Raw genomic sequence first — 141,269 nt, forward strand, 5'->3', positions numbered from 1 at the left:
CGTTATGGAAGACATTCACTTCAAAGTAGATCTCCATCGCCAACCTTCGTGCAAATAGCTCGATTACATGCAACTCTCAAGATTTAATGAACTGTTGGGGATTATCTAATGTGCACTCAAAATGGAAAATTTGATAAACTTTTAAATCTTTGGATGCTATTGAAGGAATTTAGAAGCATGAATAGAGTTCTGAAATGTCATAATACTTGAACAGAAATTCTCGAAGGGAGGAAAAAAGGTGAATTTCTGAAATTAGACACCAGAGAATGTAAAAAAAAAAATTTCTCGAAATGAAAGAATCAACATTGATAGTTTGTAAAACCTCGTGTCTAATCTTCACCAAACTTTTAAAGAGACATGTCTTTAGATGATCAAGGGACATGATACATTTTTCACGAACACCATTAATTTTTTTTAAAAAATAGAAATATGCAGGTCTTATGAGTAAATTGTTTTCATCATATCAATAGAGGATGATCACAAAAAAATTGCACCAACATACATAAAGATATTTTCAATACCTTGAGAATTATGATTTTAACAATATGGAGGATTACACGTAACCAATAGAATGTATAAATCTTAACATATTAATTAAGGGTAAATTACACTGGTGGTCCAAAAAGTTTTAATAATGTATTAGATTGGTCCAAAAAGTTTTTTTTGCTACTTAATGATACAAAATGTTTCAAAGTTGTAACATGATAGTACAAACCGTTATCTTGCCATTGACGTCGTCATCTCGCCATTGACATGGATGAACCTTTAAGTTAATTAAAGAAATATTTTGTACTATTATGTTACATTTGTAAAATATTTTGGACCATTAAGTGACAACTTCAAAAGAGTTTGAACCATTATGTAACGTTCCACCAACTCCTAAAAACATATCAGAGCCACGTGTCGGTCACGTTTCGGCTACGTCAGCTTCGCTTGACGGTGTCAATGGTGAGATAACGGTTTGTACTATCATGTTACACTTTTGAAACATTTAGTACCATCAAGGAGGCAAAAAAACTTTTTGGACCAACTTGATACATTAGTGAAACTTTTTGGACCACCAGTGTAATTACCCCATTAATTAATTCTTAGATCAAGCAATGCTAAAACCCCCGTACTTACATGCGAGTCTAGACATTCACATATTGAAGTTTATTGACGGAAGCAACAATAATTTTAAAAAAATTGATTTTTGTGATCACCAATTAATTCATAGGCAAGATTTTATAAGAATAAGCACATTATATATGGTGCACGGAATGTGAATACGATACTTATTGAAAGGTCATAAGTCACCAATTTACAGGAAAAAAAAGGCAAAAAAAAAAAGGGCGTGATTGCTTTAGGAAGAAAAGTTGGATAAACAACGGAAAGGAGATTGTACTTTTATATATAGTATTTAAAGTTCTTAACATCAAATTATTGAAGAAAAAAGTTCTCTTTGTTCCTACAAACTATGTAAAGAAATTATCGTCAAAGATCAATTAGGTGTATTCATAAGTTACATCGGCATGTGTCGAATTTTCTATCTATTATATCATGGTGAACTAGGCACAACGATGAGACAAAGAATGTTGAGAGCATGATGAGACAACGAACTTTGAAAATGAACATAAGATGTGGCAAAATTTTGAAATTATAAGTCGGTGTGAAAAATAGGACAAACGTACCTATGGTGAAGAGCTACCTCGTTTGAGATGAGAGGCAATGAAATGTTAAAAATGAGCGATGGATATAAAAAGCTATATATATATATACATATAGTGAAAACACATGATCAAAAGTCACAACTCTAGTGAACTCCTGCTGATGAATTCGATATATAGGCGGTATGACATATACAATACTTTCGGAAATTACTCGTGATTAGTTCCAACAGCACAATGACATGAATTTCATCATTATGTGATTGATTTCCGAATTGAGGGCACTTGGACACAGATACATATATATATCGATATGTTTCTGCTCCAAAATAAATCATGACTTTTTACGTGGTGAGATAGCAAATGACTACTTTCGTAGTGAACAAAGCATTAAAAATATGACTACTTTCGTCGAATTTAATTTGTTATGTGATTGATCTCCTGTTCGTGTTTACTTACTTTACGTGGTGAGATAGCACTGCCACCAAAAAAAAAAATCCTGGAATTAACTTTCTAGTTCTACTGAAGTTCCAATATCTCTCTTATTGGTCGTTTGCTGACTTCCTTACTCTATGCAAATTATTCGTCAACCTCAATGTGCATAACTTCGTGTGATTGAGCCGAAGACTTGGCATTTCCACTGCTCTCTCTCCCCCCTCCCCCCTCCCCATCATCCCCCCCCCCCCCCCCCCCCCCCCCCCCCCCCCCCCCCCCCCCAGTCAAAGTCAATTAATCCAGCAATACATTGGTATCGAACAACTCAAGGAGACGTACAGTTGGCTAGGCAAAAAGAATCTGAATAACAAATCAATAATTCGACGAATAGTCATTTTTAATACTTTGTTGATCGATTTCTCTCAAACGCTTTGTTGGATTTCCCCTGCAGTTCGGTTGGTTTATTAGAGTTTTTCGTTCGCCACTGCTATGAGAGCCTATGCATGATTTCAAACGAAACCATTGCAACGTTCAGTAGCAGATACATTGAAAATTTCAGGGAAAGAAAAATGCAATCATCGTTTGGTTTGAAATTTGGATCTTCTTTTCTTTTGGTTGAATAAGTATTGGAATTATATCTATAGGGTTTTCATCGCTGTCATTCATCATTTGTACATGCATTGCCAATTATCCCTATCCGTGTCATTCATTGACCCTCGGTTTTGTCCAAAGTCAACCCCCTCTTTTTCTTTTTTAGAAAATCCATTATAATAAGAAAATGAGGTCAACTATTAGTTGTCTACTGGGATTCCTAAATTTGGAAAAAAAGGAAGAATATTTCTTTTAATTTTTTTAAAAACTGGTCTATATAAACCTTAATTCCCTTGTAACCGGAAATTTTAAAAAGAAAAATGACGAATGTATTATAGTTGACAACCTACGCTATTAATTGGCATAATTTACTAGTAATATATATAGGGATCGAAAATCGAATAAGGACACTTCTTCATAAGAAAAGGAAAAGGAAAAAGGGAATTTGCATATGTACAAACCCGAGATTTTGCGATGACTCCAAAGTAACACACGTCCAAGCAACTAGAGAATCCTGTTTGTCCTCTATGAACAAATTGATTTGTTGATTTATTGGCGAGCAAGAATAGGTTTAATATTCATATCATTGTTTGAGCTTTTTATCCCCTTATTTCCATACATATGTGGCATAGTACATTCCGAGCACACTCTTTTTATTTTTTCGGTGATCAGATGCTAAGCACACTCTTTGAACATTGATTTGCTTGGTTTGGATGTGTTGTTGCTTGAAGTGTTGAAATAAAATTACTGAAAAGTAAGTATTCATCTCAAAATAAGTTAAAATATTTAGAATTTAATAATTTGAAACTGTTGAAATTAAAATTAATAATTAAAATAAAGAATAAATAGAATCAATTTTTATATTATCTATCAATCTGTTGGAGAAAGTCACACTTTCAGTCACTGAAATTAACCATACTATGATTTTGAAATAATTCACCAAACACATTCTGCTTATAAATAATAAAAAATACTCATTCAATCTCCACTCCCCTCTCAAACAAAGCTCATAAATAAATGATTAATACATAATGAATTTTTTTTGATACAATGGAGGTCTATGGGATTAGTATACCGAAATATAAATCTCTATGAATAATAAAGTGATAAGAATAATCCTATAATGAGTATCGAATATGATAAATTTTGATTATTAGATGAGAACGTGTGTCACTAATCTAAATCATCTTTGATTGATGCATAAGAATTTGCTCAACGGTCAAAAGTCATCGCCAATGATCGGCGCATATCTCCAGGCTGAAGCCTATATTTTATTCATTCTCATGCATATTACTAAACTCGTCAAGATGATTAAATAAAGACAATGGCATTTCCGTATCAAATTTTCTTAATTTCAAGTTGCACAATTGTTCACATTTGATAACTATCTCCGGAATCAGGCAAATACATGCAGCTGATACCTATATTAAATATGCGATATTCGAAAACAATTAATCCACAATTCATTTTTCAACGAAATAATTGATTAACACTTATTTGATTAATAGATAACGTTTAAGTGCTCTTGTACATCGTCGTCAAACTCTCTACCCTTTAAGTGCTCTTTAGTTGGATGTGTTTTTCAAGTATTGGCCGTATTTTATGAAGTAAATTAATTAATAAGGTTTCCATTTATTTCTTTTATTTTTTTCATTTTATGAATATATGTAGACTTCGGAGGCCGATTATATATAAAGAGCCTCTGCCTTCCACCAGTTAGTACGTTTACACCACAAATGGCCACCTCTTTCTTATTATTGATCCTAATAGCTCTCTCTCCGTTTTCCGCGTTTGCTTCAGGTAATTAAGCTCAGCTGGTAGCTCTTAGCTTTGTGTATTCGTGATTAACTTGTTTTCATTGTTGTCGGTGTGTAAATTATTCAATGCCCGTGTATGTTAATTTGCAGTTAGTTGGAGCATAGACTGCGGGGCGTCAGATTCGTACATAGACGACAATCTGATCGTTTGGCAGGGCGATGATACTCTTGTAAGCGCCGGGCAGTCACGGACGGTCAAGACCACCGATAGCCTCCATGTGACGAGCACCCTCAGGGTGTTCACTTCCGGAAAGAAGAATTGCTATGTCCTCGAAGGCGAGAAGGGTGCCAAACTGCTCGTGCGCGCAAGCTTCTTTTACGGGAACTATGATGGGAAGTCATCTCCTCCAAGTTTCGGTCTTCAGATCGATGGGAACGACTGGGTGAAAGTCGTGACTGATATGGAAACGGAGACTTACATTTACTATGAACTTATATATGTCAGTAAGGGGGATTCGATAAGCATGTGCCTCGTGCAGACCGACTCGAGCCAGTACCCCTTCATATCAGCCCTTGAAGTACGGACCTTAGAATCCCCGATGTACCGAAATTTCGATGCGAATCAGGCTTTGAGTCTTGTCGGGAGGCATGCTTTTGGTGCAGTTAAATCTATCAGGTATATAGTGCTTATCTAATACGTATATTTACATAAGATCTATCTTCTCTCCTCTTGTCATGGTTTTGTTAATACAGTTAGCTGCTCTGTTGCAATAGGGATAAGTACGACCGAATATGGGGACCAGCAACATTGACGGGAACCGAGTTCACATCTGTCGAGAGCAGTGCATTGAGCATTGACACTACAACTGTATCTGAAGATCCGCCAGAGGAAGCTGTTCAAAATGCGATGACCACCTCGAGCAGCTCTGCTGAGTCCATGAAGTGGGCTCTGACCGGACTAGACTCGACTCTGAGCCCAATTTACCTGAACCTGTACTTCTCCGAAGTGAGCCAACTCGATACGACTGACAAGCGGTCATTCAGCATTTATCTAGGTGACAAGTTAGTAGACAAATCCTCGACAGGCCTATCACCGAGCTACGGAAGTGTTGGTGAAGTTACTATCTACAACGCCATGGCTTCAAAAAACACGACCATCATGCTGACATCCACCTCCGACTCGACCCTGCCTCCTATAATAAACGCCTTGGAGTTATTCCAAGTCATCAATTACACGGCATACTCGACAGCAACAACAAGTAATTCCCCCGGAACCTCCTCTGGTGGCGGCAGCGGGAGTACCCCATCACCAACCTCTTCTGATACCGAAACACCAACTTCCACTGACGATGAGGCCGCTCCCTCGTCGGGTAAAAAGAAGAGCAACCTTCCTGTGATTCTCGGCGCGGGTATCCCGGGTGTCTTGCTTTTGGTGGCATTTGTGGTCGTGCTGGTCGCCATGCAGCAGAAACGACAGCGAGCGGCCATGGCCGCAGCAACACAAGCAGGTTCGCCACTATAACTGTCAGCAGATTAGTAATTATTACTATTTTTTCTTTAAATAATGAAAAATTGATCCGATTTATGGACTCTTTTGACATGAATATTTGTATTATGTGCTATTGCAAAATAGGGGGTGGTAATGGCCAGGGAGCCGCCTACAATAACAATTACAACGGGAAGATGATGATGGGAGCAACCGTCGGGCAAGAGACGATTAATGAGTTCAAAGTGAATGTCAACGAGGACCAACCGACTAACCAAGAAGATCCCAACAATCAGCTTCAGTACGGGTCACCCGCCCCACTCCTGAATGAAACGCGTCAGTAGATACAGTAAATTAGTTTCGTTCGGTCGGCATTGTTTAATTAATGTGAAATTTATACAAATTTTTTTTCCCTATGGTTTCTTTCTGGCATGGTAAGAGTGTCGATTTCCTTTATTTCCTCTGTACTTCAAGCAATATGGATGACTGAATTAAATCGATGTAATTTGAAGATGTACTTGAGTGATATATTCCTCTAATTAATGATTTTAGCTGCCATGCCGATAAGTTTGCTCAAGTATAGCCGTAATTAAACTAATAGGACCCCGGGCTTAGATCTGACTCTTTCCAAATAAGTCCTAGTAAGGCTATATCTAGATCAAGCTTTGGCGTGTTCACAAGTAAAGCTAAGTTGCTCAAAATCCGTAAACCAATTGAAATTAATCCCTTGTTTGGCGCTGTGCTCTTAGCCGTAGGAATCTCTCTGTACTGCTTGTCCCTACTTACTTTTAACAGCATATATATATATATATATATATATATATATATCTCGACCTGGAACTATAAAGTTGAGTTGAGCTCGAGCCATCATCCTGTGACCACGCAAATTGTCAGCAACCCCTCAAGCACGGGGTCGTCATCGTGTCAAATTCTCAAGGAAAGATTTCGGGAATCATCCAAGTGATTATCCAATAGAAATAGTTGTCTCTAGCCTCTTCTCAATTCGATGGATCATTCAGAGAGAAAATTATAAGCTAGCACTCTATGCATGCACTGAAGAAGACAGAGAAGATTGAAAGTAAAATTTAGAGTTTTTTTTTTTGCTAGTATCATTTCTCTTAACAATCTTTACTACCGAAAAATTAAAGATGGTTAAGAGAAATGGTACAATATTATTATGGAATGTCGAATTGGCCCAATGTTTGGCAAGACCATTTAAAGAACTTCCCAGATATCTTGTGATGTATTGTTTACAAACTGAAAGATTGGCCAGATCTATTATATGGAATGTCGAATTGGCCCGAGGTACAAGTGTTCTATTCGATCGTGCAATGATTGTTATGCATATAATTATTCAAAAGCGATAAGGAAATATATAATATATATAGTTAGAGTACTTTTGTTAAATTACCCCGAGTATGCATCGCTAGGTAAGTTTGACATACTTAATGATTAAATGTACGCGCATGTCGAAAAGTATGTGCACATTGAATACGTCACCTTTCTAGCAAATTGCTGCTCATACACATGGCTCTTCTCTCTCTGTGAACTCTTTTACCTTCTAATTTTTTTTTAAAAATTCTCTGTAGTTGACTCGGATGTCGAAGGGCCAAGTCGAGGCAATCACCCCCGATTTGGCCTCACATCATGATTTCAGACTATCGGAGCTCGGCTACCAGAGCGAGCGAGGATTGATCGTCAACTGCTAAAATTATAGAAAGGTTTTTCTACTTAAAAAAAAAAAACCCACTTGCACACCTCTCCGTAGTTGATTTAGTGAAAATTCCATCAAAAAATTCACCAACAACACAAAATTCAGTCAAAAAACACAAATGACCATCGTATCGTTTGTTCTGAAATTGGAATTATATGTGTATAGGGATTCATCGCTGTCATTCATGTTATTCCCATATCCGAGTCATCCGTTGACCAGAGGGTTTTATCTTCTTCCCCCTTTTCTAAAAATAAAATAAAACTCAAGTCAACCCCATTTAGTCGTCTGCCAGATATTAATAAATATGGAAAATAAGGGCAAAACATTAACGGAATTTGGACAAAAATAATAATCAGCATATGAGGATCGATAAACGAACAACTTGCAGTGTTCCATGATGTTTGACGAGCAAAGGTTTATTATAGAGTTTACTAAACTCAGGTCAATGAAATAATATATGTCCACGCCCTTTCCGTTCAATTGTTCTTAGTTTTGCAAGTTGCCTACTGCAGGTGTTTGATAAGTATTTTTCCTAGCCGAGGCAAATGCACGTCGACAGCTAAGCTAGTTGCCGTATTTAGCATGTAATATATTGATAGCAGTAAGCAAAATGATTAATCAAATAATTCATTTCTCAAACAGATAATAATATAGTGAAAATTTTATGATTTATGCAATTAAAATGCATGTACCATATATACACTACAAAAATTTACTTGAAAAACTTCAAATGAATTACTTATAACTCAAGTGAATTATATGAAAAGCAAGTAAATTACTTGGGGTCAAGTAATTTACTTGAAAAATTGCAGAGGATTTACTTTTTTTTTTTTAGATAAGTGATAAATTCTGTACATAGTACACTTATCCTAAGAGAACCAATAAGAAAACTATTTACATCAAGATCAAAATTTGAAGCTCCTAGCAGCTGAAGAGAATCTAAGCTTAGATTCTAGATTCGGAATAGATCGGATTTTAAGCTGTACAAGACTTGTAATCTGCTGCAAATCACAATGACCATCTTGCTCAGTTCAATAAAGGGAAATCTGGATTACCTGGACTCTACTCCGAGCCTGTTTACATGAACTTTTACTTCTCTGAAGTGAGCCAGCTTGATTGGACCGATAAGCGATCGTTCATTGTTCACTTGGCAGACTACAAGTTCGGAAAAGGTCCTAATGAGAGTATCAGGTACGTACTGCCATTCTCTCTGTACTTATATTATAGCCGCTCAATTTCATATCCTAACTTGTCCATTCGTGATGGTTGATCTCAGATATTTGGATGATGTGTTAACTCTATGAAAATTGAGTTAGTCATACCTTTTTATGGGTATGATTGGAGCTAATTTATCGAGTTTTAGGTTAGTTTGAGTAGGTTTTTAGTTTATTTTTCATTCATTTGCATTCTTAAAGAGTTTAGGGGTGTGTTTGGAAAATGAAAAATGTTCAACTCTGCTCTGTTCAACTTGCTATAAGACAAAACTGGCCGCAACATTTGAAGAGCAGTGGATCCCTCATGGATGTGTTTGACTAGTCGTTACTAGTCCCGCATGGGTGTGTTTGCTGAAATAAGCTTCAATCGGATTTGATCGTGCCTATGTGCTGCAGCTGGGTCTCACAGAAAGGGAAAATTCCCCCCTTCAGTTGTCAGGTAATAAATAGAGTTGAACAAAATTGAATAACTTTCATTTTCCAAACAGGCCCTAAGAGTTTTTATTAGTTTTTGGTTTGCTTTTAGGTGATTTTTGGAGTCATTTAGTTAATCGATCTTTTGCAGCCTCTAAGTTTTCGATGTTTTGGACAGGATAAACTTAAGCTTTTGATTGCAAATTGCCCATGGATAGAAAGTTCATCAAGTTAGGATTGCAGCGGTTCGAACGGTTCGCGATTTAGAGCCCAATGCAAACTATTTTAATGAATCGAGAGCCACTAAGCCGCGAAATCGAAGGTCTAGGCCGTGTCAGATCAGCCTATTCTGCCACTATTCACTTGTTCCAATATTTTTAGTGGGTTCTGAGTGTATGGAGAGAAGGAAATTAAGGAGAGAGATTATTGGCTGTATTAGTGACTATTTTTGTGAGATATCTTTAGAGATTTAAGGGAGGAAATTATGGATCTTAATTAGAAAACAAGATTATAAGGTTTGAGAGAGATTCTTGGAATAAGAAGAGAGGCTTTTAAGTTCAGAGGAGGACACGAAGGGGGAGGCGGCTGAAGACTCTTGGAGACCTCTTGGACGTGACTTCTTCGAGTCCTGGGAGTGGATCGTGATCAAGACCGGCGGAAGCTTGTTCTTTTCATCAATTCCTCTTCACCTTTTTCTCTTAGAATCATGCTTAGGATGAACTCTTTCGGTTTCATTGCTACAATCATGAGCTAATTTCATATTTCTAGGGTTATGAGGAATCTGATATGTAACTAAATTTCTGATACTCTTTTGAATTTATGCATTGAGAATTCCGTTTAATTATTCTATCTTGAATTTAATGCTTGCAATTTTGACTAGTTGTTGTATTGATCGATTAACCTAATTGAACTTGGCAAAGGGATTTTAGGTTTAGAACTGAGATATGATAGCCTAAGTTCAATCTTGAGGATTTGAGTCGATTAGTGGGTAAAATGGGAATATACTTATACATTTTAGGTAACCAATTCAAGTTAGAACGTAATGAGATTAGCTTAATTACAATTCTCGTAGGAATACAAGGGATTGGTTCAGTTAGATATTTTTTCTAAGTAACTCGGCAGATACTTAGGAAATATTTGGACAATTAAGGTTAGTAAATGGATTCTTGATAAATTAATGATAAAGAGTATTGGATAGTCTAGGAAGTATCAGGGGAAATCGCAATCCTAGGTCTTCTCCACTGATTGAACTTTTATCGTGCTATTTCTTGCTAATTTTATTTCTTAAAAATTGAATTTGCAATTGGCTTGACCTTAATTAGATTGCTCCCATGGAACGCTAGTGAAATTGTTAATACGAGTATCCTTGGAAATGATCTTTACATATCATTTTACTACTTGTAGGGACTGTGCACTTGTAGGGTGTTAAACCGTCAACAATATGATGCTTATGACCAAATCTGGAATCCAGCAGAAATCATTGGCACGATACAGAGTACAGTTTCCAGAAGTAAAGGATCATCTATGGACACTAGCACCACTATAAATAAGCCTCCACAAGCAACTATGTAGAACGCACTGACTACAACAAATGCTTCTGCCAGATCCATGAAGTTGCCTCCCCTGGATAATATTCCTTCTCCATCTCCCTTACACATAAACGTGTACTTCACGGAAGTTACTGATGGACTCAACTCGACCCAGAAGAGATCATTCAACGCTCTCACCAACAACCAGTCGGCAATAATAGAATCCTATAAGGCTGTAACCCCGACCTATGGAAGTGCCACCAAACTAAAGCATGGTCTACACCGATGTTGTTGCTCTGGAGAACATGACATTTGCAATAGTTTTGACCTCCGACTTGGCAGTTCCTCCTCTGATTAGTGCCATGGAAGTGTTTAAGCTCCTTGATTACATGTTCATGCCACCGAAAACTTCCTCCAACAAAAAGAAGTGGAAGATAATTCTTGGTGTTACTATCCCGCCAGTGTTTGGCATCCTAGGCATGTTCAGTTGTTGTTCGGCATTGGGCGATATCGGTGACTGTTTACAGTGTCTTTTCGGGAGGTTCTAGTTCTATATATTGGTTGACATCCTCTAGTACAGATTTGATTTTATTGAATTTGTTTGCTGAGTCACGTAATAAGATGGTCTAGTCATATCTTTCAGGTCAAGTTTGCATTTGGAAGTGTACGGAAGTAAATTCCATGAATGAATGCTCTGAACTAGTGTAGATCATATAGGGAACAAAAGAAAATGGAAAATGGGAGTGGTTTCACCCAGAAAAGAAAGAAAATGGAAAATAAGAAATGGAATCGATACATATCTTCATTCTTTTGAGCCCCGACGGGAACTCTGGCAATGATGTCTTCAACATGGGATACCACCGCCTAGGTTTCCCAAGCAGATGGCCCAAATTAATTTAGTACTATGACCTTAATTATATGTGGGCACGAACCCAAACTGCAGTGATTGTTTTGACAAAAATTAATCAGCGAGGCATATGTCAATTAAAACTAACAAGGAAGCATGTTCACCACACTCAGTTAAATCCTATTATCTCTTAGATCAAAAGCACAGGCTTGATTCTCGACCAACGCTGAATTGGAAGATCTAGTGGGGTCAAAAATATGCATAAGACTAAAATTCATCTTTGCATACTAGTGAGTGAATGCCTCCCCTTTTTTCATGAAGTGGTGCCCTGTGTCCACTTTGCCGAGCCAGCTCCAATAACTTGACATGCATTTTCGGTGATTGTATCTTTTATCGTGCTGCTTAGGGGAATCACTGTGGAACCTGATAATCGGTAACTTCTCTTTAACTTCTCCTGTTGATATCGTCCATTTTCTTCTTTGTCCTCCTAAGCTTCTCGCAGTAATATTGAGAATTTTTCTGCGGCTGCCTTTACATTATATGGATCAGTTGTGCTTTTATATATTATGGAACCCGAGGAACAAATATCTTTTCTTATGGGGTGCAAGCCGATCTCTCTCGAACTCTCTTTACCCCATCTTCAGATTATAGAGAGAGCAGTCGATTTGCTGGGTCATGGGAGCTCCTTCAGCTCGAGTCACAAGCGAGAGACTCGCCCCACCTGAGCCCCTGGAAGAGGGATGGACTCAAATCTGCACAGATGCAGCCTCTGTTCCAGAAAACCCTCCAGCATTGCAGGAGTTGTTTTTGACAATGCCGGAACTGTTACTAAGGCCTGGTGTGCCCCCTCGATCACACTCTACTCGTCCATTCAGGAAGAAGCCCAGGCGATTCTGTTTGCTGCCTCTATTGCTTTCAAGTTTCGCCAGTCTAAAATTTGGATTAGAAGCAACGCTCTTCTAGTGGTAGAAGCTGTTTCCAATCTCAGGAACTCTCCTTGGGAGATTGGAAACGTTATCTCTGATGTCAAACTTATTGAATTTGGCCAAAAACCGTCTATTCCGAATATGGCTAAGGAATCGGCAAATGCATTATATATTCTCTGCGAGCATTCTGGTATCGATCCGAGAAAAATGGAGTCATGAAACAGGAATCTTGGATTATTGAATTTTGGATTTTTCGTTTGGACGATCTTCATGCCCGTAATTAATTAAACAGTTTGGTCTGAGGTCAAATTTTGTTTCTCCAATGGTGTATGAAGGCTATTTCCTTGTAACAATGCACTTATTCATCGAGGAAATTTACTTTACTGAGCACTAAAAAAAAAAAAAAGGAAATATGTTCACCCATGAAACATCGAAATATTTGCTAGCAGCTCCACCACCTGCGCGAGCATGTCGCACCGTTAAATGAATCTTGATATCGGTTTGACCAGGCTCAAGTCAAGTTTGAGATCATACCCAATCACTTGAAAATCCTCTAGTATTAAGCATTGATAATGCATGCATGTGAAACACTGAAACTGAAACTTGATTAAGCACCTAAATAGCTCGACAAATTTGAGCCAGCCATCATATGCCTGAATCTATATAATATGCTAGCAAAATTTTTTGATATATCAATATTCTCAACTTGCTGTTGCTGATAAAGAGAAAAGTCAAAGACTTATCATATTTGAAACGAATTACTATACCTTCAGGGATGAGCATGTGCTTCATCTAGGAAGTCAACTACATATATTATTTTCCATTGTCAATAGGATGCACCGAGGGGTTTAGGAGAACATCGCCTCCCACAAATTTAACACTCTAAGAAAATTTTCACATTACTTTTCAAAAAAAATTTTAAATGAAAAAACTGTTATCTGTTAGGCGCTTCCCTATCTAGGATAATACATTTCCTCGATCCAAATCCTGTGTCTGCATCAGCCCCTGATTGTCAAGAGAAGCTATATATAGATTATGTCTTCTTACTATAGCCACTCTTTATAGGTCCCAATGGTGGTCATATGTACACTACCGTGGATGCTGCAAACTTGTTTACAAGAGGGCAGAACTCATACGATATACAATTACTCAATCCTATAGACAAAACCGAGGAGGTTGATCAAGCACACCTCGAGTCGATGAATCAGGTTTTATATATATAATGGTTTCAGAATCTCGATTAATTATGAATATAAAGAACTGATGGATTGACTTTTCCTCTGGTTTAGTGTGTGCCATGCTGGCGAATGAATATTGACCCGGAGGACTCGAGAGTTGGAGTCAAGTCAACAATGCAAAACATACGGAAGGAGCACATGATGTCGAATTGTTTGATCTATTTTTATTTAGAGAAACTGAGTAGCTAGTAACCTCGTTTTACTGATCGTTATATAGTTCCCCACTTGCTGTACGTAACATATAATTTTGAAAAGCAAGGTGCCACCGTGATGTCATTGACCTTGCCCTCGTGGATCCACTTACTTGCAATTCGGAATCGTCTTTGAAATAATAATATAACCAGACATGGAGTCCACGTGTTACACAAAATAAGCTGAAATACATTTATTTGAAAAATAAATGAACATTTATATTATTTGGAAACTTAACAAAAGTCAAAATATACTATAAATATAACCATGAAAAGTATAAAAAATCAAAATATATCATGTAAAAAAACCATATTTCATAAGAGAATATTTATTCAAAAATTTTTAAATGCAAAATTTATTCTACATATTATTAAGCAAAAAATTTAAAACTCATAACTTTGATATTTAGCAATTTATAAATTATTCGTACTGGTCAGTTCATTTTTCTGTAACATTTGCATAGAGTTGTTCTATTAAAGTCAAAATTTAAGAAATTTTTGGTTCATTAAATTAATGAATAGTAATATGCGAGGCAAAAGAATGATATTATTTTAATTTATTCGCTAAGAAAAGTGAAAATATTTAAGGAGAACTTCTTACCTCTTCATCGGGAAAATTACATCCAAAATGTTCAAATCATTATTTTTATTAGCTCCCTCAACATATTATAAGATGTGAATAAAAAATATAAATTAATAATATCTTACTATATTGAACATTTATCACTCCAAAAAACTTACTTTCAAGTCATAATAAGTCTTTCTAATAATGAGATCCGCCCAATTTTTACTGATACTTCCTACTCATGACAAAGTGATAGATCCAACGAATGAATCCTAGAAAATATTATGTAAATATCACATCTGTCATAATATTATTCAAATTTCAAATGTTTCATACACAAAAATGTGCCAAAATTATTTGGTACATAATTAAATTTTTTAGGAAATATTTATTCAAAATTAAAATGTTAAAAATTCATAATTTTCAAATGATATTAAAAAGTTATATTAATTTATGTAAAACTAAAAAATTCAAGAATATTATATACAGAAGGCTTGCGCATGTTGAAAATATTTTAAAATTAAAAATTGAAATAAAAATATTTGATAAATACCTACACCACATTAAATTATATATTTATTTTAGTAAATACAATTACATAACATATATATATATATATCAGAAATTACCACATCTTGTCAATTATATTTATTTGTAAAATTAAAACTTTAAATAAAATTTGAAATTTTCAGAAAATATCCTGTAGATGACCGTATCTCATGAAATTATATCTGTTTAAATAATTTTAATTTAAAAAATGTTTGAAAAATTATCACATCTTATATATTATATTTGTCCGTAAAACTAAAAATCCAAATAATAATAGAAAATGAGAATTAAAAAAAGGGAGAAAACTTGAAATAGTCGTTCAGGTGTTTTGAAAGCAATCAGGCTGGGCCCACGGCTTTCATATAAGATGCGGGTCATAAGGGGCTTCCTCATATGTATTCTCTAGCCAATTCGAAAAGATTTATTTTCAAAATTGCTCGTAAATTGTGGAGCATTAACCCAAAACGTCAGGCAACGATCGTGATATTAGGTGTCGTAATCACCGCATGACCAATTTCATTGCAAATCTTTCTCTGCTATGAAATCCCATTTGATATATCATCTTAGGCTTGGTTTGGAAATGTTGTTGCTGAAATATATATAAGTGTTAAAGTATAATTACAAAAATAAGTACTGAGTAAGTTTGAAATTTAATAATTTAAAATGGTTAAATAAAAATTAATGTTTGATAGAGAATAGGTATAAACATATTTTATAAGTACCTATTAATCTGTTAGAAAAACGTTTCTAATCACTAAAATTAATCAAATCATGATTTTGAAATAATTCACCAAACACCATTTCTACTTAAATCAATAAAAAATCACTTATACAATCACTGTCGTACTCCCAGACGAAGTCTTAGTTGTTTTCCTCCTTTGTTCATTATACATTTGGACCTCACAAGCATGAATCTCGGGATGTGAAGACCAAATGAACTAGCCTTGGTATCGTGGTTTGAAAACATTCAACCAATCGAGAGGACAATGGTTCGAGATGTTCCCTTTGTAACTACTAACTATGGGAAGGCACCGGATTTGCAATATCATTTCTTGTTGCAGAATTATTCCTTCAATACCCTTTCCCTCAGCCTTTTTTTCTTTCGTTTTCCTCCAAGGATAATAATTCCCTCAACCTAATTAGTCAACTGGAATAATAGTAGATAAATGTATGCATGAGTCCATTATGGAACTTTACCGCCAACTTGTGTATGGCTATTAGCCGTTGACCGTACAAATTAAGTATCCTGGCTCCACTATATATATATATATATATATATGGAGGCAACTCCAAAGCTCATCCGGCATATCCCAAATCCGTCCCTCCTTAGTCCTCTGGAATGGCGACCTTTCTTGTATTCCTCCTCCTATCTCTATCTTCATTTTGTGCCTCAGCTGAAGGTCTGATCTCTCTCTCTCTCTCTCATGTATATATACATATATATCAGTTTGTGCATGTGTATTCTTTTATGTAAATATTGTAGAAAACATCTATAGATGGTAATGACCAGAAAATTGATTTTTACGTGTTTTTGCAGTGTCTTGGAACATCGATTGCGGATCCACTGTGAGCTCTTACTCCGACAGCGATGGCATGGAATGGGTAGGGGACAGTACCCTCATCAAGTCCGGTAAGTTGAAGTCGGTGGCATCTAGCTATTCCAGCACCAGCAATCATGTGTGGGATACTCTCAGGGTGTTCACTTCGGGAAAGAAGAATTGCTACTCCCTCAAAGCCGAAAAGGGGGTGAAAGTGCTCCTCCAAGCATTCTTCTACTATGGGAATTACGACGGCAAATCATCTCCTCCGAGCTTTGACTTAGAGCTCGATGGAAACGATCTGCTCACGGTCGAAACCAGTATGGAACTGCAAGTTTCGACTTACATAGAACTCGTTTACACTGTTCAGAGGGATTACATCAGCGTGTGTCTTGTCCAGACACAACCTGACCAGCTCCCTTTTATATCTTCACTTCGAATTAAAAGTCTGCCCTCAGGCATGTACAAAGCTTTGGACCCAAAATATGCGATGATTAACCGGGCGAGATATGCTTTTGGTTCTGATGAAACTATCAGGTATATATTGTCTTTCTTTTCTTTTCTTTTTTTTCCCCCGGAGGAAGGTACATATTGTCATTATATATGCATTTTTCGAATGTCGTCTTCAGATATAGAAAATATTGTACAATATAGGTATGTGTATCCTTTTCTCTTCATATATATCTTTTATTTTTTCCGGTAGATGAAGGGTCTGAATCCTGATATGTATCATTTTTGAATAACAAGTTTTCTATATATGTTCTTTTTTCTTTTTTCTTTTTAGGTTCTAAAATTTCATGTGTCTTCAGGTATCCAACAGATGTCCATGGTCGAATTTGGGATACGATAGACTTGCCGGAGAGCAGGTACACACCGGTCACTAGTGAAGCTTCGCGTATCGATACTAGCGACGTTGCAGATGATATTCCAGAAGCCGTGATGGAAAATGCAATCACCACCTCGAGCAGTTCAGAAAACGCAACACTAGAATTCAGCCTTCCTGATTTACCGACACGACCATCACCAGCGTACATCACCATGTACTTCACTGAAGCGGCTCAACTTGATTCCTCCCAGAAGAGATCGTTCAGCATTTATGTGGACGGCAACCTACTGGAATCCACAAAAGGCTTCAGTCCCATCTATGGAAAGGCTACGCAGCTAAGCATCTACAATGTCACAGTTTCAGAAAACACGATATTCACGTTCCTCCCAACCTCTAACTCGACATTACCGCCTCTAGTAAGCGCTATGGAAGTCTACCGGATTGTTAATTACACCGTTCCATCTTCAGACCCTATCTCGGAAAATCCATCATCGTCGTCCTCGAAAAGTGAGCCGCCTGTGAATTCGGCAATTAGTGCTCTGATCTTCTTGGTTCTGGTTAACTTTTTTGGTGGAAGTACTCTTCTTCATAATACAACAGTAAAAGAGATAGAGAGCCACCATAGTCGAAGCAATAACAGGTTTGTCTATATAACAAAAGTAAATTAATTTTTCAAATGAATCTAAATCATATATCAAGTTATCGTATACTGGTCCTGCGGCAGGAGAAGGGCAGATGATGGAGCAAAGCTCGAGCAAGAAGCGACGATGAATGACTTTGAAGTCTCAACATGTGTAACGAGGGATGTATTTATATGACAAGCTAGCGGCTCCCGTGCATCGACCTCATTATGCCAACTTGATGCTATCAATTCATAAATCTAGTATGCAATTAGTGTGATTTGCGACAGATGCATGTATGAATAATAACATCATCAAAGTTTGTCCAGATTTCCACGTAGTTTGTAGTTGTTTTCTTGCTTTGCTTGTGATAGATAAAAGAAAGACTGAGAGGTCGAGCACTTCATTTTTTTTAAATTTTCTTTTTCTTCTTTTTCGATCAATTGTCCCTTCTCTTCCCCAAATCGATCATGCGCTATGTAATTCTTGTTGCATAATCGCCATTATACTTTTCTCGATGATAATAAAAGTGTCGTATTATCAGGAACAAATCAAAAAGGGAAATGCGCCTTGCCGGGCTAGTAGTTTACTATAGTAATCAAAATCTTCGTCTAACACGGTTCCTCGTGATCATTAGTGGCTTTGTATTACACCAAATTCATTTGTACTGATGACTCGTGTAAAATGATGGTGAAAATGAGGAAAGGAATCTGAACTTGATGATCGATTTTCGAACCGAGATGAGACAGGCTAAGTTTTTATTTATCCAAAAGAAAATTAAAAAAAAGGAAAATCTCTGTCGAATTCTATTACTGATGAGAATGTATACATATGAGCTCGAGTACATCAAGAGGAATCCCAGAAAATCAGCTATCAACTAGCAAACTAACCTAAAGTGTCGCTATGTACATAATTATAAATAATACTCAGAATATTCTAGATAATTCAAGAACCGTAATACTCCTCCTCAACCATCGACATGAATATCATCCCTGATAAGCCTCCTCGAGCTGTAATGGACAATGCGATGACCACCTCGAACTCTTCTGCTAGATCCATGAAATTGCTTCCCTTTCCTCACATGCCACGTTCTCCGTCCCCCCATGTACATTAACATGTACTTTACTGAATTCATGGATAGACTCAATGGTTCGGCCCAGAGAAGATCATTTGACATTTATGTGGACGACAAGCCAGTCCAATCGATGAAGCCCGTGACGCCCATCTACGGAAATGTCACGGAAGTTGGCATATATATTATCCTCGCCATGGATAGCACTACGTTTACATTGGTTTCGACCTCCAACTCCACATTACCTCCTATAATAAGTGCGGTGGAACTTTTTGAGATTCTTGATTACACACTCGCATCACCGAACCAGACAGCCTCATCCTCATCAATGACTAAGCTGCCGGTAATTCTCGGCACTGTCGTCCCAGTTTTGCTCGTTTTGATGGCTCTCATGAAATGAGGAAAAGATATGAGGTCATTGAAAGTCAGTTGTCGTTTGAAGATTGGTATTTGGTATAAAGTTGTATAAAGTCGTCTTGGCTCGATTTCTATTGTTTAATAATATTGTAGGGATCACCATGCCTCGTTATTGTATTACTTGACCTTTTATTTAATGCAATTGGGCCTAGGGCCCCAAATTCACCCAAAAAAGATTTAATGCAATAAATGGAATAGAGATTGTGGCCTTCAATGGTCCTATCTTTTCTTCGGAACATGTATACCTAATTGCTTTCATTTCTTGTCCATGGACTTCAAATCTTTCACATTATATCATAAGCCCGGCCCATGTTTGGTATGATCCTGATTACTAGGGTTGTATACGGATACCGACTATACTCGAAACTGGTCGGAAACTACTCGTTAGGGTAGGGTCCGAGTAACTCGTATTGAAAATAAGGTAGGTTTCGGGTATTAAAATAAAGAACTGGTGAAACCGGTTCAGATTCTTGCATATAAGGTACTCATAATCGGAACCGGAACCGGTGGCATTGACAATTCACAAGTCCCATGATCTTGGACTGGGCTGAAGCCTCCGGGCTTGATTGCTCAGTGCTTTGTATATTGGCCCACAAGGACAGGATGGTGGGCCCTGCATGGTGAAGGCCCATACTCAACGCAGTCCAGGACGGGCCCTCCTCAACTAAGTCTAATTAGTTTTGAGGGCAAATCGCAATAAATTTTTTCGACTTTTTTCGTGTTGCTTGCCTTCTACTAGTGCTACTCGACATTCTGTTTTGCGTGATTACTGATTATGAATGAGAAATTTTCTTATTTTATTTAGCGAGATAAAAAAATTTACATGTTCGAACATAATACCCGAAACCTATGGTATAATACAGATTCCAGGTAGGTTCCGAGATTCAACAAGATATGATCCGATTTCAAAGTCTTTGAACATATTTCTTACAAGGTATGATCTGAATATCATAAAAGAAAACAGAGTATCCGAACTCGAACACCTCTATTAATTACTACTTGTTACCTTAACATATTATCGAAGTGGGCTTGCTTCACAACCCTATCTGTTTGATATTATTTTGAGATTTTCCGACAACAATGGGGTGCCAATTCAATCACCCTGATAAAGAATGTTCCAGAATACTTTGACGTTCAAATCACTAGTGACCCCCCACGGTCAAGTGGTCTGGTGGTAGGACAGTTACTTTGACGTTCCAGCTTCGAGTGTGATCACAGTTCTCCTGAAATAAGAATCTTGCGTGTAAGGGTAGTTACTTTACATGTAACTTTTCTCTTAAATTTCAAAGGAAATTCAAGAAATTATTATGATCGAAAATCCTCCTGTATATATCTTCTGCTCGTACAAACGTCACAACCTTATTATTATTATTATTATTCTCTTTTTTTGACCTTCGATGGCGAATCATATTGGTACCGACTAATATTGGGGTGGGTTGAATCAAGTAATGACGGGTTTCGGTTTTAATTCGTTAGAATAAAATGATAGGTCGGATTGCGCTTCGGCCCGAATCAAAGGGAAACGTTGTCGTCTAATGAAGTTTTTAATGAGGGAGTCACCACCAACACGATGATTTAGTGATTAAACTCCAAGCGCTTCACTTGAACATCACGAGTTTGAACTTCACTGAGGACTAGAGCTCGCCATTACATGAGTGTATTATGAGATAGCGGTGGTCAGTCTATAATGTTTGATTCAGTGGGCCTTGTACTTAATTCATTAATGTATTGGTGGAGATACGGTGAACAAGTTGAGCTAATACTTCACAAGTTATGGTGAAAAAATATTCAATTAATGTTAAGTTCCTTTAATTGAGACCATTACAGTGGGTTAATAATTAGAACTAGCATTTTATTCAGAAAAAAAATAAAATAATGAGGGAGTCCAACCGGGGGGCAGCAAAAGATAAAAAGAAAAAGAAAAACCACAATTGTCATTGTGTTGTGTGTCTGCTTCATCTCCCTCGCCGTTTCCCTGACCTCCCTAGCCGTAACCGTAGCCATGGCCATAGCTCCACTCCTCTGATCTTTTCTGATCCTCTTAGAGCTCCATCGCGGCCTCTTCACCCTCACCCTCACCCTCTCTCCATCTCCTCCTACTTCGCCTCTTCTCCGTCGCGCTTCTTCCCTACCTCCACTCCTTTCGAAGCTCATTGATGAGTGACGATGCGCCGGTGACTGATCTCGCCTCTTTTCTCCATCTCGCTACTGATCTCGCCTCGCTCCCTGAGCTTCACCGAGGTCCAAACCTCACTCTTCTATGCAGCCCCGATCCTCCTTCTCCTTCTCCCGGTAAAGTTGTATCCGTCTTCTCCAGCCTCGGTGCAGTTTAAGCTCGCATACTGCTTCTCTGGTGAATTCGATGGAGAAATGTGCTTAATTTCGTTAATATGTAGTTGCGTCGTGCTGCAGTTTCGCTATTTTCTTCTACGATCAATCTATTGTTGCTCATCTTAATATCGTTTCGTAGTTTCGACATTGTTAATTGGCTATCTGAGGCCCCAGCTACTGCTGCGTCATGTTCCCTTGTGTATACTCAGACACCTTGACATTAACTTTTGTCAGTCTGTGGACATTAGTTTCAGATGTTCAGCTTGTTCAGATCTTATTTCCTGTATAATGTTCCATGCTCTATGGATATCTGGAGTGTATCTTGAGCTTTCATTTTATCTTTAGAAGGGTTATTCTTCATATTTATTGTAGGTATAAAAATATTTCTTAAAGACTATCTTCATTGGGGCGATTCTATGATTCAACCTAAAACATTCGGTTTTTAGAGCCTCGAATGTATGTGCTATTATGGAATTACTATTATCACCAAGTGATATTGTTGCTTGCTTGGGCAAAGCTTGGTTTTGGGGTGCGTATCTCTTCTGCCTCAAAATCGCTTACAAAGAGTGCTTTCTTTTCAGGCTGTTGACTGTATACTACGTGGAGTAGAATTTTAAATCACTGATCGATCTCTTTACATTCAAGACACAGGAGAGTTAGAGCGAGGAATGATTTTTCGCTTGCAGTTTTGACGTTAATGCGATGTCGGGGCTAATCAATGTATTGCCTTTTCTGCATTTTTCCTCAAGCTTGTCATTTATCATTCTTAGCTAATGAAATTGGACGGACCATATCCTCTGTTTATTTTGGATGCGAAACATAGTATACTCTTTTCAGGTTTTTTAAATAAGTATAACATATATTGACTTTTCAGAGGCCTGTAATTTCAGATATAAAACTGGATGGGCATTTTGCATAGTTGAACTTCTTATTCCCTTTTTATTTTTCCAGCTAAAAAAAAAAACAGAGACTCCTTTTTCTACTGGATTTATGTGGTGATTTTGTTTAATGAGAATTTTATGTGTTTGTCAAGCTAATACCCTTTTCATCGCAGTCTTCTCTTAATGGTTCTGCCTCAAATATTCCTGATAGTGCTGGGCGGTCTTTCGGGTCATCTTTCTCTGGTCAGTCTGGTAGGTTTTTCGTCTTCTTTGATCACAGTACTCCAACTACTGTAGCAGTTATCTTAATATTTCATTTTATATTTTCATATCTCATTGTAGTTTACTTTGTAACCCTCAGGAAACATTCAGGGGATGCACAATATACATGGAAGCTACAACATTCCCAGCATGCCTGGTACACTAGCATCGAGAAACTCCACAATGAATAACATTGCCCCTGGTGGAGTTCAACAACCTAGTGGGAACCTCTCTACTGGGAGATTTGCATCAAATAATCTACCAGTAGCTCTCTCTCAGGTACTATCCACTCTATACTTCCAAACATATGTACCTTGATAGACTAGTTCTTATCAGTAACTTTCTCATCTTCACATGCATCTTTGTGTACTAATGTTCATTGTTTTTTATTTTCAGCTGTCCCATGGCAGCTCCCATGGGCATTCAGGAGTCCCTAGTCGAGGTGGTATTAATGTTGTAGGAAACCCTGGATATAGTAGCAATGCTAATGGAGTTGGTGGTTCAATCCCTGGCATTCTGCCAACCTCTGCTGGACTTGGTAACCGGAATTCAGTACCAGGATTGGGAGTGTCTCCCATATTGGGAAATGCAGGTCCACGAATGACGAATTCGATGGGAAACATGGTTGCTGGTGGCAACATGGGCCGAAGCATAAGCTCTGGCGGAGGATTATCTGTTCCGGGTCTCTCATCTCGTCTGAATTTAAGTGCTAATAATGGATCTGGAAATTTAGGAGTCCAAGGACAGAATCGGCTGATGAGTGGTTTGCTACCACAAGGTACTATTATTGTATCTTTTTAGGTCATTAAGGATAGGTAATTTTCCCATACTTTTTTGGACACGAGTGGCAATCATGAAACATAGAGGAGGTCTTGTCTTGTTCCTGCTATCAAAGGGAAAATATATATATATATATTTCATTTCAATGGCATTTGATGTGACTGCATTTTCTTTTGTTTTTAAAGGATTATGTCTTGGATTTTTGTATTGTTCCATTCGATCACAAAGTTATCAATACTAGAGATAAGTTACTAATTCTCAGACGCAATATGAAGAGTGTGAGCAATAGGTGCCTGTTGCAAAATCGTATTATTTTGGCTTAAGTTTGCGATACTGGTGGTTCTCCAATTTTTGTGGTGTTGTTCTCTGCTGTACTTTTGTACATTGAAATAACCGATAACTTCTTGATTGTTAGTTATTGACTGGGAAGTTAATTTGGATGGAGCTAAATTTGTCTTCTCAAGTTTGATTTTGCTGGATCAGGATCTTCACAGTTGATGTCAATGTTAGGAAATTCCTACCCTGCTGGTGGCGGTCCACTATCTCAAAGTCATGTGCAAGCTGTGAATAACCTAAGCTCCATGGGAATGCTTAATGACGTGAACTCGAATGAAAGTACTCCATTTGATATTAACTTGGATTTTCCTCAGCTAACAAGCCGTCCAAGTTCTGCAGGAGGACCACAAGGACAATTAGGTAGAGAGGTGGCTTGATAACATATTTATTTCTCGACTTTATAGTGTTGATTATTTACTCAGAGGAAAAAACTTCAGGTTCTCTAAGGAAACAACTTCCTGCCTCAATAGTTCAACAGAACCAAGAATTCAGCATCCAGAATGAAGATTTTCCAGCTTTGCCCGGATTTAAAGGTTCTTAGTCATAATAATCTAGTGACAAGTTTGCTGTTCTTTCTCAGTTTTGTTTTTGTTGTTTATCTTTATACTTTTTCTTCTCACTCTTTTAATCTTTCCCCCAGAAATAGATTCTGTTGCCATTGCATCAAGCGCCACTTTTTCATCTAGATGTGCAATGTGTGAACAGCTGTGCTTCTATTAGATTAGATTAGAGGAACATGGTCACATGGAGCTTCTTATTCACTTTATTACTAGGTCATGTGTTCTGGGACATCTCGTCCTTTTGACTTTTTGTCTCTATATTATAACAGGCAGTAATGCTGATTACTCCATGGACTTGCACCAGAAAGATCATGATAATACCGCGTCAATGATGCAACCTCAGCACTTCTCTGTTAGTTCTGATCTGGAAATTCCATCACTTCATTTTTCCTTTCGAAGCAATTATTGGAAGTTGATATATTTGTTTATTTTGATTTGAATATTACATGAGAAGATGGGGAGATCGGTAGGATTTAACTTGGGAGGAACTTACGCGTCTCATCGTCCTCAGCAGCAACAGCAGCAGCATGCATCCTCAGTCAGTAGTAATGGTGTTTCCTATTCTTCTGTAAATAATCAGGATCTCCTGCATTTTCATGGATCAGATTTATTTCCATCTTCTCAGTCGACTTATCACTCGCAGGTTTGTTGTATATTTTTATATTGAATTTCATATAATAAGGTTTTCAAAATATCTCTGTAACAGTGGCCCATTTTCTTTTCCAAATTCCCAAAAGATAAGACAAAATTAGCTGTTGTGATTCATAAATGTGCAATTAACCAAGTGGCGTAAATGTGCAAATCTCCGAGGCAGTGGTAATAAATGTTTATATGCTAAGCATGACCGTCGGAGGACAAAATTTATAAAGTTGCCCCTGTCATTTTTTCCGTCTAAATTATAAAGTCAAGCAAAATAGTTATAAGGTATACCTTTTTTTCATCTCTCAGTCCAGTGGACCTCCTGGTCTAGGCTTAAGACCTCTGAATTCTCCAAATACGGTCTCTGGAATGGGGTCCTATGATCAGCTGATCCAGCAATACCAACAGCAGCAGAACCAACCTCAGTTCCGTTTGCAACAGATGTCTGCTGTTAATCAGTCTTTCAGGGACCCGACTGTGAAATCTACTCTCCAAGCTTCACAGCCCGCTCCTGACCTTTATGGCTTGCTTGGGTTGCTGGATGTAATCAGGACAAGTGATCCTGATCTTGCCTCTATTGCACTTGGGATCGATCTTCTGACTCTTGGGCTGAATTTGAATTCATCTGAGGATCTTCATAAGACCTTCAGCTCACCCTGGTCAGACGAGCCTGCTAAAGGCGACCCAGAGTTTGTTGTGCCTCAATGCTACTATACTAAGCAACCACCCCCCCTTCATGTGAGCTACTATCAAGCTTTTTTTTTTTTTTTTTTTTGGGATAAGTTAGCCTACTGTCAAGCTTTTCCTCAGATCTATTCTGCAATTTATCTGTTAGATAAACTTGTCTTGTTGATTGCAGCAAGGGTACTTCTCCAAGTTCACTGAGGAGACATTGTTTTACATATTCTACAGGTGCACCTCCCTCTTCATTCTTATACTGAATTGTTGGAACTTGATAAGGCCTGATATTGATTTGAGTAATTGTACCTGTGCAGCATGCCGAAAGATGAAGGTCAATTATACGCTGCAAATGAACTGTACGCTCCCTTAATTTTGATTCCGTGTTTGCCTTTTCCTTATTATGCTCTCCTTTTTTAATATGCTCTCCTTTCTTTATGTATATTTTTATTGTTTTGAATGTTCTTCTCATAAGAGTTGCAACTAAAGAATTGGGTGATATTGTTGCTGGCAGTTACAACAGGGGCTGGTTTTATCACCGAGAGCTTTTCCGTTGGTTCATGAGGGTCCCCAATGTGGAGCCACTTGTTAAGACCAATTCATACGAGAGAGGATCTTATCACTGCCTTGACCTGAACACCTTTGAGATTATACGCAAGGTTTGAGCTTTCTCTACCTCAGCTCATGATGACATTTGTTTGGAGTTGGTTAGCCATTGATTTCTTTCTTTTCTGCAGGATAATTTTGTTGTCCAGTATGAGATGGTGGAAAAGAGACCGACCTTACCCCAACATTAGCTGAGCTCCTGATTTCCTAAGGGATGTAAAGTGTGAAGTTTGTGGATAGGGTTCATTACCATTGTAAATCGATCGATAGCTTCAGATGTCCCAGCAGCAACAGCTGAGGAGCTGCTGCTTTAATCCCCGTTGCTGTCGGGATCAGTGCTAGGAGGAGTTACCTTTTTTTTGCAATAGTTAATTGGTCGTAGGTTGGAGCTCTCTGCTCTTTCGACATTTTCAGAGCAGCTAGAATAGCTTGGCTATTGACCTCGGTACAGTATTCATGCCCGATAAAGCTATATAAACCATTTTTGTTGAATTGGCTGGAATTTCAATGAACATATTTGAGATTCATCAAGGCTTTAGATTCTTTTTCACTGGGGATTTGTTGCTTTCTGCCAGTTCCCGAGTTACTTGTGATTCTCTTTCATCTACTGTGGGGAAAAATATTGACATGATTATTAGAATCAGATAAACTATGCAGAAGATGGTGTTTATTCCTTGTGAGGTTAAAATGCATTGTGATGCAGCAGGATACTACTGGGATGCTCTCAGTCTCTTGGTATGCAACTCAAGGAGCTCATCGAGCTCCTCTTGGTTGAAACCTGGTGCATTTTCATTCCCTGTGATAGAGCTTCCTGTTGATACTGTCAAAGATTGATTGTTCGGCTTGGGTGGGAGGCTTGTGGCTAAGGTGACACGGGATGATCCGACGTTCTCCTGAGTGTCGGTTGGTTGATGATGATGATCGTTGACGATGGGGTTCTGTGATGGCCGAAGTAGCCCCTGTGTGCTAGCAATTGTTGTGCTCATTGAAATGCTCTCATCTTGAGGCTTCGCTTGAGCTTGATCATTACCGTTTTGTGGCCGACTTAGATTAGCTATCATGAACTGCCCTTGGACTGGATTCGGTTTCCTCCATATTATGAAATAAACAGAGACAAGTATAAGCAAGAGACCTACAGGTAAGCCAACTGATAACCCGATAATCAGAGCCAGGTTCTTCTTCCTCTTTGGATTGGGCAAGCTTGTGTTTCCATCCCCACTGGCCGTGTACACTTCGACGGCACTTATCACAGGTGGGAGCGTGGAGTTTTCATTTGCTTTCAACTGAATCCTTAAAGAGTCAATCGGCTGCGCGGTGGCCCATGCCCATGAGCAGTTCCCGTACTTCGGGACCAGAGTCATCAAGAAATTGTTATTGATGTAGATATCGATGTATCTTGTATCGTTTTCACCCAGGAAGCTTACCTCGGTGAAGTAGAAGACGATGTAGGTGAGGTTATTGGTTGTGGGGAATGTGAACTGTAGATCGATAGGGTCCGAGAGGTCCTGCGCTTCGACTGCGACAGTTATTGCATCATCCGGCGGAAAATTTACACTGGTGTACTCCATCGAAAATGCAGTAGAGGTCACTTGAGTCAAGCCTGATGGAATATATGGTTCCCACACCCGATTATAAGGGTCATCAGGGTACCTGTCGATAAAGCGAAAAGTTAATTAGGAAATCAAATAAAGCCAAAAATGATTTCTTTCTCATTCATCTAATGACTGTAGACTCTGGAATTAGTGGAGCGAAACTCGAATGCCTGTGTTATGAAAAATAGCTAAAGACAATATTACTCACCCTATTATCCACTTGTTTTGATCTGCTCCGTAGTTGTATCGGTAGCTCTTGATCCATGCTAGATCCCTTTTCATACCATAGTACATATTCTCAGCCAGAGGCCAAATCTCAAGAGTCGAGATGAACGGGAACTGCTTGTCCTCAGTCCGGACCAGACAGACGCTTACGTTGTTCGACCCTTGGCTCGTGTGGATCACCTCCTGGTACTGGATTGTTGTGGAGGAGGTCTCGATTGTTGCCCACTTGTTGCCATTGAACTCGAGGTCGAAAGTTGGCCCCTTGGAGCGCCTGTCGTAGTTGCCATAAAAGAAGGAGGCCTTGATGAAGTACCTCATCGCCGCCGGCGTAGGTAAATTGTAGCAGTTGCGGCTTCCTTTTGTGAAGACTCGGAGGGTGTTCAGTTGGGTCAACTTGGTCAGGCTGTTGGTTGAGACGTTCTTGTTCATGCCCGATTCGATGTAGTTCTCATCCGCCTCCCAGTGGCTTCCATCATCAAATGTGTCATAGCTCGATTCTGCTCCGCAGTCTATCCTCAGCAACGTCGTCTTGCCTGTTGTGTGTATGAAGAACCAGTGAACGAATCGAACAATCAACTCGAGTTTTATAACTTGTCATGAAAGGCGAGATGGCCTGCATCGATCTACACCGAGTGATACCTGGATTCATACCTTGAGACTGAGAGTGAGCTTTCACAGCAAGCAGGAGAAGTAGCAGCAGCACATGATACCCCATCGACATTCCCATGTCCCTTTCAATACCATATGACGATATGATCTCTACTTTTTATAAGTATTCAAATGCAATTTCCTCATTCGGTTATGTGACTTTCAGTTTCATAAGGTCGACGCGGTTCGATAAAAGCAACAATGGTTATGGAGTTTACAATGTTGTCCGTATTAGTAGAGCCCTGAAGGTTGCATATTCTTGTGGCGTGGATAAGATTAGTTTTTTCATGTGAACACAATACATTTTGGCGGCACCCTCTTGGCTTATCAATTAAGATTGATGATTAGCACATATCTTCTTATTTTCATTTCAACATTCGAGGATTGCGCAGGGTTTCGTCAATGCATAAAGAAAATTATTTAACGTGTAAACTCGGTGTTTATCGGGATATTAACCTCGTGTCCAGCCAGCCATGTGTATTGGATTTATATTGCGTCATAGCCACTCGGTCCAAAATCATTGTGGCACTTCTCAAGAACATCGATTGAGTTCAATTCGAAGACGGATGGATATATTTGGACTAGTACAGCAGAATATATAGTAGTTTTCATGCCCAATAAAGCAATATAAACCATTTTTGTTAAATTTGCAGTAATATCAATGAACATATTTGACATCTATCAAAGCCTTCAGATAATTTTTGGCTTCGGATTCTTTGCTTTATGCCTGTTCTCGAGTTACTTGCGGTTCTTTGTCTGCTCTGCCAGAAAATATTGACATGAGGATCTGAATTGAATAATTGTATGTAGAAAGATAATGTTTATTCCTCGTGAGGTTAAAATGCGTTACACTGCAGCAGGAAACTACTATGATGTTCTGTTTCTGTTGCTATGCAACTCGAGCAGCTTATTGAGCTCCTCTTGGTTGAAATCCGGTGCCTGCAATGCCAGATCTTGATTCCCGGGATTTCCATTCACTGTGCTAGAGCTTCCTGTTGCCACTGTCAGGGACTGATTGTTTGGCTGGGGTGGGCGGCTTGTGGCTAAGGTGACATAGGATGATCCAACGTTCTCTTGAGTGTCGATTGGTTGACGATGATGATCGTTGACGATATTGTTCTGTGATGGCCGAAGTAGCCCCTGTGTGCTAGCAATTGTCGTGCTCATTGACATGCTCTCGTCTTGAGGCTTCGCTTGAGCTTGAGCTTGAGCTTGATCATGACCATTTTTAGGCCGACTTACAGTAGCTATCGTGACCTGCCCTTGGACTGGATTCGGCTTCCTCCATATTATGAAATAAATAGAGACAAGTATAAGCAAGAGACCTACAGGTAAGCCAACCGATAAGCCGATAATCAGAGCCAGGTTCTTCTTCCTCTTTGGATTGGGCAAGCTCGGGTTTCCATCCCCACTGGCTGTGTACACTTCGATGGCACTTATCACAGGAGGGAGCGTGGAGTTTTCATTTGCTTTCAACTGAATCATTAAAGAGTCGATCGACTGCGCGGTGGCCCATGCCCATGAGCAGTTCCCGTACTCCGGGACCAGAGTCATCAAGAAATTGTTATTGATGTAGATATCGATGTATCTTGTATCGTTTTCACCCAGGAAGCTTACCTCGGTGAAGTAGAAGACGATGTAGGTGAGGTTATTGGTTGTGGCGAATGTGAACTGTAGATCGATAGGGTCTGAGAGGTCCTGCGCTTCAACTGCGACAGTTATTGCATCATCCGGCGGAAAATTTACACTGGTGTACTCGATCGAAAATGCAGTAGAGGTCACTTGAGTCAAGCCTGATGGAATATATGGTTCCCACACCCGATTATAAGGGTCATCAGGGTACCTGTCGATAAAGCGAAAAGTTAATTAGGAAATCAAATAAAGCCAAAAATGATTTCTTTCTCATTCGTCTATGCCTGTGGACTATGGAATTAGTGGAGCGAAACTCGAACGGCTGTGTTATGAAAAATAGCTAAAGACTTGATATTATTCACCCTATTATCCACTTGGTTTGTTCTGCTCCATAGTTGTATCGGTAACTCTTGATCCACGCTAGATCCCTCTTCATACCATAGTACATATTCTCAGCCAGAGGCCAAATCTCAAGAGTCGAGATGAACGGGAACTGCTTGTCCTCAGTCCGGACCAGACAGATGCTTACGTTGTTCGACCCTTGGCTCGTGTGGATCACCTCCTGGTACTGGATTGTTGTGGAGGAGGTCTCGATTGTTGCCCACTTGTTTCCATTGAACTGAAGGTCGAAAGTTGGCCCCTTGGAGCGCCCGTCGTAGTTACCATAAAAGAAGGAGGCCTTGATGAAGTACCTCGTTGCCGTTGGCGTTGGTAAAGTGTAGCAGTTGCGGCTTCCTTTCTTGAAGACTCGGAGGGTGTTGAGTTGGGTTAATCTGGTGAGGCTGTTGGTCGAGACGTTCTCGTTTGTGCCCGATGCGATGTAGTTCTCATCGGCCTCCCAGTGGCTTCCATCATCAAATGTGTCATAGCTTGATTCCGCTCCACAGTCTATCCTCAGCAACGTCGTCTTTCCTGTTGCGTGCAGGAAGAACCAGTGAAAGAATCGAACAATCAACTCGATTTGTATATTCCGCTAAATGTAAGAGGCAAAGATGGCTTGTGTCGCACTAGATCGAGTGATACTGATGATTTACCTTGAGAGAGAGCTTTCACAGCAAGCAGGAGAACTAACAGCAACACGTGAATCTCCATTGACATACCCATGTCCTGTACGATATTTACCACACGACGACATGAAACTTTCAGTTTATAAGGACGCGAATGCAATTGTATTTGCAACGCAATTTCCTCATTCCTTTGTGTGGCTTTCAGTTTGATGGGGACGACACGGTTCCATGAAACTGATAATGGTTTTGCCGGTTTGGAGTTTATAATGTTGTCCGTATCAGTAGAGCTGAAGGTAGCATTTTCTAGTGATGCGAAGGAGATTAGTTTCTTTTTTTTTCATGGGAGCACAAGACATTTTGGTGGCACCCTCTTGGCCTATTAATTAAGACAGATAGCACGAATTTTCTTATTTTCATTTCAAGATCGATGATTGGCCATTCATAAAATAAGTGCGTAGCGTCCCGTCTACGTATCATAAAGAAAAGTTTACACTGTAAATACATTGTTTATCGGGATATCAACCTCACATGTCCAGCCAGCCATATCGTGTACATTACGTGTGAGTATATGGGATTATCCAGACTGATTGTCTCACGCTCAGACTCCTCATCTAGCTGCCTAATGGAGTCCCAACAACGTCTACTTCTTACCACTACTTTTTTGTGGTACAGTGAAAACACAGTTAGATATTGCCCATGATGTTGATATAGAAAATGGAGGACACCCTGGAGCACATTTACAAAAGGTTACGTCAAAATGCCTCTGCGAAGAATGAAGATGACCTGCACCCTATAGCTCTCCGGTTTCGACTGTCACGACAACGCCGTTATTGGATTTCTTCATGTATGGGTTCCCGCCAATTGGTTTATGAATTTATCTGATCAATTATTATCATTCTTTTATGCACTACTTGAACTCAATTAGGTGGTGCATTCATTTCATGCTTCTAAGTTACTCACGCAATGTGATCGAATACTTACTCACCACAGGCGGAATCCACAAATTTGAGGACCATGAAGGGAATTTCCATGCATCGCTAGTCAATGACGTGAGAGGGCTGCTAGTCTGAGAGTAATTAAATCCACGGTTCTCTCTTCTTTTTTTCTTTTGCTTTTTCTTTTTTCGGTGTGCATCCCGATATTCCGAAGTTCAATAGGTTCCCGAATAATTCAGTCGAGGCGGGTCGGAGAATAAATGTCGAACCGCTTGAACCAATCCACGTTGATAAACCCCCATTTCTCCCTTTGATATAGAAATCTCATTCGATATAACAATAATAAAAGATAAAATTGCATTCCACCGAGAAACAAAGATAAAATTTCAAATCATTGGAAATTGCAACGATGGCCAACAAAAGTAAATCCGAGATTAGGTTCACAGGAAGCCCAATTAGATGGCCCATACTCTTCTTCCTCGGCCCGTGCAAAATTGGGATTTCCATTCGTCGAGGCGGCGAGTTTTCTTCTTCATTTTTTTTTTTTTGGCTGAATGAGTTTTCTTCTTCATTGTCATAGCTCACAGTGTTGCCGTAAATAATCATATGAGGATATATAATCTTTATTTTCTCATGAACATAAAGAAACGCGTCCAAGATATTTGGTATGAGATAATCCATCCAAATTGCTGTTAATGTTGCATTCAAATGATGTGCGTCCACAAATTGCCTTGTTTAGTAGTACAATTTTAATGGCAATCACTTGTACTGGGATTTGACATTACCACTAAAATGGTGTTCGCACATTTGCTTCGGGAACGGGATGGCATGCGGATTGCCCTCAAAATGACAATCTAGGGGTTCCAGGACCGTTAGATCAACGTGGTTTTTGTGCAAAAATTATATTGGTCCCCAGTTTTACAGAAAAGAATAAAGAGAATGAGAAATTTTTTAGGTTTTACAGCGTGCCACCGAATGATATATCTAATTTAATGAGGGTATACCAACATGATTCACGTGGATTTCTAGCTACTTTACATGCATCCATATATGGATATGGTCCCTACAAATCTGCCAGCCACAATTATAAATTAAAATAAAGTAACTAAAGTGTGGATTAGTTTAAGCTATTCGGATTTGTTTATCTTAAGTAAGATCTCGAGATCGAGTGTTATGAATTGAGAAAATCCATACTTAAAGAGCTTTACTCCTTAGTGGGCAGATCCGATTCGACTGGATTAGTCGGGTCCTATTGGGTTTTCGAATATCACAGTACACATCAAAAAATAAAATAAAATAGCGAACAGTTGGAGTGGAGAAAATATCGATTACCGATCAACTGGAAAAAGAAAATATATATCAATTCCTAGTGAGATGTACAAAATAAAAGCTATAAGGGACCTCACCTCTCTGTTCATCCCTTTCTTCGAGCTGCACCATTCCTCAGATTCAGAAGAGACCTTCTTCCTGTACGTATCAAAAGATGACGAGCTGTGTCGTCAATGCACAAATGACTTTTTATGCCACAGGACGGATCCAAAAACAGAGCCGGAGCTCTCCGACATGTAGTCCCCGAGGTCCGGGATCAGTGGCCCAGCTGCCTGCACAAAGACGATGTTCAAATAACTTTCCTGGCTCCCATGATAAAGCAAGAGTGTTACACATGCATTTACATTCATTTTGTTCTTTATCTTCATGAAAAAAGTTGTAACCAAAGGAAGTGTTATCCTGTTCAGGTTCTGGTAATTCAACGTGCTCAGGATTCTTCAAAAGAAGCTGAAGTCACCTATGCATCTGCTGCACGCCGCTCTGCCGATTATCATCCAAGCGTTTGGGGTGACTATTTCCTCAAGTATGCTTCTCAAGACACAACGCCGGTACAAAATCAGCCACCTACCTTCTAATCCATACACGGGTTTTACAGAGGACGTTGGATTCATTTGGATTATTAGATATATAATATGACTCATATACTGGTAGTTCCATAGGGCCAACGATATATATGAATAGTACACTTGCATTCCACCTCACAACGATCTCGATAAATGTACAGGAGATACGGCATCCTTTTGATGATTGAACTATGGATACAACGTCCAGTGTGCTGTGAGGGAATTATATATCTTCATTCCACAACCCAATAAACACATGTATAATAGTAATTCGATTTTGTAACAGGTGACTGACTTGTGCTGGATTCTGTGAAGCCATAATTGGATCACACGCTTTAGACTATACACGCAAAGCTGCTAATTTTCACACAGTCGAACCCAGCAAAAAGAACAAAAATTTCACACAGTCGATCATATAGCAACCAGAGGTTTTTCATATTACTTTTTTTTTTTTAATATCAAAGTATCGAGAGGAATGAGCAATCAAGCTAAGAAACCTTCATTAATCTCTGTATCGTTAATATACAAAAGTCTGTAGCTTCTAGAGCTAAGACAAGAAAAGAAAAAATCTATGCCTACCAAATCGTGTACAAACTAACTAAAAATAGAGAACTAAATGTAGTATATGGTAATATTACACAAACGAAGAAGATCTTCCCGTAATATTTTTATTTTTGGGTTAATCGTTTTTCATATTACTTAAAGAATTAAGATTGAACATTGCACGTAATATATATATATATATGTACGTATCTTGGAGCGTTACATGCTCCAGTAAATTAAGAAACATGCACATTAATTAACTAGTGTTTCAATGATCATGAAGCTTGTGCATTTGATACAAACATCATTTTAATAAAATTATTATAGTCCCATTCAGTTATATCATCAATACAATTAAAATAAATGAAAGAAAAGGTTGCTCATGTTGTCTGAGATAATATCTTGTTGAAGGTAGACGACGACAAAGCAGTGCAGCAAATTCAGGAACTGAAGTCAGAAGTGAAGAGGATGCTTGCGTCCGAAGATTATAGTAGGCCCGCAAAAAAACTAAATCTGATCGATCAGATTCAACGTTTAGGAATTGCCTATCACTTTGATAGAGAAATCAAGGATTTCCTTGAAGACATTTATGCCAGCATCCGTCGAAATGGCGCCACCGAGGATGAAGATGATCTGCACACTACAGCTCTCCGATTTCGACTGTTGCGACAACATGGTTACTGGATTTCATCGCGTACGTCTTCTGATAAATGAATTTATCAGTTCAAGTTGTTCCATGCACCAATCAACTTAATGGTGGATTGGCTTATGCTTCTAATTTACTGACACAATCGCCATACATGGCGAATGAAATACTTACATAATAACGCGTGATCAGATCCTCACCACAGGTGTCTTTGACAAATTCAAGGGCCGCGAAGGAAATTTTGATGCATCGCTAGTCAATGACGTGAGAGGGCTGCTAAGTTTGTATGAAGCGAGTCACTGTAGCACACGAGGGGAAGAAACTCTGGATGAAGCACTTAGTTTCTGCTTTACCCACCTCAAATCCATGGAAGAGAAGCCTGTCATAGTAGCTCATGCCTTGAAGCAGTGTATACATCGAGAGATGCCGAGGCTGGAGGTGAGACGATATATTGAGACATACCAATGCATCGATTCCCACAATGAAGTCTTCTTGAGCTTGGCAAAGCTGGACTTCAACTTGACCCAGCAACTACACCAGAGGGAAGTCGCCGAAACTTCATGGTTTGGTTTCAACTGTTGGTCTAAGTCTAAAATAACTCGATTAATTAATCGGTGATAAGGGCTGGACTGACCAAAACGTCACCCAATCAGGTGGTGGAAAGACTTGGACTTCAAGAGGCAGCTACCTTTTGTGCGAGATAGGATCGCAGAATGCTACTTGTGGAACTTAAGCGTGTATTTTGAGCCTGAGTACTCGCTTGCCAGAAAATTTGTCACGAAAGTGATGGCAATGGTCACGGCTGTTGATGACATATATGACTCTTACGGTACAATCGAAGAGCTGGAACTCTTTACAAGAGCTGTGGACAGGTTAGATTATATAATCTATCCAAATCGTCAATAACAAATAGGTAATATTCAAAGTTCATGTCATTTGATGTGTATCCATAATATATATATTTTTCAGGTGGGACATTAATGCCGCAGATGAGCTTCCTGGTTATATGCAAGTCTGTTATACAGCACTTCTTGATGTGTACTCCGGAATCGGGGATATGTTGGCCGAGCAAGGAAGATCATACTACCTCTACTATATGAAAGAAGCGGTAAAGCGAACCCTGTTGACTTAGTTTCTTTCACTGAACACTACAAGCACTGAACGCCCATTTTCATGTGTTTAAGTTTAGAGGAATTTGATTAATCCTAATGGAATGGAACAAATAGTTGAACATGGCTGATCAATTGACTGAGCTTATGTTGACACGTTTTTGTGCGTCGATCGTTTCTGTGATTATTTCTCAGGTGAAAATTATGGTTCGATTTTATTTTCAAGAAGCCAAATGGTTCCACCAACAGTACATACCCACGGTGGAGGAGTACATGGAAGTTGCAGTAGTAACACTTGGCTACCAAATGCTGATAATCGTATCACTCCTCGGAATGCCAGAAATCACCACAGAAGAGACCTTTCAGTGGTTGCTCAGTAACCCCAAGATAGTGAGAGCATCAGCAGTGACCTGCCGGCTCATGGACGATATCGCTTCTCATAAGGTATGAACGCATTGCTTGAGAAATTCTTCTTTAGCTTGAAAGAACCTGTTGGCTAGCTATACAGTTAATTAATCAAATGAGTTGTGATCTATCATAGTTTGAGCAAGCGAGAGGACATGTTGCATCTGTGGTGGAGTGCTACATGAAGCAATATGGAGTTACGGAGCCAGAAGCAGAGAACGAGCTCAAGAAACGAGTCGAAGATGCATGGAAGGACATCAATGAAGAGTGGCTCCATCTCACTGAAGCACCACCCCATGTTCTCATGCGAATTGTCAACTATGCGCGTGTGGTCGATGTAATGTATAAGGATGGTGATTGCTTCACAAATTCGCAGACGAAGCTGAAGGATATTATAGCTTCTCTACTCCTTGATCCAGTTCCAGTATGAGCATCACGATTGAAGTTGAGACATGGCACAAAGACTATGAAAATCTTTCTTATGAGTCCAATTAATGACATATGTATAACCAGAAATTATCACCAGAATTCTGGGTAATAATGTTTATTTATGCTTTGGCGTAGCGCCTTGTTTTCCCCGTGTACTTTCTTTGTTCACTGAATAAAATGAAGCATCAACTTTCCCCATTTTATCCAATTCTCTAGCACAAGCACCTCACAATTTTGGCACAACCATTATTTATCGATTTGTGACAAGTTTAATTGAAGAACTTGGAACCCTTCTAGAGGGCCATTTGATCCTGTGCTTAAACAGGGCAAGATATGCAATCCTGACAATCAGAAGAACTCCTGCACTAATCAGCCCAACAGTGAGTCCAACAATGAGAGGCCGTCTGTCTTGATGAAACATTGTTCAAAAGATATGGCAGTGTATCAAATTATGTATACCATGGAAAACAAACAAAACTCAGTTTGTGGCAATTTCAACTGAGGAACTACGGGCGCTTCTCGAGGGCCATTTGATATTGTGCTTAAGTGGGGTACAATAAGCAACACCGATAATCAGAAGAAGTCCTGCGGTAGTTGGCCCGACGGTGAGTCCAACAATGAGAGGCTGTCTGTCTCGATGTACATGGTTTCCATCAATGTTGCAGGATGCTCAGACACACACATAAGGTTGAACAGAGACTACTAATTGGTTATTGGTAATATCAAAATCTAGATGTGAACTTGTTTAGTGCTTACAGAAGTTTCAATTTCTTGTTCTTGGTTATCCTCCTTGGTATGGTGCCGGAGAAGTTATTATTCGAGAGAATGCTGCAAAATGGAATGATATGAAATAGAAAAATTTGGACATTAAACATCGGGTCAGCATGTTCTTTTTCACGGAAATGATGCATCTGCTCTGGTAATAATATGACTCACAGTAACTTGAAATTCGGCAGCCTTCCAAGAAAATGAGGGATTGATCCGCTTAACTTATTGTTCCCGAGATCTCTGAAACGATAGAAGTCAGGGGAAAACTGTTACTATAATATCAAAACGGAGATATGTGATTTTCGGAAACTGATCACTCACATTGTCTCGAGGGCTCGCTTTTGGCTGAAGTCTGGGAGATGACCTTGGAGACCATACCCAGAAAGGTTCCTATAGGAAAACATCTCATGACTTGGGTTATGGTTCTGGTAGGCAATGTTATGTGTTGACAAGTTTGGGCTAACTTAGACTGAAGTCACATTCGGAGTCGGCTAGAATTCGCTGCAAGTCAGTCATTGCCAGCTAGAGTTTAAGGGAAGACATGGATCCCCGCTCCATCCTTGCAGCTGCTCAAATCCATCAATGATTGCTTTTAATCCATCCACTGCACCAAACATGGATCGTACCAAAACACAAAATTATAATTTCTTGAAACAAACCGACTTTTAGATTTCATATGGTTAGAGGAAAGTGCTTGATGTGTATCTGGTGTTATGCGCTCTCGAGGATTAGAATAGTAGTGCAGTGGTTGCTCACCGTCATCTTGTGATGTAGCTGTATACCCATGGATATACACTGAATCATAAACCTTGATCACGTTAATAATTGGTGGCAGGTCAGATTTATTTGGGATCAGGTACACAGCAGGATCATCTATGAATTGGATCCCGAAAGAGGTGCAATTTTGGTCCTGTGGCCTGAATGTGTAGAAGTATATGTCTGAGATGTACAAGTAGAGCAATCACAGATCATGTACAGGCGTTGGCTCCACACTCAAAGTATAGCAAGAGTCCACGTGAACCTTGGAATAGAGCGGGAAGTCAAATTCTGCTGATAAACCCATAATTGCATGAAGCAATGCTGGATCAGGTGGGTAATCCACGCTTGTGGAGATGATGAAAGTGAAATCTGCAGTCCGGCTCCGCACAACAAAATCAGACTCGTTCCTTGGTTGCCATCCCCAATTGTACTTGTACTGGCTTACGGAGAAAAAATGAACCCACATTAAGTTTTTCTAGATCTATTTGCATTTGTAAATATATGTCGATGATGACTTCTTACCCAAGAATCGAATTGGTCGCACCATACATGTTCCGGTAAAGAGTGCGCCATGCCATATCACTGCTCATATTTGCAAACGTTCCATCGGGTAAGGGCAACAGCTCTAACGTTGATATAAATGGACATTGCCCATCCCAAGTCCGAGCTAAGCTGACACTTATACTTTCTCTAGGACTCGTATAGATCAGCTCCTCATGCTGCGGCCCCACAGTTGAGGTCGAGACAGCTGCCCATTTAGGACATTGGCGGCTGGGAGAGTCCATCATGGTTCCCATAATGAAACCCGGCTTTGATGAAGTATCTCTTGTTTATTATCACAGGTAAAATGTAACAGTTCTTATTCTGCTCTGTGAAGACACGGAGTGAGTTCAGTTGCTCTGCAACACTTAGGTTGTTGTTACTGCTGTTAGATAGCAGCTTGTTTGTGCCAGCCCGGATGAAATTCTCGTCTGCCCACCAGAAACTCCCCTCGCTGTCACGGTAGTTCCTGCCAGACCACAGCCTATTCGAATCCATTCTGATGTATCTGGATATTAAAACGAACCCAAATAACATTAATCCTGTCCAACTAACACTTGAAATGTAGCCCACACGCTTATCATTATCAGAAAGTCAATTTGAATTACCTTGAGATATGGCTTTGGGAGGTAAGAAAACCAGAACTAGCGACATTGGAATCCTCATTTCAATCCCCCTTTTCATTTCCATTGGTCATGAGATGAAGATCCATTTTATACTGACATCAGGAGGTAGAGAAAGAACAGAGATCAGCAAAAATTAATCTTTATTTGATGTTGCTTTGACAAGTACAGCTTGGTGATTAATTTTTTTTCCAGCAAAGAGTTTACATGCAGCTTTGTTTCTATCAGTTCCAAGGCCATTCGAGTTGCCATAAAATAAGCATGCTTTCCCTTTTTTCTCAATATCAAATTATTTTCATGCCTTCCTACCAAAAAAAATAAATAGATAATATTTTCATGCTTTGGGCCTTCCAAGCATTATTTACAATGAAACTGATGGAATACTGTCGGACTTGCTCAAGATACATCATTGTATGTTATCAATGCCCTTCATAAGTTTATAATTTTTAAGGTTGATGTTCATTGTGAATTCAATAAGTTTGCTTGCTAGTTTTTTATGAGCCCAATCACGTCATCCTCTCCTCATGTCAGCTAGTCCTATGCTGCTCCGAAGTCCATATTACTCTGGATATTGTATCACCCTCTAATAAGTGCAAATGATTCGAAGTAGTAGAGTTCACAGAATCTTAGATCGCAGGATTGAAATAAACTGTGATGTTCAAGTTGTACTTGGCACTTACAACGTCAACTGTCTGTGAGGAACACCATCATCTGATTTGTCTCAAGCATTACTTCAACTTGTCCTTTAGCGAAGCGAGACAAACGAAAACAACGATCAGAAGAAAGACTAAAATAATCCGACTCCAAACTCGACAAGAACCTGAATCTTTTTGTTGTGATGAATTACCTTCAAAGCAATATATATTCGTCCCGATGCATGATGTTCCCCTCAACACTGCACACGAGGGTGAGAAAAATGAGCCAACTTTTCCTCCTGAGAGAAACTTAACAGAAGAAAAATGTTAGAGAAACTACTCACTGGAAAGTTAGTTGATTGTTGTTAACTACGCTCTTCGGTAAGGTGCCTGTGAAGTTGTTATTCGAGAGGATTCTGCAAAGGGAAGAATATTGTTGAGAGAATAATTGAACTTTATTTTATGTTATGCGTCGTTGACTTACAGTAGCCTAAGGTCAGGCAGTTTCCGGAAAACTCGGGATGGGTCCAATAAGGTGGTTGTTTCCCAAATCTCTGAATCAAAAAAATCGAGGCGAAATGTGTTAGTGACAGATTGGAAAAGGTGAAATACACATTCTGAGTGACCGGATTTTTCCACAGCGAAGGCACTCACATTGTCTCGAGGACTCACATTTTGCTGAAGTCTGAGATGACTGTAGAGACCATTCCCTGGTAATTCCTGCAAAGACCACTTAGAGTTGAAAGGATTATATTGTTTGGTTAATTCCAAAAAGTTACAATTGACGGAACAATGAGGTTACTCTTAGAGGATACCCCTCATTGCAAGTAAGCCACTGCCAGGTCGTATTGCTCGGGAGGCATGGGTCACCGCTCCACCCCTGAGGCTGCTTGAAGGCACCTATTGTTGCTCGTATCCCTTCCACTGCATAAAGAACACAAAAAATAATGATCCTTCCTCACAAAGAGCTGGTGCAGAAACACCGATCAGATTATTATAACGTGCATTCTTTGTACTTACTGTCATCATTTGACGTTTGTTTTGCTGACCAGCCTACTCGAAGTTGAATTGTAGATTTTGATTGCACTAATGATTGGTGGCAGACTTCCCGCACTTGTATCAGATGACTCCAGAAAGATTGGCAAGTTGACCCTTGTATCAACTCTAGGGTCGTACTGTTCCTATACTAAGGGACTATGTTGGTGAAGTTTGTTGAAACAGTTGTCCATTTATTCCCGTCAAACTTGAGATCGAAAGTTGGGGCCTGTGATAGTCCGTCATAGTTGCCGTAATGGAAAGCCTCCTTGATGAAGTACCTCCTGCTTGTCGTGACAGGTAAAATGTAGTGGTTCTTGTTCTGTTCCGTGAAGACACAGAGCGGGTTCAATTGCTCAATTCCACTCAGGTAGCTGCTGTTGGAAAGCTGTTTGTTCTACCAGTTCGAATGAAGTTCTCATATACCTGCCAAAGAATTTCATCTCCATCTCGATAGTAGTAACCTGATCCACAGTCTATTCGAATCCACTTCCCTGTATCTGGTACAAAGGAATCACATTGCTTGGACAGAGTACTTACGAGGAATCTACAGCTTAAAAGAAAAAAAAAAAGTTAAGTAATCGTGTTGCTCTAAAATTGATCATCGAATAATACCGATAACACAAAAAAAAAAAAAGTCAGCCGATAAATCCTTGTTCAGAGAGAAAAAAAATACATATACGGAGCAGAGAAGAACCTTGAGAGTAGTCACTTGGAGCAAAGAAGACGAGAAACAGCAGCAAAGAAATCCTCATTACTGTTTAGGCAATGGCGCCGCAAATTGAGGGTAAAGCAGAGCAGAGGAATACATAAACATTTAATGCCATTTTGTTGACAAAATAATTTGTTTCTTTTGCTCGTATCATTTACGTAATATGCAATGTTCAAATGTGCCATAATTTCATCTGGTCTGCTAACTGTGTTAGTACCTGAGAATTTTTCGGGCCTCGGTTGTCCCAAGCATTGTAACAATGGAAGCTGTTATGGATGGATTTGGCCTGTGCCTGGGAAGTGCAAGAAATTGCAAAGTTGAAGATTTGGCTGTTTCTCAAAGCACACCTATGGAGATGACATACAGAAAAAGACCAAAAATTAGTCTATGTTTCATCTTGTTCAGTTTCTGTTACATGTCTGCAGTTCTTCAAAGGGGTGAAATATATAGAAAATTAGAAAAAGAACAGCAACCATCAGCAGAAGGCCCGAAACATAACCTGACAGTTTGTCCAGCAATGGCAGGTATTCTGCCTCGATGTACAGAGTACTTTGTTCCCCTCGACCCCGCACAGAAGAGCCAGAGATAAGACCAAACTTCGGGACATAGTTTTAACTTCTCTGCAGACAGCAATCGGATGGAATGGAAGTGAAGTAACTTATAAATCAGATTAGATAGTTAGTTGAAGCTCATTCAAATGACCATTCCCATTTAAAATTCCCAACTGAGGGTGACTTCAACCAGCCAGCTTGCGTCGTCACCAAGAAGGTTCATCTTGCTGAAGTGTAGCACAGAGTGATTTAATGAGCTGTCGCCGCCAAGCAAGAACTTGAGCGTGATGCTTGGTAGGGTTGAAGGAACCTCGACTGCACAGAGCAAGAAAAGATCGGGCAGGCGCTTGAGGCTCATGCTAATGAATGTCACGCGCTATGCAGAGCTCCATAAAGAGAATTTTCATTATATTGATAACTATATATGCTCTCTTTTTTTTTTTGTGTTGAACTTGGCATATAAAGAAGTGTATTTTCTTTTTTTTGCCCCGGGGGGTTATAATAAAGAGGTGTAATTGAAAAAAAATGAAGTTTTTTACCAAGATGTCATTATATGTATATATTAGGATACATTATCTAAAATAAAAAATATGATACCTCTTTGAAAATTAGTTGAGATGATGGAATTAACATTATTTAAGTTTTAAGGGGAAATGATCGCTCCATCAAGTTGGAGAAAAAAGACAATCAAAGTGGAATGCCCTTTCAAACTCATTATAAAGAACAATGGGAGTGAAAAGAGAAATATCTATTCCATTCAATTCCCTTCCATGCATTCTGGAGTACCAAAAGTAACCGGAGCTTTAACAGATATTGCTTTCACATCTGCGGCTTGTGGACTTATACTATACCAAGACACATTTGAAAGGCTTGCAGAAAACATAGCATTACAGGTTTGGAGTTTTATAGCCCGCACATGCACAGGCTAGTATTATTATAATGATTAACAAAATTATCATTATTAAGTTCTTTCATAAAATAATTTTTTTTTTCTCTTACATCTTCCTATCATTTCATGAATGCAATCTCTCATTGATTAGTAGCATGATGTCAGTACTCAACTCACTATAAGAATATATCAATTCTCCCTAATTGAAAAAATCCTCAAATGAATATATTTTATTTTTTACATCCAATAAAAATATATATACCGTAGATGCCATATATGGCATGATTCTATCTTCTCAAATATTCCATTAATTGCTTAAATAAAAATTTTATTTTGTACATCATATAAAATTATCTCCCTCTAATCTATATACAATATAATTTATTTACCTCAAGATGATGATGATGATTTCAATATCTTTTGGTTTCTACAGTTGATGGAGAATTTTTTTTTCTCAGATTTCCCTCCATGTCAAGGATCATAGAGCCAAAAAATGGGTTATTTATCTAGAATACGACACTCCTTTAAGTCCATGATAATCAAATTCTATTAATTATAAATATCATAAATATATTATTTATAACTTTTCATAAGTGTAAATCTTTTCGGCTTCTAAAGTTTAGGTGGCGGCATGATATTGTGACAATTGTCACGTTCTTGTTGGTGATGACACGAAAGTTCTCACAACCATAGTTATGCTTCTTCTTACATGGCATATTTTGGCGCGTTGCTCCTGCTTTCATTATTTTATATAGATTCAAGTTCCGCAGTAATTACTGAAGGAAGGTGAGATCACTCGCATAATACGCATATAACGGTGGAATGAAGAGCCCTTCTAGCAGCCCCTGGAAAATAAAATGTTTAGTCTCCGATATCAATAGAAGGAGCAAAGCAAGCATATATATATATATATATATATATTCATCAATTTGCTTTTGGCATTAGCTTAGTCAGGTTCTGACCTTTTTTTTCGCTGTGTGGGTTTCTAACGGTGCAAATCTCCGAAAGAGATGAAAGTTGTCAAATAATATAAACCATACGGAGAAACTTTGTTCTATGGGGAAAACAAATAATGACACTCTCAATTTGTGACAAGTTCAACTAGGAACTTGGACCCTTCTAAAGGGTCATTTGATCATCTGTTTAAGCGGGGTAAATAAACAATGCTGATAATCAGAAGAACTCCTCCACTGATTAGCCCAACAGTGAGTCCAACAACGAGAGCTCGTCTGTCTCGATGTACATTGTTCCATCGACGCTGTAGAATGTTTGGAGAAACACATAAGTTCCCGAATACAGATTATTAATTGGGTATCAGTAAAATCAATAGCTAGCTATTAGCGTATTTAGTACTCACAGAAGTTTTTTATTTCTAGTTCTTGGTTATACTCTTCGGTATAGTGCATGCATGAGAAATTATTATTCGAGAGAATGGTGGAACATGTAATGATATAAAATACATTGAAGTTGCACGATCGGAGTCGGAAAACATCAGTTGCGAGTCAGCATTTCCATAACAGTGGTTTGAGGTTAGACTATTTTGTCCGATGAAATTGAACATTTAAGGACCATTTCTGTCGGCAAAACTCTTGGGGGCCTGAAGGGATGGACACCGAATCATTTGAGAACAAAATCATTATTTAGTGTATTAATAACATTAATACACTGGAATAGTTTGTGTTAATAAGTTCATTTTCCAGTATTTAGTGTATTCTCCTCAACGAAATCATTATTTGGTCGATGTAATGTATAAGTATGGTGACTGCTTCATGAATTCGCAGACGAAGTCAAGAGATATTACTTGTAATTATTGGATGACGAAATTACAACAATAAACAGCATCGAAGCAAGAAAGAATCTCTGTGTATCTTCCTGATATTGTTCTTGTTCTATGGCACTTGCCCCTTTCTAATTTCTTGAAAATTTTATAGAATAAATTAATATTATAAAATTATACGTAATTATTCATTTTTGAAATCAACCAACTATTTAGAAAATCAACTAATTTTGGATATTTTAGTAATTAAATATAACTTTCTCTCTTTTCTCTTTCTCAAATACAAAGCCCATTTCTCTTGACATTCATATATATGTATATATATATATATATATATACATACACATATATTCTCACACATTCTACTTTACATTCATCCAGGTAAGCAAACGTCCATCACATTAGCGCCATTAACGGTCACGTTAGCAATTTTAAATAAGATTAAGGAAATGTTCCAATTTTTCAGGGCAAAAAATAAAAAATAGATACATCAGGAAATTTCATGAAAATAATTGAATTTTTAAGCTATTAAAGCTTTTATTTAGTACTATATATAACATGACTAGACAGTAAAATGAATAGACGTACGCCTATTCAAAACTATCATTATGAAAATATAATGACACGTTAGTAGTAATATATTGGCTAACCAGTAATAAAATTCATTTTGACATTATATAATTATAAAGCTTAATTTTACTAATAATAATAAGATAAAACTGTACAACAAAAGTTGAAACAAGAAAGCCTGAAAAATTTCAGCCCGTAAGCACAACAAAAATCGAAACAATATTTTATATTAATAAATCTGAAAAGTTGTTGGGAAGACATCTCTCTTAGAATAACGAGGGGGTATTATGGAATGGAGAAGGACTATATATTATATTCTAATGTCGACCTCACTGCTTATTTCTTCGAAGCATCATTCGTGGCCAGTATCATTGGATCGTCCGGCTAAGCGAGTGGGTCATTCAATTAAAATACGATAAATATATATATTTACTGGCAAATAAAACTCGTTGATAGCGTGATCCAGCATTTCTTTTTAATGTTTTTGCTGAGCTGACTCGCTTTCTCATGCGAGTCACCTCAGTCTCCATATTTAAACCAAAATTAGCTTCACTGCAATATTAAACAAATTAAATGTACTTATCAAAAAAGTAATAATAACGGACATCTTTTACGATTTAAAAATACGATTTTTTAATGAGTAAAAAGATGCATTTTTTTTAAATCATAGAACGCAATTTAAAGAACTATGATTCACATGACTTCTAGTTTACATTCATACATATATACACGTGCTAGCCATGAAACCCGTGCATTGCAAGTGCCATGTATAGAACGCGATTCCGTCAATTTTATTATATAATATAGTGTTTTTTTTTGTTGAAAATCACGATCCATAATCAACTTGAAAAATATAATATTAGATATACATGTGGTGACTAATGATAATTGAATTTCACCAGTAAGGTATGAAAAATTATATTTAAAATATGAAAAATTATATTTAAAAAGATAAATTAATATTTTAGTAAACTATATATTCATCAATAAACTGTAAACTACGTCCTCTAATAACGATTTTTTTTTCTAATAGTGAAATCAGTCATAATCTATGAGTATATATCTTTTTTTACGCTTTACTGATTAATCAGTTAATAATTCTCAGATAGTATTATATAAGTATAACATATTAAAATATATTAAAATTTTAAATTTGAAAACTAAAGTCTCAAAAAATCCCAAAAATTAGGAAAGTATATTTAAAACTCGAAATTTTTGGCATTTATTTTAGGTTTACTTAGGGTTTCAAGAAAATTTAAATATATTATATTTTATGAATAATCATATGTTGTCAGAAAATATTTATTTCATTTAAAATTCATACTTTGTTACTAATAATATAAAATTTAAAAATCGACATTTATCATTTGAAATTGAAAATCTTTAAAATACGTTATGCAAATAAATCCAAAATATTAAAATTATTGTACCTAAGTATATTTGATGTGCTCTTAGTCTCATGTTATCTTTATTTGCAGTGATCTAGGTGGACATATTGTATTTCAATCACTGTAATATACTCTCTTGAACAATTTCCTTAGTACCCGTTTTTGTAATCAATAAAGTTTCATTGATTTTCCAGAAAACAAAAAAAAACTACAATTATCCAAAAAGTTCATAATTCATTAAATTATTCCTCTGATAAGGAAGTCTTATCAGTAGGCATATACCATATTTATCCTCATAACTAGTGTAAAAGTTATTACAGAATTGAAGTGATATATCAGAATGAAAACTCTTCTTCAACCACTTGACATATGATTGAGTTCTCGTAGCCATATTGCAGTGCAGTCATAAATTAATTAGTTTTGATGTCACGTCGGTCTGGATGTAATATTGTTTAACCTGTGATAGTGCTGGCTGCTATCTTTTGAACAGGCGTCATTACCTCTTTGGTTTACTCTAAGGGAGGAGCCAATTGGGGTTGAGGGGGAGGGGATTTGTTGGAATAAAGATGAACACCTCACTCATTATTATACTGATGTTTTGCTAGTGGACGTGCAGAGTAGTGAGCTGGAAAGCGGCTTCATCCGTCTTCCCGGGGAAAAACAAAGCATCTGATCAGATCAATCAAGTCAAGAGATCTAGCTCGGGTTTTATCATGCTTCATGAATCCCACCTTGTTTATGTAAAGAGAATTTGAAATTTATATGTAAGGTTCAAGGATCTGATTAGTAGCTAACACTTTTGACCGTAACTATTACATATAGCATCAGAGCCGACCTGACCCACAAACATGCAGGATTGTGGTAGGCATTCTGGGGGTTACTTACGAGCAAAAATCTGTGAGAGTTATGTTCTGAACCCTGACCTAACAGTCCAGCGAGGATGCTGATGATGAGTAGATAACATTTCTGAGGGATGGGTGAGTGATTATTATAGGTCTCACGTAGTAAGCAAGCATGGAGCTGTCGAGTGAGGATTGGCCGAGAGGAATCCATGACGTAGCCGGTTACAAATAAGCCAATAAAGGGAAATTAAAAAAAAGACCAAATTAATCATCGAAAGATGCAAGTTACATCAAATTTGACATCAAATTTTTTTTTACATCAAATTGAACATTGAAAGATTAATGGCTTGTTCGGTTTACAAATAATGACACTCTCAATTTGTGACAAGTTCAACTAGGAACTTGGACCCTTCTAAAGGGTCATTTGATCCTCTGTTTAAGTGGGGTAAATAAACGATGCTGATAATCAGAAGAACTCCTCCACTGATTAGCCCGACAGTGAGTCCAACAATGAGAGCTCGTCTGTCTCGATGTACATTGTTCCATCGACGCTGTAGAAAGTTTGGAGAAACACAGAAGTTCCCGAATACAGATTATTAATTGGGTATCAGTAAAATCAATAGCTAGCTATGAGCGTATTTAGTACTCACAGAAGTTTTTTATTTCTAGTTCTTTGTCAAGATTGAGAATGGTATTCAACGTTCTGTCAATTAACGATCAAGAGATTACAAGATATAGAAGTCCTCCCTACTGTATAAGAGGAAATAAAAAACTAATTCTAGACAAATATCAAAAGATGCCTAATCTAGAGAGTCACAGTAACAAAATATGTTATGAGGTATATCTCAAGATATTATCGACTTATTTGCAATATATAGCGTATCTCATAATATCCCCCCTCAAGTTGAAGCATGAGATTGTCGAATGCCCAACTTGCCAAGAAGAAACGTAAAACGATCTCAACCCAATGCCTTTGTGAATATATCTGCGAGCTGCAGCTTGGTAGAGACGTGTGCAGTGGCAATGAGTCTAGACTGAATGTGTTCATGAATGAAGTGACAGTCGATCTCTATATGCTTAGTGCTCTCGTGAAACACTGGATTAGCCGCAATGTGTAAAGCAGCCTGATTGTCATAGAATAATCGTGTCGGTTGATCCATTTCGACCCCAAGAGAACTCAACAAACTCCGTAGCCAAATGATTTCGCTCACAGTAGCAGCCATAGCTCTATATTCAGCCTCTGTAGACGAACGAGAAACCGTGGTCTGTTTCTTGGTCTTCCATGAAACTGGCGATCCTCCAAGTGTGACGAAGTATCCTGTCACTGATCTTCTAGTCATAGGGCATCTAGCTCAATCCGAATCACAATAAGCTACAAGATCCAGAGAGTTGGGCTGTATAAAAAATCCTTGTCCAGCAAACTGCTTCAAATATCGTACAACCCTCATGTCTGCATCCCAATGAGGTTGACGTGGATCCTGCATGAATTGCACTAATACGTGAACTGAATAGCTTAGGTCAGGTCTTGTAATAGTCAGATAAATTAATCGATCGATTAAACGTCTGTATCTACTGGCATCCTCAAGTCGTGGACCTAAGGTGGCAAATAATCCGTGATTCTGTTCCATAGAAATATAAGAGGGTCAAGATCCCAGCAGACTGCATTCAGTGAGAATATCAAGTGCATACTTCCTCTGACATAAAAAGAGACCTGAATCAGTACGAGTCACCTCAATTCCCAAAAAATACTTCAATGGGCCAAGATACTTAATTCGGAAGCACTGATGAAGATATTTCTTAAAAGAGGTGCAACGAGTAGTGCTGTTACCAACCACGATGAGATCATCTACGTAGACAAGAACGCCCATAAATATATCTCCTCTGGAAAAAGTGAATAGAGAATGATCGGCACCCGACTGTTGAAATCCATATCCTCTCAAGGCATCGGCAAATTTAGAGTACCAGTTACGAGAAGCATGTCGAAGACCATAAAGAGATTTTCTGAGACGACAAACTACCTCTTCTTTACGCGAAGAGAAACCTGATGGCAGTTTCATACACTTCCTCATCCAGATTTCCATGTAGGAAAGCATTTTGCACATCCATCTGATACATTTCCCATCCCTTTGCCACTGCTACAGTAAGCAGACATTGCACAGTGACTAACTTTGCTACAGGAGCAAAAGTCTCGTGGAAATCAATACCTTCTACTTGAGTGAATCCCTTTGCCACCAAACGTGCCTTATATCGCTTAACTTCTCCATCCGCTCGTCGCTTTATCTTGAACACCCATTTACAGTCTATGGGTCGCTTGCAGAGAGGCAAAGCCGCCAATGTCCTGGTCTGGTTCATCTCTAGTGCTCGTATCTCTTCCGCCATTGCTGTTCTCCATCTAGGATCACAAACCGCCTCCCGATATGTTTTAGGCTCAACATCCGAATCAATAGCAGCCAGGTACGATAAATCAAAATTGGAAGAAACAACACGAGCTAGATACGTCTCAATAGGATATGGAGTACCTGATGGTTTCGGCGGGATGAGTGAGCAAGGGGGGTAGTGAGTGGCAATGTGAGTAACAAAATCCTTATTTTTATGATCAACAAAATCCCTCAGATGTCTTGGTGCCAAAATTTCTCTACCCAATCGTCGTGAAGTTACCCCTCTCCCGCCTTGAGTAATCTGATCAATAGAAAAATCTGGATGAATCTCAGTCTGTCGGGCCTCCTGTGTTGTAGTTTGTCGGGCCTGAAGAAGCGGCCTTTCTGGCGGATGGGTCTGCATTTGGTTTTGGCTGAACTGATTCACATTATCCAAGTTCTCCCAAGGCCCACTGGAATTTCTTGATTGCGAAATGGGCTGCTTACTTTGGGCCCCAGTCTCTTCCATTCTGCCGAGCCCATTGAATTGTACATTGCGGAATGCATCTCCGGCCCCTTCTCCCACTAATTCGTCGGGCCTGCTGTGCCCATTCCACCACGGGCTATCTGCCATTTGCTCAACCGCCCCAGTCTGATTCAAGCGGGTCCTCTCACCAATATCCCGAAAATCATCTAGCTCCCCCTCTACTTCAATATCCTCCTCATTCCATATTTGATTGGGAAATAAAGGATTCTCGTTAGTCATTATTGGACAACCAATTCTTTCAAACGGAAAATCATTCTCACAAAATCGAACATCCCTCGAAACAAAGAAATCTTCTTTTTCCAAGTCATACATCCGCCACCCTTTCTTTCCATGAGGGTAACCTATAAAAATACATTTCCGAGCTCTTTCCGCAAATTTGTCCCTATCACGTGGTCGATGGTGAGCATAACATAAGGATCCAAATACCCGCAGGTTCGAGTAATTTGGTTTCCTCTGGAAAAGAATCTCATAAGGACTCTTACCTCCGAGCACCTGGATCCGCATTATATTAATCAAATATGCCGCTGTTGCAATACTTTCTCCCCAGAAACGTGTTGGAAGAGACGCTTGAAACAACAACGCACGTGCAACATTAAGGATATGTCTATGCTTTCTCTCGACCCTTCCATTTTGTTGCGGAGTATCTATACAAGATGTTTGATGCATAATCCCATTTCTGAAGAAGAAATCCTACAATTCTCGAGATAGGAACTCTAACCCTTTATCACTTCGAACTACCTTCACCATTGTTCCAAATTGGTTCTTAATTAAATTACAAAAACCAATCAAACTTCCTTTCGCCTCCGACTTGTCTTTCAACATATATAGCCATAATGCCCGGCTATGATCATCCACAATAGTTAGAAAATAGCTCGCTCCAGAGATGGTTTTCTCTCTATAAGGACCCCATAAATCACAATGCACAAGATGGAATGGAGAATGAGCTTTATTCGAACTTAAATAGAATTGTGATCGAGTCTGTTTGGCCCGAAGACATACATCACAATTTTTATTTCTCATGCAACTAGAATCAAAATTAATTTCTTTAATTCTAATACCACTCGATGGATGCCCAAGACGTTTATGCCAAATGTCTCCTGAGCCTACTCCTAGTGCCTGATATGCCATAATCGAAGATGCCACCCATCCCAAGTAGTATACCCCCCTTCGAAGCTCACCCAGTCCAACCGTCCTCTTCGATACGCGGTCCTGTATAATGCATAGCTCAGGTAAGAAAGTCACAAAATAATCCATGTCCTTACTGAGTTGACCAACTGAGATCCAATTGCAGTTAAATGTTGGCACAAACAAGACATCTTGCAAAACAAATGATCCTCCAAGTCGAACGATCCCTGTACTCGTTGCTCGAGTAGAATTCCCATTAGGAATATAAATGTGAATTTTATCATCAATCGATCTTAAATTATCCAAACATTCCACACATCCCGTCATATGCCTCAAGGCACCAGTATCAATTATCCATTCACTCCCCTCAATAGAAATGAAATTATTATTATTACTGACAAGTGGTTCATTACGTCCTTCGTGAGCTGCGATGATGTTTAATAAAGTCTCGAACTGTGTGTTGGACAAGCCCGAGAGTGAATTTCCCATACTGTTCGGTATCCTCCCTTCATGGACAGCATTAGATAGGCCCGAATGGGGGTTTCCTCCGGCCCAGCCCGAATTAAAATTTCCTCCAGCCCAACCTGAATTAGGGTTTCCTCCAGTCCACTGTCTGGTTCCTCTCGAGAATTGGTTCGTGCCGCCGCCGAGTGCCGCTGATGGACCTTCCTGTGCAACATTGGCCACAACCGACCGTCCTCCATTCCATTGCCCCGATCCTCTCCACTGTCCAGAGGTTTGTTTCCCTTGACCACCCGATTTCTTCCCTTTCCCTCTGTTGTTTCCATCGGCAGGCTGTCCATGGAGAGCCCAGCAAGAGCTCTTGACATGCCCAGGTCGACCACAGTGGTCGCAGATTGATTTCCCCTCCGCTGTCCACCTCTGCCCTTGCCTATTCTCGCTCCCACTTCTAGCTACGAAAGCCCCAATTTCAATTCCTCCTTTAGGAGTGCGTGCAGCATCCCTAGAACGAGCCACGGTGTGTTGCTTCTCCTCTTCCGAAACTAGCTGATAAACCTTGCTCATCGACAGCAATGGTTCAGCCCTGAGTATATCGGACCCTACGCCTCGGAATTGTTCATCCAACCCCATCAGAAACTGGTATGTTTTCTCCTTTTCTCTCTGGGCTGTATATTGGGCTACTGCATCACACAAACATCCTGGTGATTCGAGATGATTTTCGAGTTCATCCCACAGTGTCTTGATGCCCGAGTAATATTTCTGAATTGTCTTCCCCTCCTGCCTGTATGAACCGATATCGGACTTCAATTGATAAATCCTCATCTCATTCCCTTGTGAATATCTTTCCTTGAGGTCATCCCAAAAAGTCTTCGCTTCAGTGGCGTAGGCAGCACTCGGCTGAAGTTCTTTCTCTAACCTATTGAAAATCCACGCCAACACGAGGGAGTTGCACATCTCCCAGCTCTCCAGATTTGGGTCTTCTGCTGGTGGCTTTGGGACTCTACCTTCCATGAACCCCAATTTTCCTTTGGCCGTGAGCGCAATTCTCATCGCTCTCGACCATGTTAGATAGTTATCCCCATTAAGAAGACAGGAAGTGATTTGCAAACCTGTCGAATCCGAAGCTCCAATCTTGTATATCGCTAAAGTTTGCATCCCTTTCCCAGTGTCTGCAGATTTGTCTTCATTCCTTGTCATCCTGTCTCAAACAAATTTCCGGACTCAGTGGTTTTCTTGCTCTGATACCATGTCAAGATTGAGAATGGTATTCAACGTTCTGTCAATTAACGATCAAGAGATTACAAGATATAGAAGTCCTCCCTACTGTATAAGAGGAAATAAAAAACTAATTCTAGACAAATATCAAAAGATGCCTAATCTAGAGAGTCACAGTAACAAAATATGTTACGAGGTATATCTCGAGATATTATCGACTTATTTGCAATATATAGCGTATCTCATAATATTCTTGGTTATACTCTTCGGTATAGTGCATGCATGAGAAATTATTATTCGAGAGAATGGTGGAACATGAAATGATATAAAATACATTGAAGTTGCACGTTCGGAGTCGGGAAACATCAGTTGCGAGTCAGCATTTCCATAACAGTGGTTTGAGGTTAGACTATTTTGTCCGATGAAATTGAACATTTAAGGACCATTTCTGTCGGCAAAACTCTTGGGGGCCTGAAGGGATGGACACCGAATCATTTGAGAACAAAATCATTATTTAGTGTATTAATAAAATTAATACACTGGGATAGTTTGTGTTAATAAGTTCATTTTCCAGTATTTAGTGTATTCTCCTCAACGAAATCATTATTTGGTCGATGTAATGTATAAGTATGGTGACTGCTTCATGAATTCGCAGACGAAGTCAAGAGATATTACTTGTAATTATTGGATGACGAAATTACAACAATAAACAGCATCGAAGCAAGAAAGAATCTCTGTGTATCTTCCTGATATTGTTTAAGCTATTAAAGCTTTTATTTAGTACTATATATAACATGACTAGACAGTAAAATGGATAGACGTACGTCTATTCAAAACTATCATTATGAAAATATAATGACACGTTAGTAGTAATATATTGGCTAACCAGTAATAAAATTCATTTTGACATTATATAATTATAAAGAATTATATCATTTAATAAGTAATAAATTTCATGTTGCAATTATATAATTTTAAGAATTATAAAAAAAAAGTGCTATAAAGTATTGCATATATATATATACGAAAAGTATTAATGTATTATGGAGTTAAATAATTTAATTAGTTTCAGCACGTAGCACCCATACGTTGAGTTATATATATATATATATATGTGTGTGTGTGTGTGTGTGTGTGTGCGTGTATGTATTAGTTTGAGCATGTAATTTATAGCATTTAACCTTTGTAGCCACTAAAGCCCAAAAAATTTCTCGCACAAAACAGAAAGCCCAAAAAGTTTCAGCCCATCAGCCCAAAAAGAATAAAAATAATTATTTTATGGATAATTATTTCACACATTGAGTAATGTGTCCCACACCTTACCTTTCAACAATATCGATGGGGAACATGATAATATGGATTCACTGCTCATCCGTGCAAAGTGGACATATTATATTGTTGGCACTTAAAACTCGTTTGAAACCGTCATCTCACATATTATTGTTTGCACTCACATTTGTTTTCAATATTTTAGCCAAACTCTGCTGTAATGATCAACGAACAAAAATGTACTTAATAAAAACGTGCGATTTGTCTTCTGTAAATGGCGGAATAGGTCGGCGAACGTACTGACTTTTAATTACTAACAAAGTTTCAATACTTACAAAAAATAGTACAATTTTAAAAATTTTAATGGTTCTCATATATTGTACTTGACATTCAGATATGTATGTGTGCATATATATATATATATATATATATATGTATTCTCACAAATTCTACTTTGCATTCATCCACGTACGCAAACGTATGTCATATCAGCACCGTTAACGGCCACATCGATAATTTTAAAGGCTCAATTAATGGATTGATAGATCTAAAAGATGAAGAAAATATTGTGATTTTCAGGCAAAATAATTAATAAATCAGGAAATTTCATGAAAGTAATTGAATTTTTAGGTTATTAACTATTTTATTTATTATTAAGTATCACATGACTGGACAGTAAGATGGATAGTCATACGACTATTTAAAACTATCATTATGAAAATATAATGACGTTTTAATAGTAACCAGTAATAAAATTAATTTTGTCATTATATAATTATAAAGTTTATTTTTACTAATAATAAGAAGATAAAATTGTACAACAAAAGTTGAAACAAGAAAGCCTGAAAAATTTCAGTCCGTAAGCACAACAAAAATCGAAACAATATTTTATATTAATAAATCCGAAAAGTTTTTGGGATGACATCTCTCTTAGAATAACGAGGGGTTACTATTGTAATGTCGACCTCGCTGCTTATTTCTTCGACGCATCATCCGCGGCCAGTATCTATTTACTGACCAATAAAACTCGTTAATAACGTGATCCGACACGTGTTTTCAATGTCTTATCAATGTCTTAGCTCAGCTGACTCGTTTTCTTATGCGAGTCATCTCATTCTCTGTATTTAGAACAAAGTTAACTCCACTATAATATTAAACAAATTAAAATGTACTTATCAAAAAAGTAATAATAACATGCATCTTTTACGATTTAAAAAAACGATTTTTTTAACGAGTAAAAAGATGCGTTTTTTTAAATCATAGAAAACGTGATTTAAAGAACTATGATTCACTTGGATTCTAGTTTACATTCATATAAATATATATATATATATATATATATATATACACGCTAGCCATGAAGCCCGTGCATTGCAAGTTCACGTATAAGACGCGATTTCATCAATTTTATTATATAATATAAAGGTTTTTTTTGTTGAAAATCACAATATATAATCAACTTTAAAAAATATAATATTAGATATAAATGTGGTGATTAATGATAATTGAATTTTACCAGTAAGATATGAAAAATTATATTTAAAAGGATAAATTAATATAAATTAATATTTGAGTAAACTATAGATTCATCAATAAACTGTAATTACCTCCTCTAGTAACTATGTTTTTTTCTAATAGTGAAATCAGTCATAATCTATGAGTATATACCTTATTTATGCTTTACTGATTAATCAGTTAATAATTCTCATAATATTATACAAGTATAACATATTATAATATATTAAAATTTTTAAATTTGAAAACTAAAGCCTCAAAAAATCCCAAAAATTAGGAAAGTATATTTAAAACTCGAAATTTTAGGCATTTATTTTAGGTTTACTTAGGGTTTCCAGAAAATTTAAATATATTATATTTTATGAATAATCATATGTTGTCATAAAATATTTATTTCATTTAAAATTCATACTTTGTTACAAATAATATAAAATTTAAAAATCAATACTTATCATTTGAAATTGAAAATTTTTAAAATACATTATGCAAATAAATCCAAAATATTAAAATTATTGTATCTAGGTATATTTGATGTGCTTTAGTCACATATTATCTTCATTTGCAGTGATCTAGGTAGACCTCATGTATTTCAGTCTCTATAATGTATTCTCTTAAACATTTTCCTTTGTATCCATTTTTACAATCAATAGACATTGATTGATTTTTTAGGGAAAACAAAAAGCACCACAATTATCCAAAAAGTTCATAATTCATTGAATTATTCCTCTGATATGGAAGTCTTATCAGTAGGCGTATAAAAGTTATTTATCCTCATAACTAGTGTAAAAGTTATTCCAGAAGTGAAGTGAGAAATCAGAATGAAAACTCTTCTTTAACCACTTAAACATATGGTTGAGTTCTCGTAGCCATATTGCAGTGCTATCATAAATTAATTAGTTTTGATGTCACTTAGGTCTGGATGTAATATTGTTTAACCTGTGATCGCGCTGGTTGCTATCTTTTGAACGGGCGTCATTACCTCTTTAGATAGATCAAGTCAATACCTTAACTTTTACACTATATATATACTCCGGAAAATCCTGATTTCCAGATGGCACAGCATTGAGTAGTGCTATCTACTAAATAGACTAGCTCTATCCTGGGAATTATTTCATTTCCTTAACAACATAAGATATGTGTTAATTGCCATTACCCAGCATAAAAGATCCTTAATCTACCCGTCTAGCTATCATATTAATATATTATGGAGTTAAATAATTTCATTAGTTTCAGTGTGTAGCCCCCATTCGACGAGTTATATATACATATATTTTTTTTTGCTGAATAAATTATTTCATTAATGAGAATTAGCAATTACAAAGGCCGATGGATGTAGGTTTGGATACCCTTTAAAAGTACAAAGATAATGAAAATTTGATATTGAGCCAAATTAACTCTAGTCATGGGCAAAGGTATTGTCATCCCTAGAGATCCATGAGCAGAACCATTCCGAGAAGTTTTTAAGGCTAGTAATAATATCTGATACTATGGATCTAATTTCCCAGGGCAAATTGTATGGGTGCCAAATGGCATCTATGAGTATCAAAGCGTCGCTTAGTAGCCAAATCTTTAACATTCCTCTTTCCACAGCTATTGATAGGGCGAGGAGGGCAACTCGGGCTTCTGCTTGGAGCGGCTTGTCGTCATTGGAGATCTGGAACCAAGATAGTATCAGTGGGCTATTCGAATGTTGTATGATTCCCAAGAGACATGCTCTATTGTTGTTCCAGGCTGCATCCGTGCTGATAATGCTCCAATATGGTCCAGTGGGCATTTGGGAAACAGAGAGTTGTAGGGGTTGTGTCTACGAAGTTCCTTCTCTCTGCTCCTTGTCTCTGCTCCGTCCACTCATGCTATGCTCCATGAAAGACTTTTTGATTGTTTTGATAGTTTCATGTAGATCTGCGGGTTTACCTACATGCAAAGCAATATTTTGTGAGTACCACAGTTGATAGAGTGTTATTACTGCATATAGAGAAAATATGGTCATATCATGAGTGTTCGGAAGGAGAGATGAAGGAGGCAAGCAACAAAATTAATCAGATTCTTAGCACTAGAGTTTGGGAAAAAATTGGATTGGAAATTCCCAGGTGATTCCCTCCAAGCAACACGATAAAAAATACACTCTCCGTAGAGGTGATCTCGATTATCGGAGCTGACTTGGCAAAGGGGACAAGGGGTGTTCTCTTCGCTAAATCAAGGGAGGCTTTCACTCGCAAGTCTCCATAGGTGGAGTTTAAGGCGTTCATGAATTTTAAGATTCCAAATGTCTTTCCACATTATTCCACTATGGTTTTGGAATCTATGATGTTGATCCGTAAGATAGAAGGATTTGACTGAGTGCTTCCCTGATGTGTTTGGCGTCCATTGTGCTGAGTCTTCTAGATCGTCTTGGGCGAGATGGACCTTGGGATGTTCCACACGATTTCTTGCTCAAAGAGGCTTGTAAGTAGCAGGATGTTCCATCTCTTTGGTTGGTGCAGCATTAGGTCATGTACCTTTAGATTCGGGTCTTGGACTGTTTTAGTTTTGGGGGATGGCTTGTGGTCGTTCATGCCAGGGATCCATGGATCAAGCCACGCCGATATGGTTGTGCAATTTCCTACGGAGAAACAAGTGCTATCCGGGATGGTGTCTTTACACCATTGGAGGCCTTTCCAAATTGGTGTGGAGGAAGCGCAGTTAGAGGTATTGAGAAAGTTGTCATACTTAGCCTTAATAGCCCTGCCGGCAAGATTGTTGTTCGTTTTTGTCAGAGCCCATGCTGTTTTAGAAAGTATTGCCTTGTTCGAATCTTTTGCTCTTCAGAAGCCTAGGCCACCTAATGCTTTGGGTTGGCAGATGGAGTCTCAGCTCTTTGGCGCATAATAATTGCCCTCCTCTTTACTAGTACCCCACCAAAATCGTTTTGTACCTTGTTAATGTTGTTTAATGTGGATTTTGGTAACCGGAATAGTGACATGGTGCAGATCAGGGTGCTATTGATGACAAAGTTGATCAAAGTTGCTCTGCCCGCCCAAGAAAGTGCATTTGTTTTCCATGATGCTAACTTGTTTTTGATCTTGTCTATGAGGAATTGGAATGATTATTTCTTCTTCTTTTTGATGAATAGAGAATGTCCTAGGTATTTTGCATCTTCTTTTAGTTTCCTCATACCTACGATTGTTTTCGCAGTTCTTCTTGTGTCCGCTGCAGTGTTCTTGAAAAAGAATAGGCCTGATTTAGCACAATTGACTTCTTGTCCCAACCAAACACAAAATTTATCGAGGATGCCTTTTGTGGCTCTGATGTTCGCTTCCGTTGCTTTTGTCAGGATTAGGAGGTCGTCTGCAAACATTAGGTGGGTGATCTGTAGGCCCCCTCGACTTATCTGAATTCCTTTGATGTCACCATTCGTTTCAGCCCTGTAGAGAAGTCGAGACAGGATTTCCATTGATATGACAAAGAGGTAAGGCGAAATAGGGTCTCCCTGTCTTAAGCCTCTAAATGATGAGAAGTGGCTATGGGGTGATCCGTTTAGCAAGATGGAGAAGGTAGACGTTGAGATGCACTAATATATCCAAGATATGAAGGTCGGGTGGAATCCTAGTTGTTGAAAGATTTTGACGATGAAGTTCCATTCCAGTTTGTGAAAGGCTTTCATAAAGTCGATTTTTTTCTCAATCCAACCTCTATGTACCTTTGTTTTTCTCATTGTATGTATGTATTAGTTTGAGCATGTAATTAATAGCATTTAACCTTTGTAGCCACTAAAGCCCAAAAAATTTCTCGCACAAAACAGAGGGCCCAAAAAGATTAAAAATAATTATTTTATGGATAAATCAAGTTGGGGAAGACAATTTCACTCATTGAGTAATGCGTCCCACACCTTACATTTCAACGACATCGATGGGGAACATTATAATATGGATTCACTGCTCGTCCGTGCAAAGCAGACATATTATAGTTCATAAAAAATATACTTAATAAAAACGTGCGATTTGTCTTCTGTAAATAGGGAAATAGGTCGGCGTACGTACTGACTTTTAATTACTAATAAAGTTTCAATACTTATAAAAAAATGTACAATTTTAAAAGTTTTAATGATTCTCCTAAATTCTACTTGACATACATACATATATATATATATATATATACATATATTCTCATAAATTCTACTTACATTCATCCACGTAAGCAAACGTCTGCCACATCAGTGCCGTTAACGATCATGTCAGCAGTTTTAACGGTCCAATTAACGGATTTAAAGATTTGGGAGACAAAGGAAATATTGTGATTTTTCAGCGAAAAATAAAAAAATAGTAGGTTAGGGAATTTCATGAAAGTAATTGAATTTTTAAGCTATTAACCCTTTTATTTACTACTTTGTATCATATGACTGGATAGTAAGATAGATAGATGTACGCCTATTTAAAACTATCATTATGAAAATATAATGACATGCTAATATTAATATATTGGCTAACCAGTAATAAAAATTCATTTTGTCATTATATAATTATAAAGCTTAGTTTTACTAATAATAATAAGATAAAATTGTACAATATTGAAAAAAGTGTATTAATTTTATATAATATTGATTATAGAATATTGAATAAGTTATAAAATTTAATATAATTTGAATTTTCTAAAAATAAGGTTTTATTACTCAGTACATAGTATCAAATAAAATTTGAGTTTCTTAATTTTGAAATTTCACCAGCTAGCTTGACGTTGGATCGGCACGTGAACAATTAACAGCGCCACAATGATAGAAAAAAAATAATTATATGATCATATTTAAAACTAAAATAAAAATTTCTTGTGTTTTATTAAAAAAATAGCTAGTGATAAATTTGAGATAATGTTAAAAGTTCATGTAATTTATCGTAAAATAAAATAGCAAAACATTCCATGGAATAAAATATCAAGTTGGTGTACCAAGTGAAAGCTATAAAAGGCTGCGATAGAGGATCATTTTCTATCAGCAATTCGATCTGTGTCCTCAAACTTTTCCAAAAGTTCTACAAGCCTCTTAGCTGCACCATTAATTACTCCTCAGATCCAGAAGAATTTCTTCCAAACCTGTCGAAAGATGACATCGAGTTTTATGATGAATGCACAGCTGCCATTTTACAATGTTGGGAGACACCGGAGCCCTTCAGTATGTGGTCCCCCAGGCCGGGGACCGGTGTCTAAGTTCCCTATGAAAAAACGATGTTCAAATATTACACCTCCTAGCTCCCATGGTCATAAGGCAACAAGAGTACTACCTTCATGCATCCTTCTTTCATTCTGTTCGTGCTTTAAGGAAAAAGTCGTAAGCAATTGCATGTGTCTTCTTCAGGTCTTGGTAGCTCAGTACACCTGGAATTCTGGAGATGATGAAGCCACCGACGCATCTGCACGCCACTTGGCTGATTTTCATCCAAGCATTTGGGGCGATTATTTCCTCAACTATGCTTCTCAAGACCTAACACTGGTACAAAATCGATCACCTAACTCCGTTCCAATCTATACACAGGGATTTTGTTCGGCAATTGTATTCATTTGGATTAGATATGTGTGGTGTAACTATATGCATGCATCCTTCTATTGATACCGTATGGTATTTCCATAGGGCGAACAGTATATATGAATAATGCGCGGTTGCACCTTGCCATGCTCTTGATAACAACTAGTAAATTAAGATACATACACGTTAATTAACTACTGTTTCAATGATCATGAGGCTTGTCCAGTTCAGTTAAATTATCAATACAACTAAAATATATGAAAGAAAAGGTTGCTTATGTTGTCTGAGATAATATCTTGTTGAAGGTTGATGATGACAAAGCAGTGGAGCAAATTCAGGAACTGAAGTCAGAAGTGAAGAGGATGCTTGTCTCCGAAGATTATAGTAGGCCTGCTGAAAAACTAAATCTGATCAATCAGATTCAACGTTTAGGAATTGCCTATCACTTTGATAGAGAAATCAAGGATTTCCTTGAAGACATTTATGCCAGCATCCGTCGAAATGGCTCCACCGAGGATGAAGATGATCTGCACACTACAGCTCTCCAGTTTCGACTGTTGCGACAGCATGGTATCTGGATTTCATCGAGTACGTCTTCTCTCCATCTGATATATGAATTCGTCAGTTCAAGTTGTTCTATGCACCAATCAACTTAGTGGTGGATTGGTTTATGCTTCTAATTTACTGACACAATCGCCATCCATGGCGAATGAACTACTTACATAATAACGTCTGATCTGATCCTCTCCACAGGTGTCTTCGACAAATTCAAGGGCCGCGAAGGAAATTTTGATGCATCGCTAGTCAATGACGTGAGAGGGCTGCTAAGTTTGTATGAAGCGAGTCACTGTAGCAAACAAGGGGAAGAAACTCTGGATGAAGCACTTAGTTTCTGCTTTACCCACCTCAAATCCATGGAAGAGAAGCCTCTCATAGTAACTCATGCCTTGAAGCAGTGCATACATCGAGAGATGCCGAGGCTGGAGGCGAGACAATATATTGAGACATACCAAAGCATCGATTCCCACAATGAAGTCCTCTTGAGCTTGGCAAAGCTGGACTTCAACTTGACCCAGAAACTACACCAGAGGGAAGTCGCCGAAATCGCAAGGTTTGGTTATAACTGTTGGTTCTAAGTCTAAAATAACTCGGTTAATTAATTGGTGATAAGCCTTATTGAGATGGCTGGACTGACCCAAACGTCACCCAATCAGGTGGTGGAAAGATTTGGACTTCAAGAGGGAGCTACCTTTTGTGCGAGATAGGATCGCAGAATGCTACTTGTGGAACTTAGGCGTGTATTTTGAGCCTGAGTACTCGCTTGCCAGGAAATTTGTCACGAAAGCGATGGCAATGATCACGGCTGTTGATGACATATATGACTCTTATGGTACAATCGAAGAGCTGGAACTCTTTACAAGAGCTGTGGAGAGGTTAGATTATATAATCTGTCCAAATCGTCAATTGCAAATAGGTAATATTCAAAGTTAGTGTCATTTGATGTGTATCAATAATATATATATTTTTCAGGTGGGACATTAATGCCGCAGATGAGCTTCCTGGTTATATGCAAGTCTGTTATACAGCACTTCTTGATGTGTACTCCGGACTCGGAGATACGTTGGCTGAGGAAGGAAGATCATACTACCTCTACTATATGAAAGAAGCGGTAAAGCGAACGCTATCGACTTAGTTTCTTTCACTGAACACAACAAGCACCTAACGCCCATTTTCATGTGTATAAGTTTAGAGGAGTTTGATTAATCCTAATGGAAAGGAACAAATAGTTGAACATGGCTGATCAATTGACTGAGCTTATGTTGACACATTTTTGTGCGTCAATCGTTGTGTGATTATTTCTCAGGTGAAAATTATGGTTCGAATGTATTTTCAAGAAGCCAAATGGTTCAACAAACAGTACATACCCACGGTGGAGGAGTACATGGAAGTTGCAGTAGTAACACTTGGCTACCAAATGCTGATAGTCGCATCACTCCTCGGAATGCCAGAAATCACCACAGAGGATACCTTCCAGTGGTTGCTCAGTAACCCAAATATAGTGAGAGCATCAGCAGCAATCTGCCGGCTCATGGATGATATCGCTTCTCATAAGGTATGAGCGCATTGCTTGAGAAATTCTCCTTTAGCTTGAAAGAACCTGCTGGCTAGCTATACAGTTAATTAATCAGAATGTGTTGTGATCTATCATAGTTTGAGCAAGAGAGAGGACACGTTGCATCTGCGGTTGAATGCTGCATGAAGCAATATGGAGTTACGGAGCAAGAAGCAGAGAACGAGCTCAAGAAACAAGTCGAAGATGCATGGAAGGACATCAATGAAGGGTGGCTCCATCTCACTGAAGTACCACCCCATGTTCTCATGCGAATTGTCAACTATGCGCGTGCGGTCGATGTAATGTATAAGGATGGCGATTGCTTCACAAATTCGCAGACGAAGCTGAAGGATATTATAGCTTCTCTACTCGTTGATCCAGTTCCAGTTTGAGCATCACGATTGAAGTTGAGACATGGCTCGAAGACTATGAAAATCTTTCTTATGAGTCCAATTAATGACATATGTATTCCCAGTGTACTTTCTTTGTTCACTGAATAAAATGAAGCATCAACTTTCCCTATTTTGTCCAATTCTCTAGCACAAGCACTTCACAATTTTGGCACGAACATTATTTATCAATTTGTGACAAGTTTAATTGAAGAACTTGGAACCCTTCTAGAGGGCCATTTGATCCTGTGCTTAAACAGGGTAAGATATGCAATCCCAACAATCAGAAGAACTCCTGCACTAATCAGCCTGACGGTGACTCCAACAATCAGAGGCCGTCTGTCTTGATGTAACATTCTTCAAAAGAAATGGCAGAGTATCAAATTATGTATACCATGGAAAACAAACAAAACTCAGTTTGTGGCAAGTTCAACTGAGGAACTACGGGCGCTTCTAGAGGGCCATTTGATCTTGTGCTTAAGTGGGGTACAATAAGCAACACCGATAATGAGAAGAAGTCCTGCGGTAGTTAGCCCGACAGTGAGTCCAACAATGAGAGGCCGCCTGTCTCGATGTACATGGTTTCCATCAATGCTGCAGAATGCTCAGACACACACATAAGGTTGAACAGAGACTACTAAATGGTTATGGGTATTATCAAAACCTAGATATGAACTTGTTTAGTACTTACAGAAGTTTCAATTTCTTGTTCTTGGTTATACACCTTGGTATGGTGCCGGAGAAGTTATTATTCTAGAGAATGCTGCAAAATGGAATGATATGAAATAGAAAAATTTGGAGATTAAACATCGGGGCAGCATGTTCTTTTTCACGGAAACAATGCATCTGCTCTGGTTATATGACTTACAGTAACTTTACATTTGGCAGCTTTCCGAGAAAATGAGGGTTTGATCTGCTTAACTTATTGTTCCCGAGATCTATGAAACCATAGAAGTCAGGGGAAAACTGTTACTATAACATCAAAACAGAGATATGTGATTTTCGGAAACTGATCACTCACATTGTCTTGAGGGCTCGCATTTGGATGAAGTCCAGGAGATGACCTTGGAGACCACCCGGACAGGTTCTATAGGAAAACGTCTCGGAAAGGTTCCTATAGGAAAACGTCTCATGACTTAGGTTGTGGTTCTGGTAGGCAATGTTATATGTTGACAAGATTGGGCTAACTGACATTGAAGTCACATTCGGAGTCGGGTAGAATTCACTGCAAGTCAGCCACTGCCAGCTAGAGTTCAAGGGAAGACATGCCCCGCTCCATCCTTGCAGCTGCTCAAACCCATCAATGATTGCTTTTGATCCAGCCACAGCACCGAACAGGGATCATCCCAAAACACAAAATTATAATTTCTCGAACCAAACTGACTTTTAGATTTCATATGGTTAGAGGAAAGTGCTTGATGTGTATCTGGTGTTTGTGAATGCGCACTCGAGGATTAGAATAGTATTGCAGCGGTTGCTCAACGTCATCTTGTGATGTAGCTCTATACCTGGATATACACTGAATCATAAAACTCAATCGCGTTAATAATTGGTGGCAGGTCAGATTTATTCGGGATCAGGTACACAGCTGGATCATCTATGGATTGGATCCCGAAAGAGGTGCAATTTCGGTACTGTGGCCTGACTGTGTAGAAGTATACATCTGAGATGTAAAAGTCGAACAATCGCAGATTATGTACAGGAGTTGGCTCCACAAAGTGCAGCTCAAAGTATAGCGAAAGTCCATGTGAACCTTGGAAATAGAGCGGAAACTCAAATTCTGCTGATGGAGCCATAATTGCATGAAGCAATGCTGGATCTGGTGGGTAATCCACGCTTGTGGATATGATGAAAGTGAAATATGCAGTCAGGCTTAGCACACCAAAATCAGACTCATTCCTTGGTTGCCATCCCCAATTGTCCTTGTCCTGCGGGTACCTGGCTGATGGAGAAAAAATTAGCCCACATTAAGATTTTCTATGTTGAAGATGACTTACCCAAGAATCGAATCAGTTGCACCATACATGTACCCGTAAAGAGTGTGCCATGCCATATCACTGCTCATATTTGCATACATTCCATCGGGTAAGGGCAACAGCTCTAACGTTGATATAAAAGGATACTGCCCATCCTGAGTCCGGGCTAAGCTGACACTTATACTTTCTCTAGGACTCGTATAGATCAGCTCTTCATGCTGCGGCCCCACAATTGAGGTCGAGACAGCTGCCCATTGTTTCCCATTGAACTCGAGATAGAACATTGGCGGCTGGGAGAGTCCATCATGTTTCCCATAATGAAACCCGGCTTTGATGAAGTTTCTCTTGTTTGTTATCACAGGTAAAATGTAACAGTTCTTATTCTGCTCTGTGAAGACACGGAGTGAGTTCAGTTGCTCTGCCACAGTTAGGTTGTTGTTGCCGCTGTTAGATAGCAGCTTGTTTTCGCCAGCCCGGATGAAATTCTCGTCTTCCCACCAGAAACTTTCCTCACTGTCACGGTAGCTCGTGCCGGACCACAGTCTATTCGAATCCATTCTGAATATCTGGAAATTAAAACAAACCCATATAACATTAATCCTATCCAACTAACACTTGAAATGTAGCCCACAGGCTTATCATTATTATCAGAAAGAGGATCTGAATTACCTTGAGATATGGCTTTGAGAGGTAAGAAAACCAGAACTAGCGACATTAGAATCCTCATTTCAATCCCTTGTTTCATTTCCATTGGTCATGAGATGAAGATCCATTTATACCGACATCAGGAGGTAGAGAAAGAGCAGAGATCAGCAAAAATTAATCTTTATTTGATGTTGCTTTTCCAGCAAAGAGTTCGCATGCAGCTTTGCTTTTGTCAGTTCCAAGGTCATTCGAGTTGCCATAAAATAAGCATGCTTTCGCTTTTTTCTCAATATCAAATTATTTTCATGCCTTCCTATTGGAAAAATAAAATATTTATTTTCATGCTTTGGGCCTTCCAAGCATTGTTTACAATGAAACTGATAGAATACTGTCCAACTTTCTCAAGATACATCATCATATGTTATTGATGCCCTTCATAAGTTTATAATTTCTAAGGTTGATGTTCATCGTGAATTCAAATAAGTTTGCTTGCTAGTTTTTGAGGAGCCCAATCACGTCATCCTCTCCTCCTGTCAGCTAGTCCTATGCTGCTCCGTAGTCCATATTACTCTGGATATTGTAACACTCTCTAATAAGTGCAATTTATTCGAACTAGTACAGTTCACAGACTTTTAGATCGCAGGATTGAAATCAACTGTGATGTTCAAGTTGTACTCGGCACTTACAACGTCAACTGTCTGTGAGGAACACCATCATATGATTCGTCTGTTTCAACTTGTCCTTCAGCAAAGCGAGACAAATGAAAACAACGATCAGAAGGAAAACTAAAAATAATCCGACTCAAAACCCGACAAGCACTTGAATCTTTTCATTGTGATGAATTACCTTCAAAGCAAATATATATATATATATATATATATTTATTTATTTATTTATTTTTATTTTATTTTTTTTCGTCCGGATGCAAGTTGTTCCCCTCAACACTGCACACGAGGGTGAGAAAAATGAGCCAACTTTCCTCCTGAGAGAAACTTAACAGAAGAAAAATGTTAGAGAAACTACTCACTGGAAAGTTAGTTGCTTGTTGTTAAGTACACCCTTCGGGGAGATTATTTCCTCAACTATGCTTCTCAAGACCTAACACTGGTACAAAATCGATCACCTGACTCCGTTCCAATCTATACACAAGGATTTTGTTCGGCCATTGTATTCATTTGGATTAGATATGTGTGGTGTAACTATATGCATGCATCCTTCTATTGATACCGTGTGGTATTTCCATAGGGCGAACAGTATATATGAATAATGCGCGGTTGCACCTTGCCATGCTCTTGGTAACAACTAGTAAATTAAGATACATACACGTTAATTAACTACTGTTTCAATGATCATGAAGCTTGTGCATCTGATTCAAACATCATTTTAATAAAATTAATATAGTCCCGTTCAGTTAAATTATCAATACAATTAAATTAAATGAAAGAAAAGGTTGCTTATGTTGTCTGAGATAATATCTTGTTGAGGGTTGACGACAACAAAGCAGTGGAGCAAATTCAGGAACTGAAGTCAGAAGTGAAGAGGATGCTTTCCTCCGAAGATTATAGTAGGCCCACAGAAAAACTAAATCTGATCGATCAGATTCAACGTTTAGGAATTGCCTATCACTTTGATAGAGAAATCAAGGATTTCCTTGAAGACATTTATGCCAGCATCCGTCGAAATGGCTCCACCGAGGATGAAGATGATCTGCACACTACAGCTCTCCGGTTTCGACTATTGCGACAGCATGGTTTCTGGATTTCATCTCGTACGTCTTCTCTCCATCTGATATATGAATTTATCAGTTCAAGTTGTTCTATGCACCAATCAACTTAGTGGTGGATTGGTTTATGCTTCTAATTTACTGACACAATTGCCATCCATGGCGAATGAAATACTTACATAATAACGTCTGATCTGATCCACTCCACAGGTGTCTTCGACAAATTCAAGGGCCGCGAAGGAAATTTTGATGCATCGCTAGTCAATGACGTGAGAGAGCTGCTAAGTTTGTATGAAGCCAGTCAATGGAGCACACAGGGGGAAGATACTCTGGATGAAGCACTTAGTTTCTGCTTTACCCACCTCAAATCCATGGAAGAGAAGCCCGTCATAGTAACTCATGCCTTGAAGCAGAGTATACATCGAGAGATGCTGAGGCTGGAGGCGAGACAATATATTGAGACATACCAAAGCATCGATTCCCACAATGAAGTCCTCTTGAGCTTGGCTAAGCTGGACTTCCACTTGACCCAGAAACTACACCAGAGGGAAGTCACCGAAATCGCAAGGTTTGGTTATAACTGTTATTTCTAAGTTTAAAATAGCTCGGTTAATTAATCGGTGATAAGCCTTATTGAGATGGCTGGACTGACCCAAACGTCACCCAATCAGGTGGAGGAAAGATTTGGACTTCAAGAGGCAGCTACCTTTTGTGCGAGATAGGATCGCGTGCTACTTGTGGAACTCAGGCGTGTATTTTGAGCCTGAGTACTCGCTTGCCAGGAAATTTGTCACGAAAGCGATGGCAATGATCACGGCTGTTGATGACACATATGACTCTTACGGTACAATCGAAGAGCTGGAACTCTTTACAAGAGCTGTGGAGAGGTTAGATTATATAATCTATCCAAATCGTCAATTACAAATAGGTAATATTAAAAGTTCATGTCATTTGATGTGTATCCATAATATATATATTTTCCAGGTGGGACATTAATGCCGCAGATGAGCTTCCTGGTTATATGCAAGTCTGTTATCCAGCACTTCTTGATGTGTACTCCGGACTCGAGGACATGCTGGCTGAGCAAGGAAGATCATACTACCTCTACTATATGAAAGAAGCGGTAAAGCGAACCCTATTGACTTAGTTTCTTTCACTGAACACTACAGCACTGAACGCCCATTTTCATGTGTTTAAGTTTAAAGGAATTTGATTAATCCTAATGGAATGGAACAGATAGTTGAACATGGCTGATCAATTGACTGAGTTTATGTTGATCCATTTTTTTGCGTCGATCGTTTGTGTGATTATTTCTCAGATGAAAATTATGGTTCAATTGTATTTTCAAGAAGCCAAATGGTTCAACCAACAGTACATACCCACGGTGGAGGAGTACATGGAAGTTGCCGTAGTAACACTTGGCTACCAAATGCTGATAATCGCATCACTCCTCGGAATGCCAGAAATCACCACAGAGGATACCTTCCAGTGGTTACTCAGTAACCCCAAGATAGTGAGAGCATCAGGAGCAATCTGCCGACTCATGGATGATATCGCTTCTCATAAGGTATGAATGCATTGCTTGAGAAATTCTCCTTTAGCTTGAAAGAACCTGCTGGCTAGCTATACAGTTAATTAATCAGAATGTGTTGTGATCTATCATAGTTTGAGCAAGAGAGAGGACACGTTGCATCTGCGGTTGAATGCTGCATGAAGCAATATGGAGTTACGGAGCAAGAAGCAGAGAACGAGCTCAAGAAACAAGTCGAAGATGCATGGAAGGACATCAATGAAGGGTGGCTCCATCTCACTGAAGTACCACCCCATGTTCTCATGCGAATTGTCAACTATGCTCGCGCGGTTGATGTAATGTATAAGGATGGCGATTGCTTCACAAATTCACAGACGAAGCTGAAGGATGTTATAGCTTGTCTACTTGTTGATCCAGTTCCAGTATGAGCATCCCAATTGAAGTTGAGACATGGCACAAAGACTATGAAAATCTTTCTTATGAGTCCAATTAATGACATATGTATAACCAGAAATTAACACCAGAATTCTGTGTAATTTTCTTTATTTATGCTTTCACGTAGCGCCATGTATTCCCTGTGTACTTTCTTTGTTCACTAAATAAAATGAAGAATCAACTTTCCCCATTTTGTCCAATTCTCTAGCACAAACACTTCACAATTCTGGCACAAACATTATTTATCAATTTGTGTTAAGTTTAATTGAAGAACTTGGAACCCTTCTAGAGGGCCATTTGATCTTGTGCTTAAACAGGGTAAGATATGCAATCCCGACAATCAGAAGAACTCCTGCACTATTCAGCCCGACGGTGACTCCAACAATGAGAGGCCGTCTGCCTTGATGTAACATTGTTCAAAAGAAATGGCAGAGTAAATTATGTATACCATGGAAAACAAACAAAACTCAGTTTGTGGCAAGTTCAACTGAGGAACTATGGGCGCTTCTCGAGGGCCATTTGATCTTGTGCTTAAGTGGGGTACAATAAGCAACACTGATGTCACAAGATCAAATGGCCCTCGAGAAAATGAGGGATTGATCCGCTTAACTTATTGTTCCCGAGATCTATGAAAGGATAGGAGTCAGGGGAAAACTGTTACTATAACATCAAAACGGAGATATGTGATTTTCGGAAACTGATCACTCACATTGTCTTGAGGGCTCGCATTTGGCTGAAGTCCGGGAGATGACCTTGGAGACCATAACCAGAAAGGTTCCTATAGAAAAACATCTCATGACCTGGGTTATGGTTCTGGTAGGCAATGTTATATGTTGACAAGATTGGCTAACTTACATTGAAGTCACATTCGGAGTCGGGTAGAATTCGCTGCAAGTCAGCCACTGCCAGCTAGAGCTCAAGGGAAGACATGCCCCGCTCCATTGTTGCAGCTGCTCAAACCCATCAATGATTGCTTTTGATCCATCCACTGCACCAAACATGGATCGTACCAAAACACAAAATTATAATTTTCTCGAACCAAACAGACTTTTTGATTTCATATGGTTAGAGGAAAGTGCTTGATGTGTATATGGTGTTTGTGAATGTGCACTCGAGGGTTAGAATAGTAGTGCCGCGGTTGCTCACCGTCATCTTGTGATGTAGCTCTATACCCGTGGATATACCCTGAATCATAAACCTCGATCGAGTTAATAATTGGTGGCAGATCAGATTTATTGGGGATCAGGTACACAGCTGGATCATCTATGAATTGGATCCCGAAAGACGTGCAATTTCGGTACTGTGGCCTGACTGTGTAGAAGTATACATCTGAGATGTAAAAGTCGAACAATCACAGATCATGTACAGGAGTTGGCTCCACAAAGTGCAGCTCAGAGTATAGCGAGAGTCCATGTGAACCTTGGAAATAGAGCGGGAACTCAAATTCTGCTGATGGAACCATAATTGCATGAAGCAATGCTGGATCAGGTGGGTAATCCACGCTTGTGGAGATGATCAAAGTGAAATCTGCAGTCAGGCTCATTACACCAAAATCAGACTCATTCCTTGGTTGCCATCCCCGATTGTACTTGTCCTGCAGGTACCTGGCTTATGGAGAAAAAATGAGCCCACATTATGTCGAAGATGACTTACCCAAGAATCGAATCGGTTGCACCATACATGTACCGGTAAAGAGTGCGCCATGACGTATCACTGCTCATATTTGCATACATTCCATCGGGTAAGGGCAACAGCTCTAACATTGATATAAATGGAGACTGCCCGTCCTGTGTCCAGGCTAAGCAGACACTTATACTTTCTCTAGGATTCGTACAGATAAGCTCTTCATGCTGCGGCCCCACAGTTGAGGTCGAGACAGCTGCCCATTGTTTCCCATTGAACTCGAGATGGAACATTGGCGGCTGGGAGAGTCCATCATGGTTCCCACAATGAAACCCGGCTTTGATGAAGTGTCTCTTGTTTGTTATCACAGGTAAAATGTAATAGTTCTTATTCTGCTCTGTGAAGACACGGAGTGAGTTCAGTTGCTCTGCGACAGTTAGGTGGTTACTGCTGTTAGATTGCAGCTTGTTTTTGCCAGCCCGGATGAAATTCTTGTCTGCCCACCAGAAACTTCCCTCGCTGTCACGGTAGCTCGTGCCGGATCACAGTCTATTCGAATGCATTCTGATGTATCTAGAAATTAAAACGAACCCAAATAACATTAATCCTATCCAACTAAAACTTGAAATGTAGCCCACAGGCTTATCATTATTATCAGAATGATAATTTGAATTACCTTAAGATATGGCTTTGAGAAGTAAGAAAACCAGAATTAACAGCATTAGAATCCTCATTTCAATCCCTTTTTTCATTTCCATTGGATATTAGATGAAGATCCATTTTATACCGACATCAGGAGGTAGAGAAAGAACAGAGATCAGCAAAAATTAATCTTTATTTGATGTTGCTTTGACAAGTACAGCTTGGTGATTAATTTTTTTTCCAGCAGAGAGTTTACATGCAGCTTTGTTCTTGTCAGTTCCAAGGCCATTCGAATTGCCATAAAATTAGCATGCTTTCGCTTTTTTCTCAATATCAAATTATTTTCATGCCTCCCTACCGAAAAAAAAAAAATATATATCATGCTTTGGGCCTTCCAAGCATTGTTTACAATGAAACTGATGGAATACTGTCGGACTTTCTGATACATCATCGTATGTTATTGATGCCCTTCATGAGTTTATAATTTTTAAGGTTGATGTTCATCGTGAATTCAATAAGTTCGCTTGCTAGTTTTTGAGGAGCCCAATCACGTCATCCTCTCCTCATGTCAGGTAGTCCTATGCTGCTCCGTAGTCCATATTATTCTGGATATTGTAACACTCTCTAATAAGTGCAATTGATTCGAAGTAGTACAGTTCACAGAATCTTTAGATCGCAGGATTGAAATCAACTGTGATGTTCAAGTTGTACTTGGCACTTACAACGTCAACTGTCTGTGAGGATCACCATTCGTCTCAAGCATTGCTTCAACTTGTCCTAAGCGAGACAAACGAAAACAACGATCAGAACAAAGACTCAAAATAATCCGACTCCAAACCCGACAAGCACCTGGATCATTTCGTTTTGATGAATTACCTTCAAAGCAAAATATATATATATATATATATATATATATTTATTTATTTTATTTTTGTCCCGATGCAAATTGTTCCCCTCAACACTGCACATGAGGGTGAGAAAAATGAGCCAACTTTTCCTCCTGAGAGAAACTTAACATAAAAAAAATGTTAGAGAAACTACTCAGTGGAAAGTTAGTTGCTTCTTGTTAAGTACGCTCTTCGGTATGGTGCCTGTGAAGTTGTTATTCGAGAGGATTCTGCAAACGGAAGGATATTGTTGAGAGAATAATTTAACTTTATTTTATGTTATGCATCGTTGACTTACAGTAGCCGGCTTGTTTGGTTTGTAAATGTGATTTTAACATCACAATTTAACATAATTCTACCCACAACAAAACAAAATAACTCATACAAAGTCAAAGAGTGCGGGTCTCATTTATACCACTTTTTTTTCAATAACAAAACAAAATAATTCATGCAAAGTCAAAGGATGAGCCCCATTTATACCACTCTTTTTCAAAATCAAAATCTGATTTTAAAATTATACTTTGAAATCAAACACAGCGCTAAGGTCAGGCAATTTTCTGAGAAAACTCGGGATGGGTCCAATAAGTTGGTTGTTTCCCAAATCTCTGAATCAAGAAAATCGAGGCGAAATGCGATAGTGACAGAATGGAAAAGGTGAAATATACATTCTGTGTGACCGGATTTTCCACAGCAAAGGCACTCACATTGTCTCGAGGACTTGCATTTTGCTGAAGTCTGAGATGACCGTAGAGACCATTCCCCGGTAAATTCCTGCAAAGACCACTTAAGAGATGAAAGGATTATAATGTTTGGTTAATTCCAAAAAGTTACAATTGACGGTACAATGAGGTTACTCTTAGAGGATACCCCTCATTGCAAGTAAGCCACTGCCAGGTCGATTTGCTCAGGAGGCATGGGTCCCCGCTCCACCCCTGAGGCTGCTTGAAGGCATCTATGGTTGCTCGTATCCCTTCCACTGCATAAAGAAAACGAAATATAATGATCCTTCCTCACAAAGAGCTGGTGCAGAAACACCAACCGGATTGTTATAAAGTGCATTCTTTGTACTCACTGTCATCATTTGACGTTTGTTTTGCTGACCAGCCTACTGGAAGTTGCATTATAGATTTTTTATTGCACTAATGATTGGTGGCAGACTTCCCACACTTGTATCAGATGACTCCAGAAAGATTGGCAAGTTGACCCTTGTATTAATTCAAGGGTCGTACGGTTCCTATACTAAGGGACTATGTTGTTGAAGTTTGTCATCCAAGAGGAAACATCGATGAACCGCATCAGTTTACCCCAAAAGAAAAGTGGTTCAATAAAGTATAGCACATAATAGCTGTAGCCGGCCCCAATGAGATCAAAAGAGAGAATGATCCTATCAGCAAAAGATGGAGCCTCTACTGCATGGAGCAATGCTAGATCAAGTGGGCACGTCACTCGGGAATCGCAGTGAGAGTCTGAGGCCAGAAGGACCATCAGTAGGTTGCATATTCGATTGTACTTGTCTTGAGGGAACCTGTTTTGTGGCTACATGATGTTGGAATTGGGAATATATCAATACGTACATCTTTATCTAAATTGTTTTAGCAAACATATTTATGAAGGAAATGGTAAGTTGATACCCCAGAATCCAGTCGACTGTGCCATACATGTACTTGTACATCCTTTGCCATGCCAGGGTACTGCTCATATTTGAGTACATTCCATTGGGCAATTGCAGTAGCGCTCTAACGTCGATATGAATGGATACTGCTTATCCTGAATCCATGCTAAACACACGCTAGTGTTTTCCCAGGGCTTGTGTAAACCAATTCATGGTACTGGGGTGTTCCTGACATCGAAGTTGAAACAGTTGTCCATTTATTCCCGTCAAACTCGAGATCAAAAGTTGGGGCCTGTGATAGTCCGTCATAGTTCCTGCAATAGAAAGCCTCCTTGATGAAGTACCTCCTGCTTGTCGTGACTGGTAAAATGTAGTGGTCCTTGTTCTGGTCCGTGAAGACACAGAGCGGGTTCAATTGCTCAATTCCACTCAGGTATCTGCTGTTGGAAAGCTGTTTGTTCTACCAGTTCAAATGAAGTTCTCATCTCCGTCCCGATAGTTGTAACCTGATCCACAGTCTATTTGAATCCACTCCCCTGTATCTGGTACAAAGGAATCACATTGCTAGGACAGAGTACATAGGAGGAATCTAAAGCTAAAAAAATATATATAAGTAATCGCGTTGCTCTAAAATTATCATCGAATAATAACGATAATCCCCAAAAAAAATGATCAGCGGATAAATCCTTGTTCAGAGAGAAAAAAAAATACATATATGGAGCAGAGAAGACCCTTGAGAGTAGTCGCTTGGAGCGAAGAAGACAAGAAACAGCAGCAAAGAAATCCTCATTACTGTTTAGGCTGTGGCGCCGCAAATTGAGGGTAAAGCAGAGCAGAGGAATACAGAAACATTTAATGCCATTTTGTTGACAAAATAATTTGTTTCTTTTGTTCATATCATATACATAATATGCAATGTTCAAATGTGCCATAATTTCACCTGGTCTGCTAATTGTGTTGGTACCTGAGAATTTTTCGAGCCTTGGTTGTCCCAATCATTGTAATAGTGGAAGTGTTATGGATGGATTTGGCCTGTGCCTGGGATGTGCAAGAAATTGCAAAGTTGAAGATTTGGCTGTTTCTCAAAGCACACTTATGAAGATGACATACAGAAAAAGACGAAAAATTAGTCTATGTTTCATCTTGTTCAGTTTCTGAAACATGTTTGCAGTTCTTCAAAGGGGTGAAATATATAGAAATTTAGAAAAAGAGCAGCAACCATCAGCAGAAGGCCCGAAACATAACCCGACAGTTTGTCCAGCAATGGCAGGCATTCTGCCTCGATGTACAGAGTACTTTGTTCCCCTTGACCCCGCACAGAAGAGCCAGAGATAAGACCAAACTTCGGCACATAGTTTTAACATTTCTCCAGACAGCAATCGGATGTAATGGAGGTGAAGTAACTTAAAAATCGGATTTAAATAGTTAGTTGAAGCTCATTTAAATGACCATTCCTACTTAAAATTCCCAACTGAGGGTGACTTCAACCAGCCAGCTAGCGTCGTCCTCAAGAAGGTTCATCTTGGTGAAGGGTAGCACAGAGCAATTTAATTAGCTGTCGCTGCAAAGCAAGAACTTGAGCATGGTGCTTGGTAGGGTTGAAGGAACCTCGACTGCCCAGAGCAAGAAAAGATCAGGCAGGCGCTTGAGGCTCATGCTAATGAATGTCACGAGTTATGCATCCGAATGTAATGGAATGAGCTCCATAAAAGAGAGATTTCATTATATTGATAACTATATATGCTCTTTTTTTGTGTTGAATTTGACATATAAAGGAGGGTGATTGAAAAAAATGAAGTTTTTTACCAAGATGTCATTATATGTATATATTAAGATGCATGATCTAAAATAAAATATATGATACCTCTATGAAAATTAGTTGAGATGATGGAATTAACATTATTTAAGTTTTAAGAGGAAATGATCACTCCATCAAGTTGGAGAAAAAAGACGATCAAAGTGGAATGCTCTTTCCAACTCATTATAGAGAACAATTGGAGTGAAAGGAAATATCTATTCCATTCAATTCCCTTCCATGCATTCCAGTGTACCAAAAGTAACCAGAGTGTTAACAGATATTGCTTTCACATCTGCGGCTTGTGTACTTATACTATACCAAGACAGATTTGAAAGGCTTGCAGAAAACGTAGCATTACAGGTTTGGAGTTTTATGGCTATCAGTTATTAAAACTGCTCCACAAGCCATTAAATCACCAAGCTTCCTCCTATTTGTCATAACTGAGGGTTCATGCTTTGGTTGTTCTGAGCGTTGTCACTATGAGAAAAGCTGTACATCTATACACATACGATAAATGTAGAGAAAACATGGCTGACTTTTGAGCGATCATAAATCATGAGGGATGTAGTCAACACAGTTCAAAAGTCTGGTTGAACAGTTATGTTCCGTATTCTGTGCAATCCAATGTACCTGGGGCTGAGTCTGTTTTGCACAGTTGGTTTTCCTGCCTGATAATGTTTAACAGCGAGATCCTGGTCAGTTTATATCCTTGCATTTTGTTGCAGGAAGCTGGGAATTACTTTTTGGATGAACGCTGGGAAATGAACATGTCCAAAGCTACCACCTAGCTAGCCAAGCTTTGCCAATGTCATTTGCTAACTCCGACATCCTCGGCTGACCATATGATCTACCTCCAGCTATGGCAGGGTGGCAAACTGGTGACACTTTCTTAGTTAAAATTGTACCCAAACAAACACCATACAGTTTGCAAATTACTCCATTTCGTTGTCCAATTCGAGCCTTGATTCTCTTCTGATGCATCATCAATGGACTAGTAAACCTTCGATGGAATTTAATAAACCTTTTGCCTTTTGCCTTGGTTTAGTCCAAGAACATTCTAGGAGGGGAAAGAGTTTATGATTGGATATTCAACTTTCTATGCTGAACATTCTTATGGATGTTTCATATGTTTATTTTTCGGTATTATTTCAATTCGGTCTCAAATACTTTCAGCGTTCTCAAATTGATCATTGTAATGTGTGAGGCCTGTCTCAGATTTGATCTTTCTGTGATGGAGGTTATATCATATAACTGCAGTGGGGGATAATATATTTCAGCAATACTCCAGGCATAAAGCAATTGAAACGTAATTACAATATGGCATAGCATAGATTTTATCCTGTAGAATCGAATTAAATGAAGCAGAAACAACTATATATCACCCATTCCGTGTATATTTTTTTCAGTCTTTTTTTTTTCCATGGCATGTAAGCGGCAAATGCAACAGACAGCAAAGCCACAAATATTGCAATTGCAATGCCACTCATCCAAGGGGAATGTTCCTCGCCGATGCACGTTTTCCCATCAACACTGAAGAGGAGATTGAGGGGTATTATTTAATGATAAACTTCCTGACGTCAACACGTACTAAAGCCAGCCACTCGAGTAAGTAATTGATGCAGGCATTTCACCTTACACAAGTACTAGCTGCTTCCTGCTGATTATGCTCTTCGGTATGGTGCCGGTGAAGTTGTTATTTGCAAGGATACTGTCAACTAACGAAGGCGTGGAATATTGGACATTTTAGTGTGCGGTGACAATTGCTTGTTCAAAGAAATTATTAATGATGCACATGCATCCTCTCATGATGACTTACAGTGACTTCAGATTAGGTAGTAGTCCCAAAAATTCAGGATTGGTCCGAAAAGGTTGCTTGTTTTCCAGATCTCTGAATCAGATAATTTTCCAGGAAATGTCAGTAAGAAAAAAAAAATTCTTTTGACATAACTTATCCCAAAAACAATAAAAGATTATTTCAAGCACTGACATTGTTTCAAGGGCCTGCACTTAGCTGAAGTCGGGGAGACGACCAGACAGACCATAACTCAAGAGGTTACAGCAAAAGACCAGCAAGCTTGAGTTAATATCACTGGAAGGAAATCAAATATAGATGTCTGATTAATTCAGAGTCAAATTCACATGCCCGTACATTGATATCACCCTCGACCAGCCATCACAAGAGACCCACTGCCAATGCGTGTCTGAAGGAAAACATGGTTCGCCTCTCCATCCTTGCAGTTGCTGGAAGCCGTCTATGATTTGGCATATTCAAATAAACCAGACTAAAGAATAACGAGGACTACCAGCAGATAAGATAGAGCACCAGCAAATTTGAACCGAACATGATTCAATAGGATCATATCCTACCTATCTTGCTTGGCATCATCTCTACATTTTTGAGAAAAAAGAGCACAACCATGCACTCACAGTCATCTTGGGAGGTTCTTAGTTCAGTGATGCATCAGTAGACGTGTAGATCTCTATTGCGCTCACTGTTGGCGGTAGGCTTATCCAATCAACTTAGTCCAATGGCGGCTCCAGAAGGATCGGTGACCCCTCAAACTCATAACCTGCAGTGCCGATATTGCGAAACCACCGTGGCTATATTTATTTGGTCAATATAGACGCGTATCTCATTCCCACTGAGTTGTGTCTCGGAATACTTTTCCTCAAAATCACAAGTACTGACAAGAGAGAGAGTGATATGGGGCTTGGAAGATGAAGCCTCGACCACATGTAGCAAGGCCATATCAGGTGGGTGCTTGGAACTTGTGTTTAGGATTGAAGTGAAGTCTACAGTCAGTACTTTTAAGCCCGAGGAGGGAATCATGGGTTGCCAAACTCAATTACACGGGTCGCCGGGGTACCTGGTTTAATCAAAGGCTCAAGCATAAGATTGCTTGGGCTACGAGCATTGGAGATAACACGATATATGAGGCCTAGCCACTCACCCAAAAATCCAATCAGTTGCACCATACATGTATGGTATATTGGGCCTGACGCGGTGTGGGTGCGCACACGCACGTGGGGGCGCTACGCGTAATCTGGGCTCTGATACCATATTAATTTCCATTGGGCTTATACGGGTTTGGGCCCATTTCCACTTAAAAGCTCAAGCTGATAAGTGATAGTACCCAAACTATATATTAACCTATAGATTTTCCTTTTCTTTTCCGATGTGGGATTTATCATATTTTACTCCTCGGAAAAGAAAAGGAAAATCCATAGGTTAATATACGGTTTGGGTACCACCACTTATTAGCTTGAGCTTTTAAGTGGAAATGGGCCCAGACCCGTATAAACCCAATGAAAATTTAATAGTCTGTGCCGAAAATACACTTATTTTCTCTCTGGTGGTGGATGAACATAGTTAATAGTACTAGGGTCCATCGGCCAAATTTGAAACATCGGTCCACTTATGGCCATCAAACTCGAGAATGAAAGTTGGTGGCTTTGATAGGCTATCATAATTACCATAATAAAAAGCCAGCTTTGATGAAGTACCTTTTACTTCTTGTTGCAGGTAAAGTGTAACAGTTCTTGTTCTGTTCCGAGAAGACGCGGAGATTGTTCAGTTGCTATGTTGTGCTTAGGCTGTTGCTGCTGCCGGAAAGTAGTTGGTTTGTGACAGTTCGAAAAAAATCCTCATCCTTAAACCAAAGAGTCCCATCTCCGCTTTGGTAGCTGTTGCCCAACCCACAATCTATTTCTATCCATTCCGATGTATCTGGGCACGCAATCAAGCAGTCGCACTAATACAGAATTCGAAAAGACAGATGGTCTTCATTTTGTCATAATAAGTATGTCAGTGTATGCAGAAGTCCTTGACGGTTATTACTTGCAGTGCTTCAAAGCAACAATTTGGTAGAGCTGAATCAGCAGAGACGAGACTTAGAAATTCCTACCTTGAGAAATGGCAACAAAAGCAAAGAGGGCCAAAAAGATCAGCAAAGAAATCCTTGTTATGATACTCAATTTTTCTGCCGTTTCCGGCTTACCAGATCTTGAAATGGAAGCCGAATTAAAAGGGAAGAGAGGAACAAAGAACAACAGCCCAACAAGATGTTGCTTTCAGCGTTGCTGCTTTGGGAAACACAATTGAAGGACTTGGGAGTGTTGGTCTTATCAGTCCTATAAACAGCCAAATCACCAGATTTTCCCTTTTTGGTAAGACTGATGATTTTTCGTAGACGCTCTGCCATTCAGATGCATTGTTGGGTTTGTGAAAGCTGTCTTTTCTCCCAGGATACATGGCTCCCGATCAGGTTATGAAAGTAATCTAACACCGAAGATGTTGATTTAGCGGAAAACCCGACTCAATTGGAATCTTCTTCCCGAAAACTTACCCACAGGACATAAAGGATGATGAGGCTGTCAATTAACTAGAGCTGCTGAGCTTATCATTTCGATTGACTACTGTTCTTGTCAAACAACCAAAACTTTGGCTCATATTACAATTTACATTCGCAAGGAGAATAACAAGATCCTCTGCCTGCCAATTTGTATTGTCACGGGGGGTGTAACATTTATATTGCGTACATTTTCTTGTAATCATTGTTCAGTATCTCTGAGTCAGACATCACTGAGACCGAGTAGGACCGGCCAGACCGGGACTGACTCCCCAGGGATGACATGCGTATACTTCTCATGTTCGAGGCCTCAATCCGGTGCTGTATGACCCAGTAAATCATCGTGCCCAATGTGGTGGCCATAATGGTCGTTCCGATGATTGTGACGGCGATTGCAAGCCACCTCTCCTTGTCACCCACAACCACGAAGGCAAGTGCAAGGTATGCGACTGACACGAGAACACAGGCGAGCCACATCAGTTTATTGATGACCGCCATCATCTGCTTCTTTGCCTTGCTCTCGATTACAACCACTGAGGTCTGGACAACCACAACCGCGAGCGATATAAAGAGAGCTACTGAGTCAAACACAAAAAAGATCACAAAAGGCACCTTTGGGGCAATGTTGGCTTCCCCTAGGGACTGGCCTTTCGGGATTTTGTCAGGGTCGTCCACATACTGGCCCGGGACAGTGAAGATGGCTGCAAAAGCTACCGTTGCTATCAGCACTGCTACCACAGTCGTCGAATTGATTGCGTTGTTGAGGCCTTCCGCATGCATCTTGTGGATCCGCTTTGCAAGGCCCTGCACCCGCTTCCTTGTCTGGCGGGTGTGCTCAAGCTGGTAGTGAACCTCATGTTTTATGTCACTCACGGTCTGCTTGAGTTCTCGGGCAGCACTGATCGTCTGTGGCTGGATGGTTCGACCGCTTGGAACACCATGCTCTAGAAGAATGGCCACCACATCAGGCTGCGCCATCTTCTCAGCCGTGTCGAGGGCAGTTTCACCTGACCGGTTCACAGCTTTTGTATTGGTTTCAGCACATGAAAGAAGCATCCTCACAACCTGCACGACGTACATATAACGCAATTAACAGCTTCTACCAGTAAAACCTGATGAGACATGATAGCGTGTCTTGAACCCTATACACGATACCTGAGATCTGCCCTTTCGTGAAGCAATATGCAATGTGGCGTTTCCCTTCGCATCGACCATGTTGACCAATGACGGGTCCGCCCTTATCAACACCTCGACTACCTCAACGTTCTGGCCCTTCACGGCCATGTGGAGGGCTGTCTGGCCCTTCTTGTCTGTTCGAGTCACGATGCTTGGCTCCTTCTCCAGGAGCATCTTTATCACCTCCAAGTGTCCGTTTCTTGCAGCAGAGTGAAGGGCTGTTTTCCCGTTGCTTTTAGCTATCGTCGCCAACCCACTCCCTGCCTCAAGTAGCAACTTCACTACCTCAATATGGCCTTGTGATGCAGCCGTATGGAGGGCAGTCGTGTTTGTCGCGTCCACCGTCATAGCTAGCTCAGGATGAGCCTCAAGGAGCACCTTAAGAACCTCTGTAATGTGGTTAAGCATCAGACTTTATAGTTTGCCTCCCAAAAGAATCTATGGCACTCGGGAGAGAATAAATTGATACATACCGGTATCACCCTGTTTGGCAGCAATGTGGAGTGCATCAAACCCGTTTTTGGCCTTGATCCCAGCATCTGCAAGGTCGTAGTACTTGATCATCTCCCTCACAACATCAAAATACCCATACTCCGCTGCCACGTAGAGGCCGGTCTCGCCCGCTTGGTTCTGCTTCTCCAGCATCTCCTTGAGCTCCATCTCCCCGGTTCCGGTGAACATTTGAATGATCGCATTGAGGTTCCCTTCCCTTGCAGCTGAGTGCAAGGGCGTATCGTCCCTTTTCCCTGTCAGCTGCTTTGTCATCTTCTTCCGGGGCTGTGCCGGTTGCGCCTGCCCTGGCCCCGGGCTTGGTAACGCCTCCATCTCTATTCAGTATCCCGGAATAAAAGAACCGTGAAAGAACAAAAAACTATCAGCTCATCTTCCTTCCTCTGGTCCTGATAATCTCCGCAATCCCGAATCAATCCCCTGTTCATCAAACCGCAGCTATCGAAAATCAATATCCATCTTCTACACAGAAATCAAGACAATGGAGTTCACCTCAAATCAACAACACGGGCGATTGAATGATAATGTAAAATCGAAATATCCGATTCTGGGCCACCTGACTTTTCTGTCATAGACAAATTGCAATAAAAAAGAAGAACTTTTGGCCGGAAAAGGAAGAATGGGAGCCATCCTTTTGGTGGACATATAACAGCCATTAAAAAAAAACAAAAAAAAAGAGGGTGATTGTGTCACCTGTTTCTGAAGAAGTGAGAGGTGGGTCGTCGCCCTTCGATCAAATTGGGAAGAACCCATGAAGCTCAGATCATCAGAAACACGTAATTGTCAGGGCGTACACAGATGACAGAGCTGCTTTTGCATTCCTTAATGTTGTTTTTTTACATGGGTTTGGGTTGAAGAAAAGATCACATCAAAAAATTAAATTTCCCGAGAGAGAGAGAGAGAGAGAGAGAGAGAGTGATGGTGATGATTGATGACAAGGAGAGCCAACGACGGATAAGAGAAATTATGACAATCATTAAAATAAAAATTTAAGGAAAAAAAAAAACAGACAGACAGAGAGAGAGAGAGAGAGATAGGGGAGGCTACTCAGGAGGCTAACCGAAATAACAGAACCACGCGCCTCTTTCAGTGGACCGGACGCGATTGAGGAACCGGTTTACTGCCCGACTTGTCTGTCTTTTCTTCCCGGTTTAGTTTACGATCACCTTCAATTTTGCCACTTACAATCATATATTTGTCTGTTCAATCCCTTCTTTAATTACCAAAATTTCACTTTTAATTGTGTTGGCATGGAGGAATACAAAGGCAACGTGCGGGATGGAATTTTCATGCAAAATGAGTAGATTTGGTAAATACATAGATGATGGATGTTTCAGTTTTGTTCATTTAATTTTCATTCCTACGTAATCAAATAAAAGACATAAAAGTTATCACTTTTTTAAAACTTATGCACGGAGTAGTGCATAGAGGCTTGAATTTGTCTAAACATGTAGGTTTTCATGAGGTTTTATGAGATCGCGTCTAACTCGTTGTAAAGTCCTCACTTATCTTAAAAATATTGTGAATTATTTCTTCTTTTTTTTGAATAATTTCAATCAATAAGTTGAGAATATCTCATAACGTGAAAATGAAATGCATTTTAACTAATGGGCGTTTACTTGCATATCCCATATTTATCTTGAGGTACGATTTTCTCTCACGCATAAGTGAGAGCAGAAATGGAGAGGACATACAATACATTATAGTGGGAGGACCACCAAGGTTTCCAGTGGGTAACAGCTACGTAAATATATTGGTCAAAAAAATTTGATTGAAAAAGTTCAAATAGTAATCAAGATATTACAGAAAGTCCAAGCACCCATTATCACCCTTATATTCCTAAGAGCTGAACCATTCACATTGAAATTAACTAGCCAGTGTCGTCGAGGAGATCGGTCCAGCCATCATTTTCTTAGATTTATAAGATAGAATTTTTCCATTTTTTTTCATTCATCAATCCAAAAAAAAAAAAACACTTGTAGATCAACTTTGGTTTTTCAGAAAATGTTTTGATTAAACCCACCAAACTGCCCCTTAGCAATTTATGGATTTACCCTTTGAGAAAACCGATTCACACTTTGGATTCCGAATTGATTAATTATTACTATAGTTATTGTCAATGAATAATGTTATTACTAGTAGTGCATTAGGGTAAAAACCACCACGAACCCACTCAAATGATCATGCTAATATATGTGTTTTAGACAGAATACGCAGAGTCATCATAATCACATACACTTTCAGTGCGTTTGGTTTCAGAGTTAAAGTAATTTTGATTTTGATTTTGATTTTGATTGTGAAAAATGACAAATGAGATAAGATTATAAATTTGACTTGGGAAATGTGTGTTTTTGTTGTGTAGTGTGTTGAGTTAAAGTTAAAGTTAAAATTTTTGACTTTGGAAATATGTGTTTTTGTTGTGTAGTGTATGAGTTAAAGTTAAAGTTTTTTAACTTACAATCCAAATAGGCTTTTATATTCTAAAAAAAACCATCATGATAAACATTTTAAAAAGTGAAAGAAATGGGAAAAATGTTCCCTATAAATTACTAGCTTAAATTTATATAGTGATGTGGGGAGTCTTGTTATCCAAAAGAACCTTCCATTAACTTTTCTATTGTTAGGTGGTTGGTTCCTCTCTCAGTGCTCTATATCATCAAGAGTCGAGCATCTAGTCTCTAACATATCTTATAGCCTCTATAATCTTGGCAAAAATGTCAAAGAACGTCAACATCATCGGTCCATTCATCAATTAAGAAATGAGATTCATCTATTAATCGTGTATGCGATCAATATGTAGCAACTAGCAAGCATGAAATGCCGTATCCTGTAATTATTGTTTTTTCTTGGAAAAATCTATAATTATTGGTGCTGACTAGTGGACTTGTCCGGTCAACGCCCTCGTTTATCACCGGCCGATCGAACCACAAAGAGCGTGAGTGGGACCCACAATTGACATTCACGCGGGAGAGGACCGCGAGTGGAGTTTTGGACGGACGCGAGACGAGACCCCACTAGCAAACCGGGTTGGGCCCCACACGGGCTCTTCGCCCAAGGCCACCGAGCCGTATCTTTTGCTTACTCCTCAGGCTGACGGGTGGAGTCACGCGCGACCGGTAAGTGCTCGTGGAGATTAGTCGTTAATGCAACTATGATTAAGCCTTTAATTAAGACAAACTGACCGACAAATACTGATGTATACGCATGTGGGATTATCCGAATTAACGTACCCATAGTTTTTAATTTAAGCAGCAATGATAATACCAACAAAATAAACGACCGAGTTAATTAATTAACTTCAGATTGATTGATTGCCTAATGAACTCTGTTTAACGGGTGTTCATTATCAGGAGACGACGTCCTGATTCCGAGGGATATATTCCCCCTTTTGTGTCCTATTCACGGTTCAAACAAAAATTAGTTTCAATCGATAAATAGAATACACATCATGATCTCACGAAAAAATTTGTTCAAACATATCATACTCATAGCCTCAAAAAACGACTTATCAACTTGCTCATGCATTTTGCTTAGTCTTGATTGGACACTCTAAATATTTTAGAAATATCAAAAATATTGAAAGGAATTAGGCTAGTAAATTGTTCACCATGATATTAAATAAATACGTGACGATAACTTCGAACGTAATCAATACTTGCATTATGATCGGTCACGTCCAATGTATATGTAGTAGTTGATGATGCACGGATAGATTCTATAATTTGTATTATAAGAGCCTAACATTGACTTTTGGGACATTATACGACTTATATATGGAGAAAGAGAGGGTTCATTAATTTTGTGGGCTCATTCACGATAATGTATTTAGACAAAGTTATTCACACAGTATTTACGTAGTACTTGAGTAGTTGAGTTCCTCTAGGAGCCAACCCTATTGAAATATCCCACAAGCAATATATGGTTACAAAAATCCTCCCTGTGCACGATTTTATGTTCTATAATTTTGGTAAATATGGAAGGGAATATGTATCAATCTCTTATATAAGAATGTCTTCACTTATAATCGCCTTATGCTAAAGTCGAACTTTATTATATACAAAGATTATTTGAATATTCCTATTTTAAAAAAATATATATGTTTATAAAAAGAAGAAATCACACTATTTTGTTAAATCTCTACCGTTAGCTCTCCATTATCCCTTTTTCATTATTCACTAGTGAAGTGCCCGTGACAATGCCGCGTGTCGAAAAAAAAGTTGTTTGACGAATAGTAAGAAATGACAATTTTGATCTAATTCATAAATTTAACACAATCCAAAATAGTATAACATATTCCGTGGCTTTCAAGCAATTATTGATGTAATGAATCCTATTTGAATACATCATCTATGGTGATAGAGATCTAATAATATAATTTGCACGTATATAAATTTTTATTTAATTTGGTATACATTAAAGGATTAATTTAAGAAACAACATATGATTTACTCTCTTCCCTAATATAACCAAAATCAAAGTTAAGATATCAAATCACGTACTTTCAAAGTTGTTTTGTTAATAGCAACTTCCGTTAACTTTTCCATTATGAACATATATCTATATATATATATATATATTAATTTGAAAATGTAAAAATAATTTTAGAAAATACAAAATTGACAAAACTAAAAACAAAAAACAAAAAAGAAATAAAAATGAAGATACTCGAAGAGGAGTTAGGGAAGGTGTACGATGGCTCTCCCAAGTCACCACATCGGATTTGGTAATTTGTTCTATGAGGTAGGGGGAGCATAAAGTTTCGATATTATCGGGCCTGGAGTTGGCTGCAACCGCCTAAGTAAAGATGTGATGCCCTTAATGTCGTGACTCCAACGATCTCTACCTAATCCTTCGTTATTATGTATTTCTTAATTTACTATTTTATCTTTTTAAAATTTTAATTAATTTTTAAATTTTTTGAAAGAAATTAACAGAAAACAAATGGAAAAAAGGAATTTGAGAACAAAAAATTTAATTTGAAAAATGAAAAATTTACAGATAACATACAATTGGCTATAAACAAAATAAATTCGAAAGTAAAATTTTTGTTTTTATTTATATTTAAGAAAAAGAGTAAACCATACGCTTTTTTCTTTTTTAAATTAACCCTATATTAAAACTTGTTTATTAGAGTATACCAAAACTGCACTCTCTCATGCAGGGGAAGCTCTTGCAGATCATATATATATATATATATTCATCTGCATACATTTATTTATATAATACTCACTAATATTATCCAATTGGCTATAAACAAAATAAATTCGAAAGTAAAATTTTTGTTTTTTGCTATATTTATGAAAAAGAGTAAAATATAGGCTTTGTTTTTTCTTTTTAAAATTAACCCTATATTAAAACTCGTTTATTAGAGTATACCAAAACTGCACTCTCTCATGCAGGGGAAGCTCTTGCAGATCATATATATATATTCATCTGCATACATTTATTTATATAAGACTCACTAATATTATCCAATTGGCTATAAACAAAATAAATTCAAAAGTAAAATTTTTTTTTTTGCTATATTTAAAAAAAAAAAGAGTAAAGCATGGCCTTTTTTTTTTAAATTAACCCTATATTAAAACTTGTTTATTAGAGTATACCAAAACTGCACTCTCTCATGCACGGGAAGCTCTTGCTGATCATATATACATATTCATCTGCACACATTTATTTATATAATACTCATTAATGGAAAAGTGAGAAAGTTATTATATATTATTCATTTCGTGGAAAAAGTGAGAGAAAATAAGGGTAAAAAAGGCTTTTTGCTTTGGACAGGGAAAAAAAAAAGAAGGAAAAAACGAGAAGAAGGCTGCAAGGGTTAGAATCGAATCGAACCAAACCCATGAAAAGCAAGAAAAGAACCAGTTATCTTGTTGTATTGAGTATTAATTTTAATTGGTTTATAATGATTGTGTTGTTGAATTATGAGAAAAAATGTGAAAAAGTAATGAATAGTTGAGAGAAAGTAATAATTGTATTGTTGAATTATGAAAAAAATAATGAATAGTTTAGATAATTTAATATTAAAAATTAAATTGAATAGTTAAAAAATTAAAAATAAATATTATTAAATTAAAAATAAATAAAATTGAGTTAAATTTTTTTTTACAGAGCCTTCTACTTGTGGTAACTTACTTGTCTGTCCTCTTACCTCACAAATATCATAAAGAAGAGTTTTTCTCAGTTTTCTTAAAAAAAGAGAAAAATTGCTGGCTTGACACATGTCCGCCTCGATTTGCGGAGGGAACCGTTTTTATTGTTTTATGCAATTTCCCCTACTATCCTTTCATAAACAGTCCACACGGTACGAAATAAAAATCTTCAAATTTAACTTATAAGAATGATTTTGAAACATCAGGATCAGAATTTTCAAAATAGGGTAGGTTATATTTAATTTACACAGAGACGCAATAAATAAATAAATAAAAATCTAATCAATGGTAAGAAAAATTTGGAACAGACACATACTTATTCTTTTTAGTTCATGAAGGATACTGCAATATATAGATTGAAAAGTTGTGCTTTGTCAGTGTTGTCAGTATAGGAATGAAATGTATATAATATATATATATATATATATATATATATTCCTTTAATGGGTTGGAAATATGTTTGATATTATAATTAATCTGTTGAAGAGACACCGTAAATTAATTGGAAATCACATGGAGAGCAGAATTTTAGGGAATCCTATATCTCCATGACACGTGCTGACTGTACTGTCATGCTACAGTCATCATATTCTTGTAGTATGAGCATAAACCACGTTGTCATGCGTAAGCTATTCGATATAATGTTAAGTTTATTATGCGAGAAAAATTACTCTTTTCATGGCGTGACACAAAAGATATATATATATATGAAGAAAAACAAGAGAGAAATATAAATATATATAGTTGTAATTATAATTATGAAAAGGGCAAAAAGATAATCAATGTAGTACAGAAAATATTATCAATTAGCGATTACTCCACGATGCACATGAGAGAGAGGACTGGACAACCTCTTTGGAAGGGAATTGGCATCTTGTCGTTGTGATGTACGCATAATAAGACAATCTCTACCTTTTTTTTTTGTGGTCAACATTTTCTCCTTGGCAATAATTATATAAATAATTATATTATTTATTAATCATTCAACAAAATCCCTCTTATCAACTCTCGGTTGACCATAAAAAAGTAGTGCAAGACAAGAGACTTAACCGACTATAGCAACCCAAATGTCAGAAATATACTACGTTCTTATAATAATTTGTTTGAAATTCTTTTTCATCAATCATAATGAGAGTCCGACCTCTAGAACAAGAACTGGTAATTAAGTAACACGGAGGAAGGAAAGGGATAGCTAGTCGGTGATCCTTGCACACCGAGAACTTTTAGTTCAGGATGGTACCAGAAAGCCCAAGTTGGGATCAGCCTTAGACAATAGGTTGATAATACCTCGTAGTCTCACCGTGATTATAAATTTCCGATCTTTATTTGGGAAAGGCAATCGCAGCTTAAAAGCTCTAGGCAAGAATTATAGAATTTTTCGAACTGAAAGGACTGAAGTGGGCCCAGAGGATGGTAGTCGAGGGTCATAGGCTTTATCGTCGATAGTTCAGGCCCATTAAAGCATCTTATCATGCAGCCCACCGGCTCCACCGCGTAGGCCCAACATTCCTATCGGTCCAACCTTGACAATAAATTTTACAGAGGATTTTCTGACACGGATCGAAAAGGGACCCCCAAGCAGGTGGGGTTTATGCATGTGAATCGCCTAACTATATTACATGAGTAATGTAAATGACATGCGTTTAACTCTTTGATCGGGATTTGGAAAAGTCTCAAATATCGGTCTTAATTATTAACACCCCACACGCGACAGCCAAACCGAAAGAAAAGAAAAGTACATGAATTATTCAATCAAAATTAAAATATTTCAATGTCAGTTATATATTAAGATTTGCAACGGTAATTAATGGCTAAGAGCTCATTATAAGCGAAAGAGCTACTTGAAGTATCTTCTTATTGAAATATTAAAAATAATTACATCGAACAATTTGAGGTATCGTTCGTACCTCCATTTTGAACAACTCCATATATACTATCATGAAACTTTCTAGAACTGCTTCCTGCGTGCCCCACTATGATCTCTGATAAAAAAAACGTTGCTTCTTTTTTCTTTTTAAGGTGAAAAAGAGTTATTGTACTGATCAACCTTTTACATGAAATGAAATTATAGTTGTATTAAGTTAACGTTCCTACTCATGCCTCCATGGAGCACACAACATTGCAAAACACCCGCAATTTCGATTGCTAATGGAAAAAACCATTATTACATGCCGACTATCAAATTTTCTCAGAATACCTATCCAAGTAATTACTATAGGTACGTGTATTCTTATCATCTCGTCGATAAAAATGGAGGGATTAATATGAATGATCAGGAACTAAGTAATTAGTAATTATTCTTCCTTTTTTCAGTGTAGTCCTTTTTCTTTCAATGGAAATTAATTGAATCGAAAAGAGAGTTGAAAAGGGTTGGTAGCCGAATTGATTGCAGTCATGCTCCCATTGACAGTTCAAAAGCCATATGCTGTCAAATGTCGGTCCCCTCTTTAACGTGATCATTCATGAGCTCTCCCAAGTCCCACCCCAAGCACAGGAACCCAACCCACAACCCCATTTTCTTCCTAGAAAGCTAGCTAGGGAGCAACACAATTAATTGATTTTGGCTAAATTCGGCTTTTATTAATTTATCCTTGGTCTCAAGATTATTATAAGGCATCAAGGGAGTTGCACTTTAGGAGAATATATATTATGTATACACGAAAGAAGAGCAAGATTGTACAAAAGGATAAAACATTAGTCTAACCGAATGGTGTCTATTTGTGTCTTTTTATAAACAAAAATAGGGTTTAGCTCGTTATTAATCAAATTAAAGCGTTTCCAAAACTTTATAAATGCATATATATGTATATCCACATTTATCAAGAAGTGATGAATGGCCGGTTTTCTTTGGTCAGCATTAATTTTGATCATATCTCTACCTGTTCTTTTGGTGAATATATAAATGAAATGATAATGTTGAACTCATATAGGTCAAGCTCCAAGTTTAAAATTGGACCTTATGCGGGATATTCCAGATAATTTATGCGCATATCATGGAAATGAGATCCATTCACATTTATCGTTAGATGGTTCTCATGTTGATCATGACATTAACCTTTGCATTGGTCTATGACTCAATATAATTCTTAAGCGTAAAGGAAGTGAAAATTATATATGCGTGGCTAATATATGTATGATATGCATATGATAAAAGAGAATAGCAATTATATTTCAAAGTTACAATATATGTACTGGACTAGCCATAAGTCAACAACAGTTGAATTCTTTTCACTCGGCCCTGCGTCGAACTATAATTAACCAGTAATGAAGAGTGACACTCGGGAAAGACAATCCTTTTCAACTGATCAATATTCAACAAGTAAACATCAGCCATAACTACATCACGTGTTCCTTGTCGTGCAAATTTATGCATATAGCGATGGAGTCTAGTTGCACTCTACAGATCTTTTGTGCCTATTAATTTTGAGCTCATGATCGATGAACAAGATGGTGACGGAAATGCCACAATGTCAACAGCTAGCTGTCCATTTATGGCCCTTTAATTTGCATATGTATAGATCCTAGATATGTTGTAATTATTCAAGCTGAAAAAAAATAAAAGAAGTACCCTTTCGGGGCCATGCGTGAGGAGTAGCATGAATACATAAACAGTATATAATTAGCAAATTAATTACTGTATCACAAATAAATTAAGAACTTCGGCCGTCTATGTTTTGTGAAAGACGTAACACGACAAGACACTTTGTCAAATCTTAAAATAAAACGAAAAATAAAAATAAAAATAACATGGCATGCTGCCCAATGGGATTGTGGCAGACTTTCGATTCATCTTGGAAGGAAAAGGCAGCAAATCTTATTGGGCAGAAATCCCACTGGATGGGATTCAACAATGGAACTGAATAATGTAAGGATAATAAGAAATTAAGTTGTGTGAAATGCAAATAAAAATAATCAATTTCCTGTCGTGATCTCACTCAAAATTAAATTCAGCAGAGATAGAATGAGGAAATTAACTGAGTAATTCAAGGGATTTCGTCAGGGACAACGAATGTTTCCGGGTCTTCGTCGTTGATCCAACCGTACTTCTCCATGAAAGGATTGGTAAGAGAGTTTGGTGGATACCTATCAATGCAATCTTTCCACACGTTGGGATTTTCCAGGTCCCTTACCACCTCCCACACGCAGCTATTGCACTTGAACCCGGCGCCGAAGCTGATCATCAGAACCCGGTCGCCCTTCTTGAGCCTCTTCTTGGCCTCCATGTACGCGAGCACATACCATAAGCTGCTGGCCGACGTGTTCCCGAACCGGTGCAGAGTCATCCTGGCAGGCTCCAAATCGTACTCGCTCAGCTCGAGGTTGTGTCCGATCCCATCAATGACGGCCTTCCCGCCCGTGTGAATGCAGAAGTGCTCGACCCCAGTCTTGAAGTTCACAACTGGCCTGGGCCCGGTTGCTCCCCCTTTGCTGTACCGCTGTCTCATCTTCCGGATGAGGAAGACCAGTGCGAACCGGAGGAGTTCCCTCACGGGGATTATCTTTGGGGCGATCTCCTTAAGGTTGTCCACAAACGCCCTCGTGGCGGCCTTCGGCAGGTCCTTCCCGAGGTGAAACCCTGGATTTCCAAGGTTATCCTCCCGCTGTATGCAACAACCATAAGACTCATTCCTCGCACCATGGTGGGTCCTCACCAGGCACTTGAGCCTGAACATTGCTCGGTTCCTCAGGGCCTGGTTGTTGGTCAGCAGCATCGCGCATCCACCCGACCGGAACAGGCAGTTAGCTAGTATCATCGATCTGTCGTTCCCTGAGTACCAGTTTGGGCTCAAGGACTCGGATGTAATCACAAGGGCATACATATTCTTATACCACTTGAACACATTCTTCACTATATCAACTGAGATCAGGCTCGCGCTGCACCCCATCCCGGTGAGGTTAAATGATTTGATGTCGGGCCTCATCTTGTAGCGGTTAACGATCCTGGAGGAGAGCGAAGGGACACAGGCGAGCATTGACACGTTCACGACGAGAACATCGATCTGGGAAGGGGAGACGCCTGACCTGTCGAGGAGCTTGGTGATGCTATCGTAAAAGAACTCCTCCATCTCCAAGATCCCGTCATCCAAAGTCGGGGTGTTCTCCCGGCCCTCGAACATGATCCTCGGCGCATAGGTCTGCTCCCCGATACCGGAGCTCACAATGGCCTTAAGGAGGAACTTGTACTCCAGAAGGCCAAGGTTTTCGGTCCTCTTGATGACCTCCCCGCAGAACCGTGTGTCGAGCATCCTATCGTCGGTCGGCTTGTAACATTCGTAGTCTAGGATGTAACATTCCTTGTCGTTCCTCTCCTCGATTCGCTTCTTTAGCGTAAGGAGAAGCCAAAGGACTGGGAGAGCATATAGGATCAGGAAGACAACAAACTCCATTGGAGACTTGACTCCCAATGAGAGAGGGGAAGGAGGGAGAGGGAGAGTATGAAAGCTATACCAGATGAGGATTATAAATGCAACACTTACGAGGGGATGAGTGAACGTGGTAGGGTTTGTCAGAGAGAGGCTATACGACTATGTCTGAGTTGGACGATTTCTACATGTGATTGTGCTTATGTCTATATATCTGAATTTGCCCTCATAGCAATATGTCTCTTGGCTACATAGAATCTCATATTAGATCTCAACCATCTCCTGATCTCTAAATATAACTTGGGTCTATGCATGCACAAAAGAGAAATCTTCCTCTATTTATACTACCACAAAATAAATAAATAAATAATACTATGAAACAGCAGCTTGACCCCAACAATAATTTCGACACAAAAATTAATGGCCAGACGGATATATAGAGATATTCATAATGCCAGTTGTATTGGGTACACTCATACTAATTGCATCAGTGTCCTCCGATTCTTGTTCACTAAGGTTTTCATGCACGATTGACGTATGATACTAATATTGAAAAGTTTTGCTACACCTTTATCAAATGGGTTAAAGCTATCGGCGCCACGCCACAAGAGGCAAAGTGGTCCTTCAAAATGCTCATCACTAATTTGCATATATACTTCAAATTAGAATGTTGGTATTGAAAAATTAATTAAAATCAACATTTTCATCTAATAATATCTCATCGACCCATTCATCAGCCTATATAGATGAGCTTAAATGTAAAAGACTACGGTTAGTGCAAAACAAAACTCGATGGAGATCAGTTAGGGGGGAAATGCACTTCACTAGGAAGTTTGAGGATGAAATGCAAATTAGATTACGACAATGGCGAAATTATTGGATTCCGCATGAAAATATACAAATCTTTGATTGATCAGCAAGTCTTGGCCACAGTAATACAGGTTGAGAAATTGCATTATGTGTATGTATATATGCACGCGTTTATAAAGAATAACTTAATAAAAGACATGGTTTCACATCTAATCCAATTTATAAGATCAAAAAAAAGAAGAAGAAGAGAAAATGCCATTTTTGGTCCTTAACCTTCACTTTTTTTCTTTTCATCCTAAACCTACTTCTTTCAATCCAATCCTAAACATTACATAATTGTTCGTTTTAGTCCCACCGTTAATTTCTCCATAAAAATACTACTTTTCGATCCAAATTTTTTAAAAAATGCATTATTTAATTACAAGTTAATTTTGAAAATACAAAAAAAAAAAAGGGATCGGGAGCCCTGCCGGCGGCCACCCCTCCCCATTTGAGGTTGCCAACAGCCATAAGCAACCTTGGCGGGTGAGGGGTCACCACCCGCAGGGCCCCCTAATTATTGTGTGTGTATATGCAGTTCAAGGCTTTCATACAAGAAGAAGATTTCGTGTGTCATTGGAGGGGAAGAGAGGGAGATCTAGGAAGAAAAAATGATCACGAGAATATGGTTCAATAATGAATCGAGTTTTCGGTGGGCGAACATTACTTGCAAAAGGTTTGAAATTCATTGAGAATATCTCGTGAACAAGGCTAATCAATATCCTAACATGATTAGTTTCAACTAATATATAGAAAACCGAGAAAATCAATCGTTTTATCGAAAATGGAGGACAGAGAGACATCTGGATTTTTTCTTTTTTTCGATCACAAGGTAAGTCCATTGATCCGGTACAATAAAATAGAGATATATGAATTTTTCTCATATGAGATGAGAACGCGTTCTCAGAACCCATGTGTTGCATCTAAGATTGTTTGCAGAACGCATATTTGCATGTAAGCTTTTCCGCAGGGTGCTTATGCTTCTCGAACCCATGTGTTGCATGTAAGCTTGTCTGCATAATATAGATTTGTCAACAGCACCATACCACGTAATCAAGGTTATGGCTCTTTTTTTTTTGTACCTACGGTGTTCACTTAATATTCATAAACTCAGTGACTTTTAACTAATTCAATCGAATTGAGTGAAGTCATTAATATGAATTTTCACTTTTTTGTGGATGAAGTTTTTTGTTTTTTTTTTAAGAAAAGAAAATTTGGGTTTAAATGATGGGAAAGAGGACAAAGAAGGTGACCCACACAAACAACGATCCATGTATATATATTATTATGGGAAGGGTTTGTTGCTCTTCTTATTTCATATTTTGTTATTATTTGCATGATCGTCCACTCTCTCTTACCTGCAAAATTAGTTTTTGCGGGCAAGGGGCCAGGAAATCTTCTGCATCGTTCATTCCTTTTGGTTTTTGTCCTTTTACACTCCCTTAGATAGGGACCGTAAATTGTGCCCTCAGCTAGCTAGCTTGCTTGCTCACTTGTTAATTGTTATTTGTTACTTGCTTTTACCGTTAATTGTTATTTGTCCCCCTCCGAGGTCACTTGTGGCCTCTGTGGCCCACCGCCGACCTCGGAGGGAGAGGGGTGTCCGTCAGAGGGGTTGCCGCTGACGGGACCCCCACTCCAAAATCGTTTTTTCCTTATTTTTTGTATTTTCGAAATTTATTTTTAATTGAATAATATATTTTAAATATTTTAAATAGAAAAATAATTTTTTGATGGAAAAATTATCAGTAGGACCAAAACGAATAAATTATGTAACATTTAGGATAGGATTGAATAAAAAAATAGGTTTATGATGAAAATAAAAAAGTAAGTCAAGGTTAACGATCAAAAATGATTTTAAAAAAAAGGAGTAATTTAAATGAAAGTCATAATAGTTCACAGTTAGTAGCTTACCAGAAGTGGGTACCATCATTTAAAGAAGATGAGGCTCGAGATATTCAATTAGGTAAGAGAAGTGAATAATGAAACATACAATAATATTTATCTGCGTATGTGCATATAAGTATTCTACATGGTTCTATAAAAAAAAAATATATATATATATATATATTATAGGAGGTGCGTGGATAATTGGAACATATGACATGAGAGCCATATTTAGCTTTGTTTTTCTAATAATAATGTAAGTGTATTTATAAGACCTAACTAAGACCACATTTAAGCTTTGCAAGTGGCCGCACGCTTTGCTCGAATGAAATTTCACTTTAGTTTGATGGCCCAATTTTTGAAAATTTCCCCACATTTTCTCTATCGATTTTATTGTTTTTGTCTTCTTCGAGAAACACTTATAAAAAAACGGTTCTGAATTTGATTCTAACTCCTTTCTCTTTCCCAATATAGGATAGGAGCAAGACACGAGAATTCTATATTAAAAAGGAGAAAGGAGCGAGAATCGAATTCAAAATTCTATATTCACATTTAATTGAACTTAATAGTAGAAATTAGGTTTATTTAGAGTAAAATCATGATAATAGGCCATTATTTAGAGCGTCTCTTTCTACTTTGATTTAAAAAAGAGACGGATATGATGGGTCAAGAACCTAAAAGCTGGAAGGAAAAGGATGTACCTTGAGCTCATGCATATATAGCAGTCAAATTAATTGAAAGGATGATTTGGCTTTTGACCATGCGAACGTCGGCGTTTAACTTCGTCCCAAAATCGCCATCACTTACATCAGTCGTCACTAATTAATAAGCATATATATAAATCAGAGACTGCCTAAGCGGATGTAGACTCTTTTAATTACTTGCTAACATTACAGACTGCATCAGTCGACAACTTCAACTATCAAAAGGCTGCGCTGGAAATGTATATGACTCGTGAACGGATTCAGTATACATATACAATCAATTATGCAAAGCCAATTGGGACGACCTAAAATTCGTGGATCACAATTTAAGTTAGCCGAAAATTCAAGAAAAGACGGAAAATTGAGAAATCTACTCGAGACCAGCAATTAAAATCATGTCTCAATTTCCAAGGTAGACAATAAATTAGAATACGTACTAGAGAGAGATCGAGTCTGGCTGGGGAGAGAGTAATTGACTAGCAATTAGAGCTTATGATTTGACTCAAATAATTGGATAAACCATTTTAAATGATATATTGAATTAATGGGGTTGACAAAAATCACAAAGTTAGTTGTGGGTGGGTGGGGCGGAATTAATAGAGACAGATGTTGTGGTCGTTGGAGTCAACTGCGTAATGTGATCCAATTGCAAGTCCACTTGCTTCGACCATTCAATACATGAGGGCCTCAGAAACGTACTCTAAAATTGACATCAATTGACTGCGCGTATAACAAATATGGAAATGTCAAATTAATAGTTGGAAAATTAAAGTGGAATTAATGTTGATATTAACGTTTGCTTCAACATAATTTTATTTTGATATGTTAATGATATGTAAATATATTTTGGCCTATAACATATGGTTAAACACGGCCCATGAAAATCTCCGGGTCCAACATCATCAATAGGGCCCAATTAATTCTCACATGTCTTATCATCACAGTCTCCATTTTGGGATATAAAAACACATTAAGGTAATCCTGAGACATTCTCTCTCGAATGCTCTCCGAAAATATTCTCTAATTTGGACGTCGCAGTGAGCTCTCGGGCACAAGCTCGAGAGCCCTTCTTGCAGGTGATGGAAACGGTCAGACTATAAGGAGGACTCGAAAATCCTTTGCGATGGGGGTGAATTCCGATCCGGATATTTTTCCCGCATCAGTGAAAAATCTAATTATCGTCAAGAAGTTATGATCATAAGATTAGTGATAACACGTAATTTTTTTTTCCAAGTTCCACGTACATATGCTTATTATTGCACGAGATAATTTATTATTGAAGGCATCGTACCGGTCAAAGCATGCCTCGTGATTTGTTGTGTATATATATATATATATATATGTGCATTGTGTAATATATTTGCGAATGGTTGTAACTTGTAAGACGTTAATATAGTTACCAGTCCATTTAAGAGAAACTATAATCTTGCAATCGTATACATAATATAATAATTCTGACTTCGTTTTTTTCCAATGAATATAATAATTTTGACTTTTTTACGAATATATTAATGTCGAAAAATGCATAGATTATTTGAAATTTTAAATCAATAAGTTGTTATACCCAAATGCATATAAATCCTTAAATTTTTCTCTCCCCCAATCAACGTGGAACAAACCATTGTCCATTACTCCCAATATCCGTCCTCACGCGAAAACGTATCATCCTATACGTGTCACGTGCCCTTAAATGTTCACTCTTATCACAAGATCCCTCACAGGGTTATGCTAGTCCAATTGGACTATGAGCTTATTGCCACGCTCAAACCCTGGGCCTGACGAGGTGCAGGCCTAAGTATAAGCACATGGATACGTATATGCATAATTTGGATCCCGATATCTTTTATTGGAAAATTCATGGACCATTTGGACTTGAGTCTATTCATATCCAAAAAGTTTGAGTCGATAAATTGTTGGGCTATATAAATCTATGAATTTTTTTCTCTCCCTCAATCAATATGGGACAAACCTTTGTTCCTTACTCCCAACAAATAATTTTGACTTTGTTGCAAATGATGATAATATATCGTAGATTCTCGATCTTTTTATTTTGACTGTAGCAGATGTATATGATTGTAGTCGATTATTATGAGCGGATCCTCTCGATTAGAGCCCGACATCACAACGTTTGATCTTTGTCATGCGTCCCGTCGGACGTAATAGAGGCAAAGCTTTGGATTGGGAAATTTTATGGGAAGATGAAAGATTTGGATCTTTGACAGAGGAAGGCACTGGAAGGGGTGTCCGACACGTGGCATATATATATGTTTAATGAGTCGCCTGAAATTTTTGTTAAAGGCCTACACTATTGATGCAGATCATCGTCATTCGACATTCATGGGCCATTTTCTTTGTTTACTTATCAATAAAATGAAATGGATATCATCACTAATTATTTAAATAAACAAAAAAAAGAATGAGATCGTCACTGTTCAAATGAGTTGAAATTTAATTTGGCGACCACGAAAAAATAGGAACTGTGAATGAAATAAAAAATAAATTTAAAGTGGACAAGAAGAACTTGAATTTTCTGTGCAATATATATAACGAAGCGTGAGCCGAATTCTCACGTCGCCGCGTCATCAAAAAAAAAAAACAGATCTCTCTCACTTTGTTATGTCAACATCATATAGTAAAGAAATATATACAGATTGTTTTAAATTTTATTAATTAATTATATAGTAGAATATATAGATGGTATACATAAGAGAAGAAAATATGCAGTAGAATATATAGATATAAATTATATACAATGGTCTGTAGTCCAATAAGGACATTAAAATAATTTACATGGCCATATGCATATGAGCCTTCCAAGTTTTATTGGTTATACTGTTTACGTTATATCAATAAATATTTGCATTCTCAGTATAAAAGTTGAGAATTTGGAGGAGTATTGGCATAAGCTAATTTGCACAAGGATAAACCAGCCAAGTAGAACATACCAGCAACAGACAAAAGGAACGAAGAAGAAAATCATCTCTTAAGGAGCTCCGACCAGCATGAGATCAAGCCTTGAACGGGATGTAAACGAACTCTGATTGAGATGAAATTTTGGCAGCAACCTCGTGACTTTTGGGGCTAGGTTTTGAATGGTCAGAATTTTAATTTGAGCTTTGTAGGTGTTGTTTTGGCTTAGTTTGAAAACCGCTCTTTTTCAAGTGAAGAATTTCAATTTTTGTAATCCAAGAGAGTGTGTCTCTTGAGTTTAGATCTAAGGGTTTGTCCTTAATGAAAAGTTATGTGTAACCACTATTGTTTTAGTAAAGTTGACTCGAAATTAGTCCCGTGATTTTTTCCACGTTGGGTTTTCCACTTTAAAAATTTCGGTGTTTGTCTATCTTCCATAGATCCTATTTTGATCACACAAGCCGGGAAAGATTAACTCGCTGTGCGTTGGTATTCGGTTATCTTTTCCCAACAAGTGGTATGAAACTTTACGCAAATATTCCTCTCTGCCTTCCAAGCTTTATTGATTATTTATTATACACATTCTTATTAATATTAATTTGATGAGTATTAGAATATTTACGTTAAAGAGTAGTTTTAAATTGGTTTAGATTTTCTATAGTTAATATATTTTGTTCATTTGAAATATGTATAGTTAGCTTTATATTGTTTGATGAACAAACTACGGTTAGACGTGTACTATGGGAAGATTGATGGAATTAGCATTATCTTTTCAAAGTTCTTTGATTTTTAAGAATATCTTTCTCAATGTTAACTATTTTTTTGCCCAATTTATATAGTTTTATGATTTCTTTTAGTTGTAATTGCAAGATTTATATTTAAATATAGTGATTTCTCTATAAAATTCTTAGAACAAAGAAATTTGTGATACAACTTAAGTCATTTCCATCACTTCCCATTATAAATTTTGTGTTTTGAGTTATTTTAGCCGTCAATAATTCTTTTCCTGTAAAGTTTCGATTAAAAATGATGTACAATATGAACTTTTTATTAATCTAATGTTACATGATTAATTTTTCATATTATTCTTCGTATTTTCTATAGATTTTTTTTTATGTTATACTAGGTACTATTTATTAGATAAATCTTCAAATTATTATCTTGCAAGATATATTTTATTTTCACCTCCGGTTGGTTAAACATGGAAATTTCATGGTAATTCCATCTATGAGAAATGTGCACTTTCTAACCATTTTGCTCTCCTAGCATAATTATCTTAAATAGTATGTACACTTTCAACGAATATTTAGATTATATACTTTCAATCTCAAATTATATATCTAAACTTAATAAATTATAGAATTTTTACTTTTCATGAAACTTTTAGATTATTATGATACAAAGAGAAATTCAAAGAAATAATACGCAATTAATTTTCACGTTTTAAATCCTTTTTCCTATTTTCCAATTTATATAAATCTCAATCATCTATTTATGTATAATAACCACTTCATTATTTCAAGATTTCTCTTTATGATAATAAGTAGCAAAAATAATATATAGTAGAAAATTATTATTTTAATTATTCTAATCATTTTAAAATGCATACTTGAAAATAATTATTGTAAGTATTTTAATCGTTTTAAAATGCATACTTATTTTTACTTAAATTTAAATGCATACTTATTTATTACTTTTTAATTTTCTTGATAAGGTTCACAAAATAGAACATAATTTATCATTTTTTTCTTGATAGTTGATAATTCATCTAATCTTTAGACTTTAAGAAATTATTTTATTTAAAAATAAATATTAATTTATTTTCTATTTTTGGAGAAATTTTTTTACCTTTTCTTATTATTGTATTATATATCTATATATATTTACTTCAATATCGTTATCCAAAAAATAATTTTAAGACTTTTCCTCCTAAAATTTCATGTATATAATACATATATATTATAAATTTAACTCTCTTGATTGCAATTATAAAATACTTTTTAATGGCTATTATAAATTGTTTCTGGAAATTTTCTTATGATAACCAAATAGGAATATGTTCATAATTTAAAATGTAGATAATATATATATATATATGCAAATATTCACTATTCATTATCTGATTTGGTAAATATGTCAATTTACCTCTTATGATTTTATATTTTATAATATGCCTATACATATCAATGAATGATATCAATGATTTTCTCAGCATGAATAAATTTATTTCTCCACATTTAATTATCTTAGTTAACTATCTCTAATTATTTCGATTTCCTAAAACAATTATTCTTTTGGGTGGACAAAACAAGTATCTTAAATTACTAGTTTGTTGCTAGCGCAACATAGAATCAAAACGAGTGATTTCATTAATAAGTTTTAGTTATAATAATGATTGTAGAGAAAATAATTAATTTTCCTCTACTATGTATTTTAGATAATTCGCTTTTTCATTTACTTACTTTCCTAAATTAATTATTTAAGATTGTGCGTCTTTTTATATTTTAAAAAGGACACATGACTTTTTTTGGCTTAAACTTTATTTTTTCATTTCAAATGATATAATTTCATTTGTTTTACATTTCTACCAAAAACTCAGGTTTTGGATGAAAGATCAATTATCTTCCAATAAACTCATTTAATTTCCATGAGAAATAATTTCTGAATCCATAATTTTTTTAAAAAAGTCATAATATATTTAATTTAAAATATTATTTTCTATCAAAAAATTATTAATCAGTCCCGCGCAACACTCGAGTTGTCATCTAGTTTATATATATAACAAATTTTGCCTTCAGATTGCTAGATTGGTGGGCTCACGCTGACATTGATCAGGAAAAGCTTCATAAATAGGTTTTAATTGCTGGCTTCCGTATAATATTGTTATTATTTTTTAATCACGAGTATCATCGACCTATTTGGTGATACTAATCTCATTTGAGTAACGAACGATTTAACCTGTTTGCAAAATGCTTTCGATTCGTTCTGAACCTTCAAGTCCATAGTAAATTTTTGAAAAAAAAAAAGGAAATTCCATAGTAAATTAAAAGATAGATAGACTCTATCAAACTTCTAATATTAATAGCACAAAATTGATATTGAGAGCAAAGTTTCGAAACTTCTTTAGTCTATATACATACAAGCCCATTATGTATAGCATGAAAGTTGCTATTTCATTCTCTCAAGGCCCAATGTGAATGGTCTGCCGCATTTGAGCCCATGGGGAAATATTTAGGGTAAATTGCACCGGTGGTCCAAAAGGTTTCATAAATATTTCAAGTTGGTCCAAAATATTTTTTTAGTAACTTGATGGTACATTAAGTTTCAAAACCATTTCAATATGGTACATTCCGTCCTCTTACGATTGACGCCGTTATACTCCAAATTTTTAAAATTACAAAACCACTTACATTTTTTGAACCTTTTCAATTTTGCCCCACATTCTCTCTCTTCCTTCTCGACTTTCTCTCTCTTCTGCAAGTTCCGACGAGTTCCAGTCCGACGACCCCCGAGATCCGCCCCTTCGATCTGACGGCCCTGTAAAACCTACCCTCTGTTGAGTTCCCGTCCAACGACCTTCGAGATCTGCCCCTTCGATCCGACGGCCCTGCAAACCCTCCCCTCTGTCTTCGATTCTCTGCTGTCTCACAGGGCGGGACGATGGGGGCAATCAAGCCGGCGGTCGCGGACGAGATAATGACCTTTGGGTGGGTGTTCTGCACCTCGACGCTCGGGGCGGCGACAACGGTCATCACCTCCCTGCTCGGGCTCAACCAGGACGTCCTGCCGTAGGCCTTCCTGGCCATCACCATCGCCTTCGTCTTCGTCCTCGTCATCGTCTTCGAGGTCATCGGTGGAGCGATCGGCGGGGCGAGCTCAACCCCACCGCCACAGCGTCGTTCTATGCGGATCTCTAGGGGCCGTTGGACGAGAACTTGCCAAGTCGAACAAAGGGGAGCGGGAGGAGGAACAGTGGAGGGGGAGGAGGAAGACGATGAATAGTGGAGGAGAGAGGGGAGTTGGGGAAAAATTGAAAAAGTTCAAAAATTTGGATCGTTTTGCAATTTTAAAAAGTTTGGAGTATAACGGCGTCAAAAGTAAGATGACAGAATGTACCATATTGAAACGGTTTTAAAACTTAATGTACAATCAAATTACCAAAAAAATATTTTAGACCAACTTGAAATATTTATGAAATCTTTTAGATCATCGGTGCAATTAATCCAAATATCTATTATTTCATACTTTGCTACCCATATGCCTGAAATGCGAACAAATTAATGAGAATAAATTCCCTTCTTTGGGTCGATCCCGATTTCCCGTTAATTTCATTACTATGGACTGTCCCTTTCAACTTTTATAATATCTGCATTCAATTCCCCTTTCAATGAAAAGCTGACAGCTCGTAACGTACAGAGAAGGGAATCGATGAGCAAATTGCCTCGAAAATCAAGCATTGAGCCTATTGTGGTTGATCTCGAGCATACTCTTAGACTTTTTGTCCTTTCAATCTTATCTTAATTTAATAACTTATCATTGAGATGCACAATTATTTAGATAATTTAATAGCTCGTCAAGAGAATATGGTCATCAGCCTCGGCCGCATATGTGCCGAAAGAACTCAACAGGAACAGAACACAAAGGCATTGGGCAAGGTCATTCGTCCTACGTGACGTGCTAGGCATTACCTCGATCGGTATTTGGCCCGGATTTCGGCAAGATATAATCATCATCTCTCTTCTCTCTAATAAGTCGAACCATCTCTTAATTACGCACATATGGGCAGCCGTGATAATCCTAAACTTGAGGAAGCAGTCTCCTTGGGGCCATTAAGAGAAGCATCCTTTAAATTCAGTGATCAGTCGACCCGACGGTCATAGCTCTAATTCTAAGCAACCAAGGCCAACCCCAACTTGTTAGGATTGTTTGACTTTCCAACTTGTTCCGAGTCCACTACAAATTCTGGGAATTCAACGAGGAGGGGAGAACCAGAACCCCATCACTCTCACGAAGATGTCAAAATTAATCAAGAGCTCCCCGGTCAAAGGGCCTGCAGTTCTTTTGGTTCTTCTTTGGGGACCAGTGTACATACTAGAGGCCAATTCTTCGTCACCTTAATCATCTATATATATATATATATATATATATAAAACAAAACATGAGCTGATCCGATGCCGTCATATTATCAAAAATAAAAAAATGGTGCTCCCTCATGTTGCCACATCATCGTTTATACTAAGGAATTTTTTTTATACATTCTTATTAAGAAAATTTTATTAATTAATCATGTAGTAAATATAAGATTTTATATGTAAGGCACAATAATATATACACAAGGGTATAAAATATAAGAGGGAACAATAAATGCAATAAATAATATAGATTATATATACACCGTTCAATATTTAAATTATATATAACATAGAATAACTCAATAAGTGCATTATAATAATTTGTATTGCCCCATATATATATATATATATATATATATATAAAGATATAGTTGCCACACCAAATAAATACTAGATAATTTGTGCACAGCGGGTTACAACTTCTAATTTTTCTTAGCAATAATCTCACCAAACAATTGAATTCACCATATACAAAATATCATGAATTTGTATATACCGACTCAAGTTTATGAAAGTTAAAAAGTGAAAGAACCTGCCAGCTATCTTCCAATCAAATTTCATGGGTAGATTCCAAAATCTAATGCTGCGTTTGGTTTTAAAATAGAATTTTAAAATTAGATTTTGATTTTGAAAAAAAGTGGTATAAATGGAGTTACCTTTTAACTTTGTATGAATTATTTTGTTTTGTTGTTGAAAAAGAGTGGTATAAATGGAGTCCACTCTTTGACTTTGTATGAGTTATTTTGTTTTGTTGTTGGTAGAATTATATTAAAGTTGTGATTTTAAAATCACATTTGCAAACCAAACAAGCCATAAAGTCACTAATGGTACGAGACCGTGATTCTCTTATTCTTTGATTGAGTTTTTAATTCGTAAAATGAATTTTTTAGTGCAAATTTTGAACTGATTGTTTTGATATTTTGGTTGTTTTCATAATCTTTTCCAATTTTTTTTCTTGGTTGAATTTTGACTTGTTGAATGAATTTTAATGCAAATTCAAGTTTAACTGTTTCAATATTTATTGTTTGTCAAGATCTCTATTTCAATTCAATTATAAACGTCGTTTCAGTAACTGTAAGACTTTTTTTATTTATATACCCTAAATATTTATTTTTATACTTATTTCATTATTTAGTGGAAATATTTTATCTAAGAATTTCGAGTTCAGTAGTTTTATTTATTTATTCTTATTTTTTAGTTGAATTTTGATTTGTAGATTGAATTTTTAATGGAAATTTCAAACTAATTGCTTTGATATTGATTATTTTTATTCCAGTTTTACTATGATTAAACGTTGCTTTCGTAATTGAAAATCCTTCAATATTTTTTATTTTATTTTATAATTTAAATGAGATTTTTCTGTCATCAACTTTGAGTCTAATATACATATTTATTTATTTATTTTTATAGAGCTTCATTTGAATAGTCATAACAATGATAACATTAATATTGATTTTTACTTTCGATAATCAACTTCATTTATGAGTACATATTTTGAGTTTTCCCACCCTTTATTTGATACATGATCTAATATACGATAATTCTAGATTTCTTTTAACTTTTCACTTATTTTACTTTTATAGGATAATTATCTTAAATTGTGTAATATAATATTGAAGAAAGGTACTTTGTATATTTCTGCATTAAATATTTTTGTACATGTATATATATGTATATTAGTAAAAGTAGTAAGAGAATATACTTAGTATCTCAAGTTTTATACGGGCATTCTTACTTTGTAAGAATTAAAACTTAATATTTTTTAGTTTTCTCATCATAAGTTGTTTTTCATGCATGTTTTACATATTATAATAAAACCACAAACAATACTAAATTAATTTCTACAGTTTTAGATTCTTTTTTTCCCCTAAATTCCTATTTTTTTAGAAAACTCAATCATATATATATATATATATAAAGATCACTTTTTACATTATTTTACAATACAAATAAGTTTTGATATTTCAAGATTTCTATATTCAAATTCCTTAGTAATTACTTAGTAATCGTCCGTGTAACGCGCGGGTCTTCATCTAGTTAATTTCATTAGAAGCATGAGCATGATAAACTGGAACTAAACGCTATATATTGCAGAACGTGATAATATTCGAGCCAATAGCAAGCCCTTGAACTAGCCAGAATATTATCATCTTAACCGGCGTAAAAAAGCAAGGTTCGCAATCGTTTTAAATTGGCATGTGACCCGATTATTATGTCGATTGTGTTGTCCATCGTTTCATATATTGTTGCTTCTGTTCGTCTAGTTGTTGCTTCTTCCTTGTCAAATTGAACTTTTCTACGTATATATACAGAGCACAGCCTGTGCTAATACCGTCAAATCATTTCTTTTTTGTAATTTAATTTTCTCGTAGCATATATTCGATTTTTTTGAAGTCTTCAATTGCGATAATCCGAAGAACATATCAGAATTCAAGGTGCGGAAGAAACAATGAATAGGACAGCAATTATCCGAAGAGTCAAAGAGTTATCGTTTGTCAATGATCTTAATCTAATGCTGATGTGTTGCCTTTACAAATTTTCCACGTGTGTAATATATTTTGTACCGTCAAACAAAAAAGGAAAAACAGAAACTATCTGTAAACCGCCTCAACGACTTTTCGCCTCGCTCGACAGACCGGACGACGAACCCAAAGATGACGACGCCTGTGAGTGCGACGAGACGCTTCCCGACTCCCCGTTCCCGTGAAAGAGGTCCGACAGGTAGTTCCCAAGATCCTCCGGTGAAAATCTGACGACCGACTCCCTGAATGCATCTCTCCTCAGCCGGGTCCCGTGAGCCTTGTACAATGCCGTGTAGGCCGGCAGCAACTTCTTCGCCAACGACACCTTGATCTCATCCCTCAGCTCCGGGTTGTAAACGACCCAATTTAGTTGTTTCCGATAAGCTGACTCAAACTCTGCATTGAACCTCTTAAAGTAGTCCTTGACTCCGTTAGTATCAGCAGCATGAGCAGCAGGTGGAGGTAGGGAATCAATCACCCTGCTCCAACCGACCCTCTCATAGTTCGCAATGTACTGCTTGAACTTCGACTCGTGTTGGGCCACCCAGTCATCGCCCAGAAGGTCCTTCAGGTTCGACTGCCGGACCTTCGACACGATGTACTGAAGGTTGTTGGAGAGGAACAGGTAGGACAGCGCCACGTCCTTGTGGACCGCAGCCTTCCCGTCGAGCTTGCAGAGCAATAGGAGCACCACCCACGCGATCCTTGCAGACATGGCTGAGGAATAGCTCTCGTCGTCGAGGTTGAAGTACGACTCTGGCAGGTGGGACTGGCCTTTCAATGGCCAGTCGGCAATAATATCGGAAAGAACTTCGGTGTAGTCTGCAAGGAAGGCGAGGTAGTTCATGACGTAGCGCGTGAGCGGGTGGACGCCACCACTCGGGACTGACTTTGATGAGTCCTTCTCTATGGCTGACTCAAAGTCGGCAAGCATCAAGCATGCGGCATCACCGAGCTTGATGAGGGAGTTGACAGCCTGCAAACGGACATCTGAGGTCGAGTCGTATGAGAAGATGGACTCGATCTCAGGCCAGAGATTTGCAATGGCCTCGTACATGTCAAGCGTTCGGAACATCTTCTCAGCCGATAACTTTTTGGACTTGGCCACACTCTGGGGGAAACCGAACAAGGCCAACGCCCCGTCTCGAGCGATTTCGTTGAAGCATGACTGCCTGATAGGGAGCGAAGCAGAGAATACGTGGTCACATAGAATCTGCTCCCCGTAGAAGATCGTCCGAACTGAAAACTTAACCGCTCTTAACCAACCTCGAATCTTCCTCTCCAAGACCTCCCACTCCATCTTCTGAATCTCCCGAATGCTCACTGATCGATCAACCCCGAGGTGGTACAGCGCCTCATCGACAATCGATTTCCGGACGACCTTGTATATATTCACGCACTCCTTCCCGTAACCTGAGGCGATCATGCAATCGGCAATTGCCTTCAAATCTGTCATCACGATTGTTGATACTCGGTCCTCCTCTGACTGCACAGATGGCGATGAGTCGGGGCCAGCAAATCTGAACTCGTCCTCCTCCGAATCATCCTCGTAATCGGAGACGCTCGATGTCCTCGTGGAAGCTCGGGAGGAGCGGTTCGAGACTGACTCGGGGTCGAGGTACTCCCTATTCGTTGACAGGATATAATAGAACTCCTTCTCCAGTCGCTTCATAGCAGCCTGCATTAATCTCTGTGCCCTCACAAGCTTGTCGGATGCCGAATTCTCCTTGACATAGTAGTGCATCGCGGCCTGCAGGTTCTTGACGCAGATGAGGAACTGCTTGGCATCGTAGCGGTTATTATCGTGGAAGAGCGAGGCAGAGGCCGAGGCGAACTTAGAGTAGCCAGAGGCGGCTGTGGGGTCCCACTTGGCGATGAGGGCCTCGGCGATCTCGACGTTCTCCTCCACAAGCGAGTCGGAGAACGTGTGGCGCATCGGGGATGACGGTGGCGTGTACCTCATGGGAGAGTGGGAAGGTGTGGACGGCCTAGAGAAGGGGCTTTTCATGACGATTTACGTATGATTAATTAAGCTCTCTCTCTAACTCTCTTAGAATTGAATCACGAAGCAACACGTAAGTAATTCGGTTATATCGATTGATCTTCTGTAACCGGACTAATACAGGTTCGAAATGAAGAAGATTTGTGAGTTCTGCGGAACTCAGAAGGTCGAGTTATGATGGTGTTATTTTCTGGGATTAGGATTAAGATGACGGAGATAGAGAGAGGAGGGGAGATATTTATATAGACGCGCGCGCGCGCACTTACAGGAGGAAGAAAGGACATGGAGGAAACCGAAGGTCAGAGTTTGACTGCGTCTGAAGCGTAGACCGTATACTCTTATACGCGGCTGGGTTGTGCGGTCCCCAAGTCAACCGAGCATGGTAACCTGAACTGATAATATTATGCGGTTTTAGGCCATTAATGATTCTGCCCTGGCCCGCTAACGATTTTGTTTTTTTTTTTTTTCCCTTATACGAGCGAGGTCCATAGATTTATTACGAGTAAACCCATCTCGATAATTAAACTTGAAATTTTTCGGTTATCAGACAAGTTCATGTGCCATCATATAACATTCCCTTTCTCAAGAATTGATAATAGAAATACTTGATTAAGTTTGAAATCTCTTAATCTATTTTCTGTATACGATGGACATAAAATATTTTACTTATCATAGATGAAGAGACTAGAGTATACACGAGAAATTTTTTATTTCTAAATAATGTGTTTATAAAATACATATTCCCTACCGGAAAATAATATATATTAAAAAATAAATTTTATTTCTAAATAAGGTTTGATGCTTCATACTCGAGAGATTTTCAATTCTATCATTTTTTAGGAAAGTTAATTATATATTGAGGAAAAAAGTATAAAATTTAAAAAGGAAAAGAAAAAATAAGCTACAATAAATTCTAGTAACAATACTCTTTATAGTTTCGTAAGTGGACAACGACACTTTCCTCCTTCCAAAATTAGACACTTATCACCCCGATTTTCAATGATGCGGACATCAATGCTAATGTGACACCTTCATATATCATCTGATTTCAGAAATTTAAAATCTAAAAAAAAAAATTGGGAGAGAATAGATAGACCGGGCGAGAGAGGGACTAGTGGAGGGCCATATGACTATTATAACCATAGTTTGATGATTGTAATTAATTACAAATATTTCAATAACTTTTTTAAAAATTAAAAGTTACGCCACTAAGGGGTCCTTCAGTATAAATATAGCATAGATATTGATCTGATTAGACGGAACGGATTCACGTGTTTAATTGATTTTGACAAAACAAATGTTGTCAAACATGAGAAGGCGATCCGCGGAATTAGCTAAATGAAGCAAAGGATGACGAAGGCAGTGATTATTTGTTAGGCGATCCACGGAATTAGCCAAATGAAGCAAAGGGTGACGAAGGAAGTGATTATTTCAGAGGTCAACGAGGAGAGGAAAGAATCAAGCGGTTCGCTTTTACTTCTCCACGCCTGATTTTGATTTTTCAGAGCTTCCACCCTCTTTCTCATATTTTCCGGGGGATGCAATATTTGGAAATATTTTTTATATTACTTATAACCATAATTATGTACCCAAATTTTACTGTGCAAATTTTGATTTTTTCACTCCGCACAAAATCGATATGAGCTCTTAGGTCTCCTTCATTTGATATGGACAGTCCATTTTATATAATTTTTTTAAGTATTTTTATTTTTCACTTTTCTATTCTATCTCACAAACCTCTTTTTTTTTGCTAACCCGAGGTGTCCGGGCTTTATCCGACTAATTCCCGGGCCTCCGTGAACTCTCGGCGGTGCACGGAGCTGGTAATTACGCCAAAGACGCTCCGGTGACCCCAATAGAATTTGAACCCAGGTCTCGGTGCAAATTTTGGTGCACATAAACTATTAGGTCAAATCCCTTGAGGTTTATCTCACAAACCTTCAATAGTATTACAAATGAGCCCTCACACATGGACCGGTGAGGAAGTGACATGTTATCGACCATAAACCACTCATCGAATCGGCTGCATTAATTGAATCGTACCTCTAAATGAACCATTTCACAAATTTAATTTAACTAAATTTTAATGAAGTCGATAATTTTATGCCCCTTCAAATTCTCCATCCAAATGTAAGTGAAGTTGGTTTTCTATATTGCAGCCGGTTCTATATATTCATCAAAAAAGAAGTTGATTTTCTATATTGCAACTTTCTCCCCCAAGTGCGTATCATGTGTGGAGCAGACAACTCCGTAGCTCCCTTTGCCGATGAACTCCTCAATCATGTAACGGCTCCTTTCACCGCATTCCGTGAAGAAATCAACAACTATCGATGACTCCATGAACATCTAATCTTGATGATTTCGGCGATAATTTTCTTCTTGAACGGCAGCCGTCCTTTTTCTATTTTTTTAAATTCCGGCGTAATTCACATAGATACCAAGAAAAATAAAAAATAATAATTACTTTTAAATTTATACTCAAAACTTCAGTAATTGTATGGGATTAGTTTAAAATAAATATACTTTGATCTCTCATGAAAATAATTAAGTCATTTTAGCTAAAATTTACAAAATTCAGTTAACTTTATATATATATATATATATCACTATAATTAATGGATTAGAGTGTATATATGTCTTACGATTAATTTATTTAACGAAAAAGAAAGACTCAGTAATTACTTCTTTATATTCGATCTGGCAAATACCAAATCATGACTTAGTCATTACACTCCGCCGACGAAAAAGAAAACCAAAAGAAAGAAGAAATTAATGAAGAGGAGATCGAGATCGAGGAGCAATTCTCGGCATGTCAGTTTTATTTTCCTTGCCTTGGTCCAGCTCAGTCACTCCCCCCTCCTCTTCCTCTAGTCGTCCCACAATCACCTTGAAAGAAATTATTATTATTCAACAATACATGTTTTAGATTTACTGCATAATACAAATTCATGGCTTGAAATTTTCCGTATTAATCAATTCTCCATCATATTAGTATGCATGCATTCTTAGATTCATGCAAAACAAGTTTAGTTTAGTCTACGAGGAATTACGTATGAAGCTAATCTTACGGAGCACCATTATAACCTAGCGGTCACTCACTCCTTCTTCTCTAGTTGCGATCAAACCGTATGATTAAGAGAGTGAAAAACCATTTTATTAAACCGTTTGATTGAGCTTCTCGTTAACCGATCTACTTAACCGGTTTGGTTTAATATTGCACGTGGCACAATAATAGGAATCCACGTCATCAATACGAATTTGTGATGGGATTATAGACTAACGGAAATAATTGTGAACAATAATCACATTTTATATAACAAAACCAAATCTTGATTTTTTGTGGTGTTTTTGAAATTTTAAAACTTATAAAAATGGACGGTCCAGATTAGATTAGGGGGAATCTAAGTGTCCAAATTAATTATGTATGGTGTGAAAAAATAAAACATATGCACTAATGAAGCAGCCAACTATGTAATAATTTTTTTTTTGGTTTTGTTTTATTTGTAATATTAATTAACAGAACTAACTACTACTATAAGATCCATCAAAGGAATACGGTGATTAAAATTCACCTCATAGACGGCCAAAGGTGCATGATATAACTGAACGAGATTCTCTCTCAACCAATAGACTGAGATACATCGTCATCTTATCGAAAAATTTTGTCTCATGAATAGCATGTGTTAGGTAATTTTCTTGGGATATTTCTCTAATTTTTTATATACTTTTTCTCACCTGTACATGCGGCACCATATTACATCAAGTATATATATATATTCTCGATCTGGTTCAATGATTATGGCTGAACTTCTGAAGTTGACCAAGCAAAACACGAGATTATAACCCTCAAGAGTTAGGGCAAGTGATTAGGACGTGCGTACGCTTTGTGAGCAGTTCAGAAGGTCGTAAATTCGAATCCCCTCTACACACATAGCCCTTGGTCAGGCCACCCACACGTGTTTGCACATGGACTTACCTGAATCCATGGGCTTGTGGGGTGTTCATGGGATCGGAGAGAATAACTCTTCGTTATCAAAAAATATATATATATAAAAAAAACATTACATTATATATAAGGAGGCTCCAAATTCCACTCTAAGGAGACTATAAATATCATGATCTTTTTTTTTTTTCCTTTAATCTTGCTTATAGGTAGATCACAATATAATAGCAAAAAACAAAGATGAATCTGTGTATCAGTCATGTAATTGTGTATATACGTATATGTATTATATATAAACACATTATATATCCGCCCAAGAAATCATGGTCAAAACAAAATTGTTTGAACCTGTGGATGACGTACGTCGTAGATCTCTGTTAACGGGGAAAATATTATCATGTAATGGCTATATCACTTTGCGCACTGTATCATTATATATATATATATAATTTTATTTTTATCAACAATAATTTTTCATAATATTTTTGAAAACCAATAAATATTGATAAATCATCATCAACATGTAATATTACTAGGTGATATAGCCGTTATATATAATACATTTTCGCTATCAATGGCCTCCCTTTCTTTGGAACTTTGGCTTCCCTTTCTTTGGAACTCAATAATTGCATCGGTCCCATATTTCCTGTCGTAGAGCGTAGACTTTCTTGTTGGACTATTATATTTTATTCTAGTAATTATTCAAATCGTGGTTATTTATTAACTTATTCTGTTATTGATTATAATTTTTCCCGTTAATTTATATAATACCAATTGCGATTAATTAATAAAATACTCGAAAGAAGACTCATTCCAATTAAGCAAGAACACTGCTGATGGACTTGGCTTCGATCCTTTCAAAATGTTCGCTTCCTTTTGTTGGTTTGTGCCATTCTTAAGATTAATAGTCAATTCCAATATTCTCTTCGTGACGTCGTTACGAATGAAGTTAGCTAATAATCTCATTGTTTGTCTTATACTTTATTAAGAAGTAACGCTCAGATAATTAATATAACGAATCATCACCTCGTCCACGTAGCTTAGTTGTATACATTTATGTTTAGTCTCTAACTAGACGAGTAATAATATTACTGAATGACCATTTCTCCAATCAGACTGTCAGGGAAAAACAAACGAGGTTACGAAGGCCTTCTCGACATCCTTTTTCAGGCCGGCAATTGTATCTCCAACTACTTCCCAACTTATGAATTAAGAACATTTTAAAATTAACGCTCCACCGTCTGCCATAAAAAGTTGAACTCCTTACCGAAACGCATAGACTATTTCTTTTGCTAAGAAATATTCCCCGGTCTGTCTATATCATGCTGCTAAGACAATCATTTATTTATTTATTTGTTATCACAGTTTTGATTTATATACTCGGAATCTGCTGTAGTCTATCTCCTAATTTTGTTGAGAAGTTCTTTGTCCATAATGATTAACTGAGTTAAAAAATAAATAATTATAAATATTTTACAATAAAATTTTTACTGTCTGCGGGCTTAAGGTTCTTGCATGACCAACGCAAAGGCTAAAAGAGTGGATTGGTGTGCTAGTTCTTCCATCTTTTCAGGAATTTAGTAATAAAAATTATATGATGATCAATATTTAATAACGAAATTAATTCATTTGTTTCCTAGCTGTTGGAATTGTTTGTAGGGAGGGGTCAGCATTTGTTGGAGAAAAACAGTTACATACGATCATATATATATGATTAATCCTAATGATTTGTGAGTAATCTTTTTTTTTTTCATGTGATACGCATTATTTTTGGCATAATTTCTGTTCTGTTGATTTCGTATCTAATATATATTTCAAAGGTCTGAAATCATAATTGAAAGAAGTTGATAATATATTATTTAATCAAGATACTATTTGAAAATTGAAATGCTTCTAGAAGAAGACTGTCGAATGAGAAATAGGCTGAAGAGAAAAAAATTATGTCCAAAAGAGTTGGGTAAGTAACGTAAGTTATATTATATATACAACACTTCTTTTTCATGAAAAAAGAAATCTTGCTTCAATTTCACCAGATAAAATTACAATTTTGAATTTTTTTCACCTAGTACGACGCCAACTTTACGTAAAAATTGTGGAGAAAATTAGTTGTCGTTGACACCCCATTTTCTTTATACCCTTGCACATAAGAAATGTAAAGTCGTGTTGCTTAAAAAAAGAAAAAAAAAAGTTGATATTCTACAAGAACAGGTGAAAAAAGGTTAAAAAAAGGTGCCATCTGATACAATTTTCCAGATATATATAAGGGGCATCCGCAGTTGGCCACCTCCTACACATATGGGGTATTATATCAGCTTTCGGTTACATTTTCTATAGAAATTTTTTTTAGTGTAAATCATAATATCCGAAAACCTAATTGGACCATGACTAATTCAGTCTAGTCGGGTCGGCCCACTAAGGGATAAAACTCTTCCACTGTGGATATTTTGCATTCACAAAAACTTGAATTCGAGACCTTACTTAAGCGGAACAAGTGTCGAATTGTTTGAATCAATCTACGTTGGTTCTACATAAAATTTATGTTATACTATATAGTGAAAAGATTCAAGATTTTCTTACTATTTGGTAAAATTAAAGCAAACCATATATCTCATGAAAAAAGTTAAAAAATCATATTGTACTATATAATTTATCATAAAAATTATCAAGTGATTGCATGTAGAATATATTAATTAATTTTTCTTATAAATCAAGCTCTTTTTCGGTGTATATCTTGGTATCCGGAGCTTCATTAGCTCCAACTAATTCAGTTCGAGCTGGGTCGGCCCACGAAAAGGTAATGTTCTCCCAGCGTGGATTTTCTCCATCCACAAGACTCGAACACAATATCTTACGTAAGGGAAATAAGCGTCGAACCGTTTGAACCGATTCACGTTAGTTAAATCAAGCTCTTTTTCATAATTAACTATTAAGCGATTACCACATAACATTAATTCACTTTTTAATTTTCCAAAATGAGAGCGTGCGAGTCGCCATCTCAAGGGTGATTAATGCTCCGTTTGTTTTCAAAGTCGTGATTTAAGATTTTAACTTTAACTTTAACTCAAAACACTACACAACAAAACACACATTTCAAAAGTCAAATTGGTGGGCCCCATATATTATTAAAATACAATCCCATTATAATTAATTATCTCTACCTTCCATTCATTTTATATTTCAAAAGTCAAACTGATGGGCCCCATATATTTTTGTCTTCTTCTACAATCACAATCACAATCACAAATTCGTGACTTTAACTCCGAAAACAAACGCATTCTTAATTTCTTTTCCGTTTTTCAAAAAAAAAAATATAAATAGTGATTCCACACACACTTCAATGAACATTAATTTTGCCGATAAACTCGATTTGACAATAATTATATTGTAACTTTTCTTGTGATGCAACCTTAATTAATCCATCATTATCAGCACAAATATGTATGTCCCAAAAATATTCCCGGAGTTAATTTGTCCCCATATGCATGCCTTGGCAGTCACATCAAGAAATTATTAATTCATCCACTGTTTCCCAAGCAGTAGACATGTGAAATTAAAATATGAAAGCAAAATTATATCGGACGATTTCATATTCCATAAGATTAAATTAAACTGCGAGTGCAACGAATCCTTTCCTCGAAAAGGCAATAACCCCATTCAGTATAAAGCCCAGATGATATGAAAGGAATAGTAAAAACATTATTATCTCTTGAAAGCAACATCGTTTCCTTCTAACTCAAATACAATCACCATTCTCATATTTTATATAGTTATATATTATGTGTTATTCCCAGAGGTGACAGAGGATTCGGAGCGAACCATTTCCAAGGAATGAATGGTTTGATGGATCGACCTCTAACAAACTGATATATTGCTAATTAAAAAATAAACCAGGAACGTTAGCATTCAAAAGAGAATCTACGTGTTTTATTTCTTAATCCTTGGGTGCCTAAAGTCGACTAGGAACATGTTTTGAGACCGGTTGCTAAGTCAAATTCCAGAGTCTAGTGGAACGAGCAATTAAAATTAATAATATACAATAATATGAAATTAAAGATTCTGATCATCACCCAATAATTACACATTTTTTTTATGTACATATATATCTATTAATTAATCCATCAATCTCAGTGTGGATTTAATATATGTCATCATTTGATTTATTCCCTAATTTAACTGCCATGCCAAGAAAATCATACTTATATTTTCCCCTAATTAAGATTACCAGGTCTCTGCCTCCATCGTTCCTTTCTGTTTTACATTTCTTTTCGTAATATTTCCATCCTCTCCCTATATTTCTAAGTAATGATACATTCGAATTGCTCATCCGTGTTAAGAAGGCAATTGGACAGCAAATGGGCTTAGGAGTTGAAGGCACCTATAAAGAAGAGTTTGAATTTCCGTGAAAGAGATATAAAACATTACGAAATTTAAGCTTTTGACCGTAAAAATAATATTAAAAAAAAAAATTCAAAAGCACGAGGCTAAGCTATATATTGTGTTGCGTGCAGCATGAAGCTGAGATTAATTATTCTTGTATAGAACGTTTAATAATGTTCTTAACATCTTACCTCTTGGCCAATAAAAATTCCCATCTTCATCCGCATACGTAGCCAATAAAAATTCCCAGCTTTTTCTCCCGAGTCAGCCTGCTTATTCAGGAAAATTCAACCTTTCCTCGGAGCACACAGACGTAGACAAATGAGTCCAGTTGTGCTGTATGGAGTAATTAACGTCTAGGAATTCCATTGCAGGTATGACTCTGCCGTCTCTCTTATGTTTCTTTCATGTGTAGATCAGGCGGAGCCCCAATTGGAACCCCAAAAATAAATTACGCGTTCTAATAATAACCAACTGGCTGAAAAAAGAGAGACCTTCTTGTCGTTTTCGTTTTTCCAATGCAATCATCCCTTGTTTCCAGTCTTATACTACTCAATAACAAAAACGAAATAACCACAATATATGACTAATCAACAAACTTAGCTGTTATTGAACATATCTTTTCTAGCAGTAAATTACTGAACGGATCTTACTTGCAACGCAGGGGTTTGAAACACACTGGACACAATCCCTAGCCATAGAAAAGTAAATGTACGAGCTAATATATAGGTTGTAAATATCTCCTTATCTTATTTAGGAAAAGGGAAAATGAATTTGAAGCTCACTCTTTTCATGAGGACCCGGACATAAGCACCGTAGATTGGGCAGGCCGAGAGCGGAAATAGTCACGTCTGATAGTCAAGGGCCGAGCCCTTTAATTAAAAAGCATGCATCAGGTCCAACCCAACTTAGATTGTTATTGTAATGATATGGGCCTAAGAATTAATTAATAATACAAACGCACGACAGTTCTATTCCCATTTTATCAAGCCCAATATCGAGCCTTTAGGTCGGGCCAGACGACCCGTCGACGGCTCTCGACTCTTAGTACATGTACGCAAAAGCTCCCTCTCGTTAGGCACATATCCTGGGGAAAACATAACATGTATGTATGAAATATTAAAAGTGCCCGTTTCGCAACATTACACCGTACAAACCCAAAGAAAAAAAAAAAAATATATATATATATATATATATTATTATACGTTTTCAAAACAGTGCATGCACTTCACTTTCAAAAGTTGAGTACGTACATGCAACACAAGTATATCTAACAACTGGGCGACTGCTACTAAATAGTGATGATTGCCACCCTGGGCGAGGTTGGGCAGGTTAGATCAATATATTAGAGATGAATTTGGTACTTAGGAATTTGTAGGTTTAGAAAATAAAATCGTACCTCTGATCAAGTCACCAATTATCCTTTGGAATATTATTTATGATTTTATTTTGATTTATCATGAAATCGAGAATATTTGCTTCCTAATATAGTTGTTCGGTGAGCTTATAAATAAGCGAGCTGTTCAATGTATTCTCTTGAGTGTTTCAATATAATAAATGACGTGCATGTTCCGTTATTTGGCCTTATTACACAATTTCTATATCTCAATCTCCTTTTTATTATTTTAGTATCTTCACAATAAGCTTAAAGGAACAGATCGAAGTAAGTCGTTTTTAACTTACCGAAAAAAAGTAAGTCGTTTTATGGACTGAAAATCAGTTCTGCCTTAACAAACATATTTTGTTGTAACATTCAATTTGATTATAATTATATGCCAATATTAAATATTTGGAGGAGACAATGAAGTGAAATTGAAGGATGTCATGCCATAAACAGGCCGGATTTCGGGGGACTGAGCTGCTAACAGCTTTCAAAATTATTGCAGGCAAAAGGAGGATAAAGAGGGTGATTACAGTCTCATTATTATTTATATATATATATATATATATATATATAATCCTAATTAACCTAATTAAAGAATTAATTAAATAAACTGATAAAAGGGAGACAACCTCATTCATTCATAAAGGAAAAAGAAGAAGATCCATTTAGATAAGATGGATCAATGGCCCCCCCACCCCTTTAATATCCTTCGGCTGATGAAAGGCCCACCTCTTTAAACGCGTGATTATAAAACCTAATGATTCAATTAGACCCACATAACATGTTAATTATAATATCTTGAGATGGAAGGCAGTAGTAGATAAAGTTGCTACCCAAGATATCAAGTAGATGAATTCGAGCTAAACATAAATTATCGAAGTGATGCTTGAGGAATTACCGCTTGCAAGCGTTGGATGGTCCACGATCAGAGGATTTTGTGTCTCTAAGAAGTGACGGTCACTCTTGATCTATGTTTCTCTAATCATTTCAGAATTTCAAAACCCACAACCAACCTATCAAAATAAAAAAATAATAAAAATAATCCCACAACCAGATTAGTATCCCAAATTGCACATTATAACGTTCGCAATTTTATATCGGGTAAATTATACCATACACATGGTTTTTGAACTATTTTCACCGCACATTATATTTTCAAAAATTTTCACGACACATCACGAAACTATTGTTAATTTTCACTGCACATCATATCGTTACTTTTCTATCCAAAATTGAATTGAACGGTAACGTTATAACATTTTCACGGACAATTTTACACAAAAGAAAACTTAAGGGATTTAAAACGGAACAAAATGAAAAAAAAAACCAAAAAAAAAGGAAACAGAGAGGAAAGGGATGATCGGGGGAACCCGCCGGCCACTCAACTCCCCAATTGGGGTCGCAGGTCAACTCAAAATACGCGACCTTAATCGGGCTAGAATCCCCAAATTGGAGGGGTAGGGGGTGCCCCTGCCAGCTGTCGACCCCCCAGTTGGGGTCGTCAGCTTGGTCTGAGTCGGCCAGTGACCCAAATTGGTGGGTCGACTACCGACGGGGGTGGGGGCGCCAGGTGGTCGGCGGGGCCCCCTCGACCTCCCCTCCGATTAGCCTCTTCATTTCCTTTTTTTAAATTTTTTTTTTTTACATTTTTCATTAATTTTGTTTAAATCCCTCAAGTTTTCTTTTATGCAAAATTATTTCTGAAAATGTCATAACGTTACCATTCTATCCAATTTTGAACGAACAAGTAACGATATGATGTGCCGTGAAAATTAAAAAGAAAAATTCGTGATATGTCTTGAAAATTATTAAAAATATAATGTGTGGTGAAATTATTTCTTAAACCAACATGTGTAGTGTAATTTTCCCTTTTATATTTCATGACAAACGCACCGTATAAAAATTTTATTAGATTGAATTCAAGATTTTAACCTATATATAAGTTCTCATTTTATATGTTGCATGCATGCATCTCGATTTAAGAAAGTTATTTCAACCCTTTTGCACGTGAAATACGGATATAAGAACAAAAATTCACCAAAATTAAAGCTTTTCGTTCATGGAATTTTCCCTCTAGCAATTGCATGTGAGCCAGTGTTTTATATCACGTAGTGTGTTTGTCCTCATATGCCACTTTTATATAATTGTAATTATAATTATATTTTTATGATTTATTTTGGCTAAGTATTAATATTATGGAGATATTATATTATTCTTATATGACTGGATTTTGCGAAGCCTACAATTCTGATCTTTTGACCGTTGCTTTGTCTCACTACAGCTCTTACTTGGTTCACGTTCATGGCAACAATTTGGGCTCATAATTTGATTCCCTGCGAATTTATTCAATTGTGTATACACATAATATTGTTGAGGAATAATATGCATGTATGCGAAGCATCATCTGCTCCGACCATTCCAAACCTCATTATTCCCAATATTAATTTAGTCATGTGAGGACAAAAAAATAAAGCCATAATTATAATTACAATAGATGCTCTGAGCTTAAATTATTAGATAAATAAAAATTCTAACTTTAGGACGGTACACTTAATCAAGAACCGTCCACTGCATAACAAAAGAATTATGTGAATGGTTCGAAGGAAAGGAAAAAAAAAAAAGAATTATGTGAATGGTGAAGAATCTACCAACCCTCAATTATCTTAATGAACTAGTATTTTATTAAAGAAAGTGCACCGCAATGTTATATATTTGTCTGATAATTAAGGGATTTTAAGTTTGATACTTATTATGAAATTACATATGTACTCCTTTATTTTTTTGGATTATGAGGGAGGCTATGGGCATAGAATATAATGAAATAGAAATCCTAATAGCTAATAGATGGCACGAATTGTCTCATTGAGTATCGAAACTGTAATACTTTAATTATCATGACAGGACGTGCACCACTGTGCTATATATATGTGTATATATATATATATATATATATATATATATATTGTTACGAGGGAGGTTCATAGGTCTAATGCAATGAAATAGAAATTCTAATAACTAATAAAGGGGTGCCGATAATCTCACTTGGTATCGAACCTAAAACCTTTTAGTTACCAGGCGAGAACGTGCACCATTGCGCTACACCCTCTTTTGATTGTCCTATATTAACTATTAGGATTTTCATTTCTTCCTTGTAACCGGAATAAAAAAATTTTAATTAGTAAACAAACTAATTCATTTCCAAAGTGGCAAGGACTTTCTGTTACGAGTAAATGCTCTCATTGATCGTGTGAGACCGGAGTTGATGAGGATTATCAACTCCGTTGAAGGTGTTTAATGTTTTTTTTTTTCAATTTTTCTAATAATGCTTTTTTGGTGTGAACTCTGTTATTCGGAAACTCAATTTACGACTAATCCAGTCGAATCGGATCAGCCCATTAAGGCATAAAATTCTCCCGGTATTGATTTTCTCCATTTGCAATACTCGAACTGGAGACCGTGTTTAAGGGGAATAAAAAATGAACCACTTGAACTAATCCACATTAGTTTTTTTTCTAACAGTGCTTTAATTGCTTGTAGTTGGATGGTGAATCTTGGAAAGGTATAGATGGCTTAATTAGTCATCTTGATCATACCATCATTTCCCACTTTCTGCAAGAAAAGGATCGTCCATTGCTATTAGCACCCCACAAAAGTTCATCACATATATCCTATGTTAAAAGGGAAAAAATCATGCGAAGACTTGCATTAGGTGCCGCTGAAGTTTAAAAACCAGAGAATCCAAAATCTTTTATCTTGATTGAGCATCGATTGTTAAGTGTATAGCTTTGTTCTAAAAAGACAGCAATAATGACACGATCAATATTTCGATAAAGAACCTGATCACGAATGAATGAACAAGAAAAGGAAGGGAAAAACAAAAGGACCCATCTCTTATTTTACCTTTCAAATTAGCCTTTAACGAAATAGAGTTTTGATATTTGTAATTAGTTAAAGAACAATGATGTGCCAATAACGAGATGGGACACATGTACAAACACAAATATATAAGCAACTCATAGTTAATTAGCATACTAGTGGTAGTAATGATATCAAAGCTAAAGTTAGTGACCCAACTTGTTAAACCCACAATATTCAAATACGAAAAAAAGGAGAAAATTATATATTAAAAAAAAAAAGGAAAAAGAGCAAAAACAAATTAGAGCAAAGCACAACTTTGAAGGTCGAGATTGATCATCCATCTTCTCCAAGGTAATCCTTTTTAAACATCTCGTGGGCCTTCCCGCTTTTTATTTATTTTATTGATTCATTCATATAATTTCGTTTTTTTCTATCTGAAAGAAAATTGTTGGTTTCATTAATTTATTTTGATTTCTCACTCTCACCCACCTACTTTAAAGCCAGACGGGTTGGCCTCACTAGGAAGTTCTTCTCACTTCTATTGTAACTATATTTCCTCTCTTGTTCATCATTTACATTTCACACTTCTTCCTCCAAAGATGAAGGGCATGGATTTGTTCTGTGCGTCTCCGGCTTCCACAGCGATATGCACTGGCTCCAACCCACGATCCATGATTCGCAGCCATGGTGGAACTGGAAGGCCCGTCCACCGCCACAGTCCTCACCACCGCCACCATCATGGCCACCTCCCTAGAAGAAGCCAATCCCATGTCCCGTGTTCATCCCAACTAATGCCTATTGTCCCCCGGCCTTACTGCGAGAAACCTCGAGCCAGCAGTTCCAAGCAAATCGCTGGCGATGCCTGTCGGAAGAGCTCGGCAGATATTTATGACCTCAAAAGTCCCTCAGGGTCATCAAGGTTCCTATTAAGCGATGTGGCATTTTCTGATTTGATGTCTGATGAGCCGTCGGACCGCAACAATCTATTGTCACTAGTTCCAGCAGGGCAAACGACCATGAACCCCAGGCACACGGTTTCAAGCGCTGAGTCTCCGTCCCTAAAGCTGTCTCAGAAACCGACCGTAAAGCCTAGGCTCTCAGTTTCGAGCTCTGAATCACCGTCCCTAAGATCGTCTCAATCGACCCGGGCACGTGACCAAGTCGTGGTTCTAAGGGTGTCCCTGCATTGCAAGGGCTGTGAGAGCAAGCTGAGAAAGCATTTAGCCAAAATGGAAGGTCGGTGTCTTTATTATCCAAATTTTTTTTTATGAACTAAAATTGAGATACTTCTCTCGTAATTTCGAAACTAATTTTTATTCTTTTTTCTGTTTAATTTAATCTTATGGGTTTGTTAATGGCTGCAGGAGTGACATCATACGGCATAGACATGGAGACCAAGAAAGTGACCATAAGAGGGGATATAACCCCTTTAGGCATTCTGTCGAGCGTGTCCCGGGTAAAGTACGCACAGCTCTGGTCGTCTCCGAGTTCTTCATCGACTGTGCGGTCTCCCTCATGGTCAGCTTGATCGACGATGCCTAGTCCCTGATATTAATAAGCAGCTGTGTACGTAGTTTGCGGTTTTCAATAACTACTTTCTAAATTTGAGGAAAGACTCTGGTCATGTCTGCCTGTATCATGTCATCATATAAGTTATTACTAGATGTTGATTATCGACCAGTCTCTAGTACATGTATGTTTTGTAAATCTGAAGAATGAATCTGGGTCATGTCTAGCTAGGAATGGATCTCTTTCAAGCTCTGTCAAAATGATTCATGCAAATCTGTGTGAATAGGTGCTCAACCTCAGTTCCTAGCCGCAAACATGTATTGTCTAGTCCAGATGGACGTGCAACAAGACTACAATAAAACGACCAACAGCGATATACACTCTGGTCGAGTGCCGACTTGCCGTAGCATCTTTGACTTGCCTTGGATCGTAATATGGATTGCAATACATACCAATTCGGACGTGTTGTCCGGCCAATTATAGGTTTGAATACACAGTCATGATTGGAATTTCCCAAGAGCGTGCGAATGCATATGTTAGTGCAAGATACCTTGATGTGCACTGATCAGAGGCCCACAGAACATGGATTTTGTGGTAATTAGAAGAGAGACATATTGGACGTGAGTGCTTTCTCTGTGTCACTTGGGGCGTGCCTATGAGCTCCATGATGACTTCCTCACTTTGTTCCCTCTGTTGGAACTAACTTCCATCCATCTGTATTCTACCATCCCTCCACTTGTTCTTCCCTTGCAATACATAGAGGGAAAACATATATCCATATACATGCATATATAGATAATATATATCAATTAGTTAATTACCCAAGCCACCTCCATATATCAACAGCACCTTTGATCAATTGTCATAACTATTTGTAAGCAAAAGACGGATAGAGGGTTGTCTCGGACATTTGATCAAATTTTTCGTGCACATTTTTTCTACATCGCCAGTCTTCTAATGCATTATCCGTTACTTTAACATTCTGATTTTATATCTTCTGAATGTATTTCATCTGATCTTAGATTTTTGTAAGATCGTCTTTCTTTAAAGCGGTGCGAACCGGATGTGATTGATGGTGGAAAATCAAGATGGAGATGCAATTGCTTTTTGGTTCGCAAAGTTGTCCAAACCAAATTGTCCAATTTCCGGAGTTTTTGTGAGAGAAAGGACGGGTGGGGACAAACTTCTTCAAATTGTCTTTCTGTTTTATTGCTTTTTGGAAAACTTTGTTTAATTTTCCAGATGACATCTCTCTCTATCTCGTCGCTTTTGCCAACCCATCGAGACAAAAAGGAGACACATGGGAAGAATCAGTTAAGTTGAATTGGCTAGAAAAGCTGAAAGACCAAAGCAAAAATATAACCCTGACCTTTCTTTCACATAATTTTGAACAATTGTTAATTTTTGAATTTTCCATTCCATTGTTTTATTTTTTTAATTAGTCTTTTTTATTTTCATGCATGCTTTTGCTTTTTTTTAAATATCAGATACCCCCTTAAGGAGGAGTTGGTGTATATATGTATATATAACTTTTTTCTTTTTTTCCTTTGACTGCGACTTAAATAACGACCTCATATGGTGATTTTGGTCGGGCGCATGCACCATGAATTATTGGATATTATTATAACTTGTCTTAGAGGAATGCCATTTTAATTATATCCTTCAGAAATTATGGCCGGAGTTAATTTATTAAATAATTTTGAGGAAGAAAATCCTTCCTCTTTAAAAACCATAATAATCACATCAAACATCAATATCTTTGAAATTTTATCTGCGTAGCTGATGGAAATGTTTTCGCTTAATATATATTGATATGAATCCCCTGAAAAAATATATAAATCATCCAATATATTGATATCACGATAGCATATACATATTTAAATCATACAATATATCAATGGTCACTGAGCATGAACCCGGATCGAAGAGAAATGAAGGAAGCACATGGTCAGGAGAGAAGACCGAATTACATATGAAAATTTTTTCTCATGAAAATTATTTTTGGAGCAGCAAAATATTTTAGCTCAGCAATTTGTAGTTGCTTTCTTTTTTGGATTTGAATGAAGGAAGCATTGGTCAAAGATCAGCAAATGACTTCAGTTAGCGTTTTACAATAATTACAGCTTGCTGTAACCGAAAAATAATTACAACTTGCTACATCCATTCCTAATATAGCAGAAGACCAGGGACAAAGCCTGCCAAACCTAAAAACGCCCACGTTTTCAGTAATTCGAGTACGATGAAACGAAGTATGAGCACATGCAAATTCGATGTATTATTGTTGTATGGCAAAATAAGAACTCCTATTGTTGCCGAACTGTAACCGTCATCGTCCATCCCGCTATGCTGACGGCAACATATGTTGGGACGGTTTCTCTCCTATATGGAGAATGATGAGAGCGGGTGTTGGAGGTAATCTCACATGGAAAAGTAGAGAGAAAATCCATAAGTTTATAAGAGATAATGGTCTAACAACTCATTGGCTTAAACTTTTGGGTTGCGGATGGATCCGAATCCGAAGCAGGCCTGTGGATTTTTCCTAACAAGTGGTATCAGAGCTCAAGGTAACGATCCTGTGGAAGTGCACATGCTATGTATGGAAACCCACACCACACCAGGCCCGAGTGTGGAACTCATGGTTAGTGAAGGGCCTAACAATTGATATCCAAGTCCGGAAGTGAAAGCCCGGCTCGAAGTCCTCCACATAGCCGAGAAGGGGGAGAATTGTTGGGACGGTTTCTCTCCTATATGGAGAATGGTGAGAGCGAGTGTTGAAAGTAATCACACATGGAAAAGTTGAGAGGAAATCCATAGATTTATAAGAAATAATGGTCTAGCAACTCATTGGCTTAAGTTTTTGGGTTACGGATGGATCCGAGTCCAAAGTAGGCATATTGATTTTTCCTAATAACATATAGATCCTAGACATTTGGGTAATGTTCAGTTCAATGAAATGAAGTATGTATTGAGTATATTTTTTTCAATTTCAGTCCAATTGTTATTTGGCAAAAAGAAAATTCCTGATGTTAATAAACGGTTTTCTATCCCGTAGTTCAAATAAAAGCAATGTATTGATCCTAGAGTATCAAGTGATTTTCAATATGATGGAATGAATTATGGACACATTCATATTCGATCTATTGTTGTTTGGCAAAAAAAGAGAATTCCTAATGTTGCCAAACAATAACCGTCTTCTATATCCCTCTCTACTAAAATTATTACATCGATCGAATACCTAATTTTGCATGGAGCCTATATTGGTATATGCACACACATTAATATTTTACTCAATGGTGAGGCTCCGCAACACAGGCGCAATTACAAATTTACTTAATAAAGTACGGAATATTATTCCTGTTTATTTACTAAACTTGTTATAAGACGTCCTTTGTAATCGGAAAAAAGAAATCTGAAATAAAATAGGGAGGCGGCATTCAAATAGAGCCAAATGGAAAGGGGAGAAAAGGTGAAGAAGTTGGAAAAAGATGGACAACACAAGATATAACATGAAGGGACCATATATCTAACAAGGAGATATTATTCGCAAAAGGATGTTAAGTCGGAAGATTTTTGTTTGGTTCGTCTCCTTTTCCAAACAAGACTTATTACCATCACATGTATTTCTGCCTAATAACTGTTGGCCTCGGATTTACTTAATTAATCAATTCCTCCATGATGATTGCGACTTTTTTTAACCCAACCCCAAAAGCTATGTGATAAGACTCTTATGGAGAAGCTTATGAGAGCCCATTGAGAAATAACGTCGGAAGGTCAATCTACGCCTTCCTTTGATGATTAATTATTTTGATTTTAATTACATAAGTAATTACAAGCGACGGAAGGCAATAGAATTTGTCCATCCGATTCCGGATCATTCTTAACTAGGATAGGAGGGCTGATCTGTATTTTCATGTACTCAAAATCCTGTGTATGTCAAAGGAATTTTTCGCATCAGGGGGTTTTCCAAAACCAATTTGACCAAGAAAAAGTTCTGAAACCTTAAAGTACCAAATTTTTGGTAGTACAACAAAATTAGCAAGTACCTAAAGAGGAATATTCTGTAATAGGAAAGATTGTTCACATAGTTTCGTCTTGGATATCACCTAGCCAGAACGTATATATACTGTAGTCTCATCGTAGCTAGGTTATGTCTTTTGTCGAGCGACTTTCGATCCCGCTTCCAGGGATACCACTTCAATCAATCATCAATCGGTAACTGTTTGTTTAGGACATGTGCTTGTCGAAGACTACATAAATACATGCATGTTAGGAAAAAAAAGACCTATATATGAAGGAAAATGCCTGGGTAATTGAAGAGAGAAGGCCGGTTTTCAATAAACAGAACGGAAGGATGTTAGGTTGCTCAATATTGGGCTGACATTCCTGACAATATCCTAAAGGGCCTAACTAGAAGACCCAGAATTACCATTCATTTGTGCGGACATGGGCGTCAATTGCACAGGTGCTCCAAAAAATTTCATGAATATTTTAGATTGAGCCAAAATATTTTTTTGAGAACTTGTTAGTACAAAAAATTTCAAAACTGTTCCAATGTAGTGCATTTCGTCAATTACCCATGACGCCGTTAACATTTTACTGATGTAGTGCATCTTATTTGTCACTTTTGTTACGTGGAACCAATCATGGTGCGCCACGTCATTCAAGAGGACATAAAATCTGAAAAAATCCAATAAAAAGTACAGAAAAAGTAAAAATTTAGAAAAATAATTTTTAAAACTTTTAAAAATAATTTTAAACTTTAAATTTTAATTTTAAAATTAAAATAATTTTAATTTTAATTTTTAAAATAATTTTTATTTTATTTTTTCTATATTTTTTGTATTTTTTATTATTTTATGTATTTTTATTGGATTTTTTCAGATTTTATGTCCTCTTAAATGACGTGACGCATATGATTAGTTCCACGTAACAAAAGTGACACATAGAACGCGTCAAGTCAGTAAAATGTTAACGGCGTCGGGAGCAATTGACGGAATGCATTACATTGAAACGGTTTTGAAACTTTTTGTATCAACAAGTTACCAAAAAAACATTTTGAACCAACCTAAAACATTCATGAAACTCTTTGGACTACCGGTGCAATTAACCCTTCAATAAAATGAGTAGGACATCTAATAATAAATAGCCAATTGATGTTATGAATGAGATGCAGTGATCGATTTGACCCGTTCAATTGAAGTGGAAGGGCGATATTAATGTTACTTGTAGGAAAGCAATAACATGAGTAAACCCAACACAGCCAAAACGCTATAACACAAGACCACCCAAGCACAATCGTCCGTAAACATGCACATCGCGCAAGTACAGCTCTGTGTCTGCATCATCTTCCATACAAATTTCTATCAGCTTTGCTCGACTTCCACCTAATTTGGCGCATATGCCACTGTCAATTGGCACGACCATTCTGTTTATTTGGTATGTTGTCACTTGGATGCGGAGTGCAGGCGATGATCACGGCGCCCCGGGGCTTATTTAGCATACAGGATACGGGGCACATCCAGGCGGGGTGTTGGCAGGCAGATAAGATCATAGGCCCTGGGGGCTGTCAAGCCGGGCCGTTCGGACATGTCGGCCTTCTGCAGGATTTCTCCTTTGGGGCTGCAGGCCTTCCAATCAAAGCATTGGATCATAGCTCCAAGTGTAACCGGGAGCTCCAGCATGGCCAGTGAAATTCCAGGGCAACCCCTTCGGCCAGATCCGAATGGGAGCAGCTCGTAGTTGTGGCCCTTGATGTCCATGGCTTCACTCTCGCTCTTCCCCAGGAACCTCTCCGGTTCGTATTCCATGGGCCGGTCCCAGACCTTCGGGTCTCTCCCAATGGCCCAGATGTTGATGAACAACAACGAGTGCGCGGGAATCCTGTATCCCTCAATAACGGCCTCTTCGATGGACTTCCTCGAGACCATCGGGATGGGAGGGTGGAGACGGAAGGTCTCCTTAATGATTGCCTGAATGTATGGCAGGTTAGGGATGTCAGACTCCTGGAGCAACCTGGTGGTTCCGACAGCCTTCTTGATCTCCTGTTTTGCTTTCTCCAGAACCGCCGGATGGTTCATGAGCTCCGCTAGGGACCACTCCAATGCAATAGCCGTGGTGTCCGTTGCTGCCGTGAAGAAATCCTTGGTAATAAAATTTCCCAAAATCACAATTTGTTAGGTAGATACGTAGTAATTAATACATCCATTGTGTACATCGGCAATTCTATGTCCCAAAAAAATCGGCGTCTATGCTAACATTTCTTCGTCTTTTCATGAAATATGTGTATTAACCAAATCTGCCCTCACTTTGAAGTTTGGCCGCGAATCTCGTGACTTCACTTGTCCTTAATTTAACTGGTCACATGAATTTCCAGACACCAAATAATTATTGGAGACAGTACGGACCACAGTTAATTATTGGAATTGACATGTTGTAAACTTCCAAACAGATCTATCCTACGAGATGCTACACTTGCAAGGGTTGACCTTGTTTTTGTTTTCCCTAATGATTAATTAAGGCTGAATGTCACATGCACAAGAGTCCTCCATGACGACGAGATTTCTACGCGAAAGAAGAAAGGCAAACGGAAATGTGATGACTCTGTCCATTGATTATCCCGGTATATGGCGGTCGACGATGTTGCTTATGCTGTTGATTAATACAGCTATTCATTTTTCCATGAAAATCAAAAATGAAAACGCGAAGAAGTTTGCTCTTCTTACCAAGACCAACGCCTTAATATTGTTTCTCGTCAGCTTCATCTCCGAATTAGGGTCTTCGAAAACATCGAGCATCATGTCAAGAAAATCCTTGATCTTTTCTTCCTGGCCGAGCCCCCCTTCCTTTCTCTTCTTCTTCCGAGATTGCTCTCGGGTTTCGATGATGTTCTCAAGGATGCTGTCATACCTCCTATGGATGTCCTCGAACTTCTTCCGGAACCCCTGGAAGTCCATGTTCTTGCAGAACCAGATGAAGTCGGACACGTTGAACGCCCCGAATATCTCGGTCACCTCTCGGATGACGCTCCTACACGCATCTGCCTGACTGTCGGTCCCCGAACACCTGATGCTCAACATCATCTGGGAAATGATGTTGTTGGTTAGCTTCAAGAGTTCTTGAGTGAGATTGATGCTCTCACCTGTTTGGCATTTGTCGTAAACGAGACCGAGGAAGTAGCGCAGTTCCTGCGAACGTATCGGGAGGAACTGGCCCAGGGTCCGTGGACCGAGGAGCTCAGTCTGGCTCAACCTTTTGATGAACTTCCAGTAGGCCTCATAGGGTGCAAAGGCGAAGGAGGAGTTGTATGTGAGGAGGTCAATGGCCGCGGTGTGTTTCCGGGCTGAAAACTTAAGCTCGTTTGTCTTCAGCAGCTCCCTGGCCAGTTCAGGGGTCGAGGCCACAACGCAAGGGATGGAGCCAAGCCGGAGGTAGATCAATGGGCCGTACTTGGAACTCAGGCTGGAGAAGGAGCGATGGATGAGCGGGCCTAGGAGGTGGAAGTGGCCCACAACCGGCAGGGCGCGGGGGCTAGGTGGGAGCGGGATGGTACGCCACTTCAGGACTCTCCACAACAGCGTGGTCACTGCGGAGACAGCCCCGGCAAGGAGGAGCGTGTATATCAAAATAAGCTCATGCGATGCCGCCATTATCATCATTTTCGCACCGAAGCAAATCTTTCGGGAAATAAAGATGGGGAAAAATAGTGTTGGTAACGAGTTGAATTAGCTTACATCTAGATCGGTTTTATAGGCACACAGACATATGAATATATAATTTTTTTTTGATAGGATTAAAAAAAAAAGCGTTATCATAGAAGGACCACCAAACATGATAAAAAAAAAGTCACTATAACACATTTGGTACTTTCTTTCACACATTTGGTACTTTCTTTCAGCTCAAATGTGTAGCATTTTTATAATTCGTGATTAGTACAAGTGTTTGAAAATTTTCATTTTTTAACGCAAATATTTAGTATTTATTCAATTATTAGTAGTTTGTACGGTCCATTGCAAATAGCATAAGTACTAAACTGTTGAACTGAAATATTGATTTGAAATACCAAATGTTTAAGCTCAAACTCCTTATCATAATAGACTTTCCCTGAAAATATAACATCGTGGACTATCGACGGATGAGGGATCCTGATCAAGGTCCTCTTTAAGGAAATGGAGAAAATGCTTTGGTATATGTCATGTCGGATTTTTATATGGTGACAATTTGTCACCTCGATAAAGTACTATTATCCTTTGAAAAAAAAAATATTATTTTTTATTCAAATACGTTGCTTATTTTTTGATTTTAGAGGTCAGTAGAATGCTGAATTTTCAAAATACTACGTATTTACAAATACGTAGAAGAGAGTATCACTTGTCAGGAAAGAGTTGGAGGACCCCATTTAAAACATGTATTCGTGGAATATTCATATGGAAGTACAACAGAGTCCACTCGTTCTACCTAACTATAACGATAGGCCTCGGTTGAACCACGAAGCAGCAATGGGGTGCTGGGTCCCCGTTCCCGTATGGTGCTGGTGCCTGAAATTCACCCATTCCGCCGTATTGTTCGAATAAATTTGTTCCCGGGACATCAATATCTGTTACATCTTTATTTAGAATTCTGGGTTATTTCGATTCAACTCCTAGAGAGGTAAGGCAACGCGTTATGCACGAGTTAGCTAACCGACCTTTGGTCCAACGTAACTATATCACAGTAATGTGGGGTTTACCCTATAAGGCTGCCATGGCTAGGCAAATATATAATTTCATCAACTGAGTTTCCATTTCAAAATATTAACATGGATTAAAGATTATATATTCGTTTTTTACTATATCGACATAATTAATGTGATATATAGTTTAACACTTCATATTAGTCTTAACTTGAATACATAAATTTTGGATTCGATTATTATGAGTCTCGTAATTTGATGCCTTTGTCCTAATTAAATTGTCTTTCGTGGCCACGAAGCAGAACCTGGACCATTTTCCTCGCCATGCCTACCCGCTGGACTGGAGCGAAAGTGAATATACACTTCATCCCTTTACCTATTGTTCTTTTTAGTTCAGTTCAAGCTTGTTCTAAGTTCTAGGCGACTTCTCTGAAATCCCAGTACCCCGACTCTTTTATATCTTACAGTTTTCTTTTTTTGTTACCGGGGATTCGCCCCATACTTCACTGAAGAAAAGAAAATCACGGAGTCCCGATATCATTATTGGCCCTCATATGTGAAGAAGTCTTATATGTAATAAGCATACCACGTGCTAATGTCACAAACCAATAAAGGTTGACCAATTCATCTTATTTTTCATATTGCCATGTGATGCAACTTCTGGGCGCATAAAAATCAACCACTCATAAGAAATTGTAATTTCATTTTCCAGTCCCATCTAAAGAATATATTATTCATATTTCCTTTACTTAGATTACTCAGTATGGTTGCGTTTTCTAGTTGATAACGACCTAGGCCCGGTTCAGTTGCGGAGAAGCGAGAACTTCGTATGAACTTTTAGCTCATCTACTGTAACATTGCATGTTAATTGGTACAAAATAAGTTATCCCTTCTTCTCAAATTATGCACTGCAATGTCCAATTCGTCATGAAATTTGCGAGGAGTAGACAGATGCGTAGAATATATATTTGAAAAAGGCACCGGACCAAAATAATGGGGCCCAATGAAGTGGCTGGAGAAGTGAATCGTCCCATCAATACTACCTATCCTATGTCATATGAAGTGAAAATTTCTTGGTTTGGTCTCACTTTTTATTTTTCAGATTATCATACATTTTTTTCTAAATAATGACGGTAACAAAACATTATTTCTAAATAATGCCGGTCACAAAAAGTTTGTTGAAATTAATGATTTTAGAAAATTTATAACATGATAGGAGATTATGATGACGCGTTTAGCACTTCAATTTAAGTATTTTAATACTTTTACTGTTCGTAATGATCGTACAAAATACTATTCACTTGAACTGACACTATAAGAAAATGAAGATTTTGTGACGTCGACTAAATGGGGTGGCGCTTCGGCGATTAAATCTCCCAGCCGTCATCCTCCCCGACGTTCTCATCGGAGCTGCCACTATCTCTCCGCGCTGTCAATGTTCTCACTGGAGTAGCCACAACCTTGAGATCGACTCGCCGACGTTCTCCCCGACTCTACAACCACCTCTAGACCGGCACTGCCAGCACCTCGAGGACAGCGCTTACGTTCTCCTGGCGACGTTTTCCCCCCACTCTGCCATCACCGTGAGACCGGCGCTGCCACCACGTCGAGGCCAACACTGACGTTCTCCCGAGCTGCCACCCTCATCGACCTGTTCCCTGTCCTCGTCACTACCACCACCTCTTCCCTACGCCGCCACTAAATTGAGACTGAAGCTGCTACTATCACTTCTCCCTGACACTACCACTGCTCTCCCCGACGCTACCACTGCTCTCCCCGACATCCATCCTGCCTCTCTACGGTGCTGCATTGAGGATCGATCAATTGTCATCAAATGGAGAAGTAAGCCAATTCCCCCTGATTTTGATTTTTGGCCGAATGCAACAAGTGCTCATGGTACTGATATGTTGTGCTTCCTTTGAGCATGTAAATTTTGTTTGAGATTACCATGTCGCTGCAATTTGCTAAAAGGTTAATCAATTTATGTTCGTTTGTTTGCTTAAGTTATTGGAACGTAAATTCTTTTCCTTTTTCTATTGAAGGTTAATCAATTTATGCTGTAAATGATTAGTAATTGATCTGTAATTTGCTTAATATTAATGGAAAAGCAAATAAGTTTGCTCAGTTAGGTCGAAAATCATTACTTTTGTACACAAGTAGAAATATAGTTGGTCTTATTCCATGCTTTTGAATGTTGATTTTCATATAATCGGTCAAAAATCATTTTATGTTGTCCTTATGCTAAACAAATGTCAGTTTTTGGACTTTCTAATTTTAATAAGTTTTTAACTGATCTGTGATATGTTATTGTCATTGTTGATATATGTTTTTGCTGATTAGATCCACTTTTAATTTTTTTTTTCTCATAATGTTCAGATTTGTTTTCCCCCTTTTTATATATTTTTATGCCCTTATTTTCTTCTATAGGTCTAGTTTAATATTGTTGAGTGGTAAGCTACGAGAGTTACCTTATGGATGATCTTGATAAAAGTTGGATGAAGGCTCGTAGGCTTAGGGCAGAATATATGAAAGGAGTAGATCAATTTTCGGACTATGCCTTCCGTAATTCAACTCGAAATGACAACCGAATCAAATGCCCATGTCTTAACTGCAACAATGTCTTCTTGAAAGTCAGAGAAGAAGTTAAGTATGACTTATGTAAGAAGGGGATAGTGCCAAGCTACACTATTTGGTACTTCCATAGTGAAAAGGAAAGTGTCGTAGTGCAAGATGATGAGAAGTCGGATGAGGAGTTGGATGAAGAGTTTGACGGAGATGATATGATTACAATGTTAGAGGAGGGGTAAGGGATGCCAAATATGAGCAGTGGCGTCGGTCACGAACTAAACAATGACGGAGAACCAAATGAAGAAGCGAATTTTATTTTTATTTTTTTATTTATAGTCTTATGGTATATAAGCTTGGTTATAATATAACGAAATCAGATTCTTTGGCAGGATAAGTTCGGGGCTCTATCAGCTCAAGCGTCGGAATCTGGTGTGGCTATTAGTGATGATGAGCTGTATCGCCAGGTTGTTGGACCTGAGAGGCATGGTCGTACTCGGGGTTATGTGTTAGGTCTAACTCCAAGTACTGTCTTTGGGACTACCCCTGGCCGCATTGAGCTTGCATCCCAGCTTCATGCGGCTAGCACTCAAAACATTGAGCTAAGATCAAAGATAGATAACTTGGAGAAGAAAATAGAAGATGATAGGAAGAAGATAGAGGAGAGGATGGAGGAAAGAAGGATGATTGAGGAGAGGATGGAAGTTGTGAGGGAGAAAATGGAGGAAAAGATGGAGGAGGATCGAAGGAAGATGGATATGCTACTCGTTTTTGTTGAGGAGATGAACCGGAAAGAAATGCTTCAGTTGGAAAATGAATCGGTAAAGTTTTCCTTAATCTGTTCGGTTTGTTAGATGTCGATGTTAATCATCTAAATAAGCTGAGTGTTGGTTTTCTGTTAGTTTGAGGATTGGTTTCACTGCATTGGTAAATAGCTCAGTGTTGATTTTTGCTGAAATCTTCATAGTAAAAACTGTTCTTTAGTTCGCTGAGTTCTTAAATCTTAGTAGTTTTCCTTAATGCTTAAAGTATGGGTTTTGCTGAGTTCTGTTGGGAATCTGTTTGCTTTTGCTTATTTGGAAAACGTAATTTCTTTTCTTTTAGTCTGAATTGCATTTATGTTCACATATTGTTATCTATTAATTGAATTTACACTTGTTTTTACTGCAGCTTCGTTGATAGTCGATAGTGATTGTTCTACGGTGATAATCGTGAACTTATGCATTATTATGATGGGAATTTGATGTAAGGACGAAGACTTATCCTATGAATCTACTTTTTTTTGGTGAATTACGAATCCACTTTAGGGATAACGTAGACCTCTATTTTGTTTTTAAGTTGGTGAACTGTAGTTTGCAGTATTATTATTGTTTTAGGTGTAATGAGATTCACATCACATTGTAAGACTTTTTGGTCGTAATGTATGGATATGGTTAAGGTTTTAAGTAATTTTTGTTTAATTAGATGCAACAACAGGCGTAATTTGGAATAATTTCAGGCCATTTTGGTGTATTAAAAAAATAATTTCACTTTTGGTGGGGGCCATGGCTGCTAGTAAAACGGATGCTAATGGGTCATGTATCACGAATTTACTGAGGCTAAGCCGGGCCTCAGTAATAAATCAATAACTGGTGGGGATCGCCACCCCCATCAGAAGCTGTTTTTCTTGGGCATCTCGACCGCAGCAAAAACTTGTATTGACGGGGTCGGATAACCGCCAGCTTTGCACGTGCTTCATCCGTGGTCGGAACCGCCAGCAAATATAAGCTTTCCTCGGGGCCGCTGGCTGACTGACCCCCAGCTATACCTTTACGGACGCATTCTTTCCTGTCGATGTCTGGGGTCGGGCGACCATCGGTAAAAGGCTTTCCCGGCAGTTTTTTTTTTTTTTAAAGTTTTTATGGGGGTCTTGACCCCCGAAAAATATCAGTTTTCTCATAGCGTGAAAAGTAAAAGTAATAAATATTTATATTAATTATGAATAATAAAGTATTAAATACTTGAATTGAGAGTGTAAATATGAATAATAAAATACTAAATACTTGAACTGAGAGTATATATATGAATAATAGCGTGTTAAATACTTGAACTGAAAGTATAAATGTATTACCGTAAGTCCTTATCGTATTAGACGAAATCCCTTCTCCCTCTTTCTTTATTCTTCCCCTGCCTCCCATGTTCCACATTGAAGATCTTTTTCAAATTATTAATATACTGTTACATTATATTTTGTGTTTAAATTTTAATTATTTCTTATTATTATAAATCTCATAGATTTTATAATTTAAAAAAAAAATAGAGGTACATAGAACTCCGCAGACACAATTTTTGTTTTTAAATTCTTTTTTCTATTTTTTTCCTTTGGCTCGACAAATCAGTGGATGTCCATTATAATAAAATGAGTGTTTTAATAAAACTCGGGTGTTATGCAAGCATACGATAGTGTATTTAATGTAAGTTATCGTATAGCTCTCGGCCAACCTAGTTAGCATTTAATGTAGTTGGTTTATTTTCTTTTCTTTTCTTTTCATTTCTTTTAAGTAAATTGAAAAAGGTGTTCGGTATAGTCGCAAAGTTCTGCATCTGGGCAAAACCCCTTCTTTTCCGAAAACTCGGATATTTCTCGTGATGGATGAATTGCTAACGATAATGAGGCTAACTCTTCCTGCTTAGGCGTAAGAGTAGTAATCCGACTTTGCATAGTCGGACAAATAACCTAGTGGGCACGGGGCATTAACTTTAACTCCTCTCAATCCACCAGAATCGTATCCTCAACCTCGACTTGACAATTGAATTGATGTCATCATATCATTTGGCCGCGACAAGCTACTTTTTTTTTTTTTTTTCAGTGTACTTACGCTGATATTTTTGAACCAAACATTACAGGTACTATTTTGTTGCAGATAAATTCGCTGGAATTATCTTTCAGATCCGGATTCAATTCATTCATCCATAAACGGTAGGATTACTCTAACAATAATGTTAACTGATCGAATGGAGTACGTCACGTCACATGTTAAGGGACGTCATTTTTCTCATTTCTAAGTTTCTCACTTTTTAGTCCCAATGGTGATTTATGGTAATAAAGTTAAGTTGTGTCGCGGTGACATAGCAGCTTTCGCACTTTCTCTAGATCGATAGCTAAAGCTGCCTATCGCACATGGAGCCCCACTTCGGAACACATCAATTCCCAGTTACCATAGACGGAAACGTTCTTAGATTGGACGTTAGGCTAGAAGACTCGTT

The 141,269-nt window shown here is 37.8% G+C and overlaps 14 protein-coding genes, 3 long non-coding RNA genes and 1 other non-coding gene across 31 annotated transcripts; 8 read left to right on the forward strand and 10 right to left on the reverse strand.

Annotated features, from left to right (window-relative positions):
* The first annotated feature begins 4,346 nt into the window (after positions 1 to 4,346).
* LOC116201143 (uncharacterized protein At1g24485-like) lies at positions 4,347 to 6,429 on the forward strand. The gene is made up of 4 exons (XM_031532268.1): positions 4,347 to 4,472; positions 4,580 to 5,105; positions 5,204 to 5,937; positions 6,063 to 6,429. The coding sequence occupies exons 1-4, from the start codon at positions 4,409 to 4,411 to the stop codon at positions 6,257 to 6,259; spliced, it is 1,521 nt and encodes a 506-aa protein (XP_031388128.1). The 5' UTR covers positions 4,347 to 4,408; the 3' UTR covers positions 6,260 to 6,429.
* A 9,964-nt stretch (positions 6,430 to 16,393) lies between these two features.
* LOC116201202 (uncharacterized protein At1g24485-like) lies at positions 16,394 to 18,420 on the forward strand. The gene is made up of 4 exons (XM_031532340.1): positions 16,394 to 16,502; positions 16,640 to 17,177; positions 17,450 to 18,106; positions 18,191 to 18,420. The coding sequence occupies exons 1-4, from the start codon at positions 16,442 to 16,444 to the stop codon at positions 18,282 to 18,284; spliced, it is 1,350 nt and encodes a 449-aa protein (XP_031388200.1). The 5' UTR covers positions 16,394 to 16,441; the 3' UTR covers positions 18,285 to 18,420.
* A 3,082-nt stretch (positions 18,421 to 21,502) lies between these two features.
* On the forward strand, positions 21,503 to 27,197 carry LOC116200287 (probable NOT transcription complex subunit VIP2). 6 transcript variants are annotated; one of them, XM_031531129.1, is made up of 14 exons: positions 21,503 to 21,867; positions 22,488 to 22,626; positions 22,961 to 23,039; positions 23,149 to 23,327; positions 23,445 to 23,826; positions 24,339 to 24,524; positions 24,602 to 24,697; positions 24,994 to 25,076; positions 25,179 to 25,367; positions 25,673 to 26,101; positions 26,223 to 26,275; positions 26,359 to 26,400; positions 26,556 to 26,700; positions 26,779 to 27,197. In XM_031531129.1, exons 2-14 carry the CDS (start codon positions 22,609 to 22,611, stop codon positions 26,836 to 26,838), a joined length of 1,941 nt encoding a protein of 646 aa, XP_031386989.1. In that variant the 5' UTR covers positions 21,503 to 21,867; positions 22,488 to 22,608; the 3' UTR covers positions 26,839 to 27,197. The 6 variants fall into 6 exon arrangements, with proteins under 6 accessions (XP_031386989.1, XP_031386988.1, XP_031386991.1 ...); XM_031531128.1 differs by having other exon boundaries at positions 21,504 to 21,867; positions 22,961 to 23,030; positions 24,312 to 24,524; XM_031531127.1 differs by having other exon boundaries at positions 21,505 to 21,928; positions 24,312 to 24,524.
* LOC116202138 lies at positions 22,989 to 23,069 on the reverse strand. Its single transcript, XR_004156016.1, has one exon. It is a non-coding gene; the product is annotated as a small nucleolar RNA snoR35 (small nucleolar RNA).
* A 90-nt stretch (positions 27,198 to 27,287) lies between the features above and the next one.
* LOC116200288 (probable LRR receptor-like serine/threonine-protein kinase MEE39) lies at positions 27,288 to 29,201 on the reverse strand. The gene is made up of 3 exons (XM_031531132.1): positions 29,116 to 29,201; positions 28,448 to 28,997; positions 27,288 to 28,297 (listed from the first exon to the last, which is right to left on the reverse strand). The coding sequence occupies exons 1-3, from the start codon at positions 29,189 to 29,191 to the stop codon at positions 27,358 to 27,360; spliced, it is 1,566 nt and encodes a 521-aa protein (XP_031386992.1). The 5' UTR covers positions 29,192 to 29,201; the 3' UTR covers positions 27,288 to 27,357.
* A 673-nt stretch (positions 29,202 to 29,874) lies between these two features.
* Positions 29,875 to 32,053, reverse strand: LOC116198910 (uncharacterized protein At1g24485-like). Its single transcript, XM_031529180.1, has 3 exons — positions 31,779 to 32,053; positions 31,107 to 31,656; positions 29,875 to 30,955 (listed from the first exon to the last, which is right to left on the reverse strand). Exons 1-3 carry the CDS (start codon positions 31,846 to 31,848, stop codon positions 29,980 to 29,982), a joined length of 1,596 nt encoding a protein of 531 aa, XP_031385040.1. The 5' UTR covers positions 31,849 to 32,053; the 3' UTR covers positions 29,875 to 29,979.
* A 2,033-nt stretch (positions 32,054 to 34,086) lies between these two features.
* Positions 34,087 to 37,790, forward strand: LOC116199157 ((-)-germacrene D synthase-like). 2 transcript variants are annotated; one of them, XM_031529445.1, is made up of 8 exons: positions 34,087 to 34,334; positions 34,423 to 34,563; positions 35,533 to 35,815; positions 35,973 to 36,330; positions 36,421 to 36,639; positions 36,737 to 36,875; positions 37,072 to 37,320; positions 37,418 to 37,790. In XM_031529445.1, exons 1-8 carry the CDS (start codon positions 34,170 to 34,172, stop codon positions 37,709 to 37,711), a joined length of 1,848 nt encoding a protein of 615 aa, XP_031385305.1. In that variant the 5' UTR covers positions 34,087 to 34,169; the 3' UTR covers positions 37,712 to 37,790. The 2 variants fall into 2 exon arrangements, with proteins under 2 accessions (XP_031385305.1, XP_031385306.1); XM_031529446.1 differs by lacking the exon at positions 34,087 to 34,334 and having other exon boundaries at positions 34,426 to 34,563; positions 35,537 to 35,815.
* A 298-nt stretch (positions 37,791 to 38,088) lies between these two features.
* LOC116199208 lies at positions 38,089 to 43,698 on the reverse strand. Of its 6 annotated transcripts, none has more exons than XR_004155500.1 (16): positions 43,282 to 43,698; positions 43,000 to 43,129; positions 42,497 to 42,570; positions 42,056 to 42,392; positions 41,851 to 41,959; positions 41,690 to 41,755; positions 41,520 to 41,589; positions 41,380 to 41,451; positions 41,248 to 41,295; positions 41,081 to 41,143; positions 40,386 to 40,495; positions 39,760 to 40,285; positions 39,235 to 39,673; positions 38,800 to 39,082; positions 38,647 to 38,718; positions 38,090 to 38,538 (listed from the first exon to the last, which is right to left on the reverse strand). It is a non-coding gene; the product is annotated as an uncharacterized LOC116199208 (long non-coding RNA). The 6 variants fall into 6 exon arrangements; XR_004155499.1 differs by having other exon boundaries at positions 42,497 to 42,617; XR_004155501.1 differs by having other exon boundaries at positions 38,089 to 38,538; positions 39,235 to 39,677; positions 42,056 to 42,617.
* Positions 43,699 to 62,264: 18,566 nt separating this feature from the next.
* On the forward strand, positions 62,265 to 65,428 carry LOC116201983 ((-)-germacrene D synthase-like). Its single transcript, XM_031533480.1, has 8 exons — positions 62,265 to 62,534; positions 62,616 to 62,750; positions 63,089 to 63,371; positions 63,537 to 63,894; positions 63,998 to 64,216; positions 64,314 to 64,452; positions 64,648 to 64,896; positions 64,995 to 65,428. The coding sequence occupies exons 1-8, from the start codon at positions 62,364 to 62,366 to the stop codon at positions 65,286 to 65,288; spliced, it is 1,848 nt and encodes a 615-aa protein (XP_031389340.1). The 5' UTR covers positions 62,265 to 62,363; the 3' UTR covers positions 65,289 to 65,428.
* A 124-nt stretch (positions 65,429 to 65,552) lies between these two features.
* Positions 65,553 to 68,063, reverse strand: LOC116201984 (probable LRR receptor-like serine/threonine-protein kinase PAM74). 2 transcript variants are annotated; one of them, XR_004155968.1, is made up of 5 exons: positions 67,931 to 68,063; positions 66,307 to 67,827; positions 66,154 to 66,223; positions 65,977 to 66,048; positions 65,553 to 65,879 (listed from the first exon to the last, which is right to left on the reverse strand). XR_004155968.1 is itself a non-coding variant. In XM_031533481.1 (2 exons), the coding sequence occupies exon 2, from the start codon at positions 67,816 to 67,818 to the stop codon at positions 67,279 to 67,281; it is 540 nt and encodes a 179-aa protein (XP_031389341.1). In that variant the 5' UTR covers positions 67,819 to 67,827; positions 67,931 to 68,063; the 3' UTR covers positions 66,080 to 67,278. The 2 variants fall into 2 exon arrangements, 1 of the variants encoding a protein (XP_031389341.1); XM_031533481.1 differs by lacking the exons at positions 65,553 to 65,879; positions 65,977 to 66,048 and having other exon boundaries at positions 66,080 to 67,827.
* Positions 68,064 to 69,438: 1,375 nt separating this feature from the next.
* Positions 69,439 to 71,771, forward strand: LOC116200625 ((-)-germacrene D synthase-like). Its single transcript, XM_031531456.1, has 6 exons — positions 69,439 to 69,674; positions 69,840 to 70,197; positions 70,301 to 70,516; positions 70,614 to 70,752; positions 70,948 to 71,196; positions 71,295 to 71,771. The coding sequence occupies exons 1-6, from the start codon at positions 69,449 to 69,451 to the stop codon at positions 71,586 to 71,588; spliced, it is 1,482 nt and encodes a 493-aa protein (XP_031387316.1). The 5' UTR covers positions 69,439 to 69,448; the 3' UTR covers positions 71,589 to 71,771.
* Positions 71,772 to 79,473: 7,702 nt separating this feature from the next.
* Positions 79,474 to 81,086, reverse strand: LOC116201389. The gene is made up of 4 exons (XR_004155870.1): positions 80,145 to 81,086; positions 79,974 to 80,045; positions 79,789 to 79,872; positions 79,474 to 79,687 (listed from the first exon to the last, which is right to left on the reverse strand). It is a non-coding gene; the product is annotated as an uncharacterized LOC116201389 (long non-coding RNA).
* A 1,443-nt stretch (positions 81,087 to 82,529) lies between these two features.
* On the reverse strand, positions 82,530 to 85,121 carry LOC116201920 (ankyrin repeat-containing protein At5g02620-like). Its single transcript, XM_031533380.1, has 4 exons — positions 84,886 to 85,121; positions 84,156 to 84,612; positions 83,662 to 84,071; positions 82,530 to 83,571 (listed from the first exon to the last, which is right to left on the reverse strand). The coding sequence occupies exons 2-4, from the start codon at positions 84,505 to 84,507 to the stop codon at positions 82,684 to 82,686; spliced, it is 1,650 nt and encodes a 549-aa protein (XP_031389240.1). The 5' UTR covers positions 84,508 to 84,612; positions 84,886 to 85,121; the 3' UTR covers positions 82,530 to 82,683.
* An 8,821-nt stretch (positions 85,122 to 93,942) lies between these two features.
* LOC116201947 (3-ketoacyl-CoA synthase 12-like) lies at positions 93,943 to 96,033 on the reverse strand. Its single transcript, XM_031533432.1, has one exon. It carries the CDS (start codon positions 95,735 to 95,737, stop codon positions 94,334 to 94,336), a length of 1,404 nt encoding a protein of 467 aa, XP_031389292.1. The 5' UTR covers positions 95,738 to 96,033; the 3' UTR covers positions 93,943 to 94,333.
* Positions 96,034 to 109,660: 13,627 nt separating this feature from the next.
* On the reverse strand, positions 109,661 to 111,925 carry LOC116199057 (exocyst complex component EXO70H1). Its single transcript, XM_031529347.1, has one exon. The coding sequence runs from the start codon at positions 111,723 to 111,725 to the stop codon at positions 109,803 to 109,805; it is 1,923 nt and encodes a 640-aa protein (XP_031385207.1). The 5' UTR covers positions 111,726 to 111,925; the 3' UTR covers positions 109,661 to 109,802.
* Positions 111,926 to 125,491: 13,566 nt separating this feature from the next.
* On the forward strand, positions 125,492 to 127,607 carry LOC116198836 (protein SODIUM POTASSIUM ROOT DEFECTIVE 1-like). Of its 2 annotated transcripts, XM_031529092.1 has the most exons (3): positions 125,492 to 125,632; positions 125,881 to 126,517; positions 126,646 to 127,607. In XM_031529092.1, exons 2-3 carry the CDS (start codon positions 125,881 to 125,883, stop codon positions 126,807 to 126,809), a joined length of 801 nt encoding a protein of 266 aa, XP_031384952.1. In that variant the 5' UTR covers positions 125,492 to 125,632; the 3' UTR covers positions 126,810 to 127,607. The 2 variants fall into 2 exon arrangements, with proteins under 2 accessions (XP_031384952.1, XP_031384951.1); XM_031529091.1 differs by lacking the exon at positions 125,492 to 125,632 and having other exon boundaries at positions 125,785 to 126,517.
* A 4,337-nt stretch (positions 127,608 to 131,944) lies between these two features.
* LOC116202097 (licodione synthase-like) lies at positions 131,945 to 134,523 on the reverse strand. Its single transcript, XM_031533622.1, has 2 exons — positions 133,513 to 134,523; positions 131,945 to 132,930 (listed from the first exon to the last, which is right to left on the reverse strand). The coding sequence occupies exons 1-2, from the start codon at positions 134,443 to 134,445 to the stop codon at positions 132,280 to 132,282; spliced, it is 1,584 nt and encodes a 527-aa protein (XP_031389482.1). The 5' UTR covers positions 134,446 to 134,523; the 3' UTR covers positions 131,945 to 132,279.
* Positions 134,524 to 136,783: 2,260 nt separating this feature from the next.
* On the forward strand, positions 136,784 to 139,460 carry LOC116199269. The gene is made up of 3 exons (XR_004155512.1): positions 136,784 to 137,300; positions 138,416 to 138,844; positions 139,194 to 139,460. It is a non-coding gene; the product is annotated as an uncharacterized LOC116199269 (long non-coding RNA).
* Positions 139,461 to 141,269: the final 1,809 nt, after the last annotated feature.

The sequence above is a fragment of the Punica granatum genome, chromosome 3 (assembly GCF_007655135.1).
Source record: "Punica granatum isolate Tunisia-2019 chromosome 3, ASM765513v2, whole genome shotgun sequence".
Classification (NCBI taxonomy): Eukaryota; Viridiplantae; Streptophyta; class Magnoliopsida; order Myrtales; family Lythraceae; genus Punica; species Punica granatum.

Coding starts and splice junctions, on each gene's coding strand:
- LOC116199157 (XM_031529445.1), top strand. CDS start 34,170: ATGACGAGCTGTGTCGTCAATGCACAAATGACTTTTTATGCCACAGGA. Junction 36,876..37,071: donor TCTACTATATGAAAGAAGCG/GTAAAGCGAACC, acceptor ATTATTTCTCAG/GTGAAAATTATGGTTCGATT. Junction 37,321..37,417: donor ACGATATCGCTTCTCATAAG/GTATGAACGCAT, acceptor GATCTATCATAG/TTTGAGCAAGCGAGAGGACA.
- LOC116201920 (XM_031533380.1), bottom strand. CDS start 84,507: ATGGAGGCGTTACCAAGCCCGGGGCCAGGGCAGGCGCAACCGGCACAG. Junction 84,072..84,155: donor TGCCAAACAGGGTGATACCG/GTATGTATCAAT, acceptor ACCACATTACAG/AGGTTCTTAAGGTGCTCCTT. Junction 83,572..83,661: donor CACGAAAGGGCAGATCTCAG/GTATCGTGTATA, acceptor TACGTCGTGCAG/GTTGTGAGGATGCTTCTTTC.
- LOC116200288 (XM_031531132.1), bottom strand. CDS start 29,191: ATGGGAATGTCGATGGGGTATCATGTGCTGCTGCTACTTCTCCTGCTT. Junction 28,998..29,115: donor AGCTCACTCTCAGTCTCAAG/GTATGAATCCAG, acceptor TACACACAACAG/GCAAGACGACGTTGCTGAGG. Junction 28,298..28,447: donor CAAAACAAGTGGATAATAGG/GTGAGTAATATT, acceptor CTTTATCGACAG/GTACCCTGATGACCCTTATA.
- LOC116198836 (XM_031529092.1), top strand. CDS start 125,881: ATGAAGGGCATGGATTTGTTCTGTGCGTCTCCGGCTTCCACAGCGATA. Junction 126,518..126,645: donor GCATTTAGCCAAAATGGAAG/GTCGGTGTCTTT, acceptor TAATGGCTGCAG/GAGTGACATCATACGGCATA.
- LOC116201983 (XM_031533480.1), top strand. CDS start 62,364: ATGACATCGAGTTTTATGATGAATGCACAGCTGCCATTTTACAATGTT. Junction 63,895..63,997: donor GAAGTCGCCGAAATCGCAAG/GTTTGGTTATAA, acceptor TCACCCAATCAG/GTGGTGGAAAGATTTGGACT. Junction 64,897..64,994: donor ATGATATCGCTTCTCATAAG/GTATGAGCGCAT, acceptor GATCTATCATAG/TTTGAGCAAGAGAGAGGACA.
- LOC116200625 (XM_031531456.1), top strand. CDS start 69,449: ATGCTTTCCTCCGAAGATTATAGTAGGCCCACAGAAAAACTAAATCTG. Junction 69,675..69,839: donor TGGTTTCTGGATTTCATCTC/GTACGTCTTCTC, acceptor TCCACTCCACAG/GTGTCTTCGACAAATTCAAG. Junction 70,198..70,300: donor GAAGTCACCGAAATCGCAAG/GTTTGGTTATAA, acceptor TCACCCAATCAG/GTGGAGGAAAGATTTGGACT.
- LOC116200287 (XM_031531127.1), top strand. Junction 25,077..25,178: donor TGCAACCTCAGCACTTCTCT/GTTAGTTCTGAT, acceptor TTACATGAGAAG/ATGGGGAGATCGGTAGGATT. Junction 25,368..25,672: donor AGTCGACTTATCACTCGCAG/GTTTGTTGTATA, acceptor TTCATCTCTCAG/TCCAGTGGACCTCCTGGTCT.
- LOC116199057 (XM_031529347.1), bottom strand. CDS start 111,725: ATGAAAAGCCCCTTCTCTAGGCCGTCCACACCTTCCCACTCTCCCATG.
- LOC116198910 (XM_031529180.1), bottom strand. CDS start 31,848: ATGGGTATGTCAATGGAGATTCACGTGTTGCTGTTAGTTCTCCTGCTT. Junction 31,657..31,778: donor TGTGAAAGCTCTCTCTCAAG/GTAAATCATCAG, acceptor TGCACGCAACAG/GAAAGACGACGTTGCTGAGG. Junction 30,956..31,106: donor CAAACCAAGTGGATAATAGG/GTGAATAATATC, acceptor CTTTATCGACAG/GTACCCTGATGACCCTTATA.
- LOC116201984 (XM_031533481.1), bottom strand. CDS start 67,818: ATGGATTCGAATAGACTGTGGTCCGGCACGAGCTACCGTGACAGTGAG.
- LOC116201947 (XM_031533432.1), bottom strand. CDS start 95,737: ATGGAGTTTGTTGTCTTCCTGATCCTATATGCTCTCCCAGTCCTTTGG.
- LOC116202097 (XM_031533622.1), bottom strand. CDS start 134,445: ATGATGATAATGGCGGCATCGCATGAGCTTATTTTGATATACACGCTC. Junction 132,931..133,512: donor ATATTAAGGCGTTGGTCTTG/GTAAGAAGAGCA, acceptor TTTATTACCAAG/GATTTCTTCACGGCAGCAAC.
- LOC116201202 (XM_031532340.1), top strand. CDS start 16,442: ATGGCGACCTTTCTTGTATTCCTCCTCCTATCTCTATCTTCATTTTGT. Junction 16,503..16,639: donor ATTTTGTGCCTCAGCTGAAG/GTCTGATCTCTC, acceptor GTGTTTTTGCAG/TGTCTTGGAACATCGATTGC. Junction 17,178..17,449: donor GGTTCTGATGAAACTATCAG/GTATATATTGTC, acceptor ATGTGTCTTCAG/GTATCCAACAGATGTCCATG.
- LOC116201143 (XM_031532268.1), top strand. CDS start 4,409: ATGGCCACCTCTTTCTTATTATTGATCCTAATAGCTCTCTCTCCGTTT. Junction 5,106..5,203: donor GGTGCAGTTAAATCTATCAG/GTATATAGTGCT, acceptor CTGTTGCAATAG/GGATAAGTACGACCGAATAT. Junction 5,938..6,062: donor GGCCGCAGCAACACAAGCAG/GTTCGCCACTAT, acceptor ATTGCAAAATAG/GGGGTGGTAATGGCCAGGGA.